This window comes from Bufo gargarizans, chromosome 7, assembly GCF_014858855.1.
Source record: "Bufo gargarizans isolate SCDJY-AF-19 chromosome 7, ASM1485885v1, whole genome shotgun sequence".
Lineage (NCBI taxonomy): Eukaryota > Metazoa > Chordata > Amphibia > Anura > Bufonidae > Bufo > Bufo gargarizans.
In genome coordinates this window covers 48,624,670-48,766,157 of record NC_058086.1, presented here as the reverse complement: position 1 = coordinate 48,766,157, position 141,488 = coordinate 48,624,670, and the positions used below count along the sequence as shown (strand labels likewise).

At 43.6% G+C, this 141,488-nt stretch overlaps 5 protein-coding genes across 5 annotated transcripts in view; 2 read left to right on the top strand and 3 right to left on the bottom strand.

Annotated features, from left to right (window-relative positions):
* Window positions 1-18,556: 18,556 nt before the first annotated feature.
* PRKAA2 (protein kinase AMP-activated catalytic subunit alpha 2) lies at window positions 18,557-40,391 on the top strand. The gene is made up of 9 exons (XM_044300772.1): window positions 18,557-18,823; window positions 23,949-24,090; window positions 26,236-26,329; window positions 28,818-28,962; window positions 30,888-30,975; window positions 31,056-31,280; window positions 35,748-36,246; window positions 37,061-37,187; window positions 38,478-40,391. Exons 1-9 carry the CDS (start codon window positions 18,730-18,732, stop codon window positions 38,711-38,713), a joined length of 1,650 nt encoding a protein of 549 aa, XP_044156707.1. The 5' UTR covers window positions 18,557-18,729; the 3' UTR covers window positions 38,714-40,391.
* A 9,231-nt stretch (window positions 40,392-49,622) lies between these two features.
* FYB2 (FYN binding protein 2) lies at window positions 49,623-84,545 on the bottom strand. The gene is made up of 25 exons (XM_044302380.1): window positions 84,456-84,545; window positions 83,746-84,316; window positions 82,073-82,252; window positions 78,532-78,562; window positions 76,983-77,083; window positions 75,853-75,892; window positions 73,893-73,991; window positions 72,624-72,724; window positions 72,499-72,538; window positions 67,584-67,669; window positions 65,576-65,613; window positions 64,650-64,675; window positions 62,132-62,164; window positions 61,128-61,215; window positions 60,851-61,010; window positions 60,378-60,504; window positions 59,049-59,086; window positions 58,586-58,646; window positions 58,177-58,245; window positions 56,808-56,833; window positions 55,881-55,950; window positions 53,769-53,840; window positions 53,611-53,683; window positions 50,349-50,511; window positions 49,623-49,752 (listed from the first exon to the last, which is right to left on the bottom strand). Exons 1-25 carry the CDS (start codon window positions 84,543-84,545, stop codon window positions 49,715-49,717), a joined length of 2,421 nt encoding a protein of 806 aa, XP_044158315.1. The 3' UTR covers window positions 49,623-49,714.
* A 13,038-nt stretch (window positions 84,546-97,583) lies between these two features.
* C8A (complement C8 alpha chain) lies at window positions 97,584-111,053 on the top strand. Its single transcript, XM_044302284.1, has 11 exons — window positions 97,584-97,754; window positions 99,903-99,999; window positions 103,059-103,203; window positions 103,287-103,431; window positions 103,815-104,004; window positions 104,510-104,710; window positions 104,895-105,135; window positions 105,236-105,370; window positions 107,033-107,190; window positions 108,556-108,778; window positions 110,770-111,053. Exons 1-11 carry the CDS (start codon window positions 97,621-97,623, stop codon window positions 110,919-110,921), a joined length of 1,821 nt encoding a protein of 606 aa, XP_044158219.1. The 5' UTR covers window positions 97,584-97,620; the 3' UTR covers window positions 110,922-111,053.
* A 3,033-nt stretch (window positions 111,054-114,086) lies between these two features.
* C8B (complement C8 beta chain) lies at window positions 114,087-128,897 on the bottom strand. Its single transcript, XM_044301336.1, has 12 exons — window positions 128,752-128,897; window positions 126,655-126,799; window positions 126,060-126,201; window positions 125,552-125,693; window positions 124,907-125,039; window positions 121,875-122,072; window positions 121,035-121,275; window positions 119,894-120,022; window positions 119,483-119,646; window positions 118,890-119,043; window positions 115,689-115,757; window positions 114,087-114,646 (listed from the first exon to the last, which is right to left on the bottom strand). The coding sequence occupies exons 1-12, from the start codon at window positions 128,859-128,861 to the stop codon at window positions 114,495-114,497; spliced, it is 1,779 nt and encodes a 592-aa protein (XP_044157271.1). The 5' UTR covers window positions 128,862-128,897; the 3' UTR covers window positions 114,087-114,494.
* A 7,434-nt stretch (window positions 128,898-136,331) lies between these two features.
* DAB1 (DAB adaptor protein 1) overlaps window positions 136,332-141,488 on the bottom strand; it is a 220,144-nt gene continuing 214,987 nt past the window's right edge. Inside the window, exons 12-14 of the mRNA XM_044302379.1 lie at window positions 141,171-141,295; window positions 139,613-139,708; window positions 136,332-137,494 (exon numbers count right to left, since the gene is read on the bottom strand). Of these exons, the coding sequence (XP_044158314.1) occupies window positions 139,628-139,708; window positions 141,171-141,295 (206 nt within the window). The 3' untranslated portion in view covers window positions 136,332-137,494; window positions 139,613-139,627. The remainder of the gene's footprint in view (window positions 137,495-139,612; window positions 139,709-141,170; window positions 141,296-141,488) is intronic.

Sequence of the window (141,488 nt, the reverse complement as noted above, 5' to 3'; positions counted from 1 at the left end):
AGCCCACAAGCACAGCTCGCTATCATGCAAAGTTAACCCATTCATGGCTGCAACACAGAAGATATGATAGATGTCACTGATCTGAGGGCAAAAGGACAATGACTGTAGATACCAGGAGAGATAACGTGCAGATCAGCCACAAGTCAGTTGCCTTAGAGAGAGATGGGAGATAGCCCTTAGGGTGGCCATAGACGCAGCAATAATTTGGCTGGTCCAAGCAAAAACAAGTAGACAGACCAATAAATGGCGTCTCCATGGGGATAAAACAATCACTTCTCACAGAGGAAATCTGTTCTAGAGTAACAGTCACAGATATACATAAAAATCCTGTCTGGTTGCACCTGCCACAAGGGGGAGCTCAGGAGCTTACTGTGTACAGATTTATAAATGAGCTTAATGGGGGCGATAGCTGGGAGCACATATTTAAATACTGTAAAAAAAAGATATAACATTAATCAGCAAAGAATTTTCCTTCAGTTTAGTTATATGTGCATTTCATTAGAAAGTACATTACAGTAGAATTTCAATTAAAAAGCATTGGAAAATTCAGATGTCAGTGCAACTAAATTTGAACAAAATAAAAAATAACATGAAATTCTGCACCGGAGATTAAGTGAATGTATTAAGATATGAATAAGAGATAAATAATAGGTAAAAATGATGATTTCAGCAGCGGACCGCCGCCTTCCTCATAAAACTAAATTCAGCATTCATTATACCCCTTGCTCTCCATGTTTAATTTATAAGGTGCTGTTTATTGGGGTCCCCACATTGCAGACCATCCTGTGTTCCCTGCATGTCACAGGCAGCAAAGGGCCAACTCTACACTATATGGACCCTGCAAAGAGCTCCTCATATCTCAGCTTCCTGAACTCCTGTAGCGGGTTTTACATAGGGATTTTTTTTTTTACAAATGTGCACAAAGGGGCGTATTACCATATAATAAAAGAGGGGCTCAGGACATATTTAACACATAAGAACCAGGATGGATGATGAGGAAGATCTAAAACAAATACAAAACAAAATCCAAAAATGCTATAAGGATTTTGTGTAAAAATATAAATCATTAAATATGAATAAATACTTTACTGGAGCCTAGAAATCCTAGAGTCCTGATTGACAAGTCTAAAAAGCGATATGGATTTGTATTGTCCAATACCCAGCTTTCCTAAAAAACAGGAAAGAAAACTCTGAATAGAAAGCTTGGTACTGAAGGCACTGGATTTAGATACATTTTTATGATTTTATGGGGGGTGGTCATATTACTTCGCTGCTATTTTTACCTGTTGCTTGGGTATTAATAATAACAGGAACCAAAGATGGGAGGCCAAGCATCAGCAGACACTTCCCCAAACTGAGCGAGACGTCCCCCGCACACAACCTTCTGTATATAACAAACCTGAAGCTTTAATCAATGACACAACAACCGCAGCAAGAAAACATCAGAGCAAAGGGCCAGAAACATCACTCAACATATTTACTCAGTACTTACATAGATTTTGATGGCTTGCTTTTCTGAGCAATTAAATTCTGTCACATCCAAGAGCAATTATCTACATGGGCAGAACTGCAAGGGCTTCAAATGATATCATCAATCAGCTGACAGTCACCTGCATCCATCACCCTGGATATGACATCACACATCAACATCAATCAGCCACTTACCTGACCAATTTACTACATCATCATAGATAAATGTATAAGATTAATATACTGCCATCCATCTACAAGGACATAACTGGTATAATTCTGCTCACTATGTACAATAATATAAATACTATAATACTTCCCCTATGTACAAGAATATAACTACTATAATACTGCTCCTATGTACAAGAATATAACTACTATCATACTGCCTCCTATGTACAAGAATATAACTACTATAATACTGCTCCTATCTACAAGAATATAACTACTATAATACTGCTCCTATGTACAAGAATATAACTACTATAATACTGCTCCTATGTACAAGAATATAACTACTATAATACTGCTCCTATGTACAAGAATATAACTACTATAATACTGCTCCTATGTACAAGAATATAACTACTATAATACTGCTCCTATGTACAAGAATATAACTACTATAATACTGCTCCTATGTACAAGAATATAACTACTATAATACTTCCCCTATGTACAAGAATTACAACTACTACAATACTGCCTCCTATGTACAAGAATATAACTATTATAACTACTATAATACTGCTTCTATGTACAAGAAAATAACTACTATAATACTGCTCCTATGTACAAGAATATAACTACTATAATACTGATCCTATGTACAAGAATATAACTACTATAATACTGTTCCTATGTACAAGAATATAACTACTATAATACTGCCTCCTATGTACAAGAATATAACTACTATAATACTGCTCCTATGTACAAGAATATAACTACTATAATACTGCTCCTATGTACAAGAATATAACTACTATAATACTGCCTCCTATGTACAAGAATATAACTACTATAATACTGCTCTTATGTACAAGACTATAACTACTATAATACTGCCTCCTATGTACAAGAATATAACTACTATAATACTGCTCCTTTTTTATTTTTTATAAAATGTGGATAAGATCAAACATTCCTTATTACAATTTCATTACACGTGTTACAGTGTGACTCTATGGTGATGGCTATCACTGTATTGCATTCCTCAGAGGTATCTGTTTTACATATATTTTTTGTATACAGTAAACAGACAAAACCGTGGTGTGAAACAAGCCTTACATTGATCTCTCCTGAATAATGGTGTTAATAGAAGCAGAATCCACTAAATATTTCCATGAGAAACACAAGAGCAGCAAACGATAGTTTAGGAAGGAAACATCTTACACTTAATGTAACTGCTTTATTCTGTTCTTGTAGATGTTTCATGATTTGTACTTCTGCTTTCAGCCACTGATCGTCTGTTCTTCCTCTTACTGTAACTCATCTTACCTGGAGGCCTAAATATATATTTCAAAACAAAAAGAAGGAAATGCTGTTTCATAAATTGTGTAATCCTGCCATCTAGTGGTGATCAAGGATTGGACACCGATTGAGATGATAGATAATATATAAATATGAGATAAATTGATATAGCTAGATATAATTTGGAGATAGATAGATTTGAGATAGACTGTTTCAGAGAGATAGTTATAGATAGATAGATGATAGATAGTTATAGATAGATTGATTGATTTAGACAGATAGATAATTTTAGGGTAGATAATAGGTAGTGATAGATAGACAATTATAAATGTGTCATTTTTGTGCACATTTTTTAATTTCCACATAATCTGTAACACCTGATTGTGCCCCTGTAGTTTGTCCAGCATTGATGTGATGATGACACGAGGCCCGGTGTAAATCACCATAACAATAGGCGGGGGGTCAGCGCCCTCACAATGCCGGTTTCGGGGTAACACAATGGATCATTATGTCCTGCAGGTGGAGGAGACCGGTTGCTCAATAGGCTTCAGTTTCAGGAGGAATCAATAGTGATGAGTGTCCTGTGTTCAGCTCTGGAGGTACAAGCCTGACATTTAAAGGGAACCTGTCACCAGGATTTTGGGCATAGAGCTGAGGACATGGGTTGCTAGATGGCCGCTAGCACATCCGCAATACCCAGTCCCCATAGCTCTGTGTGCTTTTATTGTGTCAAAAAAACGATTTGATACATATGCAAATTAACACAAAAGAGTCATATCTTGCTTGTGTGACCAGAGAAGAGTCATATTTTCAAGCTCTGACTCATCTCAGGTTAATTTGCATATGTATCAAATCGTTTTTTATACACAATAAAAGCACACAGAGCTATGGGGACTGGGTATTGCGGATGTGCTAGCGGATATCTACAAACCCATGTCCTCAGCTCTATACCCAAAATCCAGGTGACAGGTTCCCTTTAAAGGGACATGCAGTGAAAACCACATTCCCAATGCCAGTAATAACCCGAGGTCCTTTCATCTTCATAATCAACATTTTCAGATCACGCTTGAATGAGTTTCTGCATCTGCATAGTCACCACTTTAGGAGACCAAGATAGAGACCAGGACCCCGATGTACAGCAGACTGTAGGGCGAAGAACATGATGGCATTCTGACTGACAGCAGCCACCACTAGGGGGAGCTCACTGTAAGATGTAGCATTTGGTTAGACTGGAGATGTATAAGCTCCTCCGAGTGGAGGCGTTCACTTCATCATTTATGTCTATACAGGGGATCTGGAGGTCACATGTCACTATATTTTATAATAAAATGCCAGTGAACTAATGACTGCGAGAAAACTGTTATGGTCTGCGATAAGTGAAACTTAAAAATACTCTGTGCTGCTGGAGACCCTACACCTTCCACTACGTAACTCTCAGTCTGTGACCTCACATTTGTCTCCATGACTCTCTGCACATCATGGTATTGCCCCTGTGACATGCAGACCTGCCCTCGGTAACAACATCACATCAGTGCATAAGATCAGAACACTCATGTCCTGAAATACTCTGTGCTGCCGCAGATTCTACTCCTTCCACTAAGTACCTCTCAGCCTAGCATCGCCCACTTGCCTCCATCCCCCTCCTCACATTATGACACTGCCCCTTTAACACACAATCCACTTCTCAGTCCTCATTAACATCCTCACAAGTGAACAGGTCAATGCCTTCCACAAGATCACCTTAAACACTCTGTGCTGCTGAGGGACAACACACCCTCTAATATGGGCATAACTGTAGCAGACACAGCAGCTGCTATGGCGTCCAGCAACTAAGTGGACCATCGCCACCTAGGGATGAGGTGCATTTAATGTCACTGCTGGAAGGGGCAGTGGAGTGCCATGAACTCACTTGAAGGTGGTCGTGGTGGAGCGGGGCCCATCCCAGGTTTTGATTGGGGGCTCCATGGATAGTTGTTTCATCTCTACCTCCCACTATTTGACCTCCACAGGGTTACCATCATGACACTGCCACTGTCACTCACGGCCCTGTCCTCACATCCCCATATGGCGGCCACTACCTCCCCCGATCCTCATGGACTGCGCTAATGATCCCCATGAGCTGCTGAGGATATAAAAAGCCTATATTGCACGTTAAAGGGATTGTCACGGACATACCGAGACATACGGACATCCTGGCGACAGTAAGTGGCAGGAGATCTGTGAGACTGGCAACACGTGGTTTGATCTGACAGGTTTTCCTTGTGGATCACTAGGCGTCTGTGCTGTTTCAGGTAATGACCACACTCCTCGCCTCCAGGTCTTGTTTATGTGGTCATTTAACCTTCCTTATTTATAGTTGCTTCTCCCACAATGCTGTGCGGTTTATAGCTTCTGTGCCTGTGGATTGTTTGTGGTTGGATGAGTTCCTGGTGCTTCCATTGCTCCTTTGAAGTTAAGTCTTTCCTTTCCCTTTTGTATTTTGTTTGGGTTCTGTGTGTCGCATTTCCCTATTGTTTGTATTCGGCCTGAAGGAGACTCCTGTTCGTCCTTCCATTTGGTGGAACAGGTGGTCTTGTCCCTGCCATTAGTACCAGGGTCTTATAGGGCTAGATAGGACTCTAGGTATCCCTGTGTATAAATCACCTACCCCCTAAATGGTGTTAAATTCTCAATTTAACCTTTCCCCCAGCCCTACTGTTATACATACAGTACATACCTCTTACATCCAGTAACATCTCCTCTGATGTTCTTTTTCCTCTTCTCCCTTCAGACCAGACCACCTTGACGCCGTCTTTCACCCAAATATCGTCTCTGCACAGTTTACCGCACATATAGCTTAGGTTCCTCACTTTTCCATCATCCCCCTCTTCCTGGTGCCCCAAAGCTGTTATCCTGCTGCTACCCCAATACTGTGCCCGCTGTTCTACCCAATGCCCCCAAATACTGCAAAAATAATAGTGCCATACTGATAGTATGCCCATAGTAAGTGCTTGCCAAAGTCCCAGCAATGGTAATAATTGTTTCCCCCAAAGTACCCTCATTAGTAATAGTGCCCCCGACAGTCCCCAATAAAAAGAATGCCCTCAATATTGTGCCCTATAATAATAATACCTCCCTCAGTAACCCCCATAGTAATAATGCCCCCATAGTGTCTCAGAAGAAATAAGATCCACCTATAGTTCCTCCAGCAGTAACAAGCCCCTCTATAAGGTACCCCTTTACAGCCCACAGTAGTAATAAAGATGATTTATAAGGCACTTCTTGCTATAAAGCTCCCAGTAGTAATAAGGCCGCCTTTAGTAGCCCCAATATTTATAAAGCTCTGGTGCAGTTCCCTCTGTATTATAATGTCCCCTGTGGTGCGTCCCCCTTGTATAATAATGCCCCCTGTCTCTGTGTAGTGCTAGTATGTATAATGCTCTCAAGCACCCCTGTACAATAATGTCCCCATAGTGCCAGTATGTATAATGTTCTCACCCTTCGCTCTGCAGTTCCCCCTGTTGTATAATGCCCCCTTCAATATAATGAACCACTGTAGTATAATGTTCCCCTGTAGTATAAAGTGCACCTGTAGTATAATACCCCCTTGCAATTTAATGCACCCCTGTAGTATAATATGCCCCTGTATTTCCCCTGTGGTATACTGCACCTCCTGTAATAAACTGCACCCTGTAGATCCGTTCAGGGCTCAGCGGTCCAAATTGGATCAGTTTTGCCCTAATGCATTCTAAATTGAAAAGGATCCGCTCAGAATCCATCAGTTTTCCTCCGTTCAGTCACCATTCCGCTCTGGAGGCGGACACCAAAAAGCTGCCTGCTGTCTGTGCCCCCTCAACACTAGTTATGCCCTCTCTGTGCCCCTTCACAGTAGTTATGCCCTCTATGTGCCCCTTCACAGTAGAAATACCCTTTCTGTGACCCCTTCACAGTTGTAATGCCCTCTGTGGCCCCGTCACAGTAGTAATGCCCTCCCTGTTGCCCCTTTTACAGTAGTAATACCATCTCTGTTCCCCCTCACAGTATTAATGCCCTTATTGTGCCCCCTTTACAGCAGTAATGGCCTCTCTGTGCCCCCTTCACAGTAGTAATGCCCTCTCTGTGCCCTCTTTACAGTAGTAATGTCCTCTCTGTTCCCGCCTCACAGTAGTAATGCCCTCTCTGTGCCCTCTTTACAATAGTAATGCCCTCTCTGTTCCCGCCTCACAGTAGTCATGCCCTCCCTGTGCCCCTTTTACACTAGTAATGCCCTCCCTGTGTCCCCTTCACAGTTGTAATGTCTTCTTTGTGCCCCTCAGTGTTAATAAAATAATAAAATCAGTAACTACTCCCATTGTCCCATTCCTGATGATCCCCTCCAGCACTCCCCTGTGGGCACAGATCGCATGAAGCAGCCAGTCTGGAAGAGGGAAGGAGCTGAGGGGTTTGTATGTGAAAGGCCCGCCAGCTCCCGGGTGCTCCAGCACTGTATTGATGAAAGCGCTCATTGCATCCAGCACCCTCCTGACAGCTGGCACCTGGGGCAAACACCCCTCCCACAACCCCCCCCCCCCTCCCCCTGGCACGCCAATGGTTTGAGCCTAAATTGCCAACCCCTGCTGTCCTAGCACAGCGCCGCCTGAGGCCACTGCCTCACATTATCTAATTAGTGATGTGCCCCTGCTTACATTATAGGGATATCCTCTAATCTGAACACAATGCTACTTAAAATTAATGGATATCCTCTAATCTAATTGACCCTGATGAATGTCAGGTTATGGTTAACCGATATTTTCAAAAAGCCATTTGGCCACTAACACCCTTTTTACATTGATCACTCAGTGCACCCTTCCCTACTGATCTTTATCCCCAAATTGCTCAAATAAACTGTAATCTGAACACAGTGTCACCAGCTGCAGGAACACAAGTACAAGCGCACCGCAGGATAGACAGGCCGTCTGCTCCAACCACATCCCAAGCTGATAGATGTGCTACCAAAACAAAGCAGCAGCAGTGACCGGGCCTGCTAATTATTAGTGTTTATTTGAGTAACGTGGGATAAAGATAAATAGGGAATATGTAAAAATCCCCTAATCGGAAAACAATTATATTTACATTACAGGGATATCCTCTAATCTGAACACATTTCTATTTACATTACAGGGATATCCTCTAATCTGAACACATTTCTATTTACATTACAGGGATATCCTCTAATCTGAACACATTTCTATTTACATTACAGGGATATCCTCTATTCTGAACACATTTCTACTTATTTTACATGGATATCCTCTAATCTGAACACATTTCTACTTACATTACAGGGTTATCATATAATCTGAACACATTTCTATTTACATTACAGGGATATCCTCTAATCTGAACACATTTCTACTTATATTACATGGATATCCTCTAATCTGAACACATTTCTATTTACATTACAGGGATATCCTCTAATCTGAACACATTTCTACTTACATTACAGGGGTATCCTCTAATCTGAACACACTTCTATTTACATTACAGGGATATCCTCTAATCTGAACACATTTCTACTTACATTACAGGGATATCCTCTAATCTGAACACATTTCTACTTATATTACATGGATATCCTCTAATGTGAACACATTTCTATTTACATTACAGGGATATCCTCTAATCTGAACACATTTTCTATTTACATTACAGGGATATCCTCTAATCTGAGTTCACTTCTACTCTGTATCTTTTTACAGTGCTACATGATTAATAGATGCTGCCATCTAGTGGTCACAAGCAGTCCTGCAGTTTTTTCACAAATGATATAATAACTTGTAGTTACTATTTATTTTCTTCTTCAAATCTCTAAATCATGATTTTGGTTCAGCTTTGGTCCTGTTCTAATTCACAGACCCTTCCCAGGTTCCAAGTGGGGTAAGGGGACACCCCTTTAAACCCCAACCCCCAACCCCCTAAGCCAGTAACTCAGTTTCTGCTTTCAGATCATTCCTGATAAATTTGGATTTGAGGTTGTCCCATCAGATGACATAAGAGAGTAAACACATTAGCCCTGAGCTGTGCTCCTTGAGCCTGTCTGTCAGCCCAGGACTGCAGCCCCAGGATCTCAGTTACACCAGAGATCCGTGCAGGAGCCATGCTGTCTGAGGCACCAGGTAACCCGAGTGTGGAGCAGGCTCTTGATGACCTCACTGTCACCAGTAGATGCCAAGATGACATCCCAGGCCTGCTCCCTCAGATCCAGGAGTCTTCGCTCAGCTTTATCCACCTCTTAACAGGAGGTCCATAGAGAATACATAAAAGGTTTGGGATCTGAGGTCTTAGGAGCAAGGCTCCTCCTGAGATTTACCAGAGCTTATCTCAAGAAAGATGAAGTAGATGGCGGTATAAATCCAGTCCATTATTCTCACGACTTTAAGGGGCAAATCAAATACTTCTGGGAAATCTATAGTTTTGACGAATGTAAGATGTTCAGTGCAGCCTTGTGTTGGCATGGGGGATATAAAATGCTGCAGGAACCCGTCATCCAGGCGGTATCGGAGCCATAGAGATAAAGTGCAGAGTGATGCCACAAGCTGAGGAGAGCAGTGACCAGATCAGGTTGTGCATGGCCCATGGTGCTGCAGCCACCACTAGGGGGAGCATAGGAGCTGACTGTATACAGACCCAATATTGAGTCCAATTGGAAATGTATTGCATGCAGTGGGCGCCCCCTAGTGGATGAGCATCACATCCTTTATTATTTAACTCCATGGGGCAGATATACTAAGACTCGGTGTTATATATGGACAAGTAGCTGCCGTACAGGAGAAGACCACCGGCTGTCTGTCCCCTTGTGAACCTACCCATGGAGCTACTCACAGGATAGCGGTCACATTATCTGACAACTGTGCTCCCATAGTTAATAAGCGGCTTGCAGACATCTAGTGCACCACTTATCTCAGGAAACACAGGACCATCTGGTGCCTGGGGAATCGAGAACAATAAGGCTATTTGTAAAGGTTTATGTGTACAGTATGGCAGCATTATCGACGTACACTGCATACTGGCATTATGTATGTGTACAGTATGGCAGCATCATGTAAATTAATGTAAATACACTTCATGGCAGCATTATCTATGTGTACATTATGGCAGCATTATCTATATACACTGCATGGCAGCATTATCTGTGTGTATAGTATGGCAGCACTACCTATATATCCTGCATGGCAGCAGCATCTATATGTACATTATAGCAAGTTTATCTGTGATTACAGTATGGCAACATTATCCAATACAGTGCATGGCAGCATCACCTATGTGTACAGAATGGTAGCATTATCTATAAACAAACATGGCAGTATTATTTATTGTGTACATTATAGCAGCACTATCTATATACACTGCATGGCACCATTATCTATGTGTACAGTATGGCAGCACTATCGATATACACTACATGGCAGCAGCATCTATGTGTACATTATAGCAGCATTATCTGAGTGTACATTATGGCAGCATTATCTGTGTGTATATTATGGCAGCATTATCTTTATACACTACATGGCAACATTATCTATGTGTACAGTATGGCAGCTTTATCTGTGTGTATAGTATGGCAGCTTTACCTATGTGTACAGTACGGCAGCATTATCTCTATACAATGCATGGAAGCATTATCTATGTGTACAGTATGGCAGCTTTATCTATGTGTAAAGTATAGCAGCTTTATCTATGTGTACAGTATGGCAGCTTCATCTGTGTGTACAGTATAGCAGCTTTATCTATGTGTACAGTATGGCAGCTGTATCTGTGTGTACAGTATAGCAGCTTTATCTATGTGTACAGTATAGCAGCTTTATCTATGTGTACAGTATGGCAGCTGTATCTGTGTGTACAGTATAGCAGCTTTATCTATGTGTACAGTATGGCAGCTTTATCTATGTGTATAGTATGGCAGGTTTATCTATGTGTACAGTATGGCAGCTTTATCTATTTGTACTGTATAGCAGCTTTATCTATGTGTACAGTATGGCAGGTTTATCTATGTGTATAGTATGGCAGATTTATCTATGTGTACAGTATATCAGCTTTATCTATGTGTACAGTATGGCAGCTTTATCTATCTGTTGTCGGGTATATAAAGCATAGTATAGCAGCTTTATCTATGTGTACAGTATGGCAGCTTTATCTGTGTGTACAGTATGGCAGCTTTATCTGTGTGTACAGTATGGCAGCTTTATCTATTTGTATAGTATAGCAGCTTTATCTATGTGTACAGTATGGCAGGTTTATCTATGTGTATAGTATGGCAGCTTTATCTATGTGTACAGTATAGCAGCTTTATCTATGTGTACAGTATGGCAGATTTATCTATCTGTATAGTATAGCAGCTTTATCTATGTGTACAGTATGGCAGCTTTATCTGTGTGTACAGTATGGCAGCTTTATCTGTGTGTACAGTATGGCAACTTTATCTATTTGTATAGTATAGCAGCTTTATCTATGTGTACAGTATGGCAGCTTTATCTATGTGTACAGTATAGCAGCTTTATCTATGTGTACAGTATAGCAGCTTTATCTATGTGTACAGTATGGCAGGTTTATCTATGTGTATAGTATGGCAGCTTTATCTATGTGTACAGTATAGCAGCTTTATCTATGTGTACAGTATGGCAGATTTATCTATCTGTATAGTATAGCAGCTTTATCTATGTGTACAGTATGGCAGCTTTATCTGTGTGTACAGTATGGCAGCTTTATCTGTGTGTACAGTATGGCAGCATTATCTCTATACAATGCATGGCCATTTGATTTATTTCCTTTATAACGAGGGGACTGAATGCGTCTATGAAGTGTGTGTACGCTGTATACGTATGCCACACCTGACAACCCACCCCCTGTGTTGCCCCTGCAGAGCGTTGTCACACTGTAGCTGATGGAGAGAATTTTTGGGATCCTTTCATACTGAGCTGCAGCCACTTATTCGTCCTGAAGCTGCTGAATGTTTGTGTGCGGTCGCAGCTTCCGCTCTGCGGCAGGCCGAAACATTTTCGGTGGCATATGAAGGGTTTACGAGGTGACGCTGACATTTACTAGAAAGGTTTCTATTCCACTGTCCAAAAACTGTGACAGATTTACTGCGCCTTCACCATGGACAGGGCCGCAAATGGCAGAGGGCAATAATGGCCCCTCACACGCCGCAGCGACGCGCCACCTAAATCATTCACCGCCTGCGAACTGCAAGAAAAACGTTTCACCGGAGAAACCGAGTCATGGAAAGGCTCATTACCCAGGTCACTCCTATCTGTGTTTTCGCACCTGCGCTTTTTCCTCCGTCCGCCGCTCGCCTTCACCTGAGATGACGTTTTTTTCTAATCCGCTCTGAAAACATTTAGTAACGTAAATTGTGAAGGATTTATGGGAATATTTACACAAGGATTTCATCCTTCTGACTCATTACCGCAGGATCTCAGGAGTCCATCAGCCGTTTCTGGGAAAGTTGGGTGACAACCAAAATGGACCGCACTGGAGCTCCCTGCAGGGTCGCCACCCAACTTGCTTTAAGCTGCCAAACAGGAATGAGAGATGAGTTGTGGCCTAACTACAAAGGTCTTCCCTTCAGGGCTGTTGGAAAGCTGGGTGCGGAGTCTGGCAGGGCTGTGGCCGTGGAAATGTTGCATTTGGGGGAAAAACATTTGCAACGACTTAAAAGATGCAGATTAAATGGGAAACTGAACCGGGTCCCTGAAGAGACATCATTACAAGAAAATCTATTAATCCATCTACACGCTGATCGCCAGTCTCCTCCCCAGTGTTGAGACGCTGATCGCCAGTCTCCTCCCCAGTGTTGAGACGCTGATCGCCAGGCTCCTCCCCAGTATTGAGACGCTGATCGCCAGGCTCCTCCCCAGTATTGAGGTGCTGATCGCCAGGCTCCTCCCCAGTATAGAGACGCTGATCGCCAGGCTCCTCCCCAGTATTGAGACGCTGATCGCCAGGCTCCTCCCCAGTATAGAGACGCTGATCGCAAGGTACCTCCCCAGTATTGAGGTGCTGATTCCAGGCTCCTCCCCAGTATTAAGACGCTGATCGCCAGGCTCCTCCCCAGTATTGAGACGCTGATCGCCAGGCTCCTCCCCAGTATTGAGACACTGATCACCAGGCTCTTCCCCAGTATTTAGGTGCTGATCGCCAGGCTTCTCCCCAGTATTGAGACGCTGATCGCCAGGCTCCTCCCCAGTATTGAGACACTAATCACCAGGCTCCTCCCCAGTATTGAGACACTAATCACCAGGCTCCTCCCCAGTATTGAGATGCTGATTGCCAGGCTCCTCCCCAGTATTGAGACGCCGGTTGCCAGGCTCCTCCCTAGTATTGAGACGCTGATCGCCAGGCTCCTCCCCAGTATTAAGACGCTGATCGCCAGGCTCCTCCCCAGTATTGAGACGCTGATCGCCAGGCTCCTCCCCAGTATTGAGACGCTGATCGCCAGGTTCCTCCCCAGTATTGAGACGCTGATCGCCAGAATCCTCCCCAGTATTGAGATGCTGATCGCCAGAATCCTCCCCAGTATTGAGACGCTGATCGCCAGGCTCCTCCCCAGTATTTAGGCGCTAATCGCCAGGCTCCTCCCCAGTATTTAGGCGCTAATCGCCAGGCTCCTCCCCAGTATTGAGACACTGATCGCCAGGCTCCTCCCCAGTATTGAGACACTAATCACCAGGCTCCTCTCTAGTATTGAGACGCTGATCACCAGGCTCCTCCCAAGTATTGAGACGCTGATCACCAGGCTCCTCCCTAGTATTAAGACGCTGATCGCCAGGCTCCTCCCCAGTATTGAGATGCTGATCGCCAGGCTCCTCCCCAGTATTGAGATGCTGATCGCCAGAATCCTCCCCAGTATTGAGACGCTGATCGCCAGGCTCCTCCTCAGTATTGAGACGCTGATCGCCAGGCTCCTCCCCAGTATTGAGACGCTGATCGCCAGACTCCTCCCCAGTATTGAGACGCTGATCGCCAGAATCCTCCCCAGTGAGACGCTGATTCCCCATCATGCCACGTTCCCCATCATGCCACCCGCTACTCACAAAGAAATGGGCTTCCTGATAAAATAATTTGTCACAAAGCGAGTTTCTTTGTGAAATTTGGCGAAGCAGCCAAATCAAAGTTTTCTAAACTTCTCTCATTTCTAAATGCAATACCAAATATATAAATACAACGGTCAGAACAAAAAGAATAAAAAAGACTCACAACGAAGATTCTGTGGACTGAGCCCCACGTGCATCACTAAAAAAGACAGATCATAAAATTGCGGAGAAACCGCAAAATATAATACTACAAATGGAGCAGTATTATAGTAGTTATATTCTTGTACATAGGAGGCAGTATTATAGTAGTTATATTCTTGTACATAGGAGCAGTATTATAGTAGTTATATTCTTGTACATAGGAGGCAGTATTATACTAGTTATATTCTTGTACATAGGAGCAGTATTATAGTAGTTATATTCTTGTACATAGAAGCAGTATTATAGTAGTTATATTCTTGTACATAGGAGGCAGTATTATAGTAGTTATATTCTTATATATAGGAGCAGTATTATAGTAGATATATTCTTGTACATAGAAGGGAGTATTAAAGTAGTTATATTCTTCTATATAGGAGCAGTATTATAGTCGGTATATTCTTGTACATAGAAGCAGTATTATAGTAGTTATATTCTTGTACATAGGAGGCAGTATTATAGTAGTTATATTCTTGTACATAGGAGCAGTATTATAGTAGTTATATTCTTGTATATAGGAGCAGTATTATAGTAGATATATTCTTGTACATTATAGTCGGTATATTCTTGTACATAGAAGCAGTATTATAGTAGTTATATTCTTGTACATAGGAGACAGTATTATAGTAGTTATATTCTTGTACATAGGAGCAGTATTATAGTAGTTATATTCTTGTACATAGGAGCAGTATTATAGTAGGTATATTCTTGTACATAGAAGGGAGTATTATAGTAGATATATTCTTGTACATTGGAGGCAGTATTATAGTCTGCATATTCTTGTACATAGAAGCAGTATTATAGTAGTTATATTCTTGTACATAGGAGCAGTATTATAGTAGTTATATTCTTGTACATAGGATCAGTATTATAGTAGATATATTCTTGTACATAGGAGCAGTATTATAGTAGATATATTCTTGTACATAGGAGTAGTATTATAGTAGTTATATTCTTGTACATAGGAGCAGTATTATAGTAGTTATATTCTTGTACATAGGAGCAGTATTATAGTAGTTATATTCTTGTACATAGGAGGCAGTATTATAGTAGTTATATTCTTGTACATTGGAAGCAGTATTATAGTAGTTGTATTCTTCTACATAGGAGGCAGTATTATAGTAGTTATATTCTTGTACATAGGAGGCAGTATTATAGTAGTTATATTCTTGTACATAGGAGCAGTATGATAGTATTTATATTCTTGTACATAGGAGGCAGTATTATAATAGTTATATTCTTGTCCATAGGAGCAGTATTATAATAGTTATATTCTTGTCCATAGGAGCAGTATTATAGTAGTTATATTCTTGTACATAGGGAGCAGTATTATAGTAGTTATATTCTTGTACATAGGAGCAGTATTATAGTAGTTATATTCTTGTACATTGGAAGCAGTATTATAGTAGTTGTATTCTTCTACATAGGAGGCAGTATTATAGTAGTTATATTCCTGTACATAGGAGTAGTATTATAGTAGTTATATTCTTATACATAGCAGCAGTATTATAGTAGTTATATTCTTGTACAATACTGTTTTTGTACATGGGGTAGTTTTACAGTAAGGGTACTTTCACACTAGCGGCAGGACTGATCCGACAGGGTGTTCACAGCAGGACGGCAGTGCGCGGTGAGAGGCCGTCAGACTAAAAAGTCGGACATGCACTACTTTTAGTTCGGCAGCCTCTCGTCAATGGGTCACGGAGTCAATGGGGACGGAGTGGCGGTCCAGCGGTACGGTGAGTTAGCGGCATGACGGATCCGACAGGGTGAACAGTTCTGTCGCTAGTGTGAAAGTACCCTAATACTACAAAATAGGTGTCTCAGCATGGATGGTAATAAGCACGTTCTGTTCCAGCTCCTATAGTAGCAGTAATAATATTTCTAGCAGAGGACATAACTACAGTATATATAATTTTGGATATGGATTGAACACCTCCACTGTCAGTTTGTAAAATTTGCTGCTTATTCTCTGTACTAAAGCCTCAACACTCGTCTTTAAGGCCTCTTGCACGTGAACGTGTGCGCCCCGTGGCCGTGCTGCAGATCGCAATGCACGAACACCCACTGCGGGGCAGCCACGGCGGATTGCGCACCAATACACTTAAATGGCTCCGCGATGCAGCCGTTCCGCAAAAAGATAGGACATGTAGTGTGCTTCCGTAGGGTTCCGTTCCGTGCTTCCGTTCCGCATCTCCGGATTTGCGGACCCATTGAAGTGAATGGGTCCGCATCCGTGATGCGGAATGCACACGGAACGGTGACCTTGTATTGCGGATCCTCAAATGTAGTCCGCAATACGGCCACGGAGCGCACGCGTTCGTGTGCAATAAGCCTAAATCAGAGGCATCGCCGCATCCGTCTTTCTGAAAATACTTTATCTTGGGTTTTCCAAGCTGCAGTTTCATTTTTGCCTTTCTACATTCGCATTAAACTAATTCCTTTAAAAGACTGAGATTTAAAGTGACGGAAATATTTATGACATGATGTAGACCGGTTTTATTTTCATTTTCACCTCGGATTTAAACGAGCGCAACAAGTGAAAGGTCTTATTCATGACTCTTTGGGCTGAAATCCATAAAAATATGGAGTCCAGCGAACAGAAAAGGAGAATTTGCTTTTTCCACACTGGAATTTATTTGAACTTCTCTGTTTTTCTATGAATAAACTTAACCCAAGAAAAGTGTCAGAAGGATCATAAAATATCGGAGTATGTAAACACTGATATTTTGTAACCCGAGGACCTGATTTCTTTTTTTTTCCAGAGGGCGTCAGGATATTTAACTTTGGTAAATTGCCTTTAAAATAAATTCTTCCGTGTTTTTAGGGAACGCTGCTCCATCCTATGTTCGGGGTTCCACTGAGCAGTAATCACTCATGTTCTGATGTTCTGTCCAGGAGTCAGCAACCTCCAGCACTCCAGCTGTCGTGAAACTACAACTCCCAGCGTGCTCCTTTCACTTCTGTGGGGGTTCATAGAACAGCCAAGCAAGTGTGCATGATGGGAGATGTAGTTTCACAGCACGTGGCGTGCTGATCCCTGTGCTGGTCACTGACGGACATTTGTGAATCGTCACGGGCCCCTTACCAATCATTAGAGCCTTGATACACTTGGGTTAGATTAACCAATTGTATTCCAGGAAAGTTTATCACCTGCATTTTTTTTAGATGTCCTGCTGTAGCTAAGTGGGGATTGACTATGTATGCAGCACCAATGCCGCTTTCCGGGGCTCCTGAATGAAGAGTCTTCAAAATCGTATAATGATACAACCCTACATATCGCCTTCAGGATTCCGGGAGCGCTGACGTGGAAAACCTTACAGATTTATTATTATTATTAATAATAATAATAATAATCCGGGTTCTCTGGTTTCCTCCCACTTCCAAATACATACTGATAGGGACCTTAGATTATGAGCCCCATTGGGGACAACCCGATGCTGATGTCTGTAAAGTGCCTCGGAATATAATACCGCTATATAAGTGCACAAAATTAATAAATAACTGGGGTGGAATGGCCATAGATCTTACAGGGAATTTTCCCGGTGGGCCGATGCCCAGGGGGCCACCTGAGCCCTCCCCACGGTCGGCCAGTGGCAGTTTTGGGGGATGTGTTTTGTGCTGCTGACATGGACTGTGGTATTTGGCTCTGCTGGAGCGGTATAATGCGCTCAATTTGGACCTGACTACTTTTACTATTTTTTCCAGGGCCACTTTAAAGGGAACCTGTCACCGGGATTTTGGGTATAGAGCTGAGGACATGGGTTGCTAGATCGCCGCTAGAACATCCGCAATACCCAGTCCCTATAGCTCTGTGTGCTTTTATTGTGTAAAAAAATTTTTTTTTATACATATGCAAATTAATCTGAGATGTGTCCTGTCCCTGACTCATCTCACATACAGGACTCATCTCAGGGTAATTTGCATATGTATCAATAAAAGCACACAGAGCTATGGGGACTGGGTATTGCGGATGTGCTAGCGGTCATCTAGCAACCCATGTCCTCAGCTCTCTACCCAAAATCCCGGTAACAGGTTCCCTTTAAGTTCCCAGTCCGCCCCTGATAAATAATACTTCTATAGCGCCACCATAGTCCGTAGTGCAGCATGTGCAAAACAAACAACATCACAATGTAACTAAGGGCCCTGCTCCCAAGAGCTTGCAATCTATGAGGAACGATTTCACAAATAAAGGGGGACCAACTAAGAAGTAGCCAGTCTGTGGGGTAGATGGGGAATGATTGTGCTCCTGGCGAATAACCTGCCCCTTTCCCACAGGAGAGCTGGCATCTCCCTCTGACATCCCTGCCTCCTCCTCCTCCTCCTCCCTCTGGGTCCAGTTCAGCAGCCCGGCTTTCCTGTGCATCAGCACTACCACCTTTAACCCTTCCCTCCCCTCCACCCAGCAGCTGCTCAGCCTGTCAGGTCAGACCCACTGGCTGCTGACAAATGCCAGCCGGGAGCTGCCAGGCAGGAGGCAGGAGCCGGGCATTCCCTCTCCCCGCTGCATTGTGGGTACAAGCAGGATGCAAAGATGGCTGAGAAGCAGAAGCACGACGGACGGGTTAAGATAGGACACTACGTCCTGGGGGACACGCTGGGGGTCGGCACCTTCGGCAAAGTCAAGAGCTGAGTGCATTTGGCTTCTTTTGGGGTCTGTTGGTCGTGTCCTCTCTGTGCGGGGGGCGCCGGGCGGAGAGGGGCGGGGGTGCTGCGCAGGGAGCTGTGGGGATAGCAACTGATACATTGTAACGAGAAGGCTCGGCCGCTGCTCCCTGACTGATACATTGTAACGAGAAGGCTCGGCCGCTGCTCCCTGACTGATACATTGTAACGAGAAGGCTCGGCCGCTGCTCTCTGACTGATACATTGTAACGAGAAGGCTCGGCCGCTGCTCCCTGACTGATACATTGTAACGAGAAGCCTCGGCCGCTGCTCCCTGACTGATACATTGTAACGAGAAGGCTCGGCCGCTGCTCCCCGACTGATACATTGTAACGAGAAGCCTCGGCCGCTGCTCCCTGACTGATACATTGTAACGAGAAGGCTCGGCCGCTGCTCCCCGACTGATACATTGTAACGAGAAGCCTCGGCCGCTGCTCCCTGACTGATACATTGTAACGAGAAGGCTCGGCCGCTGCTCCCCGACTGATACATTGTATCCGGGCGGCTCCGCGGCTGCTCCCCGCTTATTTCTCACACCTGGCTGTAATGGGGGCCCTGGTCCTGGTGGGGACTACTTAGTGGGTCTCACAGTGTAAGGTGGGGGCAGGGCTGCTTGTTTGGAGGGAGAGAGACGATCCCCATCTTATCGATGACTGGAGGCTCTTGTGTACAAATGTCTGCATCTGACTGATGTTCCCATCCTCTATATGGAGAGGGATTATTTTCGGGGATTAGCGAACTTGTGTTTTGAGGTTCCGCGTATAAGATTCGGGATATCGTAGAATTCCATTATGGTTCATGGTAGCGGAATCCATAACGGAATTCTTCGATATCCCGAACCTCCTACGCCAAACTTCGCTCAACACGAATTATTTTTGGCTAGCGTCTTGCAGCCAGAAATTTCTAGACAGTGTAAAAACAGGCGATAGATGTGTGATTTTTTTTGGGCTGGTGGCATTTATCATCATTCACGGTACATGCTGGTGATGAGGCCTTCCCAGTACATCGAGCTGTAGACCGGTATTACTTCTAATCATTATCATCCATTATGATTTTCAAATTTGTCCGTAAAAAATGTTGGCTGTCCGTGATTTTGGGATAAGTTGTTCAGAAAAAAGTAAAATTCTGCATGGAGCTAGGGATGAACGAATTTTCTATTTTCAAGTTCGGCGTACAAGGTTTGGGTTATCTAAGAATTCCGTTATGGTCCGTGGTAGCAGAATCCATAATGGAATTCTTAGATAACCCGAACCTTGAAAACAGAAGTTTGCTCAACCTACCCCTGACTGGCAGCAGAACCTGCAACCTCCTTAGGTCACGGGTTAGAGGCACCTGTTGCAATAAGTTCCTTGTCAGTTCTTTATGGGGTTAATTAGAAGTAAATGGGTCACGCCAAGTAAACTGGGGAGGGGAGGGGGGTCTGTATACATGTGGAGAGGTTACATAAATATCCAGGGGCTCTTCCTATAGGAACCGATGACTGACAGGCGATACCTACATCTGTGCTGTGACCTGTCGGGGGTGGAGGGCTTCGCCGGGGTTCATCCTGCTGGGAGGCACCAACCTGTGGAGTCCTTCTAGGGGGGGTTATATGAATATCCGGGACTGCACTATAGAAATAGCTGCATATGACTGACATCTGTACAGGGCCCTATGGGGACAGCATTAAAATGTCACATTGTTACTATGTAGAATTGATCCTTACTGACCCAGATACCAGGCAGAATATTAAAGGGATTCTCCAGAACGCTACAAAATAAATACTATAACGTTGTAACTTTTACTTCCAGTTCTTAAAGGCTATCCACCCCTTATTGGATAGTTTCTACTAAAAACTTGTTTCATTAAAAATATTTTTATAATAAGGCTGGTTTCACACGGGCGTTGCAGATTGGGGCCGGATGCGTTCAGGGTGCGTTCAGTGAAACTCGCACTATTTTGCAAGCAAGTTCAGTCAGTTTTGTCTGCGATTGCGTTTAGTTGTTCAGTTTTTTCCGCGCGGGTGCAATGTAATGCGTTTTGATGCGTTTTTCACGCGTGTGATAAAAAACTGAATGTTTGCAAACAACATCTCTTAGCAACCATCAGTGAAAAACGCATCGCGCCCGCACTTCCTTGCGGATGCAATGCATTTTTCAGGCAGCCCCATTCACTTCTATGGGGCCAGGGCTGCGTGAAAAACGCTGAATGTAGAACATGCTGCGATTTTCACGCAACGCAGAACTGATGCGTGAAAAACAACGCTCATGTACACAGATCCATTGAAATGAATGGGTCAGTATTCAGTGCGGGTGCTATGCGTTCACCTCACTCATTGCACCCGCGCGGAAAACTCGGGGACCTAAGGGTTTTATTTAAAAAATGTTCAACTGTTTGTCTTCTGCAGCCTGCATGTATTCTCATACATTGCAGGCCGCTCAGTCCCATTCAGCGTGAACACAAACCTATGCTGACAGCTTTGTAAACAAAATAAATCAAAGGGGCTGTCCGCTTTCTGGGGAGTAGAGGTGAGAGCGGTCGGAGAGCCCTTCAGACCAGTGTCACACAGAACAGGACTGAGAAGCCTGCAATGTAAGATAATATATGCAAGCTGCATATATGATAATAACGTATAGGTAAATGTAGCGGCAGAGGACCGGCGGCTGAATATGTTTAGTAAAATCCAATTGCAAAAATCATTTTCAACCAAAAATACCCGTTTTGTCTGGTTGGACAAACCTTCTTCACTTGCTGGGTCTTGGACAACTACTTGATTGTGGGGTGTCCCTTCACTGAAGACCTTGGGGCTCATGCACACAAACGTATTTTTATTGCGTGGAGAATGTAAGTCGCATGAGACTTCAGTTAATTAATTTCATTTGTACATCTTTAAAAACATTTGAAATTTGGAATCTGAAGTCGGTTGGTGCCTCGGTAATTATCTGCGGAGCGGTCACTGGTATCTGGCAGGTTGTGGTTGAGCCCCAGGCTTTGCCCTTGCTGTGTGGTATCCACTGGCATCAGACGTTATCAGACAGATGGTGATGCCAGCTGCTCTGCTTTTATGGCAGGTGACCGGTATTTTGCTGCTCAATGACTTTTTTTTTGCTTTTGGCTTTTTTTTTTTTAAAGGAAATTCTCCCCAGTTTTCACTTATCAAACATTTTCTACCATTAGGGACATTTACCGAACTCCACCTGCCTTTTTACAGCCTCAAGGGCTCTGCTAATGATGTCTAAAACTATATAGAATTTGGCAGCCGCCAAGAGTCACCTCCGCGGTCGCATTATTTAATGTTTACAAAACACAAGCGCCATTAAATGAAGATAGAAACACGGAGACGTCCGTGTGAAAGGGTTAGATGGGGGGACGTGAAGGGACCACTTACTTACTTTGCAGACAACTTAGGGCTCTTTCACACCTGCGTTATTGTCTTCCGGCATAGAGTTCCGTCGTCGGGGCTCTATGCCGGAAGAATACTGATCAGGATTTTCCTAATGCATTCTGAATGGACAGTCCGTCCTTCAGGATGCATCAGGATGTCTTCAGTTCCGGAACGGAAAGTTTTTTGGCCGCAGCAAATAGCGCAGCATGCTGCGCTTTTTGCTCCGGCCAAAAATCCGGAACACTTGCCGCAAGGCCGGATCCGGAATGAATGCCCATTGAAAGGCATTGATCCGGATCCGGCCTTAAGCTAAACGTCGTTTCGGCGCATTGCCGGATGCGACGTTTAGCTTTTTCTCAATGGTTACCATGGCTGCCGGGACGCTAAAGTCCTGGCAGCCATGGTAAACTGTAGTGGGGAGCGGGGAGCAGCATACTTACCATCCGTGCGGCTCCCGGGGCGCTCCAGAGTGACGTCAGGGCGCCCCAGGCGCATGGATGACGTGATCGCATGGATCACATGATCCATGCGCATGGGGCGCTCTGACGTCATTCTGGAGCGCCCCGGGAGCCGCACGGATGGTAAGTATGCTGCTCCCCCGCTCCCCACTACTACTATGGCACCCAGGACTTTAATAGCGTCCTGGGTGCCATAGTAACACTGAAAGCATTTTGAAGACGGATCCGTCTTCAAATGCTTTCAGTACACTTGCGTTTTTCCGGATCCGGCGTGTAATTCCGGCAAGTGGAGTACACGCCGGATCCGGACAACACAAGTGTGAAAGAGGCCTTAAAGAATATATGATAAGAAATACATAAGTAGCCATTCCCTTAAATAGTCTTTCATCAGAATCCATTTCTGCAATCTTCCTCCAGGAACTGCTCTGTTTGTGGCAGCCTGTATTGTGCCCATGCGATATTGACCCACATTGACCTGTAAATACAGCACATTTAGTGGCGGTGGTTCGGATTCTCTGCAGTCCTACATGTACTATTCTCACTTGTAATCCCTGCTTACTATTAACTGCTTTCATGTTGATCTGGTACAGCCTAAATAATACCACCATACAGTGCCAAGCAACAATGCTATGCAGTGACTCCATAGTGCAAATAAAATGCCACCATGCAGTGTCAAAAACAATGCCATCCAATGCCTATATTATACTGCAATATAGTGCAAATATAATGCCACCATGCAGTGTCAAATAACAATGCCATCTAATGCCTATATTATACTGCCATATAGTGCAAATATAATGCCACCATGCAGTATCAAATAACAATGCCATCCAATGCCCATATTATACTGCCATATAGTGCAAATAAAATGCCACCATGCAGTGTCAAATAACAATGCCATCTAATGCCTATATTATACTGCTATATAGTGCAAATATAATGCCACCACACAGTGTCAAATAACAATGCCTTTTAATGCCCATATTATACTGCCATATAGTGCAAATATAATGCTACCACACAGTGCCAAATAACAATGCTATGCAATGCCCATATTTATACTGCCATATAGTGCAAATATAATGCCACCATGCAGTGTCAAATAACAGCTCTATGCAATCCCTATATCATGCTGCCATGTAGTGCACATATAATGGAACCATACAGTGGAGCCATGACGACCTTGGATACAGTATAACTCATGATATAAAGCAATGTATACAGAGCAGGAGATGCTAACATGAGTGTCGTCTTGTGCTGTTTCAGTGGGGGAGCACCAGCTGACAGGACATAAAGTGGCAGTGAAGATCTTAAACAGGCAGAAGATTCGGAATCTGGACGTGGTCGGTAAAATTAAGCGGGAGATCCAGAATCTAAAGCTTTTCCGTCATCCTCATATTATTAAACTGTAAGTACGACTTTCCAGCATCTCATCAAAGGGTTAAGGCCTCATGCACACGACCGTTATTGTGTCCCGTGTCCGTTGTTCCGTTTTCCGTGATTTTCTGCCGACCCATTGACTTTCAATGGGTCCGTGGAAAACTCAGCTAATGCACCGTTTGTCATCCGCGTCCGTGATCCGTGTTTCCAGTCTGAAGAAAATAGGACCTGTCCTATTTTTTTCACGGACAACGGTTCGCAGACCCATTCAAGTCAATGGGTCCGTGAAAAAACACTGAGGCACACAAGATTGTTATCCGCGTCCGTTTTTTTCCTATCATTTGCATGGCAAACTTGATGTAGATTTTTTTTTACTTTCCTTCATGTCTGGTGATCTTCCAAAAATAAAGGAAGACACACGGAAACAAAAACGGACACGGATCACAGAACAACGGAACCCCGTTTTGCGGACCGCAAAAAAATACTGTCGTGTGCATGAGGCCTAAGGCTGTATTAGAACGGCAGATTTGCTGCCAGATCATTGCTAACGAGCGTCGGTGTGATCTGGCAGTGTAATACTGCCGCCGATTACCTGATGAACTAGCAAATGCTCATTTATAGAGTAATCCCAATCTTTCAACAGGCGGCAGGTAGCGCTGTGTAATCCCGCTCCGCTGCCGGCAAACAATGATTCAGTATAGGGAAGAGCAATGGTATAGCGATCGCTTCTCCCTATACTGTGGAGGAGATCACTGCATGTAATAGGAGCCGTCTCCTCCGCTGACCAGTAGGCGGCAATCGCCTGCACATCTGCCAGTATAATACACCCTTCGCCCAGGTTCGTTCACCTGCCCAGCGCTGATATTGAGTGACAGTTCTCATAAGCGCCGTCCCCTTTAATAACCATGACATAATAATAAACATGTTATCATTGATAATAATCCTGCCCTCTGGTAATCCCGTGTTTGCACATCACTCGCTGCCGCAGCACATGGGGTATAAGCATTGGCCGCCTTGTTTGTGACCTTCATGCTATCTCTGATCTCCTCCTCCGGAGCTTAACCACTTGTGTTCCCTGCGGAGGTGGCGGGGACGTCCCGCTGGGTCTGGAAGGTTCTGAATATAAAGAATATCTAAAAATACTAGAAGTCTGAAGTATTTCCTTGTATTATGCTGGGAGGAAACAGACTTCATATTAGGATATCCTATGGTCCCTCAGATACCTCCTCTCTGTCTAAACCACCACGGTTTATTATGTGTCTTTGTGCAAACCAAAGACTCTGAAGCTTCCTATATACATGAGTATCCTCATCATCAGTAGTAGCACTGTGCCAGGCATTGCACCCGCATTGTACAGTAGAGCAGCGGGTATTGACTGGAGTCTATGGTAAACTGCTGACAGCACTCGGTAGGATCCAGGAAAATCCTACCTTTTATTATCAGGAGTAGTGTGAATATGAACTTGTATTCTGCCAGATTCTGCTCCTGCAAGTCACTGCGATGTGCTCTCTGCATTCAGCTGCTTCAGAGCCCCTCCACTTCGATCTGAGTGACTACTGCAGTCGTCTCCTGGTTGGATGCTACAGCTGTCACTCAGAGTAGAGGGGAGGGGCTGTGAAGCAGATCAATTCAGTGAGAATGTCACAGTGAAGACCCACCTTGCAGGAGCAGAATAAAACTTCATATTTACACTACCTCTGATGATAAAATCTTAGCAAAATGTATGTTTTTCTTGCATTCCTCAACTCCTACCTAGTTTTGTCAACAGTTTGTCATGGTTAAAACTGTGTCAGCGCATGCCATCGTGGATGGTCCCTCCTCTCCTTTCCTGGATACCTTTTAGGTACAGTTCTTTGTTTATTGAGGTTGCCAAGGTGGACGTGTAGATCTATAGATTGGTTCTCCGTGAAGGGTTAGGACATTGGGATCCTCATTCAGTAAAGTTTTACATTTTCCTTAGGATTGATCTAATCCTTCTATAATGACCATAACTTAATTGGCTTTCCCCGACACACAGCGCCCCTCACCCCTAGGCGGCCACGTGGGAGGAGTCTAATCATCATATCGGTGGTCACCTATAGTGGTTGTCACCTTCCCCCGGGGGGTCATTGGGATACTACTTGAGGTGCTGATCAGTACACATGTCATTTGATGTACTTTTCTTGTTTTGAAGGTACCAGGTGATCAGCACCCCGACAGACTTCTTCATGGTGATGGAGTATGTGCCTGGCGGAGAGCTCTTTGACTATATATGCAAACACGGCCGGGTAAGTCCAACCCGATAAGAGTGCGCCCTGCCAGACCGCCCCGACCCTGTCCAAACCTAAGCAGTCCAAGAGATTGGTGTCCTAGGAAAGCGCCGGATTGTGTGTCCCCGTGCCATCCTCATCCTGCACTAGTAATCAGATGTAGAGCTATAGAAGCATCATGTCGGACAGGTCAGATACTCAGCCTTAGGGCTCATGGAAGTGACCGCGCCGTGTTTAGTGGTCCGCAAATTGCAGATCCGCAAAACACGGATGTTGGCGGTGTGTGTTCCAAAATTTGCTGAATGGAATATGCGGCCCATGATAGAAATGCCTATTCTTGTCTGCAAAACGGACAAGAATAGGACATGATCTATTTTTGTTTGCAGGGCCACGGAACGGAACAACGGCCCCATTGAAGTGAATGGGTCTGCATCCGAGCCGCAAAAAATGCGGACCCAAACCACGGTCGTGTGCACGAGGTCTTATATAGTATGAGGAGCAGGGTGTACAGCAGTACAGAGTATTTAAGGAGAAGAGCGTGCTGATCATGTGGGAGATCACAAAGTCACATGGCAAGGATGGGGCAGTGTCGTGATGTGAGGAGGGAAAAGACTGGGAGAAACGGGGTCTCAAGCAGCGCAGAGTATTTCAGGACAGGAATGTGCTAACTCTGAGCAACCTTCTGCACTCCAGCTGCTGTGAAACTACAACTCCCAGTATGCAAACAGGCACGGCTGTCACTCCCACAGAAGTGAATCAAACATTTTGGGAGTTGTAGTTTCAGAACACCTGGAGAGCCGGAGGTTGCTGATCCCTGTGATAGCTTTTGGGGGGCAGTAACTTGTCCTCCCATGTGATGATGTTAGTGAGGACAGGGCTGCATTTCAGGAGAATAGAGAAAAGTGGACGATTAGTAGTTGGAGAGGATGGCCACAGCAGCACAGAGTATTTTAGGAGAGGAGTGGAGCCAGTGACCTGTCCTCTTATGTGATGATGTTAGTGAGGACAGGGCTGCATTTCAGGAGAATAGAGAAAAGTGGACGATTAGTAGTTGGAGAGGAGAGTATGGCCACAGCAGCACAGAGTATTTTAGGAGAGGAGTGGAGTCAGTGACCTGTTCTCTTATGTGATGATGTTAGTAAGGACAGGGCTGCATTTCAGGAGAATAGAGAAAAGTGGACGATTAGTAGTTGGAGAGGATGGCCACAGCAGCACAGAGTATTTTAGGAGAGGAGTGGAGCCAGTGACCTGTCCTCTTATGTGATGATGTTAGTGAGGACAGGGCTGCATTTCATGAGAATAGAGAAAAGTGGACGATTAGTAGTTGGAGAGGATACTGTCAGCAGCACAGAGTATTTTAGGAGAGGAGTGGCGTCAGTGACCTGTCCTCTTATGTGATGATGTTAGTGAGGACAAGGTTGCAGATGATGGGGCAGCATCATGATGTGAGGAGGGGAAAGGAGATAATTTGGAGCTCATAGACTGGGAGGAACAGGGTCTCCAGCAGCACAGAGTATTTCAGGACAGGAATGTGCTAGCTTGTGGGGGTTAGTAACTTGTCCTCTCATGTGATGATGTTAGTGAGGACAGGGCTGCATTTCAGGAGAATAGAGAAAAATGGACGATTAGTAGTTGGAGAGGAGACCCCCAGCAGCACAGAGTGTTTTAGCAGATGAGTGTCTAATGCATTCTGGATATAAAGTAAAGCAAATAGTTTTGTGTTTCCTATACACTAATAGTGTTGAGCGCGAATATTCGAATATCGAATTTTTTTCGCGAATATCGGCACTTCGCTAATTCGCGAATATTTCGAATATAGTGATATAAATTCGATATTTCGAATATTCGTTTTTTTTTTTTTTTTTTTTATTGTTATATTTTTTTCTTTCCCACTTCCCTAAAGTTGTTCTTACCTGTCCTTTGGATTCCTGGCTTCCTGGCTGCTCCAGTCAGTGCCCGTTGCCGCTTCTGCCGACTTCCATGCTCATGGAGCGTCCACATCACCATGGGAACATCTCCATATACTAGAATGTACTGTCGGATTTGAGAATTACGTTGAAATCGCAATTCGATTTTTTCAAGTTATAATAATCGAATTTCGATTTTAACTTAGCACTGCTATATGCCATATTAGTTAGCCTAATATGGCATATAGCTAATATGGCATATAGCAGTGCTAAGTTAAAATCGAAATTCGATTATTATAACTTGAAAAAATCGAATTGCGATTTCAATAGGAGAGTAGCCTTTAAGTTAAAATCGAAATTCGATTATTTAAATCGCATATTAATCGCGATAACAAGAATAATGACGAATATTCGATTTCGACGAATATAAAACGAATATTCTATCGAATATTCGCGAATTTCGTCGAAATCGAATATGGCACCTGCCGCTCATCACTATACACTAAACGTATTTGTGTTGGACTGTACCCGCTGTGGGGCGAGGGGGGTCGCGCCTGTCTTGGGGTCACTGACGCACAACCCTCTGCTCCACCTTTCAGGTAGAAGAGCCCGAGGCCCGGCGCCTGTTCCAGCAGATCCTGTCGGCTGTAGATTACTGCCACAGACATATGGTTGTTCACCGGGATCTGAAACCAGAGAACGTGTTACTAGACGCACAGATGAATGCCAAGATTGCTGACTTCGGTATGTGACTCCGCAAGCGTTCCAGGAATGCAGCCAGCAAGCAGGTCACTTGTGAAGGTTGTCAGCATGGAGCTCCGGGCCCTCTGTGTCTCACTTCAAATATAACGTAATCATCGCATTGCGAAGCATTCTGCAACCTTCTACTAGACCCTGCGTTCAGTACTTTACCGTTTTCTAGATCTATTCTTGCTGTCAGTGAACTGGAACTGTCATTCTTCTTTACATCCAGAGGCTGAAAACCCGTACTGATCAAATACTTTTCACAGCTGAGGGTTTGTTGCAATGGGGTCCAGTCTGTGAGCTAAACACATCAGCAGCAGAAATCTCTGGTCCTGGTAGTTTGTTACAAAGTTTCAGTGCAGGTAAATGTATCAGCCTGTACCTCCAACTGCTGACCTCACAGAGCATTGTCTAAACAGGATACAACTGTAACAAACTCTCAGCTGTGAGAAGTTTTGGGCCCAGTCAGAACCTAAATGTTACCAATCACAGTCTGGAAGGAAAGGTTTTGAAATTGAAGGGGAATTGCAAAGTTGCAGAAGGTTTCATTGTGCAGAGATTAAAGGGGTCCTCTCACTTCAGCAAATGGCATTTATCATGTAGAGAAAGTTAACACTAGGCACTTACTAATGTATTGTGATTCTCCATGTTGCCTCCTTTGCCTGTCTGGATTCATTTTTCCATCACATTATACACTGATCATTCCCATGGTTACGACCACCCATCTGCGGTGGTCGTGCTTGCACACTATTGGAAAAAGCACCAGCCTATGTGTGCTCCCATGATCCCGGCCACCAGAGAAGCCGACGCTTTTTCCTATAGTGTGGAAGCAGGACCACCGCTGATGGATTGCAGGGCGGTCGTAACCATGGAAATGATCAGTGTATAACGTGATGGAAAAATGAATCCAGACAGCAAAGGAGGCAACATAGACAATCACAATACATTAGTAAGTGCCTTGTGTTAACTTTGTCTACATGATAAATGTCACTTGCTGAAGTGAGAGGACCCCTTTAATCCTTATTTATATAAAATCATAAAATGCCACCCAGTGGAAAAACTTCAGATTCTGCACTAAACATCTGCAGCAACATGCATACAATACATGTGAACAGGGGTTTAAAAACTCCACACAAAGGTAAAAAAAATAAAAATAAAAAATCCCTACATGATAGAGGGCGCGCTGTGGGTTTGCAATCTGTTTCTGGTTTCTTGCAGATTTTCACTGTTGATTTGATCATGTGCAGCACAACTGGCAAAATCCACAATCACTTGCAGAGTTGCTATGAAATCTGCAATGGAAACAGTCAGCAGGGAGCAGTACTGAAGATACACATTATAAGAATAGCAGATCTGTCAACAGCAGTTTTTGATGGTTTCCCTGTAAGGCCTCATGCATACGAACGCATTTTTTTTTTGTGTCCATTCCGGGTTTTTTTGTGGCCCGGATGTGAATCCATTCACATCAGTGGGTCCACAAAAAAACGGAAATGACCCTGTGTGCATTCCGTCTCCGGCATTGTTACAATGGATCTGCAAAAAAACTCATGGAATATAGAGGTCACACGGTCATCATCCGTATTTTTTGTGGATCCGTGTTTTGTGGACAGCAAAATACATACGGTCGTACGCATGAGCCCTAAGGGTGAGACCGAACTGTCAGATAAGTAAATCAGCAAATTAGATAACGACGACACAGGACAAAGCTGCTGGTTGCAGCATAGTGAAGTAAGTATCGTATCATAGCGTTCAGTCTGCACACGGCCCTGTAATAATAAGTTCTATTCAGAACAGTCGGAGGACCCCCACGGACATAGGGGCCCAGGTACAGCTTCTGTACCCCTGTCACTACACCAGCCGTCATAAGAGGCACATTGCAAACAAACTCAGCTCTGCTACATCCTCACATCCCTCATTCTGCACAGGTCTGTCTAACATGATGTCGGATGGGGAGTTCCTACGTACGAGCTGTGGCTCCCCGAACTACGCCGCCCCTGAAGTCATATCAGGAAGGTAAGATACAGGAGCACATCCCCCATCATCTCCTCCCTCTATTTTCTGGGATTAATAACCTCCCATATCTGCTTCCGTAGACTGTACGCTGGACCGGAAGTGGACATATGGAGCTGCGGGGTCATCCTGTACGCCCTTCTATGTGGGACTTTGCCATTTGATGATGAGCACGTTCCAACCCTCTTCAAGAAGATCCGTGGGGGAGTATTTTATATCCCCGAGTACCTGAACCGCTCGGTGGCGACATTGTTGATGCACATGCTGCAGGTCGACCCCCTTAAACGCGCCACAATCAAAGACATGAGGTAAAATTCACCTTTGATACATTGTAACGAGACACTGCCCTGTGTTACTAGATGTATCAGATGGGTACAACAGCAATATCTCCATTCATTCAAAGCAAGCATATCCCCATATAATTAAAGTCTGATTGATGGTGATCCTACCACTGGTACCCCGACTTATCAGTCCAGCATCCCCTTGACCAGTGTTGAGAGCAGTTATAAAGAGCAGCTCTTGCCCTGGAGGACATAATACTGACAACCCATTGATGTGAATGGACATTGTGTAATACTTTATTTCTCCTGTGGTGGCGCTGCAGGGAGATTGAACACTCACTGCCAGGTGTCCTCCTAGATCACAGCTGGTCACTGAAGGTCCAAGCAGGAGTTTATTAGGAGTTTATTGTCTTGAGACCCCCCTGAGACAAAAATATTTTCCAAACTGGTGAAGTCGTCCAAACGAGCGAGTTTTCCGCGTGGGTGCAATGCGTGAGGTGAACGCATTGCACCCGCACTGAATCCGGACCCATTCATTTCTATGGGGCTGTGCACATGAGCGGTGATTTTCACGCATCACTTGTGCGTTGCGTGAAAATCGCAGCATGTTCTATATTGTGCGTTTTTCACGCAACGCAGGCCCCATAGAAGTGAATGGGGCTGCGTGAAAATCGCAAGCAAGTGCGGATGCGGTGCGATTTTCACGCATGGTTGCTAGGAGACGATCGGGCTGGGGACCCGATCTTTATTATTTTCCCTTATAACATGGTTATAAGGGAAAATAATAGCATTCTGAATACAGAATGCATACTACAATAGTGATGAAGGGGTTAAAAAAAAATTAAATAATTAAACTCACCTCATCCACTTGTTCGCACAACTCGGCTCCTCTTCTTTCTTCTTCTTTGAGGACCTGGGGAAAAGGACCTGTGGTGACGTCACTCCGCTCATCACATGGTCCATCACATGTGATGAGCGCAGTGACGTCACCAAAGGTCCTTTTCCCCAGGTCCTCAAAGAAGAAGAAAGAAGAGGAGCCGAGCTGCGCGAACAAGTGGATGAGGTGAGTTTTTAACCCCTCCAGCGCTATTGTACTATGCATTCTGTATTAGGAATGCTATTATTTCCCCTTATAACCATGTTATAAGGGAAAATAATAAAATCTACACAACACCGATCCCAAACCCGAACTGTGAAGAAGTCTGGGATCGGGTCTGGGTACCAAACATGCAGATTTTTCTCACGCGCGTGCAAAATGCATTAAAACGCTTTGCACTCGCACGGAAAAATCACGCATTTTTCCGTGACGCACCCGCATCCTATCCGGCCCTAACACGTGACGCCCGTGTAAAAGAGGCCTTAAAGTGGGGGAAAGTGTCTGTTGCCACCACCTGAGTTAGGCTTCTTTCAGACTTGAGTTGCTAATCCCGGTATTGAGATCCGGCAGAGGATCTCAATATCGGAATTAAACAGATCCGTTTGGATTTTGCACATCCGGATGCATCTGTTCCATTAGGATGCGGTTGTGTGAAATCAAAACAGAAAAAAACAATCCGTCACTAAATACATTGAAAGTCAATGGGTGACAGATCCTGTTTTTTAGGCTACTAAAAAAACGGATCCTTCACCATTGACCTGCGTTGTTTTCAGTCCCATTTTTATGACCAGACACAAAACACAGCAGTCACAAAATGGAATGCATATGATGGATGCATTTCTGCATGTGTTCCGTTTTATTTGCGGACCCGTTGACTTGAATGGAGCCACGGAACGTGATTTGCAGGCAGTAATAGGACATGTTCTATCTTTAAACGGAACAAAAAAACTGAAATATGGAAACTGAATGCATACGGAGTAAATTCCGTTTTTTTGCGGAACTATTGAAATGAATGATTCCGTATACGGAACGCAAAAAACGGCCCGTAAACGAAAAAAAAAAAACGGTCTTGTGAAAGAGGCCTTAGGGTGCATTCACACGACCGTATAAATGGATTCGCATCCGTTCCACAAATTTGCGGAACAGGTGTGGACGCATTCATTTCAATGGGGCCGCAAAAGATACGGACAGCACACCGTGTGCTGTTCGCATCCGTTGCTCCGTTCCGTGGCCCCGCAAAAAAGATAGAGCATGTCCTATTCTTGTCCGTAACCGCGGGCAAGCTTAGGCATTCTCTATATAGCGCTGGCCATGGGCGGAATGCACACAGCCAGTATCCGTGTTTTGCAGATTTGCAATTTGCAGACCGCAAAACACTTACGGTCATGTGAATACACCCTTATAGGACATGAACTACTTTTTTGCGGAACAGAAATACGGAAACGGGGTACCTTCCGCTGTTTTTGCAGACCCATTGAAGTGAATGGTTCCGCATACGGTTGCGCAAAAAAAAAACGTAACGGAAGCGGAAAGAAATACGTTTGTGTGCATGAGCCCTTAAGAAAAATCCACCCAGCAGTTCCCGAAACTGAATGACATTTCATAGCCAATTGTTAACGCCACTTGGAGTGACCCGCGGCCGACCCTGAGCGCACGGCGGCTGCAGCGACTCTTTTGACTGATGGATGTGAAGGGGCTTAATGCTAAGTTGTGTTATGACAAGTTCATTGTAACCATAGCAAAATGTATTATAGCGTGGAGGAGGGGATTATGGGTAATCTCCCACATCCTGAACCAAATGCCAGAAACGCGTCTAGGGCTTTTCATTGCTGCCATCCAGCTGCACGCATTTCAGTGACCTTCATGGGGGCCCCCAGGAAGAGATTTCTGGCTGCCTTTGGGAACCGGTTTTCTGAAGGCAGGTTGTTTTTCTTGCCCTTTTCTCCTTCGTGTCCTCGTGCCCTTAATGTGTTTAGTTTACATGAATGTGTAATTGCGTGACGGATTACGGAGGGAAGTTTAGCAAATTCAATTAGTTCGGTCTTGCAAAGTGTTCTGTCGACCTGTCAGACGTTGAGGTTAATGACTTCTCTCAATGGGATGGGTGACGCCATTGTTGAACGCCTGTAGAGCGGCCGAAGAAAATGCGTTGGGTGTTTACACAGTCAAACTAAGCGCATCGGAGCCAGTCATCACCCCACCCCCCACTTCTTGTTATATGGACACTGTGCATAACGGTTCATGACCCCTTGACCTAGAGAGAAAGCTCCTAAAGGACAGTCTACCTAGCAGATAAGGTGCCACCACAGGGGCAAGACATTGTCAGTGGGTGTTCCTCATCTTCTCCACATTGGAGAATACATAATGTTAAATGAATCCCCCTGGTGCCAATTCGAATAGTTCAGGATGTGAGAGTCTAGTGGTGGTTGGGATGTAGGAGGAGATGCCTTGGTTTCCAGTAGAGGTGAAGTTACTTCAGGTCCTATGAGAAGTGGAAGACACAGATAATAGTCACTATTGACTGGTAGACTGCAAGGATCTAATGATGCAATCACAGTGACATCATCATGAGTTGTTCAGCATCCCTGAACCCATTAAAGCCAGGGTTAACCTGTCATGATGGAGGTGGTACTTGGGGGTAATTGGGTCTTCTCTGATACTACTCGAAAGGTCCACAAGGCAAAGGTGTCAAACCATGGGCCAAACTTTATGTGCGCATCATGTGTGGGTATTCCCCATCATTTCCGTATTGGTCCTACAAAAGACTAAAACATAACGATGAAATTACACAACCTAGTACCAACAGGAAAGGTACAGGCTTGATCTAGTGGTGGTTGGGCTTTTTAAGTGGATTCCTTGGTTTCCATTAGAGATTAAATTATTTTGTGCTCTAAGGGAAGTGTGGGCAATATTCTCTATTGTATGGTGATCTGGACCTAATGATGTCATCACACCAGCACTATGACATCATCATGAGTTGACTAAACATCCACAAGCCTTGTAAAATCCGGGGTAACATGTCATAGTGGGGTGGTGGTTCAGATTTGTTGGTCCTGTCGGCTAATTACCCGAAAGGACATCTGTAAAATTCTGTAATTCAATTGGAATCTACTCCTTCGCCAAGAGTGCCATTCTTTATATGGGAAGCCTGCTGAATCTCTTTATTTACTCTTAAAGCACCTACATTTTGTATTCTTCACTTGTGATCCCAAGTTGGGCTTATAAATCTCCTGTCTAGTGGTGTGATGGATGTTCCCTAAAGGTGGCCATATATAGATAGCTTTTGGTTAGTTCTTGTGTGGCCAACAACTACAGTATACCTCCTGACCCCCATACACTTTAGAAGATCGACCAATCCAGCTGAAATTGACAGGTTCAGCCCATGTTCATCTTAATGCATTGGTGTATTTGAGGTTGGTGTAGTCTCCATGAAGGAACAGACATTGGGAACCTTACTTGGGTGCTTTAGATAATGGTCGATGGTTCTCTTCCAGATGTCTCCACCATTGTCCCTTCTAACATGGTTCTATGACTTATTGACATCACTTTTGGGTGGATGCCCTTGATTTTGGTCCATGAGTTATTCTCCAACTGACCTCATTTTGTTTGCTCCCCAGAGAACATGAGTGGTTTAAGCAGGATCTCCCCAGCTACTTGTTCCCAGAAGACCCATCGTACGACGCCAACGTGATTGATGACGAAGCCGTGAAGGAAGTTTGTGAAAAATTTGAGTGCACAGAGTCGGAGTTCATGAACAGCCTGTACAGTGGCGACCCACAAGATCAGCTGTCGGTGGCTTACCACCTCATCATAGACAACCGAAGGATCATGAACCAGGCTAGTGAATTCTACCTCGCTTCCAGTCCACCCACTGGATCATTCATGGATGAAATGCACATCCCACCAGGAGTCAAGCCTCACCCAGAACGAATGCCGCCTTTAATCGCTGATAGCCCTAAAGCCAGGAATCCACTGGATGCCCTGAACACCACCAAACCTAAGCCCTTGACAGTGAAGAAAGCCAAATGGCACCTGGGGATCCGCAGTCAAAGCAAGCCTCATGATATTATGGCCGAGGTGTACCGAGCAATGAAGCAGCTGGATTTTGAGTGGAAGGTGAGAAACACACACGGTCCTGTATAAATGTATTTTCCTTCTATAGATTGGGCTGGAAAAGTGAAAAAAGTCCTGAGCAAGAAATATGCACAATCGGGTTGTCAGCCCCCTCCCCCACAGACACATAGAAGATCAGGGGCTATAGTTCTATAGCTATGAAAACCTCCGGTGTCGGGGGGAGCAGCCAATGGCAGGTGGGAATGTGGACAAGTGTCCCTAGGATCACCCGCGATGCTAGGGAGGATCTTCACCGTCTCCGCCTTCCATTGCCTGCTCCCCCCGACATCGGATGTTTTCATCCGCGCACGGGGAGAAGCAGCTGCGGCGGTGCAGGGACTAGGAGCTGCGCAAGGAGGTGCACATAAGATGACTGAGGCCGGTGTTATAAATGGCACATGATAGGTGGGGTTCTGTTACGGATTATGCATTGAGGCCCAGGAGCAGGGAACGCCTGTGATTGCCTGCAATGTGACAAGCAGACATTCTCCAGTGCTATAGCAGGAATACATCATACTGGGAAGGTGCTGCTGAAATGACTCATGGAGAGACGTAACCATGAGGCCCACTTGCAAAATACGGAATGAGGTCACAAGCACAGGTACATACACCCTGACCTAACCACGCACATGGAAACCTGGCTGAACGTGTACATATAGCGCAGTGTCTGCTTATTACATGCTTTCCCGGCTCTGCACGCATACAGCTGTCATAGGACCCCCATCCGTCTTGGGCGCACAGCCCCCAGCCTCTCTGTGTGGGCTCCACAGCTGTGCTTGGCGTCAGAAGCAGGTCCTAACAATACATCTGTTCCCAGGTGGTAAACCCTTATCATCTGCGAGTGCGGCGGAAGAATCCTGTAACTGGTAATTACGTGAAGATGAGCCTCCAGCTCTACCAAGTGGATAATCGCAGTTATCTGCTGGACTTCAAAAGCATTGACGGTACGTTCTGAGTGCATACTGCGGATAGTGTAGATGTGAGAGCCTTGTAGCAATTAAAAGTAGTCTTCTTCATGGTCAAAACTGCTGACAGCACTACGTAGTGGCTGGGGAGAGCAGGACAAACATATTTTTTTTTTAAACTTTTTTTTCATGACTAGTGGGAATATGAGGTTTTATTCTGCCAGGTTCTGATCCTGCAAGTGCCCAGGAGGTGCAGTTGTAGTCATATCCTGGTTGGATGTTACAGCTGTCACTCAGAGAAGAGAGGAGGAGCCGTGAAACAGCTCAATATAGAGGGAACTTGAAGCTCCGCCTCCTGAGAACTTGGAGGAGCAGAACCTGGCAGAATAAAACTTCATATTCACACTACTCCTCATAATAAAGCTCCACAAAAGATATCTTTGTCCTATTCTCCCCAGACTCTTAACTAGTGCTGTCTGCAGTTTTATATGGGGTCAGAACGGCTGATAGACTCCATTAAGTCATGTATTTTTTTAATTGATCCTTAAAGCAAATCTCCTAACTCCCACCCCATAGCTGATTCTGCTCCCTCAGTCTGTGCCAGTATTATTTTCCCTTATTAGTGGTTTAGCTTTTGTCCTTGGAAATTTGCTCTCCATGTATTAACTTCCTCCTGAGATTCTGCTCATACACAGCAGCCAATCTGAATAAGCAGAGCTGCAGTGTAAAGCATTGGAGAATAAACTAATCATAAACCTTGAACCTGTAATGAGACAGAAGGCGAAAAAAGGTCACATGACTCCAATGATCCAATCTCATGTCTTATCCAGTAGCTGCAATAGGGTGTGGGTCATTTTCTATGGTTATGAAATGTCATGATTATTAAGTATTGTAGTAATGATTGGCAACAAAAGACCAAAGGATAGCATTATTATATGATATTATCCTCCTGCATGAAACAGAATACAACTGGGGGTAACAAAACAGGAGAAGGACTTGGTTATACTGGTTACTAGTAAACTAAGCAGTAGCACTCAATGCCAAGAAGCAGCTGCAAAAGCTAATAAAATAGAAACCTGTGCCTCTATTGAAAAAATGATAGATTCTGTAAATCACAAATAAAAAAGGATTTTGGAAGGCTTTTTTACAGGTAAAGCAGTGGGTGATATTGAGGGTTCTGATAAATTACTTTATTCAGGGACATTTTAAGGAGGTGGAGTGGGGGGGCTCTGGATCAGACACCTTGGCCGTAGAGAGGTTGAATTTCGCGAGCATGTCTTTCTCCATCCTTAGTCACTGTGTAACTTGCTAATTGCTTTTGTCCTGCAGATGAAGTCATGGAACACAAGTCCGGCTCCTCTACGCCCCAGCGCTCGTGTTCTGCAGCCGGTCTGCACCGACCACGACTGAGCATTGATTCTGTGAGCGTTGAATGCCCTTCCCAGAGTGGATCCATGTACGGATCCTTTTCTGGCTCCTTCTCTCTGACAAACCCACGCTTAGGTAGCCACACTATGGATTTCTTTGAAATGTGCGCCAGCCTGATCACCACATTAGCTCGCTGACGAGCACCGCCTCATATACACGGCTCTGGTCTGTCCTATGGCAGTTATGACGGTCACTCTGGAAATAGGTTGAGTTCTGATTGTGTTTTACTTAAAGGGATTCTCCATCTAGAATTTATGTTTGAAAAACATCCGATTACTAACGGAGGCAACGTTGGACAAGCATATGGGATAGTCATTGGCAAGTTCCTCCTGGCAGCAAGGTGTCAATATAGCTTTGAGGTGGGCCATCTGAGACAGACTGGCTGCCACAGACATGACGCCTAAGAGCCAAGGCTATACGTACCAATGAGGCAGATGATGCCTCTACTGTGGGGTCTTTGGAGAGGAATGGGCCAACCATGGTTGGTGCCAACCCTTAGGTTGCTTGGTGGCAGGAACTTGTGGAGAGTCTCCTCCCCAGAGGAACTGTATTGTTACCAGTCATGGGGGCTGAGAGTCAACACAAGAGTCATGAAAAGGGAAGGATGGGACCCCTTCCTTTCATTAGGTCATTAGCTACTAGTCTGTCTCAGGTCTCAAACCTAAGTTTCTTCTCACTAGTACAGCCATATGTAAATGGTTTCTAGGGGAGATTTTTTAAGATTTAGAAAGGCTCCCCTCTCCAATTCCGTGCCTCTGTTTTTCTGATGCGGCTTCTGTCTCTGCTGTTCCTCACTTCCTGGTCCTGGTTTGACACACAGGAAATAGCATAGAATCCCCGCTCAGCCAATCAGTGGCCATAACAGTGACCCGCCTCAGCCAGTAATTGGCTGTCCAGGTAGTCAAAGCCGTTTCCTGTGTGTCAAACCAGGACAAGGAGGTTCAAAGCAGCGGGGACTGGAGCGGCATCAGAACATCATTGGTGGGGGATCTGTTAAAAAAAAAGAAAATATCACTTAAAAGCTCTTTTAATGAGTGTTTGCAAAGTAAAACTTTGATGGAAAATCCTTATAAATAAAAACATAAAAAAATCTGGTAGTGTCCATGATCTGACACAGAGCCGCTTGTACATTCACTATAAAATATATATATATGAAACTATTTCTTTTGTAAAAAAAAGTTGTATAATTTAACTCAGGCATTGTGTAGAGTGCAAAATTCAGCACCGAAACACCACAAACCCCAAACAGCTGCTGCTTGTCATAGAGCTAGAAAATCTGTACAAAGATCCCTCCCCGTCTTTTTGTGTCTTTTTATTATCATTTATTTTCTTTTTAGGCTTTGAGCCTACTAGAGGTGAGATGCGCTGATTCTATTAAATCGCTAATTTATTACTAGAACTGGAAATTACATTTTTATTTATTTTTGGTATATTATAGTCGTATTACAAACAGCCGCCTCTTATTTTTCTACGTGATCGATCACAAGAGGTGGAAGTGAAATGTTGAAGAATTTTATGAGAAAAAAGCAAGATTATTTTTATTAGAATAGATGACATATTGACATAAAATAATGTAAAAATAAGTTAAAAAGTTGAATTTTTTGCTCCTATTAGAATTGCTCTTGTGCTGTCTGTATAATCCAGATGTCTGCTGTCTTCCGTTTTTGCTGCCTTTAACGGGTTGTCCCATCTGGGACCTTTATGGGATATTAATAGGATGTGCCATAAATGTTCGATAGGTACGAGTCCGACCACTAGAACCCGCTCATATCTCAAGTCGCTGCTGTGCAATAGCTGAGGGAGCATGTCCAAGTCCCATAACAGTGAATAGAGAGCAAGTATCTGTTTTCACATTGAGGCCCCTTTCTTGAGACATGAAGAGTCCCAGAAGTGAGACCTATCGAGATGCCATAAAGAGGGCACAACCCCTTTAAAATGTCTACTTTGTGTGCTTTTAAAGCTATATTAACTCTGACCCCTTTAAAACAGCCTCCAAGTGCCAATCAGTATTCAAATGAAGTATAAACAATAAACACCCCCGAGGTACCACATTTAGTGGATTTACCTCACCTCTAGGACTTGTTAGGAGCAAGAGCCTATAGATGTGTTGTCTAAGGCTCATAGTTCGAGGAGTGAGTGACCTGGTGTAATATGAACGCCCATAACCCCTTCTTTCAACGGCTCATCGGGGGAGGGCATTTAGTGGGTGCCATTGCCTTCCTGGTGTCTCTGAAATAACCCCCCTACAATAAAATCCATCACTTGACAGATTTTTGTACCACCCGATTAGAAGCACCCCCTTTAAAAAACTGTTTTATTACAAAACAGAGGATTAGGTCAAATAAAGATCACCCAAAATGAAAATCAGAGTGCCCATTCCCTACTTGGTGGCTCTTCGCTGGCCACACAAACAACCATCTCCATTGGCCCATAGATAGCACCAAAGCTCACGCCATTTCCTTTTGCAAAAAGTCTGGGGAGGCGTTGTAACTTTTTCTCCTTGGCTGGCTTTATACATACACATACCGGTACATTTTTTTATGCATTTTGCAGTTTTGGTACTTTTTTTATTATTATTATTATAAAGCACCTGTTCCAGATGATACATGAAAGTTTGTGGAAAGTATTAAACACAGCCCAAACAGGCAATTTTTTTCGTGGCAGCATTTTTTAAAACACTTAAGGCCGAATGCACACGGCCGTGAGCGGTCCGTGGTATGCTGGCCTGGATTCCTGCTGACAGTATGATCTATACGAGTTTATTACTGTAGTGCAGCGGCGGCATGAAGCGCGCTGCGTCATAGCAACCAGTGACGCCGTGCGCTCCTGCTGTCAGCAAGGATCCAGCCCGGCATACCACGGACCGCTCACAGCCGCACTTTTTGGGTCAGTGGAATTTTTCTTTTTAAAACGCAGCACATGTTTTCCCTGGTATTTTTTTTGTGCGAGTTAAAAATTAATTGTTTTTTCCCTACTAAGAAAGACGTAAGCGCAAGCGTGCACATTTTTTAATGCCGTTTTTGTGACATTACAGGGGGATACATACTTTCCTATGCAAAAATGTAAGGCATTAAAAAATAAAATTGCCAGGTGCTCAAAAGTAGTGATGAGCGGGAGGTGTCATATTCGATTTTGTGAATATTCGTATTATATTCGTTGAAATCGAATATTCGTAATTATTTCATTTTTAGCAAATAATATGAGATTAAATTAATTGTGCGATTTTTTTTTTTTTCCTGTATAAGGCAACGTTCCTATGACTATGGCTAGGCAAATATGTGTATTTTACGAATATTCTTAATATTGCTCTAACTTCGTCTTTTAGAATATTCGTAAAATACACATATAGACTGTAATTTAGCTAATATAGTGATATAATTATTTTTTTTTGTCCGATTTTTTTTCCTCTTAACTTCAGTTTTGGAAAATATATACACTATTAAAAAAATTACTATAGCACTATATTAGCTAAATTGCAGTCTATATGTGTATTTTATGAATTTTCGGAATATTGCTCTAACTTCGTCTTTTAGAATATTACGAATATTCTAAAAGACGAAGTTAGAGCAATATTACGAATATTTGTAAAATACACATATAGACTGTAATTTATGTGTACTGTTATTCCACTTTGGCATACTGCTCCCCGACAAGCGTCCCCGTAACCATGGGAACGCCTGTGCGTTAGAATATACCATCGGATCTGAGCTTTCACGATCTCAGGGAAAACTCAGATCCTATGGTACTTTCTAACCCACAAGCGTTCCCATGGTGACGGGGACGCTTGTCGGGGAGGAGTATGCGAACAACTGTACAGGTAGGAAAAAAATAATGCCAAAATTCTAAATAACGAATATATTCACTATATTGCTATGTATTCATTTTTTAGAATATTGATCATTTTATTTTCCATATGAAACCATGATTCCCCCCTGCTTAAGTTGCTTGTGGGTCAATGGCTTATTGACCCATAAGCACGAAGCAGGGAGAAATCATTTTCAGATGAAAAAAAAAAAAAAACGACTATTCGATTTTGCAAGTATATAGAACTATATTCGAAATATTCACGAAATCTCGAAGTTACGATATTAGAGAAAAAAATTTGCAATTCGAATATTCGTGCTCAACACTACTCAAAAGCACAATTTGGCCAAAATGCTACAAAAACATTGCACAAGGCAAAATAAATACACCATGACAGAGACTCCACAGGGCGGTGTGCTTATTTTGGTCTTTTTTTGCATTAGAGTTGGATGGTAACTGCTCTGGGATGTTTATGTTACGCCAGGTACCAAACCAGGGGAACCAATCAGTATCTAATGTTGACAAAATCAGCGCTTCTGATTGGCTGCCCGGTTTTGCAGCACAGCGCCTATAGGTAATCTACTTGTATCCAGTGTTTCGTTGGCTCGTTTGTTGTGTATTACATTTACTTTGTCGTCTACTGTGAACACATAATTGTAACGAGGTCTAATTACTACATAGTCTATAGGTGGATCAGTCACTGTGAGAGATGGTCGGAGATTGGGCTTTGGACCTCCACATGTTACGTTCTTTGGCTGTTGTCTACATGTGCAACCTCAAAACCAAAGGAATTCTTTCTTTGTTGTATGATTTCTTGGTGCATGTAGGCTCAAGAATCGGTGAACATGTGTGGGGGGGGGGGGGCATATAAGGGTTCAGCTGGAGTTGGATAGAAGGGGAATGATGCAGAAAGTATTGACCAGTACAATGAAGAAACAGCACGTTGTATGAGCAGGTGGTGGTATATATGTTTATGGGATTATGTTGACCACCATAATAAATATAATAATGGAAAGAATGTTTTAAAGGGAAGAGTTCCCCTTTAAACATGTTATATGGAGATCTAGTTACCATGAATTTGAAAGGTTGAAGGGTGGGATTGGGGATTTGCACGTGAAGTTTGTTTGTAAATAATCAATTACAATTAGTGTTGAACGAACTTGTGTTTCTGGATATCTAAGAATCCCGTCATGGATTCAGCTACCATAAATTATGGTTTGTGGTAGCGGAATCCATACCGGAATTTTTTGATAACCCAAACCCCAACCTTGTGCACCAAACTTGAAACACAAGGTCGCTCATCCCCAATTACAATCATACAGGTTTTCATACCTGTATGCGAGTCTCCATGGTTACAGACTACAACCCCTGTGTAGTCTGATGCTGTAGTCTTGTGTTTCTAGTAGGGTATCAGAAAGCGATGACAGAGAGAAGAAGATCGCGGACTGCACAATCAGACTGCGCATCATGTGTGGTCTGTAACCATGGAGACTCATAGGTCCGCTCAGGAGCTGATACATGAAAGAGATTTGTTATTATTTGCAAAGTTGATACTTTTGAAAAAAATGATGGGAATCTTTCACCTGTGACCTCCCTGCAGGACACATGGTGGAGGTTTACCTAAAACGCAGCTCTTCTTTGGTTGATTACACATTTCCCAAATTATGATATTTTAACTTAAAGGGGTTGTCTGGGTTCAGAGCTGAACCCAGACATAACCGGTTCTTCACCCCTCCAGCCCCTCTGAGTGGAGTATTTCATGCTCCGATGCTCTGTATCACGCCGGGCAAGGTCTGTTTTCTTTACATTTTTACACTGCTAGGCAGAGGCTTCCTCCCAGCAATAGTCCCAGTGGAACAGGCTAGGGCAGCACTAAAGACTAACTATTAGTGCCGGTGATGTCACCGGGCTCACTGCTAGGCAGGAACCTCCGCCTAGCATACTGTGAGGAAGCTGGATATGAAAAAGAAGCCCATGAAATGCTCCACTCAGAGGGGCTGGAGGGGTGAAGAAGGAGTTATGTCCAGTTTAGCTCTGAACCCGGACAACCCCTTTAGGCTTTCTGTGCAGTGAAGGCATCACCATTGCTCTGCTCCTTTCTGTGGTTGGCCCCTCTCTTTGTCAATCAAAGCAGTGAGGAAGGGGCTGTTCACAGAAAGGAGGGGAGCTTAGGTGCAACAGGAGCAATGGTGATGCCCTCATTGCACTAAAGACCTCATTTTTATTTTAAGATAAAGTATCATAACTTAGACTGGAGCCTCAAATCAACAGAAGAAAAAAAATGTGTTTTAGTCAGGTGAACTACAGCTAACTGGATAGGGTGGTCGCTGGTGACAGATTATCATACAGTGAAGAGGAGGGTCTTTTGTGGATTTAAATATTTCCGCTTGTAGATATGTCAGATTAAAATTGTTCTGGTTTAGTGTCCCATGACCCTTTAAGAAAGTAGGATGTGCTGGGATATGATTAAGCAGGGGCGGGGCTATGTCCACTCTGCGCCACCCCAGAGGAAGCTTGAGCTGGTGTGGATGTAACTGCTGACTGAGGCTGCAATCAGCAAAGTCTCCTATGTACCCCACCTGACAACAGCTCAGGTGGCCATGTTGTCTCGTCTCGCTGTCATGTTGTCAGTCTCATATTCTCCCGATTTGTACAGGTGTCTGTTACCATTTGTGTTAAACACTTTATGACAATCTTGTAACCCGCGTGTGGCGTCATATTGACTATATAGAGCGTTCAGATACAATGATATGTGCAATACAGCTTAGAAGATTTATTATAGATTAGTAGATTTTTTTTATTCATATATTTCCAGTGATCATATATTGTATTTATCAAAATTATCTGCACATCATTTCAATAAACCAGTGTGACGAGACCGTGCCTTCTGCGTGTTATTCTTCAGCACACATTTGTCAGTTCTAGTCTCCATTTACGATTTTGTAAAATTATTTTATTTTCTAAATATTTATTCTTCTGAGTTTTCATTTGGTGCAAAAATGTCCCCCTCCATATTTAGATGTATTCAAGCCACATCAAATTTAACCAAATATGCGAAAAATAGTGCAAAAAATATAAAACATTGAGAAGATTTTTTCTTTCTTAAATGCATCTATCAATGATGGTTTTACATCTTAAAAATGTAACATTTTAATGTAAACATTCTGTAGTTTACAGCAGTGTTTCCCAACCAGTGTGCCTCCAGCTGTTGCAAAACTACAACTCCCAGCATGCCCGGACAGCATTTGGCTGTGCTGGAATGCTGGGAGTTGTAGTTTTGTAACAGCTGGAGGCACACTGGTTGGGAAACACTGGTTTACAGTATGTACGATCTATTAGAAATATTGGAAGTATTGTCTAGAACAGTGATGCTCAACCTGCCGCCCTCCAGCTGTTGCAAAACTAGAAGTCCCAGCATGCTCAGACTGCCCACAGCTATCAGCCTACATGACATGGTGGGAGTTGTAGTTTTACAACAGCTGGAGGGCCGCAGGTTGAGCGTCACTGCTCTAGAAGTCTGTGCCTGTAAACACTTAGGTCAGTGCCACCTTCCCAACTGAAAAGATCTCATGTTAAATAAAAATTCAATTCAATTTTTCCCCCCCTCAATTTAGTTCAGTTGTTTTAGCTTGTAAACCAATGTAAGGCTCAGTTCACATCTGCATCACTATTTCTGTCCTAAGCAGAGACCATGATGCAGTGCTGAATCTGTTGCATTACTGACAATGGTGGTGACCGCTGGACTCCATTGACTTATAATAGAGTCCGTTGGTTTCTGTGCAGTGTCCATTGTTTTAAGTGGGAAAAATCTGCAACATGTATGTGAACAGAGGCTGCTACAGACGGGGATAAAAATTCCTAGAAATGCCCACAGTTTCTCAAATCTTAAAGCATTTTCTGATGTTTTAGTGACTTTTTTTAAAATTAAGAAATTATTTTTTTTGTACAGGCATTCTGCTTTTAGGGGGGAAAAACTCAGCTGACCACACAAATGCCATGAAATAGCCACAAATCAAACAGCTCATTTTTCATAATTCTGTATAGACACCTGGCTGTACTGTTGTAGCCTCAACAAAAAGTGTGGAAAATTAGCCTAAGAGCCAAGAAAGCAAAAAAAAAAAAAAAAAATGTTTAAAAAAAAACCAAAAAAAACCCCCACCACATTTCAAAATGTAGCATGCAAGTGTTGATTTGTTTCATTTTTTATTTTTTATTTGTCCCAATAGCAGGAGAAGAACTTTTAGTAAATTTTTATATGAAATGCAAGTGAGAAAAAAAAAAATAGAGAAATACATTTTGAAGCATTTTTTCTCATCAGTTCCAGGGGCGACAGCTTAACAGAATATGAAAATACACGCTGCCGTTCAACAGTTTTTACACTCCTCTGAAGTCAATGGAGAAACATTCCCCTTTAGAGTTGAGCGAACACCTAGATGTTCGGGTTTAGGGAGTTCGGCCGAACTTTAAAAAAAAAGTTCGGGTTTGGGACCCGAACCCGAACCCCATTGAAGTCAGTGAGGACCCGAACTTCACTTTATTATTTTCCGTTATAACATGGTTATAATGGAAAATAATAGTATTAGCTTTTTCAAATCTGGGTTTTCACGATCATGAAAACTCAGATCCGACAGTATATTCTAACACCGAGGCGTTCCCATGGTGATGGGGATGCTTCAAGTTAGAATATACTACGAACTGTGTACATAACTGCCCCCTGCTGCCTGGCAGCACCCGCTCTCTTACAGGGGGCTGTGATCAGCACAATTAACCCCTCAGGTGCCGCAGTATTAAAATCTCCCCAGTATTAAAATCATTGGTGGCCAGTGCGTCCCCCCCACCCCTCCTATTAAAATCATTGGTGTCCAGTGCGGCCTCCCCTCCCCCTCACCTCTAATTAAAATCATTGGTGGCAGTGGCCACAGGTTAACAACCCCCCTCCCCCCCCCCCCATCATTGGTGGCAGCCCCGATTGGAGTCCCAGTTTAAATCGCTGGGGCTCTGATTGGTTACCATGGCAGCCAGGACGCTACTGCAGTCCTGGCTGCCATGGTTACTTAGCACTTTTAGAAGCATTATACTTAGATGCGCTGTCTGTGGCCGGCCGAGCTCTCCTCCTACTGGTAAGTGACAGGTCTGTGCTATAAGCAATGCGCTGCACAGACCTTTCACTTACCAGTAGGAAGAGCGCCGGCCGGCCACAGACAGCGCAGGTAAGTATAATGCTGCTAAAAGTGCTAAGTAACCATGGCAGCCAGGACTGCAATAGCGTCCTGGCTGCCATGGTAACCGATCGGAGCCCCAGCGATTAAACTGGGACTCCGATCGGAACTCTCTGCTGCCACCAATGATAGGGGGGGGGGGGGGATTGTTAACCAAGAATATTAATTAGGTCGGGGCGGAGGAGAGAGAAGGCCACAATGCATACCAATGATTTTAATAGGGGGTGGGCGGCACTAGCCACCAATGATTTTAACTGGGGAGGGAGAGGGGTCTGGCCCCTGCTGCCTGGAAGCACCCGATCTCTTACAGGGGGCTGAGATTCGCACAATTAACCCCTCAGATGCGGCACCTGAGGGGCCGTTATATACACAGTTCTTAGTATATTCTAACTTGAAGCGTCCCTATCACTATGGGAACACCTCTGTGTTAGATTATACTGTCGGATCTGAGTTTATTACGATCTAACTCAAATCCGATGGTATATTCTAACATAGAGGCGTTCCCATGGTGATGGGGACGCTTCAAGTTAAAATATACCATCGGATTGGAGAAAATGCCGATCCGATGGTATATTAATATTACCCGAACACCAAACCCTAACTTTTACTTAAATGTTTCGGATTCGGGTGCCGAACACTGTAAAGGTACGAACCCTATTCCCCTTAAAACACCACATCTAGAACAAAATGCATTTTGGACCATACTGCCAAAATAACAAAAGATGCTTCAAATTAAGACCCCACTGCAAACAAAAACACATTTCTGTAGCAAACTTCATACTCTCATATTAATTGATTGCCTGAATGGTGTTTAGTTGGCAAGAAATATAGCAAATACCTGCACTAAATGCAGCGTTTGAAAATAGTTTGACTACTGCAGTTATTGCTTCCAAACTCAAAAGGATACAAATTGTAGCAAAAACACCAACAAACATTGATTTCACAGCATGAAATCTAATTTTTTATTCACTACAAAATATTTAGCAAATTGATATTCGTCTGATAAATATAAACAGTGCTTTATATTAAAGTCTACACCTTCCACCAAAGATTTCCCAAATCTTGCAAATAATGCACGTGGACATCCGTTCTCATCTCTGCAAACTTTTCATGTGCACGATTACAGAAAAGCAAGAACTGCATCAAAACTGCACAGTGTCGCCTTCTCCAGTGGGAGCGTCGCGCATACCGTTCCTTCAAAAAGACTCTACATGGCAAAACAAAAAGCCCAAAAGTTAACCTAGAGCAGGGATGCCGAACCTGCGGCCCTCCAGCTGTTGCAAAAATACAACTCCCAACATGCCAGCACAGCCCACAGCTATTGGAGCATGCTGGGAGTTGTAGTTTTGCAACAGCTGGAGGGCCGCAGGTTGGGCATCCCTGACCTAGAGAGTTATTTGGTCTTTTCAAAAAAAAATCCTCTAAAACGGACAAGTTGTACCCGCATAGGGGCAGAGGACAAAGAGCTTGTGTAGAGATTTCTGAAATTCGTAAGTGATGATGATGAAACAAGAGCCGTCATCTTTTTTAACATCAAGGGTTGATCTTCATACTTTTGGACTCAATTTTCTAAACTGCAAAAAAAATAAAAATTTAAAAAAATTATATATATATATTATTTTTGTTGATCTACAAATTAAAGGGGTTCTCCAGGGTTAGAAAAGCTTGGCTACTTTCTTCCAAAAAAGCAGCCCCACCCCTGTCCATGGGAGAGCTGCATTACATCTGGTGGCATTAGAGGCAAAGCTTGCTAGGAGCTCAATTGCATCCCTTCCTTCCCAAAATTCTAGAGGAGCATGTATGGTCTACAAGTCTCCTCATGCCGATTAAGGCGTTCTCTGCAGGGAGCGATAGTTCCCCCCCGAAATCCTGGGTTGTAACTTGGATAGATGTGAATGAGGCTAAGGTGCAATACCACACACAACCTGCAGATGGCTTTGATGCCGTTTTTGGAAGATTGCAGCAGCAGAATGTTATCTATTGGGTTACAGAAACCTTTTAAAAGTGAAATTACAAAAAAAAAAAAAGAGAAATGTAATTAATTTTACTCAAAAATGACCTAATTATACATTTCAAAAACTCACAATTATCACAATTTCTGGCTCAGGATTTTACTTACCTGAAGTTTAAATACTCGATCGGGACGTAGCCATCTGGAAGGTGAGAACAGCCATTACTGCACCATTATATCGTCCAGTTATAAATACTCATTTTATGTTACATTACTTTATGATGTGTCATTCCCAGAAAAGGGTCCTCACCCTATTTAAAACCAAAATAGGCCCTACTTATGCCATACATACATAGAAGGAATTTACCAGAGTTATAGGCTTGTCTATGAAATTCCCTGCGCAGCTGCAGGACACGCCTAATTTATGATGCGGTGCAGGCCATGCACCGGAATGAAACGTATGGCTGTTTAGCACTGCTGTAGATCTGTCTTCATTTGTGTCTGAACACAAGCTCCAATGAAGATGAATGTGTCAGACCAGCTGGCCTCTCCCACTCCCCGCGCCGCCCCTTTTCAGAAAGTGCCGAGGACTGGCACTCACAACAAAATGTCACAAGTGGCTTATAAAAAAAAAATTAAAAAAAAATTGCCACTTTTTTACGCCATAAAAGTGGTACATTTAAATCCCCCCCCCCTTGTGGATGAAGAAGCTCCAGTGGGTGTTTAGCCACAACGTCCTGCCCGTCCTCATCGTTATAATGATATCAAAAAGAGACAATCAGAACTACCAATACTCACATTTTCCAGCAAAATTTCGGCAAATAATTTGGTTTTCACTGGTGATATCTATGATTTCAACTGTTTCTCCTGGTTTCACAGCGATTTCCAGTTTATTTTTTGGTGAGTGTGGAGCCAGGTCATTGATGATGGCAATATTAATAACTTTTATTTCACCCGTGTACTGGAATAGATGTAGACAACACAAGAAGATTCAGATATGGAAAGAAGACTAAAGGCCTTCAGGATGTGGAAAAGTTACAATATCAACATACATAACAATCCCTGAATCTCTCAGTGTCTTCGTTTAACACTGCAAATAAAAGTAGAAAAGTCCTGGAAATAATCATTATCATTTTTCTAATTTATTTAGCAACTTTCATGTACAAGAATATAACCACTATAATACTGCCCCTATGTACAAGAATATAACTGCTATCATACTGCTCCTATGTACAAGAATATAACTACTATAATACTGCTCCTATATACTATAACTACTATAATACTGCTCCTATGTACAAGAATATAACTACTATAATACTGCTCCTATGTACAAGAATATATCTACTATAATACTGCTCCTATGTACAAGAATATAACTACTATAATACTGCTCCTATGTACAAGAAACAATAATATATCTACTATAATACTGCTCCTATGTACAAGAATATAACTACTATAATACTGCTCCTATGTACAAGAATATAACTACTATAATTCTGCTCCTATGTACAAGAATATAACTACTATAATACTGTCTCCTATGTACAAGAATATAACTACTATAATACCGCTCCTATGTACAAGAATATAACTACTATAATACTGCCTCCTATGTACAAGAATATAACTACTATAATACTGCCTCCTATGTACAAGAATATAACTACTATAATACTGCTCCTATGTACAAGAAACAATAATATATCTACTATAATACTGCTCCTATGTACAAGAATATAACTACTATAATACTGCTCCTATGTACAAGAATATAACTACTATAATACTGCTCCTATGTACAAGAAACAATAATATATCTACTATAATACTGCTCCTATGTACAAGAATATAACTACTATAATACTGCTCCTATGTACAAGAATATAACTACTATAATACTGCTCCTATGTACAAGAAACAATAATATATCTACTATAATACTGCTCCTATGTACAAGAATATAACTACTATAATACTGCTCCTATGTACAAGAATATAACTACTATAATACTGCTCCTATGTACAAGAATATATCTACTATAATACTGCTCCTATGTACAAGAATATAACTACTATAATACTGCCCCTATGTACAAGAATATAACTACTATAATACTGCCCCTATGTACAAGAATATAACTACTATAATACTGCTCCTATGAACAAGAATATAACTACTATAATACTGCCTCCCATGTACAAGAATATAACTACTATAATACTGCCTCCTATGTACAAGAATGTAACTACTATAATACTGCCCCTATATATAAGAATATAAGTACTATAATACTGCTCCTATGTGCAAGAATATAACTACTATAATACTGCTCCTATGTAAAAGAATATAACTACTATAATACTGCCTCCTATGTACAAGAATATAACTACTATAATACTGCCTCCTATGTACAATAATATAACGACTATAATACTGATCCTATGTACAAGAATATAACTACTATAATACTGCCTCCTATGTACAAGAATATAACTACTACAATACTGCCTCCTATGTACAAGTATATAACTACTATAATACTGCCCCTATGTACAAGAATATAACTACTATAATACTGCTCCTATGTACAAGAATATAACTACTATAATACTGCCTCCTATGTACAAGAATATAACTACTATAATACTGCCTCCTATGTACAGGAATATAACTACTATAATACTGCTCCTATGTACAAGAATATAACTACTATAATACTGCCCCTATGTACAAGAATATAACTGCTATAATACTGCTCCTATGTACAAGAATATAACTACTATAATACTGCTCCTATGTACAGGAATATAACTACTATAATACTGCTCCTATGTACAAGAATATAACTACTATAATACTGCCCCTATGTACAAGAATATAACTACTATAATACTGCTCCTATGTACAAGAATATAACTACTATAATACTGCCCCTATGTACAAGAATATAACTACTATAATACTGCCCCTATGTACAAGAATATAACTACTATAATACTGCTCCTATGAACAAGAATATAACTACTATAATACTGCCTCCTATGTACAAGAATGTAACTACTATAATACTGCCCCTATATATAAGAATATAAGTACTATAATACTGCTCCTATGTGCAAGAATATAACTACTATAATACTGCTCCTATGTACAAGAATATAACTACTATAATACTGCTCCTATGTACAAGAATATAACTACTATAATACTGCCTCCTATGTACAAGAATATAACTACTATAATACTGCCTCCTATGTACAATAATATAACGACTATAATACTGATCCTATGTACAAGAATATAACGACTATAATACTGCCTCCTATGTACAAGAATATAACTACTACAATACTGCCTCCTATGTACAAGTATATAACTACTATAATACTGCCCCTATGTACAAGAATATAACTACTATAATACTGCTCCTATGTACAAGAATATAACTACTATAATACTGCCTCCTATGTACAGGAATATAACTACTATAATACTGCTCCTATGTACAAGAATATAACTACTATAATACTGCCCCTATGTACAAGAATATAACTGCTATAATACTGCTCCTATGTACAAGAATATAACTACTATAATACTGCTCCTATGTACAGGAATATAACTACTATAATACTGCTCCTATGTACAAGAATATAACTACTATAATACTGCTCCTATGTACAAGAATATAACTACTATAATACTGCCTCCTATGTACAAGAATATAACTACTATAATACTGCTCCTATGTACAAGAATGTAACTACTTTAATACTGCTCCTATGTACAAGAATATAACTACTATAATACTGCCCCTATGTACTCTCTACCTCTATAGAAAAGCTCAGTCTGAGTTTTGTCCATGAACAGTTGAGGGCAAGGGATATTTTTATATCGACAATTTCAATATCAGAATTCAGACAATTGTAGCAGATATACCGGTCCTGAGTTATCGCACTCCAGATAAAATAAGATTGTGTCACATACATGTACATAACTATTTCTACTTGTAATCGCTGATCTGCACTGAAATGAATGATATGAGAAGATAACCTTGAATTTCTCACGGAATAGCTTCTCTTCTTTGGCTATTCTCTTTAGTCCTGGTATTGCAGAGGTAGATGGTCTGGAAACAAAAATTAGTATTTAGAAAAGATAGGATGAGATTAGATAGGAGATAGACGCATAGATGGATAATCTCATGTACATACTTTTCACTTCCTTTTTGTTCTTTACTTTTGTGAAATACTGCTTTCCATCCATGAGCCTTTTCTTCCTTCGCTCTTAAATAGAAAAAAAATAAAAAAAATAAAAACCCATCGTGTACTGACATTACAGACGGTTTAGTGACATGTTACAAATGATAGAAATGCTGTATGTACAGTATTTGAAATTGCAACACGAAGACGGAAAAGTCGTGGAATTATGGAAATCACAGGGTTGATAGATATGTTAAAGAGCTTCTGCCATCAGGAACATGGTTATTACACGGGCTGATTTACACATGTGCTGATATCCGCTGAAGCTTACAGTCTTTGTCCCTTTTTTTATGCGCCTCTGTTTTTGTGACATATGAACTTTTATTTTACGTAAATGAGCCTCTAGGAGCAATGGGGGTGTTGCCCTTACTCCTAGAGGCTCGGTTCTCCCTGCTCTGGACACGCCCTCATCATGTTGATTGACAGGGCCAGATAGTGTTCACATCATCCTGCCTAAATGATGAGGGAGCGGCCAGAGGGAGAACAGAGCCTCTAGAAGTAGTGGCAACATCCCCATTGCTCCTAGGGGCTCATTTGCTTAAAAAATAAAAGATAATTTTCAACAAAAACGGAGGCACGTGTGTAAAGTCAGCCAGTTTAATAACAATGTTCCTTTATTGATTTGCAAATGATAAAAAAAATGGAAACAAAATATTCAAAACCTCTCGATTCATTCAGTATGGAGTATGAGCCCCCTGTGCAGAATCCACACACTTACACACCGTGCCAGCTATAAGTGAGGTTAGTAATGGTTGTCTGAGAAATGTTCTGCCACGCTGAATGCACTTGGGCATGCAAATCATCAAGATCTGCGGCTGGAAGCAACCTTTGCAGTAGCCAACTAATGACGTTCTATATCGGTTCGAAGGGAAACAAGTCCAGAGTCGCTGCAGGTCATCGTAGCACGTTTCGGCCAAGTAACAGGCCACTTGGTGTTGTTCTGTAGAACAGCAACTCTGGGCACTTTGAGAAACGGCAGGACCACTTTTTCCATGACAAAATCCATGCAACACCAAGCTGTTAGTAACTGCAGTGAAGGCTAGAGGGGTCCCGCTACCGTACATTATACCACAATCCCAGAAGTAGGACTGGTGTGATGCTCCCTTGTGAAGACCTCTTCATGGTCTCCAGACCAATCTCCAGCTAGCATTGTGTCCAAGACAAAACTGCGACTCATCAATGAAGAGGACAGACCTCCATTCCAGCCTCCACTGCAGTCTTGCTGTGCACCAATGTACTGTAGCCTTTGAGAGCAGTGGAGTGAGGTCAGTGTTCACCTGAAGCTTGACGACCGGCTTGTAGCTTAATGTCATTCAGACACCTTCTGATGGTTTTTGTAGCTCTTGTTTGCCGCCCTAGGCTTGGGATGTGACAATTCCACTTGCAGTACAGAATGGATCACTAAGGGCCATCTAATCAGATGATCAATCCGGGCAGATGTTCTCCTCTCGCTGTCATTCAAGTTAATCATCGTTCTCCCAACCACCGGGACACAGAACGTTGACCAGTGCTGACATCTCAGCCTAGGCGCGGTGATAAACTGAGAGGGACAGAATCCTTGAGCTGAGAGGCCTCAGTTTATGACAAGTGATAACTGACACATCGATGAACAGGAGGTATCGCACAATCACCCCACACGATATGATCCGATTTTTGAGGCTTCATGTGGCTAAAACAGTGTTTCCCAACCAGTGTGCCTCCAGCTGTTGCAAAACTACAACTCCCAGCATGCCTGGACAGCATTTGGCTGTGCGGGCATGCTGGGAAACACTGGGCTAAAAAACTTTGTTTTCAGGTTAGCTTTCATGCTGTTCTCCCCCCCATGTCACAGATTGGAGCTAGGTGCTTAAAAATCTAATCTGCAGTTCTTAGTGACACCTGCTACTTCCTCGATTGTTTTAATCTTATAGCTGGTCCTTCTTGATGTTGTAATCTCAATGTTGAGGAATGTGTGTGTGTGTGTGTGTGTGCGCATATACATATATATATATATATATATATATATATATATATATATATATATATATATATATATATATATATCAGTTCCCTGTAGACCATTACCTTTCATACTGGTCACTTATGACATAGGTGCGACTGTGATTGACTTCCCCCTCCTGTGATGTGGTTCTGTCTGTGGGAGATGAATACAATAAGTGGTTACAATGTAATTTTCACGGTAGCAGATGTATCCTGCATGGCTCTGGACAGCAGGTGGCGCCAGATTACACTGAGACATAGAAGACAATGCCAGGAAAGAGAAGAGAAAAAAGCTTAAACAGGAAAAAGGAAAACTGGAATATTCACCTAAGCAATCCCTACCATTCCCGCTCTCAGACTACCCGTCACCGGCCATTCTCTTCTTCCTGCTGATTGTGCTGCCATCAAAATATGAAGCTGGTTTTGTTAATGAGGCACAAAGCCGAGTTCCGCTTCATATTTTGATGCAGTTTTTATGCGAATAAATGAAGTGACACGTGATAGAGGCAAGACGAAATAAATCTTGCGAGATTTGCTGAAAATTCGGAAAGACCTCTGCAGAGGCCATACATTTTACAGTAGGATGGAGCCGATATTCTTAATGAACTTTTCAAGCAAATCAGGTTCGGATACAGCAATAGGGCCTCCTTTCTTTCATGTAGGTAACACATCGCCCCCTACTGGTAGACATTTCCACTACCATTTTTTTGTTTAGCTTCAGGCATGCTCAACCTGCGGCCCTCCAGCTGTTGCAAAAGGGCATTGGGGGAGTTGTAGTTTTTAAACAGCTGGAGGGCCGCAGATTGAGCATGCCTGGTATATAGGAAACTGGCGCCACCTGCTGGTCAGATCTGTGAAACATTCTGCTTTCAAAATGGAAGAACTGACATGATTATGGTTTATTCCCGATGTAGTAAACATTTCCTAATAAATGGATTGAGATTAGCACAGGGTCTCCTATCCAGATAAGGAGTGCGAGACGCGGACAGAAGATGGAGATACGATACTTACTCATATTAGGAAGTCCAGAAGCAGGTCTGAAAAAAATAAAGCTATTAGTGATGACAGAAGCATATAATGTGACTGATGTAATGTGTATACGCATACATATACATCCACACACATATACACACACATTGTATACATACACACACATATACACATATACATACACACACACACATATACATTGTATACATACACAAGTGGATGAAATTGTTGGTACCTTCCATTAAAGAAAACAAATACCCACAAAGGGTGCTGGCACACAGCGCTGTTCTGACATGCAGTTAGGATGCAGTTTTTTTATTGAAATTAATGAAATCATTCCCACCTTGCAGAACACTGGGGTTTTAGGAGGCGGCTAAACTGGCTAAGTTGAAAACCGCATCCTGAATGCATGTCAGAACTGCACCGTGTGCCAGCACCCTAAAGAAAGCCAAGGAGAGAGTTGTCTCAAGAGAGTAGAAAGAAAATTATAGGCAAACATTTTGGCGGTAAAGGCTATAAAATCTCCAAACAGCTTGAGGTTCCTGTTACTACAGCTGCGCATATTACGGGACTGTAGCCAACCACCCTGGATGTGGCTGCAAGAGGAAAACTGATGACAAATTGAAGAGATGGTTAATACCAATGGTAATAAAGAGCCCAGAATAACTTCCAAGGAGATTAGAGGCGAACTCCAAGGTCAGAAGTCTCACAGCGAGTCCCAGAAAATCACTTCATTGCAGGGATTGCCTCAAAAGGTTGTGCCACAAAATATTAAAATATAAGAACCATCTTTTCTGTCCAGGCCGGGTCCATTAGTTTGTCTTATAAATTATTGTGTTGAACCACAATTCTGACATGTCGTGGTTTTATTCCGGCCGCCTCTCTGCATGTTTGCCGTGCTGCCGCCAGAACTCCGCACCGCCCCTATTTTAGTCAATGGAGCCTAAGCGGTAGTCCGGGGGCACGCATACACTAGCGGCAGCACGGATCCGACAGGCTGTTCACTCGCCGTAGTTAGTGTGAAAGTACCCTTATTACCACATAGTATTCTTATAAGTCATTTTGCTTGGGTACTTTTAGGTTGCCACTGCAATTTTATGTTGTATGGCATTATGCTCAGGCACTGGTATTTGTTAAGTGTCTGGCAGTAATATTTAGGCACAGTAAGGAAATATTTTTTAGTTCATTATGCTTTGGATGTTGTCCAATAAGGAGGAAACCACCAAAGTCACAATGAGACCCGTCCCTGCCCGTCTATGGCACCTCAATGTAATGGCATCTTATGCTGCAAGCTTACCCCGTGTCTCATGTACATATCGGACACTTACCCCGCGTCTCATGTACATATCGGACACTTACCCCGCGTCTCATGTACATATCGGACACTTACCCCGCGTCTTGCTTTTTGTATTTGTCTTTCCTGAAAAATTGCCCGAACACTTTTCCTTTTCCACCAGAACTAAACAGAGAGAACACAGAATCAATGGCGGAGTCCTGACTACAGAACCGCAGTCCATACGGCGCGGCACCATCCACCCCGTGTGTCTGGGGCAGAGTCGCCCTTTGTTTCATGTTCACACGAGGCCGGACAACTTTTATTGCAGCTAAAGGAAAGTTTCTACAATTTTTTAAAATAATTTGTGCTTTAATCCTGGAGCGGTTTCAGGAGCTCCGCTTGCTTGCAGTGAGTGGAGCAGCACAACAGATGTCTATAAATATGCTGGATCAGGTTTATTTCACTGGCATTGTAAGGACAGACTGAAGAAATCCCCGGGGGCGGCTTTGAAGAAGCTACTCACCTGTTTGAGGTTTGGCTCATGTTGCCGATGTCGTCATATTGGTCGTCTGATTGTGAGGAATCTGAAGCAAGAATCGGGAGGTTAGACTTTTCAGCACAAGTCCCTCAGTAGGATGGAACACCCTCAGAGGAGAGATTTATAACTGGAGACGCCCGATGGAGTGCAGAAACCTGAGCTAAAAGGGGTAGGCACAGAGCCATCTCTTTAAAGGGGATGTCCGCCGTGGGCAAGGGTCTCCAAAACTGAGCAGATCACAGGTTGTCCTGCTGCTGGGACCCTCAGCAATCAACTATTATCTGTGGGACAACCTGGGAGCAAGCGTTTATTTCTCAGCAGCGCCACCACAGGAGATCTCAAGCATTACACCCTGGCCATTGAACTGAATGGGCTGTCCAGGGTCCTTCGGAGAAAGACGCTCGTTACGGCTCTCCGCGCTAAACGTTAGAAGCACTTTAACACTTACAACTGTCCGGGGTCTTCAGCGAGTCTGCTCGGGCCCCACTAGAAGAGAAAAATATAAGAATACACAGAATGCTTAAGTCATTATAGTGGCAAAATCTATACAAAAATCAACGATTGACTCCATGATGCTTTTCTTGCAGTGAGAACACTACTGCCCCCATGTGGACACATGAGCGTGAAAGACGATGCAACTACATGACATGCTGAATAAAGTAGAGCATTGCTTAAGTAGCCATTCCCTAATGTAATGTCTAGAGCAGGCATGCTCAACCTGTGGCCCTCCAGCTGTTGCAAAAATACAACTCCCATCATTCCCTGACAGCCTACAGCTTTCAGCCTACAGAAGGGCATGGTGGGAGTTGTAGTTTTACAACAGCTGGAGGGCCGCAGGTTGAGCGTCCCTGGTCTAGAGGCAGAGAACCTCCGGAGACAGTCTTAGGCAGACAGATAAGCAGCTTGCCCTAATGTGCTGGACTTTTAGGCTAAATGCACAGGATCAGGATTGCGTGCAGATTTTACATGTGGATTTGCGTGTGGAAAATCCGCACCGTAGGTCATGTACATTGTATTCTATGAGAATTTGAAATTCTCAATGCACACAATGCAGATTTTTTTCCGTGCGGATTTTGACCTGATTTTCTTCATTCACTTAGGGCTTGTTCACATGAATGGTTTTTTTGCGTTCCAAATATGGGCCGTTTTTTGAGTTCCGTATACAGAACCATTCATTTCAATGGTTCTGCAAAAAAAAAAAAAAAAAAAAAAAAAAAAAAAAAAAACACGGAATGTACTCCGTATGCATTCCATTTCCTTATTTCCGTTTTTCCATTCAAAGATAGAATGTGCCCTATTATTGGCCGCAAGTCACATTCCGTGGCTCCATCCAAGTCAATGGCTCCGCAAAAAAAAAAAAAAGGAACACATACGGAATTGTACTCCGTATGTCTTCCGTATCCGTTCCATTTTTGCGGAATCATCTATTGAAAATTTTATGCCCGGCCCAATTTTTTTTATGTAATTACTGTATATGCCATACAGAAAAATGGAATGGAACCGGAAACACCACTGAAACAAAAAAACGGAAAAATTGATCCATTAAAAACGACCCTCAGAACACTGAAAAAGCCATACGGTCGTGTGAACAAGCCCTTAGTAAAATCCGTATGTGGAAAATCCGCACCAATTGATGCGGATTGACCGCACGGAATTGCTGCGAACACCTGCGGATTCTCTGCACATGAATCCTGAACGTGTGCATGTACCCTTATAGCTACTTCAGCGTTACCGGCCCTTTAAATATGTAATTACAACAGAAGAATTTTTTATCCACCTGTCCTTTGGCCCGACTTCTACGTCAGTGTAGACATCGGGGTCAGCAGGAGGAATGGCGACAGGTTGCTTGCTAAAGGTCTTAATTTCATGGAAGACTTGCAGACTGGCCACAGGAACAAATCCATCTGTCAAAAATACACATAATGCAGATGGTTTAAGGAGAAACTCCGGCACACACCGGGGATCACACCCGCCACCCCATAGCCTTACTCTCGTTCTAGAAGTGTCCCTCTATTCCCCTTCTATCACCCCTGAGCAGTTTGGCTTCCGTCCTCCACACTGACTATAGAAATCTGCGGGCAGAGGCTCCCCACTAATTACAAATCCCATAATAAAGATCCTTTGAGGTTGTGGGCAGGACGCTGGAGGGACACATTCCAGGTGTGAGGCCCAGGAGAGGCCGCAGACACCAGCCTGGCACTGGCAGAATCAAGGGAGCGTGACCCGGGCTCGGTCTATTCCATTGCTTACAGTTTCCTTGGACATCCCTGGCCAGCCATTTTCCCGCAGGACAGTCCATGATCCGAATAACTTCCACTGTGTCCCCCTTCTTCACTGGGAGCAGGTGTTTTTCAGGCTTAATATCTTCTAGAATTACGGAAGTGTATAACATGTTCTCCTGACCCGAAATCTAATGCATTAATAAACCATTACAGGAGTCTTCAGCAGAAAGTACAGCATTTCTAGGCAATCAGCATCCAGCCATCAATTTGTGATTATTTTACATTGTGATCGGTTTTCAAATTACCTTGAATTTTGTTCTAAAGGTTTGCTCTTTTTTTCTTATTTTAATCTCCTTTTTCTGGAACGAATCGTTGGAGATGTCCATGTCGGCACTGGAGGATTACAAGTTGAAAGGTCACTTGTAACAATGTAACTGATCAATAGATGACCTCTAACCCCAAAGGAAAGCAACCAGGACAGACATACAGCCTGCTCAGCCGCCATCTCCACAGGTGGCTTTGCAAAGAGGTATCTCCCAAGGAAGGAGAACCATATCGCTAGCACCACCTTCTGGAAGTGGCTCCCTGTGAGTCAAAATCTGAGGTTTTAACAAGTTTTGGGACAATAGCCAAGACAAATATCCATCCATAAACAGTCCACGGATGGAGAGCTACGTCCAATGCATCGCACTCAGCCGGCCAAAATCCTACTCCAAACTGATGAAAGGAAAGAATCCCGAAACAGCTGTCTATGGATGGATATTTGTCTTGTCTCATAGGGAGCCACCTAACATTGCCAGTAAGTCTCCATACAGGGCTGGTCTCTTTAAGGAGAGCCAACACCTTACCTAAGCCAAAAGTGGCTTTAAAACAAGGATGCCGCTTGCCTCCATCACTACCACAAGACTCCTGGACCACCAGGGAAGGTACCATTAACCCCTTCCTGCATGCAGAGTTTGGTGTACGACATTATACAGTAAGCACCTTGTAGTTACACCATTGAGTCTAATGACAATGAAATGACTCTGTCCCAGGCTACACAGCAAAGCTGACTATTATATAATCTATTGTGACAGGGTTAATGGCCAGTGTTGGATTGCAATATTACTTTTATTTATTTATTTTTTTTCTATGTTGCCAGTTGGACAAAAATACACCAAAATGTGTAAATAAATAAATTTAAAACAAAGCAATGTAAATAATGTCACATTCTGATTCCTATTCAATAATAACCTCATGAAAAAATGTTTATTAGAGGATATGGCTCATAAATATAAAGGGCAACTCTGCCCTGTACAACGTGTATTACCTGTAATATCCTTCAGAGACAGACGATTTATTGCTGGGGAAACAGAATACAGGTGGAGTCAGTACAAGGAAGACAAGCCATAGGAACATAATACAGAGCAGTAGTCTCCAACCTGCGGCTCTCCAGCTGTTGGGAAACTACAACTCCCAGCATGCAGGCAGCATTAGTAGTACAGTAACCTGTGCAGTTGTATGAAAAATAAAAATAAAAAAATCCTAAGGAAAGTGTATTCTGCACTGAAATCCAATACAATTCCTTTAATTCCCCACCATGAAGAGCAGCTAGGTGCCAGACTATGAAATATTCTGGAATATTGGATGACCAAAGCAAACTGTAGGGAAAAAGAAAAACGCGGTCACCGCAGGTCCAGCTCTCAAGGTTCCCTGCAAATGCCGATTTTGCCAGGAAATCTGCAGGCAGCCGGATGCTTCCCTTGTAGTGGCCACCGCGATATTACATGTTGGCCATTCAGATGAAAGCATGCAATATATGGACGACACGAGTCTGCCACCCCCCTTCCAGGATGTCCATATACAGGTCCTTCTCAAAAAATTAGCATATTGTGATAAAGTTCATTATTTTCTGTAATGTACTGATAAACATTAGACTTTCATATATTTTAGATTCATTACACACAACTGAAGTAGTTCAAGCCTTTTATTGTTTTAATATTGATGATTTTGGCATACAGCTCATGAAAACCCAAATTTCCTATCTCAAAAAATTAGCATATCATGAAAAGGTTCTCTAAACGAGCTATTAACCTAATCATCTGAATCAACTAATTAACTCTAAACACCTGCAAAAGATTCCTGAGGCTTTTAAAAACTCCCAGCCTGGTTCATTACTTAAAACCGCAATCATGGGTAAGACTGCCGACCTGACTGCTGTCCAGAAGGCCATCATTGACACCCTCAAGCAAGAGGGTAAGACCCAGAAAGAGATTTCTGAAGGAATAGGCTGTTCCAAGAGTGCTGTATCAAGGCACCTCAGTGGGAAGTCTGTGGGAAGGAAAAAGTGTGGCAGAAAACGCTGCACAACGAGAAGAGGTGACCGACCCTGAGGAAGATTGTGGAGAAGGACCGATTCCAGACCTTGGGGGACCTGCGGAAGCAGTGGACTGAGTCTGGAGTAGAAACACCCAGAGCCACCGTGTACAGGCGTGTGCAGGAAATGGGCTACAGGTGCCGCATTCCCCAGAAACAGCGGCAGAAGCGCCTGACCTGGGCTACAGAGAAGCAGCACTGGACTGTTGCATGTCATTCGGAAATCAAGGTGCCAGAGTCTGGAGGAAGACTGGGGAGAGGGAAATGCCAAAATGCCATGAAGTCCAGTGTCAAGTACCCACAGTCAGTGATGGTCTGGGGTGCCATGTCAGCTGCTGGTGTGGGTCCACTGTGTTTTATCAAGGGCAGGGTCAATGCAGCCGCTATCAGGAGATTTTGGAGCACTTCATGCTTCCATCTGCTGAAAAGCTTTATGGAGATGAAGATTTCATTTTTCAGCACGACCTGGCACCTGCTCACAGCGCCAAAACCACTGGTAAATGGTTTACTGACCATGGTATTACTGGGCTCAATTGGCCTGCCAACTCTCCTGACCTGAACCCCATAGAGAATCTGTGGGATATTGGGAAGAGAAAGTTGAGAGACGCAAGACCCAACACTCTGGATGAGCTTAAGGCCGCTATCGAAGCATCCTGGGCCTCCATAACACCTCAGCAGTGCCACAGGCTGATTGCCTCCATGCCACGCCGCATTGAAGCCTCCTGGGCCTCCATAACACCTCAGCAGTGCCACAGGCTGATTGCCTCCATGCCACGCCGCATTGTAGCCTCCTGGGCCTCCATAACACCTCAGCAGTGCCACAGGCTGATTGCCTCCATGCCACGCCGCATTGTAGCCTCCTGGGCCTCCATAACACCTCAGCAGTGCCACAGGCTGACGGCCTCCATGCCACGCCGCATTGAAGCAGTCATTTCTGCAAAAGGATTCCCGACCAAGTATTGAGTGCATAACTGAACATAATTATTTGAAGGTTGACTTTTTTTGTATTAAAAACACTTTTCTTTTATTGGTTGGGTGAAATATGCTAATTTTTTGAGATAGGAAATTAGGGTTTTCATGAGCTGTATGCCAAAATCATCAATATTAAAACAATAAAAGGCTTGAACTACTTCAGTTGGTGTGTAATGAATCTAAAATATATGAAAGTCTAATGTTTATCAGTACATTACAGAAAATAATGAACTTTATCACAATATGCTAATTTTTTGAGAAGGACCTGTACACAACCTGTCTCTGGTATTACAGCTCACCTCTGTTGATGAGGCAGAGCTGCAATACCACATATAGCCTGAGGAGAGGGGTGGTGCTGTTTCTGGAGGTGACCATGTTTTTTCTTATTCTTAACAACCCCTTAGAATGCTTTTAAACCAAAAATAAATAAAATTCTGCAAAATAACATTTGGAGACATTATGAAAAACACAAAACCTGATGTGAATTCTGTGACGCTTACCTGCGCTCATTATTACTGACAGAGACCTTTACAAGGAAAAGTAGAAAATATTAGTTCTGCAGACACAAGGAAATGAACTGCTGGAGAATTTCCAGAATGTGGACGGACGCGTTCTTATCATGCCGAGCTTTTGGACATAAAAAGCACGATTACATAAGAACGTGTCACAAAAGGAGGACAAAGGCCATGTTCTCACACAGTGCATATGATACAAGTTTATTTGGTGGGCAGAAAATCCACAACTTATTAAAGTTGCAAAAAAGTGGATTCTTGGATCAATGCAGAAGGATGAAATCCTCAGCAAAGTCCGCCGTCCATACAGCCGGTGAAAGGTAAGGTATACCGCTGTATATCTGTTGAAAAGGACACTCGTGCCTCTGCCCAGTGAATGGGGGCCTATTGAGAATGATGGTTCCATGAACTTGTATGAATGGCGCAGCCGCTCGAGAGGGTGTGCTGCTGCCCCATTCACTCTTTATGGAAAAGCAAGTACCAGGTGGAGGTCCCAGCGACTGGACCCCCACGGATCACATCCTTATCCCTCTTGGGGATAACTTGATTCATGGCACAACCCCTTCAATGACACGTGCTGCAGTTTGGCGCCTTGGCAATGCCACATATTCTCCCCTCAATACATGAAAATGGGGGACCCATTGCAAAGTTCAAAGTAGACAATTATTATGGAGCCGGGTTTTTCCATGACCCTTGGACCAGTTCTCTACCTCATGGTAATGGAGAGTGAAATCCAGTGCAGGGTCAGGGAGAAGCCACACGGGGTGCAGCCTCCATCTCCCCCAACATCTAGTGCCCCCTCCAGAACATGGAATCAGATAGTACACGCCACCAACATGAGCTCACTGATTATAGTCGATTTAATAACTTGTTGCCCCCTACAATAGTCCTCACCCCCCAGCGGGTCTCCTCACCTCAGAGGCATAGGCAGTCTCCAGGCTGCTCACCGGGTCTATGATAAAATATAATAGAATTCATTATAAGCAGGAAGTTCATATTCAGATTATATTGTATTATATCATAGGGTAGAGGTCAATTGTGGGAACCTGGTGAATTATATTATTATAGGGCAGATAGAGGTCAATGGTGGGAGCGCCTGGTGAATTATATTATTATAGGGTAGATAGTGGTCTATGGTGGGAGCCTGGTGTATTATATTATTATAGGGCAGATAGTTGTCTATGGTGGGAACCTGGTGTATTATATTATTATAGGGCAGATAGTGGTCAATGGTGGGAGCGCCTGGTGAATTATATTATTATAGGGTAGATAGTTGTCTATGGTGGGAACCTGGTGTATTATATTATTATAGGGCAGATAGTGGTCAGTGGTGGGAGCGCCTGGTGAATTATATTATAGGGCAGATAGAGGTCAGTGGGGGGAGCGCCTGGTGAATTATATTATAGGGCAGATAGAGGTCAATGGTGGGAGCGCCTGGTGAATTATATTATTATAGGGTAGATAGTGGTCTATGGTGGGAGCCTGGTGTATTATATTATTATAGGGCAGATAGTGGTCAATGGTGGGAGCGCCTGGTGAATTATATTATTATAGGGTAGATAGTTGTCTATGGTGGGAACCTGATGTATTATATTATAGGGCAGATAGAGGTCAGTGGGGGGAGCGCCTGGTGAATTATATTATAGGGCAGATAGAGGTCAATGGTGGGAGCGCCTGGTGAATTATATTATTATAGGGTAGATAGTGGTCTATGGTGGGAACCTGGTGTATTATATTATTATAGGGCAGATAGTGGTCAGTGGTGGGAGCGCCTGGTGAATTATATTATTATAGGGTAGATAGTTGTCTATGGTGGGAACCTGGTGTATTATATTATTATAGGGCAGATAGTGGTCAGTGGTGGGAGCGCCTGGTGAATTATATTATAGGGCAGATAGAGGTCAATGGTGGGAGCGCCTGGTGAATTATATTATTATAGGGTAGATAGTGGTCTATGGTGGGAACCTGGTGTATTATATTATTATAGGGTAGATAGTGGTCAATGGTGGGAGAGCCTGATGTATTATATTATAGGTTAGATAGAGGTCAGTGGGGGGAGCGACTGGTGTATTATATTATTATAGGGTAGATAGTTGTCTATGGTGGGAACCTGGTGTATTATATTATTATAGGGTAGATAGAGGTCAATGGTGGGAGCGCCTGATGTATTATAATATTATTATAGGGCAGATAGAGGTCAATGGTGGGAGCGCCTGGTGAATTATATTATTATAGGGTAGATAGTGGTCTATGGTGGGAACCTGGTGTATTATATTATTATAGGGCAGATAGTGGTCAGTGGTGGGAGCGCCTGGTGAATTATATTATTATAGGGTAGATAGAGGTCAATGGTGGGGCACCTGGTGAATTCTATTATTATAGGGCAGCTATAAGTCATTATAATTAATATAGATGCCTTCACATCTACTAATATTTCCCCTACATTTACTAAAAACATCCAATGACATCAGGTAAAATCAGAAGTTTGTGTTAATACCATCATATATAATAATGTCCTAATATTATAGGGTCAGAGCTCCATATCTTCTGCTTCCCTTCACACAGTCATGGTAGAATACTCTCTGCCTGCAGCCACCACTAGGGGGAGCTCCCTCACTATGGATTTAATCAGGGATCTTTGCACTCATGAGGTCTGCATGCAGTGAGCGCCCCTGAGTGGTGGCCACAGCTAAACAAAGTTGCCCTGAGAAGTGAATCATTAGGTTTTGCAGTGTTGGGCCCTTTCTCACCATGGGCCCCGTGTGGTGCTGGTCTTTCTCTGCCATCTGTTTTCTGTTACATCACAAGCCCTGATCTTCATTAACTGATGATACGTTGGCTGTAATCCTAGGGATCGCACGACCCTGATACATTCAGTAATCACAGATGACAGGCTGTTCCACACGCTACAATGTATCTTACCGGTGTCATAGAAATCCCTGTCGGATAAGGACTCCCTGAGCTTCAGAATGTCCTCGTAGCATAAACTCTCATCCGACTCCATCAGGCTGGAATGGAATTATAAACTATTAAATGCCTTAAAGATTTTTTCCACATTTTTTTCAATGCATTTTCAAAATCTCTGCTTGCGGTTAGTGAATGGAACTAATGGCATTTTGGGTGGTCGTCCTGTGCCTGAGGCTCCTGGCTCTTCAAAACGCCCATAATTGCTCCTGGGCCCTGCATTTGCCGATTATTAAAATTATATATTTTTTTTTAATTGTTACTACTAGTGGCACAATAACTACTGGGGCACTACATGAATACTGGGGGAACAACAAAGGGACCTTTATAGATGCTGGGGACACTATAAGGGGGAATTAGAACTACTGGTGGCACATAACTACTGGTGCATATCATAACTACTAGGGGCATTATATGGGCCTTATAAATACTGGTAGCAGTAAAGGGGGCATTATAACTGCTGAGGGATTATAGAGGAACCTTATTACCACTGGGGTCTCTATAGGGATACCTTATAGAAAGAGTTTATTATTACTGGGGGCACCGTGGGGGGCCTCATCATTACTGGGAAACATATATAGGTGGTTCACTTCACCAAAATTATGGAAACTTTTTTTTGTATGTATAGGTGCCGAGTTGAGATAAGCGAATCAATGCTGACGAAGTGGAATATGTTTCGAATTTCAGGTAAAATTCGAATCGCACCGAAGTCGAATCTCCTTGCGCTTCATGGTAACGAATTGAATTTTTTCCTAAAATGGCTGCTGCACGTGTGAGGACATGGACAAAGGAACGCTGGGAAAGCAGGATCACCCATAATGCCATGCATGCAGCCAATCGGAAGTCAGCCAGCCCTGTGATGTCACAGCCCTATAAAATCTTAGATTCTGCCATCTACCAGTGTACGTAGTGCAGGGAGAGACACCTGCAGGCGCTAGGGACAGTGCTAGGAAAGACTTGATTGTGGTGAAAAAACTATTTACAAGTGCAGGGAGAGGATAGCAAGGAATCGTTCCACAGCATTTATGTAGCACAGGGTTCAGTAGGGGAGTGTACAGCATGGGTAATAGGAACAATCCTATTACACCTGGCGGCACTGACTGCGGATCCAAATTGTCATTATACAGCTTTGTAATAATAGCAAACCGTTCTTATTAGGGTGCAAGTGCTGTTTGATACAGCCATTAATAGGGGTTATTACAAGGAAATATTTCTAGAATACATCTTACTTTCCCTTGTGCTGTGCAGTTATACATCAAGCCCTTTTTGCTTGTGTATTAGTGGCAAAATAAAAATATTTGTCCTTGTGCGGTGCAGTGATATATTCTAAAGGCCTGTTTGCCGTTGTGAGGAATATGGATTATTATTTCATGTCAGCCATGTTCCCACACCAGCCATCAGCTGTCAGATAGCAGAGGTAGTGAACTCCACAGGAGGGCCCTGCTTCAAAGCCCCAGCCATATGGAAGAGAACTTCTTGCAGGCCACCTTTGTTTACAATTTCACACCCCATTCAGACAGCACGGATCTTGCAGGAGGTCTAAGCCATTCCCCAGTTTAATCAAATCTAGCAGACAGCATGGACCGGCGATTTATAAGGAATCATGAATCGCCCGGCCATCACAGGAGCAAACTGGATACATATTTGTGTCCCAGTGGCCACAATGAACATGCCCATGGTCTTAGTGTGGCGGTGAGAGGCCAGAGAGGGGAGATATACATATCTCCCCACAGAAACCCAATAACAGTACCATGCTTGGACTCTAATTGTAGCCAGAACCCAGGTGGGTCCATTGGTTCCTGAACCATCTCCCTGTGACCTTCTGGTCTGGAGCCATGAACCCTAAAAGGGTTTTGTGGGTCATTTAATGCCCGCCCAGAAGAGGGGGAGTGGACCCTTCCCAGAGGAGGGGCCGGCTACAGTTTAAAAAGCTTGTGCTTTGAAGGAGGGTCACAATGTGCCATGTGTTTAGAGGGACCTGCAACTAGCTGACATCACTGCCCTCCATGTGAAAACAGCAAAGGACTAATCATAACCCAAAGATACATTCATCTACCCGGTAACTGATTTGCACTCTGTGTAATCCTGTTTGCACCAAATTACCTATATTTGTAACCTCAGACCACTGTATATTTTCTTAGTGTATATTGTGTTATCTAGTGTGCCCTTAAGGCGATTGAATATATAATTTAATCTTGTGCTATATTGTATCTCGATCAGGAATCCCTTTGTCAGTGTTTCGGCCTATTTATCAGCTACCGCCGTTTTGGTTTCTCACCCTATATAATCCAGTTAGCGGACCGGGCTTATATTAAACGAGAAGTTGGTGGCAGGCTGAGACAGCGCTGTTTCACTGTGGCAGTAAGAAGGCTCTCTCAGCTTGTTGCCTCTCTGTGCCCGCTGTAGACAGGAGGTGTCTGTGTAAACTGTACCAAACTGACCTTACATGCCCCTCCAGGAGGGCGTAACATCAGTTCTTGGTAACCAGTGACCATACCGCGTCTTGTGAGCTCGGCGTAGTTGACGTCAAGCGGGAACGAGGGGCGGTATCCATCACAGCCATATATTAGTGGCAAAATAAAAATATATTCACCGTTCAGCGTTGCACTTATCTGTTGAAAAGCCTTTTGTGTTGTGTAAAAGTAGAAAAAATAAGGGCCTATTTGCTGTTCAGCGGTGCAGTTATATTTGGTGAAGCCCTTTTTGCAGTATGGGCCGAATTACGTAGTGGTGACATTTTTTATGTGAAACAGGCTTTTTTGGGGAAAATTGATGGGTGATTGCAGACCTTCTTTTGCTGTATGGACCGAATTAAGTCGTCGTGGGTACTGTAGTAAACATAATGAAGACGCTGATGACAACACACCAGCAGACTTTGCCTTTACCATCTATTCACAATTAAATGGAACAGCTTCAGCAAGTTGAAAACATTCATGTGTTTTTATCTGCTCCGTCTGCATTCAATCTCCACAGCACACAAGACATGACAGGAGAGCCTCTGCTTTGGAGTCCAAGTCCAGTTTCCTAAGATCAAGAGTTCCATCAGAATGGAGCGTAACATTCTTGCTCCCTGTGCAAAGCCATAGCAAAATGACTCCATAAGCAAAAGAAAAATATATTCGCCGTCCAGCGTTGCACTTATATGTTGAAAAGCCTTGTGTAGTGTAAAAGTTTAAAAAATTAAGGGCCTACTTGCCATTCAGCGGTGCAGTTATATGTGGTAAAGCCCTTTGTGCGGTGAAATTTTTTATGTCACACCTGCTTTTTTTGGGAAAATGTACGGGCGATTGTACACTAGAGATGTCCCGAACTAGTCGCCGGCGAACAGTTCCCGGCGAATGTCGCATGTTCGCTTTCGCCGCGGCGGGCGAACATATACGGTGTTCAGTCCGCCTCCTATTCGTCATCATTGAGCAAACTTTGACCCTGTACCTCACAGTCAGCAGACACATTCCAGCCAATCAGCAGCAGACCCTCCCTCCATCTTAGATTAATTCTGAAGCTGCAGTGTCACAAAGTTGCGATTACAACTTCGAGCTGGGTTCCTAATAGTTGCATTGCTAGAATTGAGGAATATAACGGATATAGCACTATATTCTCAATCTTCGTTATATTCTAGCAACACAACCATTAGGAACCCAGCAGCTCCAAGTTGAATTCGCAATGCGATTAATATAACCTGAATTAATCGCATTGCGATTTCAACTTAGAACTTCTGCCGACTTCCGTGCTCATGGAGCGTCCCCATCACCATGGTAACGACTCCATGCTAGAATGTACTGTCGGATTTGAGAAAGTTGAAATCGTAATGCGATTAATTGAAGTTCTATAAATCGCATTGTGATTTCAACTTACCACACTCTGCGTCAACTACGTAATTTTCCATGGGAGTTTTGCCATGGGTCCCCCCCCCCCCGGCATGCCACAGTCCAGGTGTTAGTCCCCTTGAAACAACTTTTCCATCACTATTGTGGCCACAAAGAGTCCCTGTGGGTTTTCAAATTCGCCTTCCTATTGAAGTCTATTGCGGTTCGCACGTTCGCAAACATTTGCGGAAATTCGCGTTCGCGAACGGAAAATTTTATGTTTGCGACGTCTCTATTGTACACCTCCTTTGGTGGTATGGACCGACTTACTTAGTGGTGAAATTCTTTATGTGACACTGGCTTTTTTTCTGAAAATGTATGGGTGATTGTACACCCCCTTTTGCTGTATGGGCCGAATTACATAGTGGTGCCATTTTTCATTTCAAAGCAAACTCCGCTGCTCTGTGTCTCTTGTGAAGTCAATGTCAATGCGCGTTTTACACCAAATACATTATTTTCATGTAGAGATCCAAGAATTATGCTGGAGGCATGTAGTGTATGCAAGCCCGTCCAAGTAAATGTGGAGCCTAAAGTCCAAAAGAATGGGTTTCGGTGGTTATCTCAGGAAATTCCATAACCGATACACTGTAACAGTCGCTCAGCTGTGAATCCAGACCAGGTCACGAGTTGTTCAATCTCTGGAGTCCAGGACAGGACAGGAGAAAGTCGCTGCTGCTGTGTTAAAGGGGTTGTGCAGTGCAAGGATATCAATGACCTATCCTCAGGTCATCAATATCAGATGGGTGGGGGTGCAGGCGCTCGGGGCACCACTGTCAATCATCTATTTGAAGGGCTTTCGGCGTCCCGCTTGTAGAGGCCGCGCGGTGTAATTACAACTGCTCGTTCCTTTCAAGTATATAATTACACTGTGCTGGACTTTTGCACTGCTCGCGGAAGATTGCTTACACTGCTACACTGTAACAAACCCATGGCCTGCATGAGCAGGGCTAGGCCAGGACCTATTGTGGAAACCCCCTTTACATTCCATTATGGGTCACCTACTGTACCTTGAGGAGTCTGCTGCCAGATTCACAGATTCAGGGTTGTCTGGAGAACAAAAATGACATCAAATTAATTACAGCAAGGTCACAACGGGATCAAGATCTTCCAAAATGACTGCAACATTACATACCGCAGTCATTGGCGTCTACTTCATAGACATTGGAGTCGCTTTCTGTTGAGCCTTTAGGACTGAAAGCCACGTCATAAAAATCCCCGTCCCCCGAGGCCGAGCTGGAATAGAAGTGGATGAGGGGATAATACAGCGTATGGCAGCATTATTAGGACACATACCACTATCTGGACACTGTATGGCAGCATTAGGTACATACCACTATCTGGACACTGTATGGCAGCATTATTAGGACACATACCACTATCTGGACACTGTATGGCAGCATTAGGTACATACCACTATCTGGACACTGTATGGTAGCATTATGAGGACACATACCACTATCTGGACACTGTATGGTAGCATTAGGTACATACCACTATCTGGACACTGTATGGTAGCATTAGGTACATACCACTATCTGGACACTGTATGGTAGCATTATGAGGACACATACCACTATCTGGACACTGTATGGTAGCATTAGGTACATACCATATGCACTATTATTTTTGCACTATATGGCAATAGTTTGTTTAAATTCTGTTATTGCAATATTACCTTATGCTGCCTTCTAAAACAGGGAGGGCTTCCCCCAATAATGACCCCCAGAGAGTCAGAATGTCCCCCCCCCCCCCCGCGTACATTCTCATCTGTGTGTAGTCAGGAGCCTCGGAGGTCGCAGAACAGCAGAGGGACGAGGTCACCCATCAAGCGTCATGTCATTTATATTATGGACTATGCCTTAAAGGGTTTTTCTGCTTTGTTCAATACTTTTTTTTTTAAGATGCCTACGCGATTTTGCATTTTGGGTGGCCGCCCAGGGCCTGAAGCTCCTATACCCATCATTTGAATACTGCAGCGTAGAGCGAGGTGAGTATTTTTATCTTTTTTTCTTTATCGTTACTACTGGAGGCACTATTGGGGCATCATAAATACATGAGGGCACTAGAAAGGGGGCATCAAATACTGATTGCATACTATAACTTCTAGGGGCATTATAGTGGAACATTATTACCACGGGGGGGACTGAGGTTAGATATCAGAGGCTCGTACCGCACATCAGGCTATATCTGATGAGATCGTTTTTTACACCGTCCACAAATGTTACAATTCCCGTACTGGATGAGGTTACAATAAAGGTTAGTATATTGCAGTGTGAACCACATTCTACATACACAGCTACGTCCACACTAAAAGTCCACTTATATTTTTTGGATGTGGATTTGAGTTGCCAGTAGTTCCTTTAGGATACGGTATTATTATATGGCAGCGGTGGCTACTTACTGCCCCTGGGGCTCCAGCACTTGACTTTGGCGTTTAGCAATTAATTCTGCACACAGGCGCTTCCTGATGTCCCAAAGCTGCTCAGAACTCTCCGGACTTCTGTAAGGACAACACAAACATAAAATCCTATAATGCAGCATTTATCTAGCAGGCGACTAGCGGTATTTCCTCATGTAGGGTTTGCTGGGACTTATGGTTCTTCTATATGCCCGAGTGGTGAGTTTTAGGTTTGGAATGCTGCATTGGTCTGTATAGAAGTCTATTAGATGTCTCTATGAACACAGCAGGGCTGGCAGTCCGGGTATATGGCTAGATGAGAAGGTGCCGCCACGCTGCGTGGCTGCTGGATAGCGACACAGTAAGTAGCAGATTGGATGAAGACTGGCACTGTGGAGGAGATCTCTGAGAACTAGTGTAGAGCGAACTTGCGATTTGCAAGTTCGGCATTCGGGTTATCGAAGAATCCCATTATGGATTCCGTTACCACGGACCATAACGGAATTCTATGATGGCATGCACCACGGAAGACTATAGGCGGTATTCCATATTACATTCCGTCATAATAGAAGATCTAATAACCATCGGCGCCTCCTGCTGATCAGCTGTGTGAAGGGGTAGCCGCTCTGCTCCCGCACATCATCTGGCTTGTAGAGACCGAGCAGTATAAGGCCTAATTCACACTTCAGTTATTTGGTCAGGTATTTCCATCAGTTACTGGGAGTCAAAAACAGAACAGGAGCAGATCTCTCCATTATACCGGATCTCTTTGGAGGCTTCACTAATGGTTTTGGCTCACAATAACCGATGGAAATAACTGATCAAATATCTGAAGTGTGAACCCAGCCTAACGACAACGGAATGGGGACGAGCCGTGGTAATCGCACTGTGCTAGACTTTACACTACTCACAATAAATTGCCTACACTGTTACACTGTAACAAATTCATCACCTGCATGAGCAGGGCTAGGCCAGAACCTGCCTGTGAATGGAGACAAAGAAGATTTCAGGTTTTTTTGTTTGTTTTTTGTTTCAGCAAGCAGAGGTTTTAGAAATTGTGAAGACTAAAAACACAATGTTGGAGAAGTTTTTACTGCACAGTGAGTAATAGTCATAGTTAATACGGTTGAAAAAGACATAAGTCCATCAAGTTCAACCAAGGGATCGGTGGGGACGCGAATCCCAGAAGGAAGCTTTCTACACATTTTCATAAGCATTTATGTTTTTTACTTCTAAGAATTCATCTAAACCCTTTCTAAACCCGTCCCCTGTTCCTGCTGTGACCACGTCCTGAGGTCTCTATTCCACAGATTCACAGCTCTTACAGTAAAGAAGCTTTGATGCTTCTCAAGACTGAACTTTTTCTTCTCCAGTCGGAGGCAGCGCCCTCTTGTCTTTTGAGCACATTTTACATGGAACAGTTTTTCACTGTATTTTTTGTATGGCCCATTTATATACTTGTATAGGTCAATCATGTCCCCCCCTTAGACGTCTCTTCTGAAGACTAAATACATTCTATTCTTTAATCTTTCTTCATAACTCATCAGTTTGGTCGCTCTCCTCTGTACTCTCTCCAGCTCCAGGGCTTCCTTTCTATGGACTGGTGCCCAGAACTGGACTGCGTATTCCAGATGAGGCCGCACCAGCGCTTTGTAAAGTGGTAATATTACATCCCTGCCCCTCGAGTCCACACCTCGACAATATCCTGGTGGCCTTAGAAGCAGCTGATTGACATTGTGCTGTTATTTAATCTACCATCCCCAAGGACACCCAAATCCTTCTCTATAAGTGACTCTCCCAGTGTTACATCCCCGAGGACATATGGAGCACGGAGATTATTACTACCAAGACGCAGATCTTTACATTTATCCACATTGGGCATCAGCTTGGCAAATGAGTTTCAATCACTCAGAGTGTATAGTGGGAGCCCCCTTTAAATTCCATGACTTGTCACCTACTGTACCTCGAGTCCTCTGGTGCCGGATTCACAGATTCAGGGTTGTCTGGAGAAGAAAAAGGACATCAATTCATTACGGATGTTCTGGTTGTCAGATTTACGGGTCCCTGAAAGCTTCAGCAAATTGGGATGAGATTCAACAATTCTGTATTAAAGGCTTGTTACAGCGAAGATAATATATATATATATATATATATATATTTCTGTAGTCGTCTCCTACGGCACACAGACCCAGGCAAGATCAGCTAGTAGTCAGCATGGTCACATGACCTCCTGCTGCTAGCAAAAATAATGGGCGGGACTGTGACAACCTGAAATACTTTTTTTTTTATGGAAGCCTGAGTGGAAAGCTCCTGGGACCGAATGCAAAATAGGCCCTCACCTACCATCTAAGACACTGGCATCTTCTTATGTGGCCGTCTTTGGCACAAGAATCCTTGGAACTTTGGACCCCTATAGACGGCATCTGGTGCCATGTGAGCCTCAACTTAAAGAGTAAATAAAACTTCTAGAACTTTTTGTTAATCAACAGATTTTGTGTTTGAATCCCCCCTCCCCATTTTCAAGATCTCTGCTTGCTGTTAGTAAATAGAAATTTATATCTGAGAAGCAAAAAACAAAAACAAAATCATAATAAACACTAAAAGACATTACACTGGAACGAGCCGTTCACCTGCGTCAGTAGGAAGGGGCTCCATCCACTAAATTAAACAGGGATTGTTTCCATTCGCTGACAGCAAGCATTATGAACATTGTGTGGCACTGATACCAGTATATTAGAAAGATTTTATGCTATAATGATTAAGATTCCTGGACACAAGAGCGGTTCACACCTGACTTGGGGGTATTGGAGGACGGTTCCCATTTTCATGCTTTACAACACTAGTCTTTGAATTGCAGCTGGTACAAGACTACAACTCCCAGCATTTCCTGACCGCTGCAGGAAGTCAGCACACACAGTCACATGTACAGACATACACCGGACCTCACCTCAGTCAGCAGGAGATCATTACTTCTGGGACTCAGAAGGTCTCGCCCACATCTGGGATATATTCAGGACAAGCGCCCTACACCCAGAAGTGGGCGCAAAAATTAGCAAGTTCACAGATTTCCAAAATGGCGGCAACATTACATACCGCAGTCATTGGCGTCTACTTCATAGACATTGGAGTCGCTTTCTGTTGAGCCTTTAGGGCTGTAAGCCAGGTCATAAATAGGACCGTCCTCCGAGGCCGAGCTGGAATAGAAGCGGGTGTCAGACAGCGGCGGTTCTGGCGATGAATATAATGGGGGGAGGGGGGGGGGGATACACAGCGTATGGCAGCATTATTAGGACACATATCACTATCTGGACAGTGTGGCGCTACTTGGACACTGTATGGCAGCATTAGTTACATTCCGTATGACGCCATTATTTGTGCACTATATGGCGGTAGTGTTTTAGAACTGGTTATTACAATTTTAATACAATGAAGCTGTATTTTCATCCGTACTCTGGTTTTCCTGAGCTCGTCTCCTTATGCAGCTTTCAAAAGCAGGGAGGGGCCCCCAATAATATTTTCTCCGGGGACCTCTATAAAATGAGCTATCCATTCTGTCCTAGGGGCCTTTAGGGTACGGCTACACTGGTGGCGGCCAGGATCACAGAGTAGCGGTAATACCATAGAAATCAATGGGACCACCGCACCAGTTGCAAGAGATCTAGCAGTGATCCCATTTGTTTCTATGGGTTCACCTCTACTCCTCCACTGTGTGGCCGTACCCTTAAGGCTTTGAATCTATGAAAGTAGTTTTTATGTGAAGATTTTAAGAGGTACCTGTCATCAGGATCAACACTACTGAAGTATGCATACTGCTGGGAAGGGTTGATCCTGCTGATTAACAATACCTGTCCTTATGAAAATCGGCTTTAGTGTTCCCGCAGCCTATTCTTTAGGCCAGAGATGCCCAACCTGCGGCCCTCCAGCTGTTGCAAAACTACAACTTGTTGTTGTAGTCTAATAGCTGTAGGCTGTCCGGGCATGTTGGGAGTTGTAGTTTTGCAACAGCTGGAGGGCCACAGGTTGGGCATCCCTGCTTCAGGCAAATGAAGATTTAGCGCACAAAGGGTGGGGGCCTACATCTTCCAAATTCCAGTGAGGTCACGGCCCACACAACGCATGAGGACTGGTCTGTGTCTCTAACATGACAGAAGCAGACACCAAAGTAGGAAACCTGCCGGCAATTACTTTACCAAGTCATGGGATCCTTTGGTAAAAGGGGCGTGGCCAAAGTCCATTCATTGGAAAAGTTGCCACATAAGTAGCAATTTATTGTTTATTCATTTATTGTTTAGGGCTCCGGGTCTGATCATTGGGGTCCGGCCTCTGGGAAACCCTCTAAGCAACAGGATGAAGGGTTTGACTCTGTGCCACTGCGGCGTGGGCCGGGGCCACTGCGGCGTGGGCCGGGGCCACTGCGGCGTGGGCCGGGGCCACTGATGCACTTTTGTGTCCGAGTGAACAGGGCTGAGCTGCAGCACCCGTCGTCGTGCCTGTCCCCAGGATCAGACCCCCACTGATCACACATTGACGCGCGATGTAAAGAGAAAGTGACGGATTAGTCACAGACCAGGGATCATGGGGACTGGAGTATTGATCGATCTGGTTCAGTAAGAATAGGATAAATGTAGGAGACATTTCCTACCTTGGCTGCTCGTATTCTACTTCAGACGACTCTAAAAGTTTCAAAATGCAAGAAAAAGTTGTGAAAAACAGAAGAAAAATTATTAACTGACAGATATTCTACAAATAAAATAGAAATAACTTAGCAATTAGCAAAATGCAGGGTTTATAATTCTCGATGTGTTGATAATTCGTGTATAATACAGCGCCCCCTGCAGGTCACTATAAACCCGGTGTTTGCTAATCTGACAAAATATCTGGGACTTTATTATCAGTTACAAATCCACGTCCAGGACAGTGCGCGGCAGATCCTCTCAGGCCGGGTTTCATTTTCCGTTATTCCGATTCGTCAGAACAGAAAACAACAACAAAAAAAAAGGATCCTTTATTTTAAGCATCCGTTTCGCTCAGCTGTGCTCATTTTGCATTCATTTTAGCCATTTCCGTCTGATGAGGGTCTTAAATGAGAACCCCTTACACTCTATGTAGTTTAATAGGGCTTTTCTGCTCCCCACATGAGCTCATCTGACTCCTAACAATAGAATTGGAGAACCTCTCACTCCGGAGGACCTGTCCTGTATTACACAGACACCCCATTCATATAAATGGACCTTGTGTAATGCTTTGTTTCTCCTCTGGGGGCGCTGCAGGGAAATTAATTACTTACTGCCAGGTCTCCTCACAGATCACAGCTGATCGCTGGAGGACACTTTGTGATCTACATATTGTGAAGTAGGGATGATCTAAAGCTAACAGCCCCTTTCAGGACAGCAGTGACGTGAGTTATGGGGGTATTACACTGTACTTTCCCTTTAATATGGGCAGTATGGCTGGAGCTATCTGCTGTTCTTCCTCTGACTGCAGAATCTGTTTGCAATCATTCTGGCCAATACGCGCATGAAAGACATTTTTGTAAGTCTGTCTTTATGGATCCTCATATGCGCTTTGTTATAATGTCGCCATCATCTGCTGCCTAATAATATGGTCTGATACTGGCGATACCAATGAAGCGCGCTGCGCGGCCTCAGCTTCTCTCTCGGGTAAACTGCAGCTTTGTGTTGGGCTAATACTCTAAAGTTTGTCCTGCACACAGTGGAGGACGCAGCACACAAAGCCGCGTGTGTCTATATGTGCATCACCTGCCCTCATCCCTGAAATACTCAATGGGGGTCATTTACAAAGTCCGTTTTTTATGCCAACCTGCTCTGTGGAGGATTTGCCCAATTTATGAAAAGGCTTACAAAAAAACTGGCATAAAAATCTTTGTAAGTAACCCTCAACGTGCACTGGTTGAACAATTGGAAAAAAAAAACCTGGAGATATCATGTATTTTACTCCATTCACATCCAGAGCTGCCCTCAAGCTTGCTGGTTCTCTTAATCAGTTTGTGGTCTGAGGTACAGAGGATTATTGAGAATATTTCGGTCCTTTTTCAGGACTACCTGCCCATTGCCAACAGCTTACAGTAAATCCAGCTAACCAGGCACCATGTTTCCATATACAGTGCCTTGCAAAAGTATTCACCCCCTTGACTTTTTTTTTCGTATTTTGTTACATTACAGCCTTAAGTTCAATGTTTTGTTAATCAGAATTTTATGTGATGGATCAGAACACAATAGTCTACGTTTGTGAAGTGAAATGAGAAAAATACATAAATAAAACTATTGTTTAGAAATAGAAAACAGAAAAAATTGTCCTGTGCGTATGTATTCACCCCCTTTGTTAGGAAGCCCATAAAAAGCTCTGGTGCAACCAATTACCATCAGAAGTCACATAATTAGTGAAATGATGTCACCTGTGTGCAATCTAAGTGTCACATGATCTGTCAATACATATATACACCTTTTCTGAAAGGCCCCAGAGGCTGCAACACCTAAGCAAGAGGCATCACTAACCAAACACTGCCATGAAGACTAAGGAACTCTCCAAACAAGTAAGGGACAATGTTGTGGAGAAGTACAAGTCAGGGTCAGGTTATAAATAAATATCCAAATCTTTGATGATCCCCAGGAGCACCATCAAATCTATCATAACCAAATGGAAAGAACATGGCACAACAGCAAACCTGCCAAGAGACACCAGCCCACCAAAACTCACGGACCGGGCAAGGAGGGCATTAATCAGAGAGGCAGCACAGAGAACTCTGGAGGAGCTGCAGAGTTCCACAGCAGAGATTGGAGGATCTGTACATAGGACGACAATAAGCCGTACACTCCATAGAGTTGGGCTTTATGGCAGAGCGGCCAGAAGAAGCCATTACTGTCAGCTAAAAACAATAAGGCTCGTTGTGAGTTAACGAAAAGGCAAGTGGGAGACTCACGAAATGTATGGAGGAAGGGGCTCTGGTCTGAGGAGACTAAAACTTAACTTTTCGGCCATCAAAGAAAACGCTATGTCTGGCGCAAACCCAACACATCACATCACCCAAAGAACACCATCCCCACAGTGAGACCTGGTGGTGGCAGCATCATACTGGGGGGACTGGGAAACTGGTCAGAGCTGAGGGAAAGATGGATGGTGCTAAATACAGGGATATTCTTGAGCAGAACCTGTCCCACTCTGTGCGTGATCTGAGGCTAGGACGGAGGCTCACCTTCCAGCAGGACAATGACCCCAAACACACGGCTACAGCAACACTTGACTGGTTTAAGGGGAAACATATAAATGTGATATAATGGCCGAGTCACATCCCAGTTCTCAATCCAATAGAAAATCTGTGGTCAGACGTAAAGATTGCTGTTCACAAGCGCAAACATCCGGCAGAAATCCCAGTGGTAAGATGTGGCGACTGCTCATAGAGACTTATCCAAAGCGACCTGGAGCTGTGATTGCCGCAAAGGGGCTCTACAAAATATTGACTTCAGGGGGGTGAATAGTTCTGCACATTGACTTCTTCTGTTATTTTGTCCTATTTGTTGTTTGCTTAAAAAAAAAAAAAATCCCGCTATATGATACAATTGATGTAGTCGAGTTATGTAGAGCAATAGTAAGTCCAGCAGAAAGAATAACTCCTAAAATTACATAATTTATTATTTCCTATTAAAAAGGGATAAAGACCCAATAATACAAATACGAAATTGGCCAGTAGTATATATCTAAGGACCAGACAAACAAACAAATATATCTAAGGACCAGACCTCAATAGCCCTTTGCTACCCCCATCTATCCCTTAGCCCAGGGAAGACCCTGGATGGTAGGGCCCCCCTGTCCTCGTACCTAAAGCTATGTATACCCTGGTTGTCCCTATTTGTTGTTTGCTTCACAATAAAAATAAAAAAAATACAAACCTCTTCATAGTTGTCGGCCTGTTCTGTAAATTACATGATGCAAATCCTTAAACAATCCATGTTAATTCCAGGTTGTGAGGCACCAAGACACGGAAAAAGTAAAGGGGGTGAATACTTTTGCAAGGCACTGTAAAACACATTTTGGGAGGGTAGAAGACCATTTGTCATCCCTGCGCCCCTGATCATAAACTTCTTTTGTACATTTTGGGGTTTGTAATCTATATGATGGTGTACCCGAGAACATACCATGCGCCCCCATATCTGCCCTGCACTTACCTTCAGGTTCATTGCTCTCCCCATTCTGCTGTGAACTGCCAGTGAAGTAAGCGCTGAGATCCACTTTCGGGGGTCGGGGAGGTTTGGAGGGGGGTGGTCCCAGGGATGTGATTGATGGAAGTATTTTTAACGATGGGACTTTATGCACTTCTTTCTCCTTTTTGTCCTCTGCAGAATTATCTGTCAATTCAATCCAAAGTAACGAGGAGACAATGTATCTATGTAAACATTACAGAGTAACCATTTGTAACAAAGCTCAGACCCAGTCAAGACAGGTATTTACAGGGGCGTCTGGTCAGGACAAGTCTTTTCTAGGCCTGTTAGGCCAAGATAGGGGGTCCCCGGCACAATTCTCTTAGCTGGAGTGAAGGAAATCATGTATGGAAGGCAACTCAGACCCATTCACCTAAATGGGATTGAGCTGCAGTACCACATCCTGCCTGTGGACAAGGATGGCGCTGTATCTGGAAATAATAATGTCAATCATCCCCCATCTAAATAATAAAGAAAGAAAAACAATGGGCACAATGGGAAAGAGCTGTAGGTCCCCGTTAGATAGTAGTGACTGAAAACGGCATGGTGGACAGATTGGGAAACATTAATGTAATGGTCTGTGCAGATTTGAAGGCAAGTCTTCTTTCCCACATCAGCGAATCATGGACAGCACACGTACCCATTGACTTTAATGTGCTTGTTTACACATAAGTAATTTTCCATTGACCGTGGTTCAGTGGAAAAACAATGGAGAGTTGCACCAATTTGGTCAGTGATGTGGACCAAACATGGCCACTGAATTATATGGGTCTGTAACCAGGGGTGCACCATTAATGAGGCGATCGCCTTAGGCCGCACCTGATAGGGGCAATAGGGGGGCAGCAGAAGGGGGATTATCTTTTTCTGCAGTATAGTATTGGGAAGCACAGTGGGCACAGCATGTGGCTCTGTATGGAAGGTTTCCCCAAGTATGTCTTTAACAGTAGGGCTGGTGGGAAGAGGTTGGGTTAAGAAATTGGCATTGGGGGGCCCGTTTCAGTTTTCACCTCAGGCAGCAGAAAGGCTAGGTGCACCCCTGCTCCCAATTCATTAAAGGAGTATTTCCAGCTCGGCCCAGCTCCAGACATAAATAACTGACAAGTGTGGGTCCCAGAAGTAGGACCCCCAAATATCCCTAGAAAGTGGTCAGAGGCAGTCAGCTCTATGGAAGCATTTTAGCACAGCCTGCTGGTTGGAGGGGCTCGGGAGGCTCATTTTGACAGATAGATGCAGGAGCCACATCTGGGATTCACAGTCCGAGATGGGCATAATCTTTTATTATCTTCCCAGTATCAATTACTACTAATGGAGCCAATGGTCATCAGGCACCACGACTTAAGAAGTAACCATGAAGCCCCATAGCAAATCTTGGAAAGGGACTTTACGACACATTGGTCTCGATTAGAAGGTTGTATAAGAAATGGGCCACAGAACGACCTACATCTTACTAACCACGACTTGACTTCTCCTCCTTTGGTCCCTTACATCTGAGGCTCCCTTTGGCATGGTGGAAAGACTACACGGGTTCTAGTGAAAGCTGCTCCTTTACCTGCCACCTTTCTAGCTACAGTACAGTCAATCTCAGGACGTCTAAGGAGGTTTTCAATCACCAACATGTGTTTAGATAAATCGAACCATACCATCTGGAACAGGAGTACTGGTCATCTTTACTGAATTTAGACCCTCAGTAGCCGGCAGAGGCTTGCTTCCCGCGATCTTGAGGTCATTGATGGGTGTAGGAGGACGCCCAGCAGAGATCACATCTTCATAGACTTCTGGTTGGTTGGGCTCTCTTGGAGGGTCTCGGAAGGCTGGCATTGATTGCCTATAAACCTGCGGATGATTCATACACATCCCAGCATCATTTGTCCTTGTGGAGTCCGTAACGGAGAGCGTTTTCCTAAAAACTTTGCTTAGCTTCATGTCGTTGGTCTTCACAAGAAATGTGTCCTTGGAAAGACCATTTGGTTTGGGCGGCAGCTCAGGTTTGGGCAGCAGCTCAGGTTTGGTTGCAATAAGTGGGGCGGCTACAGGGACCTGGTTCTCCAAGTAGCTGATGACGCCTTGAAGTGCTGGATTGAATCGAATGCGAGAAATCTTTGGAGGTAGAATTGGCTTTTCTTCTGTTTGGTCGATGCACACTGGCGGGGAATTGGTCCGACAGGCACTCTGAAACTTTTCACACAGGGACTTGAAATCTGACAGCTCCTCCTAAAGTATGATAGAAAGCAAACCTTTAAATGCAACATGTAAATAGCCCTTAAAGGGGTTGTCCATATTTATGTTTTTTTTTTTTTTTTTTTTACAGACCCCACTAAGTGTCCGGACCTGCGGTGGTGATCATACTTACCTGATCCCTGTCACTGGGTTCCTGCTCCATCTCTGCCACCGGCAAGTCCCAAATGTCCTCCTTTTCAGCATCTGGTTTAACGTGTGGCATGTGACCGCTGCAGTCAATCACTGGCCCCAGAGGTGATATGCCATACTGGTGACACCTGACAGTCCCTGGTTGCAGACGTCACGAGCCTCACATCAAACAGGATGTTGAAGCAGACAGACGTGGGACCTGCAAAGTCGGTGGGAGCAGCCGGGGGTAGGGATCAGGTCACCGCTGGTCTGGCTGTGTGGTCTGGAAAAAATATCATAAGGGCTGCTGCACACAGGTGCATGTTTTAGTTGCGGTTTTTGGTTTTCGCAGGTCTCACTCTTCCATTGAAAAGGGTGAAATCTGCAAAAAAAGAACCGCACAAACAATTCACACAAAAGGAAGCTCCTGAGATTTGTCTGTTCTCATGCACTTTGCTGGTACGGTACTATGCTGCGGTGTTCCTCAGTGTCTCATGCATTGGAGGACCTGGCACATTCATGCATTACATGGACAGTCCATTGATTTCATTGGGTACAGTGGGATATGCCATCTCACCTCTGGTGATGCTCCAATCAAATTGAGCGTGCCACCATTAAAGGGGAGGTCTCATCTGAGACTGCTGGGAGCCGCACCTATATCAAGAACAGAGCCCTAAAAGTGGTGGCTAGAAGACTCCGGTCCGGCCACCACCGAGCGCTCTTCCCATAGTAGTGAATGGGAGCGTACCGCGCATGACCGGCCAACGCTCCCATTTACTTCTATGGGCCTGACGGAAATGGGCGAGCCGGTGCTCGGCTATTTTAGGCAGCCACATAGAAATGGAGCAGTTTTGGGGCTCTGTGCGCCCTCTACCAGTTTTGGGGCTCTGTTTAGGAGATATGTGCGGGTCCGAGCAGTAGGACCTGCACCGATCAGACAATGGGAGCAAATTAGGAATGAGAGAATTTCATATTTTGAAGCTCGTGTGCGGGTTCGTGTAGTGGTATTTACTGAATTGCGTTATGGATTCCGTTACCACGGACCATAACGCAATTCCATGACGGAATGCCTTTAGAGGACTCCAGCATAATGGAAACCGGACGGATCCGTTATGCAGGCCTATAGACGTCTATTATGATGGAATGAATAACGGAATGCCTCTAAAGACATTCCGTTATGGTCCGTGGTAACGGAATCCATAACGCAATTCAGTAAATACCACAAAACGAAGCTAAAACGAATTTCAAAATATGAAATTCTCTCATCCCTAGAGCATATCCCATTGTCTCAGATGAAAGAACCCCTTTAAATCCAGATTTTTTTTGAGGGCTGAGGGTTCAGAGACAGCAGAACTTGTGATCAGCCAGTTGTCAGGGAGCCTAGCATCTGGAAGCGCGAGGCTGGAATTGAACTCTTTTTTGGGTTGTTTCCTGCTGATTTTGAGACCAACAGCTCGCAACTGCAAATGTTATAGGGCGTCTAAAACTCTTGCATCTAGAAGCATTAGGTTACATGATCTGTGTCCGGCTGAGCTCCTGAGACTTGTAGTCCCCCCCACCCTCCCCGTCTCACCCCAGTTTGCATGCAACCCTACCCATTTATGAGAAAAATGGAAAATAGAAAAATTTAAAACTAGACAAGTGTTGAATTCAGACAAATGACTGTCCTGCTGCAAAAGGTGCAAATCACACAGACAAACGTTTCCTAATGCTAACAGATAACACTGGGAAAATAATACCGCCAGACCTCGCATAAATACATGCCCAAATAATACCGCCAGACCGTGCATAAATACATGCCCAAATGATACCGCCAGACCGTGCATAAATACATGCCCAAATGATACCGCCAGACCGTGCATAAATACATGCCCAAATGATACCGCCAGACCGTGCATAAATACATGCCCATATAATACCGCCAGACCGTGCATAAATACATGCCCAAATAATACCGCCAGACCGAGCATAAATACATGCCCAAATAATACTGCCAGACCGTGCATAAATACATGCCCAAATAATACTGCCAGACCGTGCATAAATACATGCCCAAATAATACCGCCAGACCGTGCATAAATACATGCCCAAATAATACCGCCAGACCGTGCATAAATACATGCCCAAATAACACCAAACACTACACAAAGACATCCATACAGTGCATATTAGCAAGAGCCTACAACTCCAATATAATATCACCAAACAGTGCACAAATCCCTGCATACACTGTATAATACGGTAACTGTCATACCGTCCATGTGTTACTTGCAGTTTTTGGTGCGGATTTCATGCGGTTCTGACGCAGATCTCTTTCTTGCATTGAAAAGGGTAAAATCTGCACCAAAAATCGCAAATATAATAGACGTACAGAGGATTTCTAAATCTACACGGAAGATCAATGTCTGCACAGAATGAAAAAGCAAAGTGTCAGTGAGATTTGTGCAATGGTTCTGGTTCTGTAGAAGAATCTGCGCAGAGAAACCGCGTGTGATCCTCGTCGTGTGCAGGTCGCCTTATTAGAAGCTTATACATAAATCTATAGGATACAGCATTTACTTCTCATGTGCATTTACCCCCCTCCCCCAAACCCCTTTCCAACCTGTGACCGTCGGTGGAGAGGACCTGAGCGGCGGTGGTGACAGTGAGCCCCATCTGCCGCCTATAAACGCCGGGGCTGTTGACTAAACATCGGCTTCACTTGTATTGTTAATAAACACAAGAATAAAGGAATAAAGCCTTCATTGTCCAGAGCGGCTCCATGGAGGGAAACGAGAAGGTCAACCGCCTCCTCCAAAGTCTACACCGCCATCTTGGTCCAGTAATGCCGCGATCACCTGGAGATGGCCGACTACATTGAATACATTTTTTTGGCTAAATTGCTTAAGAAATACATCTAAAATAGGATGCGCCAAATTTTGGTTTAATTTCCGCCAGTAATCAGGTGCAGCCTCAATAGTAAATGTTAGCGAGCGTGGCTGAGTTCTTTAAGCGTGGGCGGGGCATGGTCAGCAGGGGCAGGGACTATGCAGCCTGACAAGATTTACTAACACCATAAAAAATGGTAAGGGTTTTCCGGGAGTAGAATATGAATGGCTGCCGGTGAGTGACGTCACATTCATCGGTCACATGACCTAGGTGCAGAGGAGTCCCATTGAAGTGAAGGAGGCTGAGCTGCAATACCAAGTACAACAACAATACAATGTAAGGCGCTGTGAGGAGGCCGTGGTACTCCCTGGGGTGCTGCAGCCTCCGATTGTGGTGGGGCCTCCCCAGTGTCCTCTTCATGTCTGCACCTTGCTCCTGCCCCAGTGTCCTCTGCTCTCCTCTACAGTGTCCTCCTCACTCCATCCCCAGAGTCCTCCTCACTCCAGCCCCAGTGTCCTCCACAGTGTCCTCCTCACTACATCCCCAGTGTCCTCCTCACTACATCCCCACTGTCCTCCGCTAGCCTCCACACTGTCCTCCGCTAGCCTCCACACTGTCCTCCGCTAGCCTCCACACTGTCCTCCGCTAGCCTCCACACTGTCCTCCGCTAGCCTCCACACTGTCCTCCGCTAGCCTCCACACTGTCCTCCGCTAGCCTCCACACTGTCCTCCGCTAGCCTCCACACTGTCCTCCGCTAGCCTCCACACTGTCCTCCGCTAGCCTCCACACTGTCCTCCGCTAGCCTCCACACTGTCCTCCGCTAGCCTCCACACTGTCCTCCGCTAGCCTCCACACTGTCCTCCGCTAGCCTCCACACTGTCCTCCGCTCTCAGGATAGCCACGACCACAACTGTGAAGTTTCTCTATGGAAACAAAGTTGCCTTGTCATCAGGGCAAAAAAATCTGATGACAATGCGGCCGCGGTGATCTTTACCTTGACTGGCAGCGAAACTGTAACCAATATGGCACAGATTTGCACGACCCGGTTCTGTATAGACCCAAGATCATCATCACTGCAGCACTGACAATCCCTCGTCAGAGATTCCTTGGTCACATTCCATCTGTTGACCTCCACGGTGGATCTTTCATCTGATGGTTGCAATCTCAATTTTATATTATGAGCGCCTAATGCAGCAGATGTCATAAAAGTGCAGCCACCGGGATGTTAACTGGGTTGAAACCCCTCATTCTTTACACTGCAGGTTGCTTTCCGAAACCTGTAACCCAGCTTATGTTTACAGCTTGGTTTATGATGCATGACATTTTGCATCTTCCGGGAGCACTTGGTGTATTTTTAGGTTGTAGTTTTCAGGTTTGTAAATTCCTGGTTACATTCCTGCTTTGCACGGCAAAGAGTAAACACGGGGCCCATGTCTGAAGCCAGAGCTGATGGAGCGTGCTGCACCCAATCACACTCCACCTGACTACACTCTGGGACCAGGGCCGTCTTTAATATTGATTGGACCCTGGGCAAAAATGTACTTGGGCCCCCTGGATCCCGCCTTCCCACACCTTAGCAGGCAATCACGCCCTCCACCACAACACACACACAAAAACTCCACACACCTGGTAGAGTCCAGTGAATGGCTGTAAATACTTCCAGTTCTGAAGACTCCAGCGGCTCAGGATCAGTGCTCTGGGCAGCTGGGCTCAGGCTGGAAGTGGGCACCGCCCTGCAGGACGGAGACCAGGGCTCGGCTCACCCTAGTGTTACAGTGCACCCCAGCACCCCACAGTATGCAGTATAGCACCCTATAGTATACAGCACCACACAGTATGCAGTATAGCACCTTATAGTATACAGCACCCCACACTATACAGCACCCCACAGTATATAGTATAGCACCCTATACTGTAGTATACAGCAACCCACAGTATGCAGTATAGCACCCTATACTCTAGTATACAGCACCACACAGTATGCAGTATAGCACCCCACACTATACAGTATAGCAGCCCACAGTATACAGCACCCCACAGAATACAACACCTCACAGTATACAGTAGAGCAGTATAGCACCTCACCGTATACAGCACCCCACACTATACAGCACCCACAGTATACACTATACAGGCCCCCCAGTATACAGCCCCCCACACAGTATACAGCACCCCACTATACAGTAATTTACAGTATATTAGCATAACAGCCCCTGCCACTTTTTTCTGATGTAATCTTCACAAAAAAAGCTCCACAGTTAAAACTTCTCCTGCAGCAACACTCCTGGTAGGACCTGTGATGACTTCATAGCCATGTGACCAGTAATATTGCTAGGTTACTGGTCACATGGTGATGATGTCATCTAAGGTCCTAGAGCACAGCTCTAACACAGTACGATGCCTGGACTCAGTGCCGGCAGGCATGGCATGGCAGCACCCCCTGTGTAGCTGACAGCCTGACACCCGGGGCAGTGGCTAGCAGGGCTCAAGAGGCAGCTGCCTTGGGCCCCCCAGGAGCAACTGGGCCCGGGGCAGCTGCCCCTTTTGCCCCTTGGTAAAGACGGCCCTGTCTGGGACTTTTTGTTCCATCCCCCCTGCACATTAGTGATGGACGAACATCTGCCGGGATGGTTCGCGAACAAATGTTCGCGAACCGCAATTTTGCTGCGGGTTCCATTCATTTTAATGGCAGGCGAACCTGAAAAACCTTCAGCTCATATTTGCAGCCAAGAAATAATTACTAGAATTGCACAAATAGTCCCACAACATGGACAGTGACATACCAGATGTATTATTTGAATTTGCAATCTCCATAAAACAAAAATTTTAATGCAAGATAGCGGCAATATAATTTTTGTGTACGCGCAAATGCACTATACAGTACCCAAATGCACTATAAAGAAAGTATATTGGTATATAACACCCCGCTTTAATCTGTTTTTTTGGGGGGCGACTGATAAATCACACCAGTAGAAATTATTTGTTCCAATAACGCTTGTCCCTCTATATACCTGCGGTATCGCAGCAGAACCGCACACAACTGCCGCACAATACAAATGCACTATAATATACTGTCTAACATAGAAAGTATATTATAACATGGAAGGCAATCCATTAGAGTATACATAAAGATAAAACGCAACCTTTAATAAGGTTACTATGAGGGTCCATACACACGTCCGTAAGTGTTTTGCGGATCCGCAAAACACGGACACCGGCAATGTGCATTCAGCAATTTGTGGACCGCACATCGCCGGCACTATAATAGAAAATGCCTAATCTTGTCTACTCTACAATTGCGGACAAGAATAGGACATGTTCTATTTTTTTGCGGAACGGAAGCACAGATGCGGAAGTGCGGATCCGCAAATGCGGATGTGGATCCGAAATGTGGATGCGGACAGCACATTCCGGCCCCATTGAAAATTAATGGGTCTGCACCCGTTCCGCAAAATTGCAGAACGGATGCGGACCCATTTAGCGGACGTGTAAATGTCAAAGATATCCTTCAAAATGAAAATAAATTAAATTATTAAAGTTAAGCAAAAAAGCATAGATGTGGTCGGCAATAACAAGAGCTCGGCGGCACCAAATCAGAAACCATATGTCCTACCACAATCCGGGGGGCTCCAGTGCACATCCATGAATCCCGGAGGGAAAGCAAAAACCATCCATCCCTGGGCTAGATGATGATGATGTGGTATTGAAGGAACGGGTGGGCAAAGAACTGTCCCTGATATTGCTCTACAGGGGGGGCTATTCTGGCCCCGATAGCCTAACCACAGAACTGCAGCCCTGATAAGAGCGACTCCGTCCGGAACCTTACCCTATATAAAAATGGCCCTAGTAAGCCCCTAGCCCCTAGACCCCTGACTTCCAGGTGATCACTATATACATCTAGGTGTTTTTGACTCATTATAAAAGTATATTATAAGTATATCACACCCCTCTGTGTATCACACCTATACTATTTCTCCATATGTTCGCATATTTCGGCGAATCGCAAACAGGCAAAGTTCGCCGTGAAGTGACCGCCGGGCGAACCGCAAGGCCATCTCTACTGCACTTACCTTGCAATATCTGAGTACCAGTCACCCTAAAGTAGAGTAGTGCCCCACAGTATCCTCTATAGGGTGCTTCCTGCATGAATGTAACCAGCGGCAGCACCCCCATAGCATTTGCAGACATCCACCCCTGGGTGCCCCCACATCACTGTCAGCCAGTTATGGCTCCCATCATAGTACCCCCATAACATTTCCAGGCACTTTGCTACCATGAGATGAGCGTCCACAGAGCCCCTATAACATATGCAGCCATGTGTACAGCAAGTTCATGTGCAACGTGAAAAGCATAAGGGCACCTGCATATGGCTGAAGACTCAGAGGCACCATATGGCGGCACACAGAAAACGTGGCAAAAAAATAACCTTAAAGGGGGTATTCCGGTGATATTGTTATCCACTATCCACATACTAGAGGATAACTATTAGATCGGTGGGGATCCTACCACTGGGACCCCCCTCATCAGGAGAACGGGGGTCACACCACAACTCACACGTTTGCCACAACCGTGACCCCAGAATCCAGCAGGGTTGGATTTGTTTCCTCATTTTGGGGCTATGGCAAATGTGTGAGCCGCGTTGGGACCCCAATCATTTCTATGCCGCACGACCACGTAAAGTCGAACCCTAAGGTCCCTTTCACACGTGCGAGTTTTCTGTGCGGGTGCAATGGGTGACGTGAACGCATAGCACCCGCACAGAATCCGGACCCATTCATTTCTATGGCTCTGTGTACATGAGCGGTGATTTTCACGCATCACTTGTGCGTTGCATGAAAATCCTAAAACTCCAGTCCAGGCAATAAAGGGTTTCTGTGGTTTCTAAGTACTGAACGAGCTTCACCTTCAGGAGGTGATAACATTTAGCCCCCAGGGGCCACAACCGCCAGCAAAGAAGGTATGTAGTTCTAAACAGCAAAATGCGCACTATGTAGCCACACACACTGGGGGTCATTCACAAAGTCTTTCATGCCCCCTGCGCTGCCAGAAGATACGCATCATTTATGAATTATTATAATAGGTGCATTTTCTGCACCCATCGTGAAAAATTACTCAACTCCATGACTGGGGAAGTTTTTTTGCCATGTTAGTGTTAGTACGTTTTTGGGTCGAGTAGTCATGTCCGTCACTCCCAAGTGGCAAGGACGGTGTCAAAACTCCCATCCTGCAAAATATCATTGCAAGGAGGTTTTAAAATCACAAAAACGGGTCTTGCAACTTTTTTATGTTACAAACTAGCATAATAAGGTTAGTAAATGACCCTCACTGTCTGCCAGAAGCTGTGGCCCCTGAGAGCAGCCTTTGAGGGCCAAACTCTAGAATGCACAATGTTACAGATCTGCAGAATCCCTTCCGTGGCTGGAACAGATCCAATCTGCTGGAAGCTGCAGAACCTCCTGGGATAAAGGATCAGTCCACGGCCCGCACCCTTGTCCCCCAGCACCTCGGTGCCGCTGCTCACCGCATCCATGGCCGCTGATCTCCGGCTGCCCTCACAGTCGCTCTGACTCTTTATTGTCGCTCGTCAGGATTCTCATTTTTCTTTACTTCCTTGTGTGTAAATATGCGGCATCTCCCCGGGCTATGCTCACACTCGGTGATCTTGCAGATCCTGACCCTCCCACAGGTGGAGAAAGGCGAGGACCGGCACCTGTTATTAGGGGCAGGGGGCTGCTGGGTTCTCATGAGCATTTTTAAGGGAACATTCACACATATAGACAGCGGTGCCTCAGAAAGGGGTTGAGCAGGGGCCGACTGGGATCATAAAGTGGCCCCATTTTGTAGTCAGATCCAAATTGACAGTAGGCAGGGCCAGCAACCATATTGCAGCACATTATACCGCCCCCGCTGATCCCCGTACCACAGTGCATCTCAATATACTGCCCCAGCAGCAAACATACATCCTGAAAGACCGACACTAGGTTGGCCAAAAAGAGGGCTCAGGCGTCCCCATGGGCATCGGCCCACCAGGAGGTTTATGGCAAATCCGCCCCGGAGGGTGAATGTGCCTCTAAAAAGCACATAGAGTGCAAAAGGGATCTATGGAGTCGCAGGTTCCGAAGAACTGTGGGGGGTCCAACTGTTACATCTGGCCGTGGAGAAAACTGTGCCGCCATATAGCTGTCATCCACTGCTTATTGTTAATGGCAGCAGTGTCTGGACTCAGAGCTGCCAACCCTTGGGGTCATAACCTGCGCCCCTTTACATAACCAGGACCAGGAAGGGGCTTGGTCCCGTGACTGCTGCAGCCAATCAGAGGCACAGGTTATCAGCTCCATGGGTGCAATACTCCAATGTGAATGAAGCCCTGAGCATCAGTGAGGAGGGGGCAGGAGGATCTGCATGGGGCCACTTTCACACTGTCAGTATTTTGGGGGTCATTTTATGTTGGTCTTTGTTTCTCCTTTATGACGAAGCTCAGGCCCCTGACTACAGTAGTTTTTACTCCTCTTTTACGGCTGCAAAAATAGCGTAAAAGATTAGTAAATGTGCCAGGCCAAAGTCCCAGCCTGACCCGGCCCCCGCCAAACCCTCGCAAGGATGGCACAAAAACGCCTGTGCAACAAAATATTGTCTCATGGATGTTCAAAACAGGATCCTGCGACTATCTTTGCGTCAAAAGCTGGAAAAACACTTATAAATGACCCCTTTGTGTCAGTATTTGTGCGCCAAAACCAGAAGCGAAGCCTGCATAGAGAAAAAGTATAATGGAAAGATTTTCACCTCTTCCAGGTTCTGGCCCCGCTGCTGACCGAGGCCGGACGCCCTTCACACTCACAGACGGCCATTTACATGTTTTATGCAGATACTTTCTTGCATACAATGTGACTTTTGGTGTGTAGTTTTTACTTTGAGATAGAAAGCTCGTCCTAAATCACACAATCAGAAGCACATTGGAATGAAGTCCTGTTTGTGCTCTTACCTTCAACTGACCAGTAGATGTCGCTGTCTGAACAGGATTTAACTTCTCACTCAGAAGAAACAATGTAACAATCTCTGCAGCAAAGTTACAATTTAAGCCTCATACGTCAGTGATTTTTACACGTGTGCTGTACGTGTTCTCCGTGGACAACACACGGACCCATAAATCCTAATTACTGTATTCACACGTCCGTGTTTTAGCGCGGTCTGTGGGTCGGTGGTATTGGCACAGATGCATGCTCTGTTTTGTCCGTGTTCACAGATCCATCACGCCCATTATAGTCTATGATCCGGGAAATACACGGACGCAACACGGATGCCATCTGTGTTTCACAGACCATTAGGAGGAGATGCAATGACATTTTTTTGAGAGGCACATGGATAACACATGGAGAGCAAAAAACGGATTACATCACGGACGAGTGAATGAGCCCCTAGCTTGTAGGGGTTGAACCTCCTCCCCTTAGATCCTGCCACAAAGATTCATGGTTTGGAATTAAGTGAATTTTGGAAATATGAACATTTGAAAGATATCCCTGTCAGCTGACTCTCTACAGATGCAGCAGAGCTGAATGTGCGGGGATGAGATCATCTTATAGGCATTTTCTGCACATTGGGGCAGATTTATCAAAGGAAATTCTCCAGATTTTCAGTAATAATGCAATGAGTTTTTAATATTTTGTGTAAAATCACATCAGAAGCTCCAGCCCAAAACCCTGTGCACAGATGACCCTATGGCTGTATACTCCATGTGCTGCCATATGGTGCTATATGGAGTCACACAGGGTCCCTATGGCTGTACACTCCATGTGCTGCCATATGGTGCTATATGGAGTCACACAGGGTCCCTATGGCTGTATACTTCATGTGCTGCCATATGGTGCTATATGGAGTCACACAGGGTCCCTATGGCTGTATACTCCATGTGCTGCCATATGGTGCTATATGGAGTCACACAGGGTCCCTATGGCTGTATACTCCATGTGCTGCCATATGGTGCTATATGGAGTCACACAGGGTCCCTATGGCTGTACACTCCATGTGCTGCCATATGGTGCTATATGGAGTCACACAGGGTCCCTATGGCTGTATACTCCATGTGCTGCCATATGGTGCTATATGGAGTCACACAGGGTCCCTATGGCTGTATACTCCATGTGCTGCCATATGGCGCTATATGGAGTCACACAGGGTCCCTATGGCTGTATACTCCATGTGCTGCCATATGGTGCTATATGGAGTCACACAGGGTCCCTATGGCTGTATACTCCATGTGCTGCCATATGGTTCTATATGGAGTCACACAGGGTCCCTATGGCTGTATACTCCATGTGCTGCCATATGGTGCTATATGGAGTCACACAGGGTCCCTATGGCTGTATACTCCATGTGCTGCCATATGGCGCTATATGGAGTCACACAGGGTCCCTATGGCTGTATACTCCATGTGCTGCCATATGGCGCTATATGGAGTCACACAGGGTCCCTATGGCTGTATACTCCATGTGCTGCTATATGGTGCTATATGCTATATGGAGTCACACAGGGTCCCTATGGCTGTATACTCCATGTGCTGCCATATGGTGCTATATGGAGTCACACAGGGTCCCTATGGCTGTATACTCCATGTGCTGCTATATGGTGCTATATGCTATATGGAGTCACACAGGGTCCCTATGGCTGTATACTCCATGTGCTGCCATGTGGTGCTATATGGAGTCACACAGGGTCCCTATGGTTCTTACCCCATGTGCCGCCATATGGTGCTATATGGAGACAGGGTCCTTATGACTATACTTCATGTGCCGCCATATGGTGCTATACAGCACTGTATTATGCCTCGTTCACACAGTCAGTGTTTGGTCAGTGATTTCCATCAGTGATTTTGAGCCAAAACCAGGTGCGGCTCTAAACACAGAACAGGAGCCGATCTCTCCCTTTAAGGCTACTTTCACACTAGCGTTCGGGCGGATCCGTTCTGAACGGATCCGCTCATAATAATGCAGACGGAGGCTCCGTTCAGAACGGATCCGTCTGCATTATATTAGCAAAAAAAAAGCTAAGTGTGAAAATAGCCTCGTACGGATCCGTCCAGACTTTCAATGTAAAGTCAATGGGGGACGGATCCGCTTGAAGATTGAGCCACATTGTGGCATCTTCAAACGGATCCGTCCCCATTGACTTACATTGAAAGTCTGGACGGATCCGCACGGATCCGCACGCCTCCGAACGGCCAGGCGGACACCCGAACGCTGCAAGCAGCGTTCAGCTGTCCGCCTGTCCGTGCGGAGGCGAGCGGAGCGGAGGCTGAACGCCGCCAGACTGATGCAGTCTGAGCGGATCCGCCTCCATTCAGACTGCATCAGGGCTGGACGGCTGCGTTCGGGTCCGCTCGTGAGCTCCTTCAAACGGAGCTCACGAACGGAAACCCGAACGCTAGTGTGAAAGTAGCCTTACCTGATGTCTGTTTCGAATTCGCAATACTTCGCGAATATTTGGGCAAATATTTGTCATATATTAGCAAATTCAAGAATTCATGATCTCCAGTCATTATTTTCTTGATTGCGAAAATCGTCAATTTTATGAGAAAAATTCACTATACGAAAATTTGCTATCAACACTACTCCTAAAGTCAAAGACATTGGAGCCTTCTCATTGGCCCACAAGCAAGAAGCAGTGAGGTATCATGGGTACTGATGAGAAAAAATCTACAATATTCTAGATTACGAAGATAGAGAACTTAATTCTAGATATTCGCTAATTCTTGAAGTGCCAATATTCGCGATAAAAATTTGCGATTAGAATATTAGCGATCAACACTACGTCACAATCACTGATGGAAATCACTGACCGAACACTGACGTGTGAATGAGACTGTATGGAGACATGCCTGATACGTATATAGACCTGAGGTATGTGGCGGCACAGTATGACCCCCAGTGGATATAGAAGTATCGCCCCCTCCCCAGTGTATCTTCTCATTGTGCTCATGAAGCTATTGTTCCAGGGTCAGCGGGGGGGCCCTGAGCTAATCTCCCCCCTCCTCCGTGTATCTTCTCATTGTGCTCATGAAGCTATTGTTCCAGGGTCAGCGGGGGGGCCCTGAGCTAATCTCCCCCCTCCCCCGTGTATCTTCTCATTGTGCTGATGAAGCTATTGTTCCAGGGTCGGTGGGTGGGGGGCCCTGAGCTAATCTCCCCCCTCCCCCGTCTACTCTGGGATTTCCAAACTCCGGCTTTATTTGACATTTGGTAACTTTGTTGCTTTGGGATTATCAGGAATGTTTAGAAAGTTGTCAATGATTCACCGCCGCGGACGATGCCGGAAAAGCTCCAGTTTTTGCTCCGGCTCTTCCCAGTGAGGACGATGAGACGCGATCTCTGCTCCGAACTCCTGTGCTTAATCTCATTATGTGTCGCGGTGACGGTGCAAAGCGTCGGATCAGCCGGCAGGTAGGTTGCCATATTGGGGGGGACCCGTCACTTTAATTACCAGCTTTCAGCATTACCTCCGGCATTGAGATGTTTTACGGTTTTAAGACTTAGTCAATGGGGATAGTAAAACAAAAAATGGCTGATAATTGCGACAAAACCGGGCAAAATTCTTTTGTTTGTCATCGTTGCTGCCTGTGCAGCCCCTGAAGGGTTTGGATCTGCCTCCGGGCTCATGTACACGAACCGATTATTATTTTTTCTACCTGTATGCGGAACCGTTCACTTCAATGATCCGCAAAAAAACTAAACGGAAATGACTCTGTGTGCATTCCATTTCCGTATGTGCGCATGGCCGTTCCACAAAAAAGATGGAACATGTCCTATTCTTGTCTGTTTTGCGGGCATGGATTCGCAATATAAAAAAAACGGATGTCACATGGACGGCATCTGTGTTTTTTTGGGACCGCAAGATACATACGGTTGTGTACATGAGCCCTCAGTCTTTCAGGCCTAGAGCCAGGCCCCATGTAAGGAAGTCCAATAGGAATACAGAACTCTCTGCATGTGAGTGGAACACCTTTATTTTGCTTCTACTCCAGTCACATCCGGAGCTGCATTCAGACTTTCCATGAGCTGCACAGTGCTAACAATGAGATTGCATTGCGGAAGTAGATAATGTATAATGCTACATCTCCCACATGATACCAGAGCAGAGCACGTTCTGTGCAGACCTTCAGGGAGCAGGAATGCAGAATATTTTATGCAGCTTTGGATGTGATTGGAGTATAAGGTATGATGCCTTGCAGGATCAGTATAAGGTAAGTAATGCCAGGGGTTCGCAGAGGTTGAGAGTACTGTAAAGGAAATCTCAGCACAGATGCTTGGCGTGTCATACGTCTTCAGAATGGCTTCCTACTGAATAAATGGCGCCAGAAAGAAGCGATTTGTCTTGGAGTATCTTTCGCGGTCCACGTTATGGCTTCTTTTAAGATTTAGCGGGTTTCTAAAAATGACAGTCTATGTGATGTACAGTCACAAGTTCTCACTCAGTCATGGTCAGAATCAATGGCTGTCAGTGCTCGCTGCTCTGGAGGCTGAAATACTGGATGTGATGGAGGCTGGGGGAATAGAATACAATACTAGAGTCAGTGGCAGTGCTAGACTGACACACTGCATCAGCTACAATGCACCACATGCAGAGAGATACAGCCTGAGGCCTCTTTCACACAAACTTTTTTTTTTTCCGTTTGCGGGCCGTTTTTTGCGTTCCGTATACGGTCCGTATTTCAATGGCTCCACAAAAAATACGGAATGTACTCCGTATGCATTCCATTTCCATTTTTCCGTTCCGTTGAAAGATAGAACATGTCCTATTATTGCCCGCAAATCACATTCCGTGGCTCCATTCAAATCAATGGGTCTGCAAAAGAAATGGAACACATATGTACTTCGTATGTCTTCCGTATCGGTTCCGTTTTTGCGGAACCATCCATTGAAAATGTTATGCCCAGCCCAATTTTTTCTATGTAATTACTGTATATGCCATATGGAAAAACGCACATTATTGCAGGTATTATGTTGGCATGTGGCGGTCCCTAAGTCTCTGTGCTGCCACCTGGTGCTTCATGCTCTCATGTTGTGCATTGCAGGAAATTGTGGGAGATTTACAAAGCCGAATGTGTCCGAATTTTGTGTCAAACATTTGCATACTTGTTTTGCACCACGTTTATTATGTGTTTTAAACACTTTTTGCACCTGGCTCAGCAAGGGGGTGTGACATATCGGGGAAATGGGCGTCGCCTAACATGCACCAACCTGCATCAAAAGTTTTCTACAAAGTAACCAATCAGTTACTAAAAGTGTCTAAATGTATCATCCAGCATCGGCCACGGTGATAAAACTGGCGCATCATCTGATTGTTCATTCTAAACCCATTTAAAGGGTTTGTCCGGGGGGGGGGGGGTCAATAATTAGTGGTAGACTGTTTGAAAAAAATAAAAATAAAATAAGCCTTATTCGCCAATCCTAAGCCGTGCTCGCCAATCCCCGGCTGCGTTGCTCTTTACTTCCTCATCTCAGATCGACACACAGAAAAGGCCTGGAAATGTCGGCTCAGCCAATCACTGCCTGAATGTGATTTTAAATTTTTTAAATTTATTTTTCCAGGTTTGCCCGGAGTTCAGGCTCCGCTCCGGCCCCTGTGGACTGTCAGCTCGGCCAGTGGTCTCAATGGTCTCCATGTTTTCCATGCCAAGGTAGCAAAGTAAGAGCATCCTCCATTAGCCATCATTCTGATCTCTATGCTTTCTCCCCATGTAAGTTGGTCCCAGACGAGCAGATTGATTGATTTCTCAGGTAGGAGGAGAAGTTAGCTACTTCCTACCGCAATGGCGTCACCTTATGTCACCACATTTCCCATCATCCTTTGTTTCTAATGTCTTATATGTTTAATATGAAACAATCCAGGACGACCCTATAGGAAGGGGAAGGACTCTCTTAGTGAGAACTTATATGGCGGTTGGTAAGACACCTACGTCCTGCACTGTACTGCTGTGAGGACCTCATCAAGCAGCTCCTTATAGCTCGGGAGAATGGCTGGTGTGGGGCAAGATGCAGATTACATAATCCCCCTCCTCCCAACGATCGCGCTTGACCGTTCAGCAGAGATTAAATGGTCACGTGACACTTCCATGCAGCCCTGACTCTTGCGTCTGATCCTAAAGAGTCCGGAGGGCGGAGCTCCGGGACACTGGAGACTGTTCCAGCTTTGCTATGACATCCACACACTGAGGGGATTTTGTCCGGGTGACAGGGTCCCTTTAAGTAACGCCGTCTCCGTTTTTCTTGCCTGACATTTTTAATTATCATCTTCTTCTTCTCGCTCTTGATTTAGGTAAACAGATTCATTTTCTAAAATAAAAAGAAGGCAAGAATTGCGGCAGGTGATTAAGTCGCTGCGAACGGATTGCTGCAAACAGCGAATCTCGTGCATCTGTTATTGTAATTATCACGGTTTTTAGAACCGGTTACAGATCCAATTAATGTCAGATGGAAATAATTGAGATTGAAGAAGAAAAAAAATGACTGCACGATCTCGCTGATTTATATCCGGAGAATTCTGCGGCAGAACGAGCGTGAAAAAAAAAAAAAATCACATCAAATCTGCAAGAACAGAATTCACTTCTTCTCCTTCCTGGTTCTGCCAAACGTCCCAGTAGAACTGCAGAATTATTCTTACCCTTCCTGACCCAGCTGCCATAAAATGTATGGGGAGCGACCATCTAAGGGCTCATGCTCACGGTCATAGCTGTTTTTACTGTCCTCAAATTGCGGAGCCCCCTCCAATGCCAAATTCTCAACCTAAACCCTTCCCTCCAGCCCTACTGTTAGAAACATAGCGCCACACCGCCACATACCTCTTCCATCCAGTGACCTCTGATGTAGACGTTCTCTTTCTTCCGACCAGACCGCCATGATGACTCCTTTCACCCATCTCTTCTCTCTGTAGAGATTGACAAACAGACATCTTAGTTTCCTACTTTTCCATCATCCTCCCACCTTCTGAACACCCCATCCTGCCCCCCACAATACTATACTGCAGAAATACCTGGAGTCCACTTAAAAATACTGGTACCACACAGATAGTGCCCTCTTCAATAATTATTGGCACACAGTGCCCTAAAACATTACTTTGCCCAGGCGATGGTGTCCCTGACACTTATTGTCATAAATATAGTGTTCTCCAAAAATACCTGTGCTATGCTGATACCGTGCCAGGGTGCCCCCCAATGTGACAGTACTCCCAAAAGTCCTACCAATAGTAATAGTTCTCTTCCAGAGTGCACAGTACACCGAATAGTAATAATGTTCCTCATTTTGTCCCCAGAAGTAATAATGCCCCCATAGTGTCCATTCTAGTAATCATTGTAGTCCTCCAGTAGTAATACAGCCGACCATAATGCCTTCAATAGTAATAATTCCTCTTATAATATGTGCCCGTACAAAAAATATCCTATTATAATGTGTGCCAGTAAAATAATTCCCCTTTACAATGTGTGCCAGTACAAAAATACCCCTTATGTGTTCCAATACAAAAAAATGTATACCCCCTTTTAGTGCCCCCAGTAGAAAAAATATCCCCATAGTGGCCCCCTTAGAATGTGTGCTAGTGCAAAAAATACCTCCTTATAATCTGCATCAGTACAAAAAATACCTCCTTATAATCTGCATCAGTACAAAAAATACCTCCTTATAATCTGTGCCAGTACGAAAATGCTCCCTTATAATGTGCGTCAGAACAAAAATGCCCCCTTATTTGCCAGTAGAAAAAAATGCTCCCTTATAACGTGTGTCAGTACAGAAAATGACCCCCTTTTAGTGCCCCCAGTAGAATGAATGTCTCCATAGTGGCCCCTTATAATGTGTGCCAATACAAAAATGCTCCTTTTTAGAGCCCTCAATGTCCCCATAGTGCTTCCTCCATTGCGGCCCAACACCATGCTCAAAGACGCAGACCTTTTCCAGTCTGTGCACTGAGCTGCATGCAGCCCGGCCCAGGCAGTGCCATAATGATGACACCGGCCTCTAGTAAAGCCGACTAGAAGGAATGGTGGTGCAGGGAGGCATCGCTCCGGTGCCCGGCAGCAGCATTTCACTGTATCGCTGTCCTGAGTGTTCCCACAATGGAAGAGCTCATGGCTCTTCCACTGCCCCCCCCATGTGCCCCAACCTGGCGCCGCAGTTGCCTCACCTCATTGGCAGTGCACCCCTGGTTCTAGGTAGACATCTCCTTTAAAACTTACCAACATGATGCCCCTACCCACTGTTTGGTTGGTGCCAGGAGTGGTGGGAAACAGTGGGTTAAAGGGGTTTCTAACAAAGCTAGGACCTCACATGGATCCAAAGATCTTCCCGTTCATTGCTCTGCTTTATTATATTTTAAGCTGTCAGTTTAGGGGACGCGTCCTTTTTTCAGGGTCGTGTCTTTCTCTACTGCGGCTGCTGGTAGTTGAAGGATGAAACTGAGCGCGTGCGACCACCTCAGTGAGCCGGACAGAGAAATTAGAAGAACAGCAAACAGCAGGTGGCGCTATACAGATAGATTTCATTTAATAACTCAGTGGTTGTACTTAATTTTTAATCACATGCAATTGCAAAAGTATTCAGATCCTGGTGCTGGTTTGAAAAGTAGAATATTTTTCGTGGGACAACCGCCGTAATGTTTGCTACTCTGCACGGGCCGACCCTCTGTCTGATGTCAGAGTCTATAGCCGGTCCGGGGCTGTACGGACGCCTCTGATGAATGCCCCCTCTGTCACACAGCACAGGTACCGGGCCCTGGCACAGCCGGCCAAATACGACGGAAGGATCTGCATTGGGAATCTGTGGGAGTCAATGATCTGCAAATCCTCCGAGAAATGTGTCCCAGACAATAAGTGCGGAAGCGATTTTCAGTGTGAAGAAACTGGTAAGAGACTGGGGTGAGACCAGTGTGATGATGGGAGTATTACCCGCAGCGATGTGTCTATAGGAAATCTACTGTGTTCATAGGTCGCTGTATAAAGAGACAGCTGGTTTGCAATGGAGAGACAGACTGCAGGGATGAGTCTGACGAGAGGGACTGCGAGCCCCAGGAAGATGAGAGGTTCTGCAGGCAGCTGTTTCCAATACCCGGAGCAGAGAGAGCTGTCAGAGGGTGAGGGGCTTTTATCTATTTGCATAAACCTGTACATATTAATAACTCATTAGAAGTAATTTGCATCTTCCTCACCGTCCGGCAGTCGGCACTCAGCTTTTCTCTGACTGCAGGATCTCTGCCCAGAAGCCGCCTCAGCCACCAAAGAAATCCATCTGGTGTAACACAGTAAATCCTAGTAAGAAAGTAGGGAGAGGAGGGGGATGCAGCTGCAGTATCTCTGTGTCTGGAATGGCATGCTGTGAGAGGGGGGAAGGAGCTGCAGAACTCAATACAAGGATTTATTTTCTGCAAAACATCAGAGTTTTGGAGACATTTAGAACACCCCAATTTTTGTGCATCACCCCAATCGCTGATCATTTTCCCGCTCCCCTTTTCTACAGGTTTAACATCCTGACGCAGGAAGAAGCGCAGAATGTCCTGGATCACAGATACTTCGGAGGTCAATGTGAATACATCTATAACGGTGAATGGAGGGAACTGAGATACGACCCGACCTGTGAGCAGATGTATTACGCCGCCGATGAGAAGTACTTCAGAAAACCCTACAACTTCCATGTCTATCAGTTCCTTGTAAGTGTTTGGACCCCGGTGCAGCATCTACGGTCCCTTGAGTTACAGCATGGCGGACGGGCCTTCACATACGTAACATTAGTCCTAGTTGCACGGGACTATTCTTTGAAATGGACCACTAACTGGTCTTAAAAGGGGCATTACCAGTAATTTTGGTGGTGCTCCATGATGGAACTGGGTGTGGCTTAAATATCTTGGAGAAAGTGGGTGGAGCAAAGTACAGGAGAGGCAGCGGACATGGTCTAGGAGGCAGGTGCGTCTGCTGCGAGTGAAAATAACGGAAATGGGATCTGGAATCTTGAATCAGCCTATCACCCCCTGATACAAAGCGGTCCTAAATAAATGGTGTATAGTGAGAAGTTCTGTAACTATAGACTGTGATGCAGGTGCTTTTCAAAATCTCTGCTTGCGGTCAGTAAATGGAAACATTTGTTGTTTGGTCAGATGGTGGGTCCAGTTCTGATGGTTATTCTTTTTTTTTGTTGTCTACACCTGTGTTCTCCAGGCCCGGGCAGACACTGGGATGTCTTATGAGGTGTACGACGACTCGAAGGATCTGCTCAATGCTATAAGGAAAGAAAGTTCCTCTGCCTCAGGGTTCAGCTTCAATATAAAAGCCGCAGAGAGTCCGGTGGGAGTAGAGTTCGGAATCAACTCCGAGAGTAAAAGCGATTTCCTGAAAAATATATCTTCATATACTCAAAAGGTAAACTATCCATCTATCTATCTATCTATCGCATATCTATCTATCTATCTATCCATCTATCTATCTATCTCATATATATCTATCTCATATCTATCTATCTCATATCTATCTCATATCTATCTATCTATCCATCCATCCATCTCTATCTATCTTTAATCTTTGCTTATATTTTGTTTTCTTGAAGAACCTGCAGTTTGTTCGATTTCTCACTGAAGTTCAGACGGCTCGTTTCCGGATAAGAAGGAATTCTCTGGTGTTAGACGAGGACCTGTTAATGTCACTGATGGAGCTTCCTGATACTTACAGCTACGGCCTCTATGCCAAGTTCATTACTGACTATGGCACTCACTTTGTCACCTCTGGCACCATGGGTGGCATCATGGACAACGTCCTTGTATTGGATAAAGAAGTCATGAAAAAACAAGGTAAAACCACCATCTGGAAACTCCTTTTTGACATGTTAGACGTGGAGCGCTGGTAGGACATCGGCTTATCTGCACAGGGTCATCTCTGCTTCTTTTCCAGATGTTACGTATTCCATGTTGTATGACTGTTTTGGCGGCTATATCAGTGGAACCGGTGTATCTGATGATGGACAAGTCGAGGGATCATTTAAGATACAAAAGAAAAACTGTGAAAGACTTGAAAGCAAATTTACTGGTAAAACCGATATTTGATGTATTAAAAAATGTGACATTTCCATCTCTGCGGTCAGTGGGGGCCATTTATCAATGTGTGATATTGAAGTGGTGCAAATCTTTAAAAAGAGGTGGCGTATGTGACAACCAGTCCCACCACATCTGTGAACCCCAGGCCCAGAGGGAAAGAGAGTGGAGCAACATTGAGAGGTTATTTAAATGGCGCCAGCAACATGCCCGCCATGTTTATCACTAGTGCTGAGCGAAGCATTCTAAGCGGAATTCGGTCCAAAGTTTAGAAAAACTTCAATTCCCAATGTATCTGAATTTTCTTGCTCTTCGTGGTAATAGTTTAGTTTTTTTTTAAATGGCGGCTGCATGTGTTACAAAGTGAAAGTAAGGAGCCCGGGAATGCGATAAGACCCATAATGCAGTGCAGCCAGCCAATCCGCAGATAGCCATCCCATGTCATAGCCCTATAAAACCCTCATCCCACGTAGTCTCCGCCATTGTCCCGTGAGCTGAACATAGGGAGAGACTTGGCAAGCGCCCATGTGCTAGGGACAGTGTTGTTGAAAATGATTGTGTAGGGCGAGTGTAGGGCGAGTGTATGGAGAGAGTATGGAGAGAGTATGGAGAGAGTATGGAGAGAGTATGGAGAGAGTATGGAGAGAGTATGGAGAGAGTAGGGAGAGAGTATGGAGAGAGTATGGAGAGAGTAGGGAGAGAGTATGGAGAGAGTAGGGAGAGAGTAGGGAGAGAGTAGGGAGAGTGTAGGGAGAGTGTAGGGAGAGTGTAGGGAGAGTGTAGGGAGAGTGCAGGGAGAGTGTAGGGAGATCATAGGGAGACTTATTCTGTGTCAGTTTTATTCACTTATTCCTACATCAGCTATAAACTAAAATATGTAATTCAATGACAATAAGATTTATTATTCAGGTGCGAGCATGTCAATCAGTACCATCTAGTCTGCACCCCTTAGGGGGGGCAGGTTTTAATGATGACCATCCCCATCTTTTTCTGGCTTTACTTCTTCCAAATCGTCCTCCTTGGTCACCATGCCATAGAAAAGTCAGCAAGATGCAGAGAGAGGAGGAGCTGGATGTTCCTAATGACACATTCTCATTAATATTAGATGATGTGGAAAAGGAGGAAAAGCAGATGGCAGAAGAAGGGCTCACACCTGTAAGGAGGGCGCTAGGGTTGGAGAAGTGGGTATGCCAGAGCTGATTAATATTCTGTGTTTACTGACAAATAACCTGCAGGAGATTGCAGGCAAGAACAGCAATAATCTGCATATTGCGCCCCCACCTAACCAGTCAAACCCTGTACCAGCAACAGCCCCTGTATAAAGGTGCATTAACCGTGCAGCGCGGCCGTTAACAATGAAGAACAGTGTCGTCTTCAATATTAATTGGCCACACGGTTCTTCACTGCAGCATTGCCGCTCTGTGTAGCCGTACCCTACCGCAGAGTGGCCTGGGTATCCTGATTTATAGCGATTCATGACAAATTAATTCGGAACAAATCAAATTTCTTGGCTAACGGTGAATTTGCCAAATTGAATTTTTTAAAACTTCGCTCATCTCGATTATGACTATTGATACATGACCCCAAAGTATCCTGTAAGCTTCATGTGTGTTATTCTGTAGTAAATTTGTCTTTCATCCTTTTTTAAAAAAAACAGAACGTCATGGAAGCGAGAGTGTAATAAAGGATATCATCACTCATATAAAAGGAGGAGACACAGGATCAGCCGGGGGGCTGCTTAATGTAATCAGGGGCGACACCTATCGCTATTGGGGAAGATCCCTGAAATATAATCCAGCTGTGATTAATTTTGAGGTAAAATTAAGGGAAATGGTAATTACAAGTGTAACAGATGCAGAATAGTGAGTGCAGCTCTGGAGTATAATACAGGATGTAACTCAGGATCAATACAGGATAAGTAATGTATGTACACAGTGACTCTACCAGCAGAACAGTGAGTGCAGCTCTGGAGTATAATGCAGGATGTAACTCAGGATCAGTACAGGATAAGTAATGTATGTACACAGTGACTGCACCAGCAGAATAGTGAGTGCAGCTCTGGAGTATAATACAAGATGTAACTCAGGATCAGTACAGGATAAGTAATGCAATGTATGTACACAGTGACTGCACCAGCAGAATAGTGAATGCAGCTCTGGAGTATAATGCAGGATGTAACTCGGGATAAGTAATGTATGTACACAGTGACTGCACCAGCAGAATAGTGAGTGCAGCTCTGGAGTATAATACAGGATGTAGCTCAGGATCAGTACAGGATAAGTAATGTATGTACACAGTGACTGCACCAGCAGAATAGTGAGCGCAGCTCTGGAGTATAATACAGGATGTAACTCAGGATCAGTACAGGATAAGTAATGTATGTACACAGTGACTGCACCAGCAGAATAGTGAGTGCAGCTCTGGAGTATAATACAAGATGTAACTCAGGATCAGTACAGGATAAGTAATGTATGTACACAGTGACTGCACCAGCAGAATAGTGAGTGCAGCTCTGGAGTATAATACAGGATGTAACTCAGGATCAGTTCAGGATAAGTAATGTAATGTATGTACACAGTGACTGCACCAGCAGAGTTATTACTGCAGGACAGGTAGACAGAGACTGGCAGGGAGCACTAGGGTCCCCTCTGGAGCAGCAGGGGTCTGCAGGTCAGTCATTATTATTATAATTTTTTTATGTATTATGTTTCCTGCTGTTAGACACATTTTTTTTTTAACTTCCAGACAAACCCTTTAACCCCTGTATATGTTCTAGACCATCAGGAATTTTAGCAATAAGACTGTTACTGCAAAGACCACCAAGGGAATGGACATTAACCCCTTCAATGTCCTAGACCACTAGGGATACTGGCTGTAAACCATTTGTGCCTTAGACAACCAGTTATATAGACCTCAACTAGTTCTTTGCCCTAGATCACAGGGATTTTACCGTAAACCCTTGAACCAGTCTTGATAATGATGGTTAGTTATTTGGCGATTTACAGGAATGTTCCTTTGACTCTGAACTGCCCCGCTCACAAGTCACAAAGGGTTAAAGGGGGGCGCTTTTTCCGTCCATCTTGCGTCACCTGATGCATTTTGCTGGTGGACATTTCCAGCTGCTCTGTCCCATTTTTGGATGACTTGTATATTTCACATGTATCACATCTGTCATTTTAGCTCCAGCCGATACACGAAGGTCTGCAGTTAACAGGTCTGTCTGGGATTGAGATGAGGAGGCAGAACCTGAAAAGAGCCTACGATGACTTCCTGATCGAGTTCAACTCGTGCCGCTGTGGCCCCTGTCACAATAACGGAGAGCCCATATTAGACAATAATGTGTGCAGCTGCCTGTGTCCCGCGGGGTACGAGGGCCCATCATGTGAGCAGACATCACGACCAGGTAGGAACCAGCCGCTCTGTCTCTATATAGATGTCCGTGGCCCTCACTGCGGCCCTCAGCTTCTGCAGACTATAATCCCCAGCACGACTCACGAAACATAGAATGTGAACAATTGTAGTCGCACGTCTTCAAGCTTCAGAGCTGAATCGCCCAACATTCACTGCTTGTTCAGTGTCTGCAGCGTGTTCTCAAGATTTACATTCTGTGAAGAGCAGACACTGAACAATCATCCGAAATCAGAAGAGCTACAGAAAGTGCATTATAGGAGCTCTGCTAGTGTCTGTCCACAAGCTTACTTCTTATAATAACCGAAAAGGGACTCCACCAGCAGAATAGTGAGTGCAGCTCTGGAGTATAATACAGGATGTAACTCAGGATCAGTGCAGGATAAGTAATGTATGTACACAGTGACTCCACCAGCAGAATAGTGAGTGCAGCTCTGGAGTATAATACAGGATGTAACTCAGGATCAGTACAGGATAAGTAATGTATGTACACAGTGACTGCACCAGCAGAATAGTGAGTGCAGCTCTGGAGTATAATGCAGGATGTAACTCAGGCTCAGTACAAGATAAGTAATGTATGTACACAGTGACTCCACCAGCAGAATAGTGAGTGCAGCTCTGGAGTATAATACAGGATGTAACTCAGGATTAGTGCAGGATAAGTAATGTATGTACACAGTGACTGCACCAGCAGAATAGTGAGTGCAGCTCTGGAGTATAATACAGGATGTAACTCAGGATCAGTGCAGGATAAGTAATGTAATGTATGTATACAGTGACTGCACCAGCAGAATAGTGAGTGCAGCTCTGGAGTATAATACAGGATGTAACTCAGGATCAGTACAGGATAAGTAATGTATGTACACAGTGACTGCACCAGCAGAATAGTGAGTGCAGCTCTGGAGTATAATACAGGATGTAACTCAGGATCAGTACAGGATAAGTAATGTATGTACACAGTGACTGCACCAGCAGAATAGTGAGTGCAGCTCTGGAGTATAATGCAGGATGTAACTCAGGATCAGTACAGGATAAGTAATGTATGTACACAGTGACTGCACCAGCAGAATAGTGAGTGCAGCTCTGGAGTATGATACAGGATGTAACTCAGGATCAGTACAGGATAAGTAATGTATGTGCACAGTGACTGCACCAGCAGAATAGTGAGTGCAGCTCTGGAGTATAATACAGGATGTAACTCAGGATCAGTACAGGATAAGTAATGTATGTACACAGTGACTGCACCAGCAGAATACTGAGTGCAGCTCTGAAGTATAATACAGGATGTAACTTGGACATCTTTTACATGAACGTGTGCACTCCATGGCCTTATTGTGGACCACATGTGCGGATCCGCAATACACAGGCGCCGTTCCGAGGGCATTCCACATCACGGATGTAGACCTATTCACTTGAATGGGTCCACAAATCCGGAGATGCGGAACGGAAGCACAGAACGGAACCCTACGACATTAAAGTGAATGGGTGCGCGATCCACTGTGGCTGCTTCGCGGTCAGTGTTCGTGCACGGGGCCTCGTGTGCAAGAGGCCTCAGGATCAGTACAGGATAAGTAATGTATGTACACAGTGACTGCACCAGCAGAATAGTGAGTGCAGCTCTGGAGTATGATACAGGATGTAACTCAGGATCAGTACAGGATAAGTAATGTATGTGCACAGTGACTGCACCAGCAGAATAGTGAGTGCAGCTCTGGAGTATAATACAGGATGTAACTCAGGATCAGTACAGGATAAGTAATGTATGTACACAGTGACTGCACCAGCAGAATAGTGAGTGCTGCACCAGCAGAATAGTGAGTGCAGCTCTGGAGTATAATATGGGATGTAATTCACAATGCCTTACATACAGCTGCCAGTATTGCACCTGCGTAGTAGTAGTTGTATTATAATTGTTGCCATCAGTCAATGCTGTGCTTCGGTTGTAATGTACATATATCCAATCCAATTTTGGGATCTGTATTACAGATATAAAAGCAAAAGGAGGCTGGAGCTGCTGGTCCTCATGGTCCACCTGTCAATCTGGAAAGCGTCAAAGGACAAGGTCTTGCAACAATCCACCTCCTAAAAATGGTGGCAGTCGATGCCTGGGGAAAAGCGTCCAGACTGAGTCCTGTTAAGAACCAGGGGTCTTATATTTTACACTTTTGCTGTGTTTCTGTCAATCATTCACTGACGGCCTGAGTCAATGTGTGACCTTATTGCTTATTTAACATTTGCACAAAATTAAAGTCTTTTACTTTGTATGTTAATCTTGTCTGTGTTTAATGTATTTATAAAGAGATAAGTCTATGTAAACGATGGCGGCTCTACGCTATATACACAGCAGGGCGTACAAGTCTATATCCCCTCACGTGTTACTGTAATATATGCCCTATGGCTAACAGTAGTATATACAGTTGTGTTCAAAATAATAGCAGTGTGTTTAAAATGTGAATAAAGCTCAAAATCCTTCTAATAGCTGCTATTTCCATCCAAACAAATTCATTGGGAACACGACACATTCTATTCCAAATCAAAAGATGAAGAAAAAAATATCACGTTTGTGTTCCTCTAAAAAATTGAAGAAAAGGGAATATTCAACTGTTCAAAAAAAATAGCAGTGTTTGTATTCTTCTTTATAAACTGAGAAATGTCTGAAGATTTTCTTTCCTCTGAATCCCGTCACTAATATTTAGTTGTATAACCGCTGTCTCTGAGACCTGCTGGACGTCTGTGCTGCTCGGAGTCACCACCTTCTGCCCCTGTGACCAGGTTCTCCAGCCCAGGATGATCGGACCACATTCCACAGTTCTTCTCTATTTCTTGGTTTTGCCTCAGAAACAGCATTTTTGATGTCACCCACAAGTTTTCTATTGGATTAAGATCCGGGGATCGGGCCGGCCGCTCCATAACGTCAATCTTGTTGGTCTGTAACCGAGATGTTGCCCGTTTACTGGTGTGTTTGGGGTCGTTGTCTTGTTGGAACACCCATTTCAAGGGCCTTTCCTCTTCATCATAAGGCAGCATGACCTCTTCCAGTATTCTGATGGATTCAGACTGATTCATGATCCCTGGTCTGCGATAAATAGGCCAACACCGTAGTCTGAGACACTTCCCCATATCATGATGCTTGTCCACCATGCTTCACTGTCTTCACAGTGTACTGGGGCTGAATTCAGTGTTTGGGGGTCGTCTGACAAACTGTCTCCGGCCACTAGACCCAAAAAGAACCATCTTACTTCCATCAGTCCACAGAATGTCTCTTTAGGCCGGTCAATGTGCTCTTTGGCAGATTGTAACCTCTTCAGCACACTGTCTTGTTTTCAGCAGTGGGACTTTGCGGGGGCTTCGTGCAGATCGCTCGGCTTCACATAGGAGTCTTCTGATTGTAACAGGACTCACAGGGAACTTTACACCTTCTTTCATCTTCCTGGAGCTGATTGTTGGCGGAGTCATTGACATTTTGGCTATTCTTCTATCCATTCGAATGGTAGTTTTTCGCTTTCTTCCACGTCTTTCAGGTTTTGGTTGCCATTTTAAAGCATTTACGATCATTTTAGTTGAGCAGCCTATCATTTTCTGCACTTCTTTATATGTTTTCCTCTCTCCAATCAACTTTTTAATTAAGGTACGCTGTTCTTCTGAACAATGTCTGGAACGACCCATTTTCCCCAGAATTTCAGAGAGAAATGCACTGTGACCAGCATGGACAACATTTGCTGCCTTCCTTCCTTAAATAAGGGCAATAATTGCCACCTGTTTTTCAAAGAATGAATGACCTCACTCATTGAACTCCACTCTGCTATTATTTTGAGCATGCCCCTACTAATAAGTGATAGAATTACACAGAATCAGCGGCATGACTGTTGGGTTTCTATTACTATACTACACCTGCTAGTAAATTATTTGCCATGAAGAAATATAATTTCTACCAAAAACAGTGATTGATCAGTTTAGTGATGTCTGACTGCTATTATTTTGAATACAACTGTATGCCCTACAACTGGTATTAGTCTGCAGTATATACACTGCAACTGGTAACATTATATATGTATTATAGCTTGTACTAATATACAGTATGTGGATTTCAGCTGGTACAGGTATATAGTATATACACTGTAGCTGTTACTATTATTTGTACTCCTCAGTTAGTACTATTATGTATGTCCTACAGCTGGTACTAATATATACACTGCAGGTCTCGGCTGGAATTATTATACATGCTCCACCATTAATACAATATGTATTAGAGCTGGTACTGGTATACAGGATATACACTATGGTTGGTGCTATTATATGTGCATTACAGCTAGTACTAGTATATACACACCACAGCTGGTAATATTATATATGTTCCACAGCTGGTAGTTTTGTATGTGTATTGCAGTTGTTACTGGTATATAGGCACCATGCACTATGGGATCTGCATTATAGGTATTTTATTATGTTAAACATACAGTAGACTTCTATCTGGGTCCATTAGAAGGTGTTGGTCACTGAAAGGAGCAGAAAGTTAAGCAGTCGTACAGGGAGGTTTGCAGAGCATTTGTCAGAGAAAAGCAATGCACTAACATTGAGGCTACAGACTTCTCTGCATACTGGTGGGAGAAAGAAGCTCCAGTTTTCCCATCATATAAAAGAACAGCCTGATTACCAGGGACTGTGCTATATTGAGGAAGACACCTATATAGGGAGCGTTGAGAAGATTGTGCAGACTATCAGAGAAAGACTCATCCCCCTATCTGCCATAAACAGCCATGGGAATTGCCTGTAAGGACTGCATTTAATCTGTACAGTGCCTGTTCAGTAAAGTAGAGTGAACGTGTTGTAGCAAACTTTCCCTGGGATTTTTGCCTTAAAAACCTACCACCACCAAGGGCACCCCTATCACCATCAGACAGAAGACTTCTGAAGGCCAGGAAGTGCCTCGAAGGAAAAAAAGGTGCTACCTTCTCATCACTGCACGGTCCAGGAGGGCATCACAGTGAGTAACTACTACCACCATCATCACTATTATCACTCCTATCTTCTCACCTCTCCTGGCTGGGCTCGCTGTATTTCCAGCAGCTAGATCAGAAACCAGCAGAAGATAAAGAATATGGATGAAAGTTAAATGAAGGTGCGGGAGCGAAATACTGAGAGTAAACTAAAAGTATTGCAAAGTGTCCGATGCCTTTAATGTATACGACAGAACATGTACCGGGGAGATTCACTATAATGGAATTCAGGGATCCTTGAAATCCGACAACACTGCATGGAGACAAAATACCACCAGAGAGTGAAATAATAACACATCCCTCACATTCACACTGTAATTTTTTATTTCACTTTTGCAAAAAAACTAAATAAACCACAAAATTCAAGATGTAACAAAATGAGATCTAGGTTGATGGACACCATACAGTGTAACGGTTAATTATAATGGTACCAAAAAAATCCAATGGCTGGGATCTTTCTGCTGTGATGTCAGAGCTGAGCTGTTTGCTCTGAGCCAATCAGATGTTTCCTCTTTGCAGCTCCTCCCCCCCTCTCACAGCATGCAGCCTCGCATGGGGAAACTGCAGCTGCATCCCCCTCCTATCCCTCCTCCCTGTCTTCTTTTAACTTTATTACTATAGACTGATTGATTTTTTTTGTGCAGGCAGAGAACGTGGGATACAGGCTGCTGCAAGGTGAGGAAGATGCCACACAGTTTCATAAACTGAAGCGGGTTAACAGCTGCGTGTGTCAGTGGCGGCTCCTTCACATGACTGTCCTCCGTTTTGTGGCGAGGGATTATTACACTGACGCTGCCTCGTCTGGACCCTCCCCGAGCACGATGTCCAGCTTGACCAACAACTCCAGCTTCCATCTATTTTTGGAGCTGAAAAATAAAACAACGCAAATCAAACAGAAGGATCATAGTGCATCGGAGCAGAGAATGAAGGGATAATGTGCATCCCATAAAGATTTCCCATCATGCACGGGATAGTGGGGGTAACATGTATGGGACCCTCATGTAATGTGTACGGAAGGATTACAGTGGAAGCCAGATGTCCTTGGGTGGCCTATTTGGGAGGGGGGATTAGATCCTCTATGTTTGGTGTTTAGTCAATCCGATTGTTTGACTATGGGGGGTCTGAGTTTAATCAATGGGGGGAGGTAAGGCTGTAACAATGCACGGAGCTGGGATGTGAGGAGTCAGAAGCGCAAGCTGATACAGGTCCCCAGATCTGCCATGGGCCATTCATAATACTGGTGTCTTCTAAGGTAGCGTCTTGGAGACCAGAAGACATTGGTGCCTATGAATCCTATAGCTGTGCTCCAGGAATGGGAGATGACATAAGGTCTCTGATCATAGAAATAGTCATTAATGGTTGGTTAATAGTGAGGGCTAAACGAATGCTCAGACACGGCAGATTTGTTGCAGAAATTTGGAGCTTGCAGAAATCAACAAAGCAGCCCCAGTCTGATGTATGAAACTAAGGGGGTCATATACTAATCTGAAATATGCCTAAATTAGGCGTATTTCAGGCGCAGATGGCAGCGCAGCGGTTAGTTGCGCCGTTATCTGCTACTTTGCCGTGCTCACACCAGTTCTAACTGGTGGCGGGGAAGGTGAGGGGCCGTCAGACCCGTCTCAGTCACCATTTTCTACACCTGTTTTAAGCATAGAAAATAACTCCGCTGGATCCACCGCCAGCTTAGGGCTTTATTAAAAGCAGGATCTAAAACACTGGTCTTAATAAATGTGTCCCTAAATGTTCAAATTTCTGCAACAAATCTACTGCATGTGAATATGAGGTGACAGGGGGCGCTCTCGAGTCATGGATTTGAGTACTGAATGTAACTCTGTGACCTTTCCCGTTAGCAATGAAAATAAAAGCCAAACAGAGAGCACAGAATGGACTAATCCTGTTATTTACCCGGCCTCTTGGTGATTTCACAAGCGGAGCCTTTGAACCCCAATGGACAAACACATTCACAGCGATTTTCTGTAAAGACCAAGAGGAAAAGACAAATAATCATCCACAGAAAGAAAGATCCAACCCTGCTTTATGTCTTTATTCTTTTGCTTTTTTGTTTTTGTTAGAACATTTAAATGAAAGTTAAAGGGCTACTTTCAATGCAACTTAAAGGGATGTTCCAGAGGACCGTAATATCTATGATCTATCCTCAGGATAGGTCATGAACATAACTAAAAGATTGGTGGTGTGGAGGTGGTACAACCCCTGCCACCTCTGGCGAGCAACACTGGTCACTGGACGAGCAGCTGCACTTTGGAACAGGCACAGCACAGCTCTGTACGCTCGGTGGTGACTGGTACTGTAGCGCTGCTCTTATTTAATTTACTGGATATTACAGCCCTGGAGAACCCCCTTATATTAAATATATCTATTACAGTTTTCTGTGTACAGCAACTGAGGAGACCTTTATGTAGCAAGTTGATGTTGCTTCCTGACGGCAAGCAAACCCTGTACTGCAGTCACAGGTTACTACTCTGCTCCTCCTAAACACCAACTTGGGCACAGGCTGAATATCCTTGAGAATTTTCTAGCAGAAGTCACTGTTTTCACAATGATAAGTTTGAGAGAGAAATAGGGGAGAATGCAAAGGCAAACAGGGTAGAGCATTGTGGGATAAAGAGACAGCAGCTTCACAGGAGCATCCATTGAACTCTGAACCTGCAGCTCCTCAGATAACACCCACTCCATTCCAAACCTATAGCTCCACTGAAAACACTCACAAAACTCTACAGCTCCACAGAAACACCCACTGACCCCCATCTTGCAGCTCCACAGGAAACACTGACTGAGCTCTGAACCTGCAGCTCCACAGGAAACACCTATTGAGCTATCAACCTGCAGCTCTACGGGAAACAACCAGTGAGCTCTAAACTTGCAGCTCCACAGAAAACAACCACTGAGTTCTCAACCTGCAGACTCCACAGAAAACACCCACTAAACTCTGAATCTGCAGCTCCACAGGGTATGCTCACTCAACCTGCAGCTCCACAGGAAACACCCACTGAGCTCTGAACCTGCAGCTACACAGAAAACCACCACTGAGCTCTAAACCTGCAGCTCCACAGGAAACACCCACTAAGCTCTGAACCTGCAGCTCCACAGGAAAAAAACACTGAGCTCTGAACATGCAGCCTCCATAGGAAACACCCACTGAGCTCTGAATCTGCAGCTCCACAGGGTATGCTCACTGAGCTCTGAACCTGCAGCTCCACAGGAAACAACCAGTGAGCTCTCAACCTGCAGCTCCACAGGAAACACCCACTGAGCTCTGAACCTGCAGCTCCACAGGAAACAACCAGTGAGCTCTCAACCTGTAGCCTCCACAGGAAACACCCACTGAACTCTGAATCTGCAGATCCACAGGGTATACACACTGAGCTCTGAGCCTGCAGCTCCACAGGGAACACCCACTGAGCTCTGAACCTGCAGATCCACAGGAAACACACACTGAGCTCTGAACCTGCAGCTCTACAGGGAACACCCACTGAGCTCTGAACCTGCTGCTCCACAGAAAACAACCACTGAGGTCTGAACCTGCAGCTCCCCAGGAAACACCCACTAAGCTCTGAACCTGCTGCTCCACAGAAAACACCCACTGTGCTCTAAATCTGCAGCTCCACAGAAAACAACCAGTGAGCTCTGAACCTGCAGCTCCCCAGGAAACACCCACTGAGCTCTGAACCTGCTGCTCCACAGAAAACACCCACTGAGCTCTAAACCTGCAGCTCCATAGAAAACAACCAGTGAGCTCTGAACCTGCAGCTCCACAGGAAACACCCAAAAATCTCTGAACCTGCAGCTCCACAGGAAACCCCCCTCTGAACTCTGAACCTGCATCTCAACAGATAACACCTACTGCATTCCAAACCTTTAGCACCACAGAGAACACTCACTAAATTCTACAGTTCCACAGAAACACCCACTGATTTCCATCCTGCAACTCCACAGGAAACACTGACTGAACTCTGAACCTGCAGCTCCACAGAAAACATCCATTGAAATCTGAACCTGTAGCTCCACAGGAAACATCCTCTAAACTCTGAACCTTCAGCTTTAAAGGTAACACCCACTGAACTCTGAACCTACAGCTCCACAGAAAACACCTACTGAGGTCTGAACCTGCAGCTCCACAAAGAACACTCACTAAACTCTACAGCTCTACAGGAACATCCACTGATCTTCACATCTTGCAACTTCACAGGAAACACCCACCAAGCTCTGAACCTGCAGCTTTACAGGAAACACCCTCTGAATTTAAATTTTGCAGCTCCAGAAAGAACACCCACTGAGCACTGAACCAGTAATTCTACACTCTCTGAGCTCTGAACTTGCAGTTCCATAGGGAATACCCACTGAGCTCTGATTCACACAAGCAGATATGTCAGAGAAAACTGGGGATCATTTATTAAGACCGGTGATTTAGACACCCTTGCGGTGGTGGTGGATCCGCTGAAGTTATGTAGAGGCACCGGCCTCTACATGACTTTGGCGTATCGACCGCCGGTCTAAATCTACGCCAGCTTCCTTGCTGGCTTACATGTAAACCATTTTCTATGCCTAAAACCGGCCAAGGACACAATTTTAGACCTGGTGCGAGTGGGCAAAAGTCGCAGATTGCGGCCCAAATAACCTTTGCGTTGCAATCTGCGCCAGAAATATGCCTAATATAGGCGTATTTCTGATTGTAAATGACCCCCTTTATGCTTATTTATACATGTAAACATATATTATTCCATAACAAATGTGCACACTCCCAATGACAGGATATTTATCAAAGTTCAGAACACATTGAACTAGCAAACTGGAGGTTGGGGGTACTTTACTCCATTTTCACCATTCTACAATCCTTTAAATTGTAGTCAGCTTTTGGCTACAACCGACCCGAAATGTAATTTTCCCTACTGATGACTATCCTTCAGAACAGGAACATTTCTTATAGAGAAGCATTCTGTTCTCGTTCATAGAGGGGGTGGGGTACAGAGAAAGGGAACCCCCTCTCTATGACATTCATATTCTCTAATAGGACATCAGTATTCATTCTAATTAACTTTTGCATTAAATATAATTTTCCAATAAAAGATTATTGTCCTGTATTCTTACCGGTGAACACAGCAACGCCATTGTTTTGACAGGGGGTGCAGCGGCAGGAACTGGTCTCCCTCTGGTATTCTTCCAAGGCGCGCTTCATGTTCTCTTGTAAGGTGGTTGCACCAATGAAATCTGTTGCTGTCACAAGCTCATACAAAGGGCTGACCTACAAGATTCAAGGAAAGACATGGGAGAGATCTCAGAGCCCACGAAGCTTTTAACTAGCTACATCACTATCAAAGGGTCTGTCAAATGTATTCAAGTATTTCACATTAATTTATAATAATTCAAGTGTTTAATTAATATTCACTTTTATCTTTTTCAACATTTTCTGTTTAGATTTGCAGTTGGTAACCAGACAAACTCTTATTTACAATCAAAGGCTGAATGTCTTGTTACAATGTATCAGAGCCATCAGCCTGGATAGACCTCATCTGATACATTGTAACAAAGCAATCTGCTATACAATGCTATGTAAAGTTTTACTCACAGCAAGCAGCAATCTTGAAAATGAGAAGGAAATACAAAAATATATTAACAATGAATATAAACATTGTAATTTCATGTGTCAATTATAAAATTACGTTTCATTTCACTGATTATACCTTTATCTTTATGATCTCTGGGTTGTATTGCACGGCGTCCCCCCATTCTTGCATTAGCTCTGGTGTCGGGAGGTTTTTGTATGCAAGGGCGGTCACATGCTCACTAGCCCCTCCCCTTACGAGAGCGACAAAGTCTTCCACTATTTTGCGAGTTGATCTGTTATCTGTAACATCAGATGACGGACATCAGATCATACATCCTACCTCGTATCTGTCATCTCCAAACTATGGTTCTCTGGCTTGCACCTGTGAGGCATGTTGGGAGTTGTAGTTTCACAACAGCTGGAGAGCCAGAGCTTGGAGACCACTGCCTTATAACATAACAGTATTAGACCCCTACTAGGGGCTTTGCAAATAAGTCAATTGTTCAATTATTTATTAGCTAATTATATCATGATTGCAGCTCTTTACCTCCGATTTCCTTGAGGATTTTGTTGCACTCGGAATCAGTCATGCCGACCCCTACCCAGACTCCGCAGATATTCCCTCCAAGTGAAAAGCCGGCATTCACACAAGACTTTACATCACTTAACGAATAACCTATTTGGAAAAGTCAATTTAAAGCGATTTCAATAAACTGTTTGCAATAAACCGGTACAGAGTATTGCAAGATTCCTATTGAAACCCATGAATGTTCATTGATGAATATTTAGAACCTTAGGAGCTCGTCCACCCTGCAGGGCATGCCGGGTATTCAAAAACTGCCAAGGAAACATTTCTTATGCAATTCTCCACCCCTTCAGACCCTGTACTTATCATAACATAGTATATCAGCTTTTCTAGAGTATCCCTCTCAGAACTTTCTCTAGTGGATCAGAAACCTCTGTCCATTCAAAGATCTCCTCCCCAACTCATCTCATATGAATCTAAGTTTTTTCTTCTCCACATGGCCAATCGTTTACAGAATAGTCAAGTCTTTCTGTGCCCCTATAATACCACGAGGGCTTTAGAAAAATAAATCAACCCCCTGCTGGATCATATTTTCTTGTGTGACAGCCTCACCCTCTTCATGCATGATAGAAGTGAAGAGGAACATGACTTTTGGACCTATTTTGACTGCAGTTCCTTGCTATGGAACCCCATAGCTCCTAGGGCTCCATACTCATAGAAGGTTCAGGATCCAGGAGCCTGTAAATTCTTCCACAATTGAAATGTCAAGATGTAATTCTTGTCCCCAGTTCCTTAAGCAGCTCTTGGTTACAATGCACGTGTTTACAATTATTTGGCACAGACTTTGGTATATCTTATGGCTATAAAGAGACCTGTGGACCAAGATGACCTATTTAAAAATGTCTCCACATGAGATCTAAAATTAATTCAGCCCAGGGCTCCCTTTCTCCACACATTTCCTTTGCAAGTAAGTGAGATGAAACTAATCCAAGGGCCACACTGTCCTTCTCTTCTTGCAGGTACTGAAGGTAAGGCTTGGAGGTCTAGGTCTGCAGGGGCAGGGCTCTTTTGATACTTCTGATGGGACGTCTCAGTCTCTATGCACACCCCTGCATATGTTCAAAGTTGACTATTAACCAGACCCTGATAATACATACGTTACCTTCATTTTTTACAGCTTCCTCCTTCAGAATCAGCGTATATTCATAGACTCCACCCAGAGTGGCTTCCGTAATGAAATGTGTCCCATAATCCCGGTAAAGGTCTCTGTATTCACCGTACACATATTCCATCGGTAATTGCTTTACTCTCTGGAAAAACTCTGAATGAAGCATCAGGTTCCGGGCTTTGAGTTTGTATCTCGCCACTTCTAGATCAGATCGTGCATGGATAAATAAACTTTTCTGAAATATCCAGAACAAAAGATTATTGGCAAAATTGAGATAGGAGAATGAACTAGAGGTGGATCTAACCCATCTTTGGAGAAGCACATGTCATTATATATGACTATCCTCTCTTGAGCTGATCTACAGCCAAGAGTCCTAAAGCTTCTCGACTTGGTTTCAACTAGAAGATGCTCACATGTGGTCACTGACCAAACTGCTGCATTTTAATCAGGGGAGTAAATAATGGAGAATGTCAGGTGAATACCCTAACAATAGAGTTCTCCATATGGATGGCAAGACCCACATTACCCTAAGACCCAATGGTCCATGGAGAAAGTTGGTGAATCTACTCAGAACTTGGGACTTACTCTTCATCTACCCCATAAGAGAATGCCTCTATGGTGCACACACTGAAGATGTGGGAGACAGTCCCAACACCGCCTATATGTAGAATTATGTAAGGGCAATCATATGGGGGCTCTAGAACCTGATTTGTCTAGAGACCTCTGCATTTTGGCCATTGCATGTGTTATGATCACTGGTACTTGAGTGTCCCTCACATATCCAACACGTCCATTTTCTGAGATGTCCCACGACTTACACTCTTGCATACTCACCGTGTGGGAATATCTCGTTGTCCTTTCTCTATAGGTTTTGAATTTCATATCGCTGTAGCTGAAGCCAAATTCAAAGACAGACGGTATCTTGAAGCCGATGCTGAAGCTGCTCTGTTTTGCATGAGCTGAGGAAAAATTTCTCGAAAAATCTGAGTACGACTCATATTCGGAAAGGGAAAACTCGTATTTGCCTTTACCCTAGAGGGGAGAACATATATCATATAGGCACAGCTCAAGTTACTCATCACAAACTTTCATAAGCCAAAATTTCACCAAACACATTCCTTCAGTTGAAAAATTATAAAGATCCTTTGGATGCAAACCTGTATCAGGTACCTGCAACTCTGCACCCTTATCCCAATAACCCCTCTCCCTCCCTGCTAGAGCAGAGGACATCCCTCGCTCTGCACACCTGCGTACTCTCCAACAGCAGAAGCTCGGCAGTTCATGTTGCTCTATGCCTCAGGGTGCAATATTAAAACCTCTACATTTTTAATCCGTTTTTTAAATGACTGCTTCTTCCATTGAAATGAATGGAGACACCAGAAGGAGGGGGTTCCACTCGTCCCCAGGATGCACGAAGGCCGTTTTAGTATTTCTACCTCAGTGGAGAGATCCAAGCATGCATAGAAGGTGCACTGAAGTAGAATGATGTGAACATAGTGCCAGCGAGCAGACATGGAAGAGAGCAGGTGTACAGTAAGGGAAAAGAGAGCAGAAATGAGACACGGAGAAAAGAAACAGAAAAGAGCAAACAGAGTAAAGACATGGAAGAGAAATACAGCAGACATGGAAATGATATTGAAGAGGGAAGAGAACTGACATAGAGAGCAGACAAAAAGAGAAGAAACATAGAGAGCAGTCAGAGAGAGGAGAACAGACAAAGAGAGCAGACAGAGAGAGAACAGACATAGAGAGCAGACAGAGAGAGAGAACAGACATAGAGAGAGAACAGACAAAGAGAGAACAGACATAGAGAGAACAGACAAAGAGAGCAGACAGAGAGAGGAGAACAAACATAGAGAACAGACAGAGAGAGAACAGACACAGAGAGAACAGACATAGAGAGCAGACAGAGAGAGAACAGACAGAGAGAGAACAGACATAGAGAGCAGACAGAGAGAGAACAGACATAGAGAGCAGACAGAGAGAGAACAGACAGAGAGAGCAGACAGAGAGAGGAGAAGAAACATAGAGAGCAGACAGAGAGAGAACAGACATAGAGAGCAGACAGAGAGAGAACAGACAGAGAGAGCAGACAGAGAGAGGAGAAGAAACATAGAGAGCAGACAGAGAGAGAACAGACATAGAGAGCAGACAGAGAGAGAACAGACAGAGAGAGCAGACAGAGAGAGGAGAAGAAACATAGAGAGCAGACAGAGAGAGAACAGACATAGAGAGCAGACAGAGAGAGAACAGACAGAGAGAGCAGACAGAGAGAGGAGAAGAAACATAGAGAGCAGACAGAGAGAGAACTGACATAGAGAGCAGACAGAGAGAGAACAGACAGAGAGAGCAGACAGAGAGAGGAGAATAAACATAGAGAGCAGACAGAGAGAGAACTGACAGAGAGAGGACAGACATAGAGAGCAGACAGAGAGAGGAGAACAAACATATAGAGCATACAGAGAGAGAACAGACAGAGAGAGAACAGACATAGAGAGCAGACAGAGAGAGAGAACAGAGAGAGAACAGACAAAGAGAGAACAGACATAGAGAGAACAGACATAGAGAGCAGTCAGAGAGGAGAACAGACAAAGAGAGCAGACAGAGAGAGGAGAACAAACATAGAGAGCAGACAGAGAGAGAACAGACAGAGAGAGAACAGACATAGAGAGCAGACAGAGAGAAAACAGACAGATGATATTGAAGAGGGAAGAGAACTGACATAGAGAGCAGACAAAAAGAGAAGAAACATAGAGAGCAGTCAGAGAGAGGAGAACAAACAAAGAGAACAGACAGAGAGAGAACAGACATAGAGAGCAGACATAGAGAGAGAACAGACAAAGAGAGAACAGACATAGAGAGAACAGACATAGAGAGCAGCCAGAGAGAGAACAGACAGAGAGAGAACAGACATAGAGAGCAGACAGAGAACAGACATAGAGAGCAGACAGAGAGAGAACAGACATAGAGAGCAGACAGAGAGAGGATAAGAAACATAGAGAGCAGACAGAGAGAGAACAGACATAGAGAGCAGACAGAGAGAGAACAGACATAGAGAGCAGACAGAGAGAGAACAGACAGAGAGAGCAGACAGAGAGAGGAGAAGAAACATAGAGAGCAGACAGAGAGAGAACTGACAGAGAGAGGACAGACATAGAGAGCAGACAGAGAGAGGAGAACAAACATAGAGAGCAGACAGAGAGAGAACAGGCAGAGAGAGAGAACAGACATAGAGAACAGACAGAGAGAGAACAGACATAGAGAGCAGACAGAGAGAGGAGAACAAACATAGAGAGCAGACAGAGAGAGAACAGGCAGAGAGAGAGAACAGACATAGAGAGCAGACAGAGAGAGAACAGACATAGAGAGCAGACAGAGAGAGGAGAACAAACATAGAGGACACTGAAGAGAGAAGAGAGCAGACATGGAGAAATGATATTGAAGAAAGGAGAAAGCAGACAGAAAGAGCAGACATGGAATGAGGGTCACGACAGCAGAACATGAGAAATATCATATAAGAGAACAGACATGGAAAATGATATTGAACAGACACAGAGAGCAGAGAAGACATTATAGAGAGCAGACATGGAGAAGTGATATTGAAGAAGCAGACATAGAGAGAAGACATGGGAGAGAGAAGACAGCAGCCATGAAGAGAGGATATGGCAGAGAGCAGATATGGAGAGGAGACATAAAGCACCAGTACTTGGGAAGGAGGTTGGGAGCCCTGAATGTCTTCTGGTTAGTGACTAGGTGACCAGACTGCTCTCTGTGGCCTCCACAATGGCTGACTTATCCTGACATACAGCGGTATACAGCATTTCATTTAGTTTACACTTTATATACTGACTTATAGTCTGACTTACCTCAGGTAGGAAGCTTTCCACGTTGTATGGCTTTCTAAATCTCGTCCCCAGGATGTAGTGAGGCGAGCAGGCTCCGGCGTAGTAACGGTGATCTAATACCAAGCCTTCCCGGTTATTGGTAAATAAATTCAATCTAAGAGGAAATATTAGCCTTCAGTTTTTCCTCTACCACCAGACTCCAGCTCAGAGAATACCCTGCCGCCGTGCATTCTGGGAGATGCAGCACAGATATTGTGCAACAGAAATAAAACCACATCTCGCAGGATGCATAACAAAGTGCATTATGGCATCTCGGCATTGTATATACATGGGTTATGCTGCAGATTTATCACACGTGGTATAAAAGTGCTCTCAGTCCATCTACAGCCACCACTAGGGGGAGCTTACTGCCTACTGTTTCAGTAATAACCTCCAATGTCAACACTGTATGATAGAGCTCCCCCTGGTGGTGGCTGCAGGCAGCATGGATTATTTATGTCTATGCAGAGAATGTGTATCAGAAAACTGGAGCTCTAAATGATATAAATGTAATGACCATTGGACTTATTAGTGCTGAGTAGACACTTACTTTAAGCTGTGGTTACTCAGGTTTAATGTGAGGTCTTTATTTCTATGGGCAGCTTTAGTCTCATGGAAGGTACTTACCCTGCTGCCAGGTTTTCAATTGCCCAGTATTGTTCCATCTCATCAGTACATGTACTCCGGACCACCTTACAGTTCTTCTCATCTGACAGGTCGCCACAGTCATCATCTCCATTACACAGTAGCCGACGGCTGATGCATTTTCCTGACAACAGTAGAGATACTTAAAGTAACTGATCTCAGCGTTCAGAGACTTCACCCATCACAAACTAAAAGACCAGAGTCCTTAACACAAAATCCTACATCTTAATCTTAGGATCCATCATGTCCACCAGTTTTTGTATTACTGGAGACAACTACAAACAATTGTGAAGTTTTCAAGGCCCTTCCCACTACCTTCAGCATCATTGAATGGCAGATGACCTTGTGTGATTGAATTCAATGCACATACAAATATCCAGGGATACATTGTATCGAGCTATGTATCAGATGACCTGTAGGCTGAAGACCCCAAACCTCTAACCTTGAATTTTTTTCTGAAAGAATTCAACACGTCACAGTGGATACTTACCGGACTCTGCACATTGGAAACCTTCACACCGCTTTGTGTTCCTACAAATGGTTCTGGTACTGCAGCTCTCCTCCTGTCGGTCCACTAGATAACAAGGGTCACCTTGGAACTGAGGGACTTGGGTCAGCTGTGAATATCGGTACTGTGTGAAGAGGAACACAATAGAATCAACATATTACAGATTCCTCAGGGGCGGGGTTATACTAAAAGCTGTGGACCAATGTTACATTGATTGTCAATGTTACATTGATTGTCAATTCACTTTGACATCTTAAAAGGTTGCAGCGGTGAAGTCCATGAGTTGAGGCCTCTCTGAAGACCTAGGTAAAGGAGTCTTAGCACTTTTTAGTTCTCTTTGATCTCTGATCAGCTTTTTTATATCAAACTACTAAAACAAATCATACAAAACTATTGATCTGGAGCTCAGACCTTCCCTAAAATCCTTTGCTGCACTCAGGAAACCTGAGATGTTTTCTCTCCTTAATAGGAAGACAAACCTCTCATTTACTACTCAGTGCCAAAAGGGAGGAGAATCGGGTATACAGCACATGGCTCCATTACAACCGATAGTTTTTAAAAAATTTATTGGACTTACTCGCTTTTTTTCACACGGGTTACATGGGCTCCAGGAAGACCAGCCGGAAAGCACGCAATCGACCGGCTCTGGACCATTCTCCACAGATCTCGCCACTCTTCGCTTTGGAGGACTCCAAGTGGCTGCATTTTTATGTGATTGACAACTGCAAATGGGTGAAAAGTTTTATATCAAAATAGGATTATCGCAATAAAATTGTATTATTTAATAATTACTGTCACGTCGAAAAAATACAGTTCAATTTCTAATTAAAACAAGTGGCTCATTATCTCACAGATCATTACCGCCTAATTGTCATTATGAATGAGCTGTCAATGGAAGCTTCAAGGGACAAGGAGCAGAAATCATCTAGCTTTAAAGTGACTCTCCATATTTTATCATCTTGTCGTTTCAAGGTCCAGTATTCTGCTGCGCTTAATTTATTAAGACATCTGTAAAACGATCGGAGCTCAAAATCACCTCCAGAATGCAGATTATCGTAAACTGTTCCTCCCTCTAGTGGTGGATTCAGTAATCAGCATAATAGCTTCTAAATCTGATGTAAGCACAAATGGTATTCAAAGGCTGATACTAGTTATAGCCCAAATGTATATGGTCTGGGGACCTCACTTTATCCCTACCTATGTCAACTCTTGTACACAGGAGCAGTATTATAGTAGCTATATTCTTGTACATAGGAGCAGTATTATAGTAGTTATATTCTTGTACATAGGAGCAGTATTATAGTAGTTGTATTCTTGTACATAGGAGGCAGTATTATAGTAGTTATATTCCTGTACATAGGAGCAGTATTATAGTAGTTATATTCTTGTACATAGGAGCAGTATTATAGTAGTTATATTCTTGTATATAGGAGGCAGTATTATAGTAGTTATATTCTTGTACATAGGAGCAGTATTATAGTAATTATATTCTTGTACAAATGAGCAGTATTATAATAGTTATATTATTGTACATAGGAGCAGTATTATAGTAGTTATATTCTTTTACATAGGAGCAGTATTATAGTAGTTATATTCTTGTACATAGGAGCAGTATTATAGTAGTTATATTATTTTACATAGGAGCAGTATTATAGTAGTTATATTCTTGCACATAGGAGCAGTATTATAGTAGTTATATTCTTGCACATAGGAGCAGTATTATAGTAGTTATATTCTTGCACATAGGAGCAGTATTATAGTAGTTATATCCCTGTACATAGGAGCAGTATTATAGTAGTTATATTCTTTTACATAGGAGCAGTATTATAGTAGTTATATTCTTGTACATAGGAGCAGTATTATAGTAGTTATATTATTGTCCATAGGAGCAGCATTATAGTAGTTATATTCTTATACAAAGGAGCAGTATTATAATAGTTATATTCTTTTACATAGGAGCAGTATTATAGTAGTTATATTCTTGTACATAGGAGGCAGTATTATAGTAGTTATATTCTTATACATAGGAGCAGTATTATAGTAGTTATATTCTTTTACATAGGAGCAGTATTATTGTAGTTATATTCATGTACATAGGAGCAGTATTATAGTAGTTATATTCTTGTACATAGGAGCAGTATTATAGTAGTTATATTCTTGCACATAGGAGCAGTATTATAGTAGTTATATTCTTGTACATAGGAGCAGTATTATAGTAGTTATATTCTTGTACATAGGAGCAGTATTATAGTAGTTATATTCTTGTACATAGGAGCAGCATTATAGTAGTTATATTCTTATACACAGGAGCAGTATTATAATAGTTATATTCCTGTACATTGGAGCAGTATTATAGTAGTTATATTCTTGTACATAGGAGGCAGTATTATAGTAGTTATATTCTTGTACATAGGAGCAGTATTATAGTAGTTATATTCTTTTACATAGGAGCAGTATTACAGTAGTTATATTCTTGTACATAGGAGCAGCATTATAGTAGTTATATTCTTATACATAGGAGCAGTATTACAGTAGTATACATTCCCAAATTCTTAGAAGCCCAAATGTATATGGTCTGGGGACCTCACTTTATCCCCAGCTATGTCCATTTTTCCCATAGTTTATATTGAGTAGACACTACACAATGCCCAGTTATACACATTGAGGTGCTTACCTGGCATGATACAGGCCTAGGCTGAACAGTATGACATGTAATAACATCATGCATTTGTAGGATTCCTTCTCTCTCTTGCAAATGATTCCTCTACACTGACCAGTTTGCATTAGGAAGTATTACACAAGTAACAGCCTAAAGACTATGGAAAAGAAAAAAAAGCGAAAAAAAAATTTGCAAACCAAAGTGCGCCACCTTGTGGCCATTACTGATATGCAACGTCGTATATAGTTACAATATTTTGTATGTGGAGAATATTTATATCTATTTTACTTTCTTTTCAAAAACAATATTACGATAATACTATTTGAACATATCCAGCAATTATAAGCTTTATATGTACAAAGCACTAAAATACAGCAAATGATTTTACAACTCAAACTGCAGCAGAAAGAAATTACGAAAATTAGACCCAGCAATAAGAAATGTCTTTGAACAACATTGCCCTCTAGTGTTAATTCTGTGAAATGTATTGTTTTTTTAAAACCACCGGACAGATGTGGCTGATATGTCAGAAGATTTTATAGATAGTTTTGAGAGTCTGAGATCCCACCGATTACTGGAAAAAAAAACAGAATGACTCAGATGATAGTTGTCGCCTTTGACTCTGATGTATTTTTACTATGCTGCCCTAAGATCAGGTTTGTACTTTTCCACAATTACTTTTCTTTTGGGGAAGACTTATACCTTCAGCATATGGCTAGCGCCATGGGCAGTAGAATGTCACCACAATATGCCAACCTGTTTATGGCCAAACTGGAGGAGGATTTTCTATTGACTTGCGCCACCAAACCTCTGGTGTACGATAGGTATATCGATGACCTCCTGCTGATCTGGTCTCGATCGGAAGAGGAACTACTGACATTTCATGAAAACTTCAACAAGTTTCCCCCGACCATCAGGCTCACTCTCGATTACTCCAAATTCCAGGTACATTTTCTGGACACTATCGTGTACATAAGGAACAAACATTAATCTGTCATAAACCCACAGGCCATCCAGCAGAGGCATAGCAAAAGGCTCATGGGTCCTGGTGCAAGAGTTCGGCTTGGGGGCCCCCCCTTCCATCAGTGCTTTGTGGCCAGGGGTAGGAAAATATTGAAACTGTCCCCCCATGCCAAATTCTTGACCTAACCCCTTTCCCTCCAGCCAGAGGTGTAACTTGACCAGCATGCACTTTCTATAATACTGGTGTCTTCTTATCCGACACCCCATGAGCGATGGCATAGCGGAGGACATTGCTGCATGTAATAATTTTGTATTTATTTTATGCACTAACAGCGCTGTACAGACATTATCATCACCTGCTGAGGCCCAGTGGAGCTCAAAATTTAGGGTTCCCTTATAAGTCTGTCTTTGGAGTGTGGGAGGAAACCCACGCAAACACGGGGTGAACATACAAACTCCATGCAGATGGTGCCCTTGGTCAGATTCAAATCCAGGACCCCAGCGCTGGAAGGCACCAGTGCTAACCACTGAACCACCACTGAGCCACCGCTAACCGCTGAGCTACCGCTAACCACTGAGCCACCGCTAACCGCTGAGCTACCGCTAACCGCTGAGCCACCGCTAACCACTGAGCCATCGCTAACCACTGAGCCACTGCTAACCGATGAGCTACCGCTAACCACTGAGCCACCGCTAACCGCTGAGCTACTGCTAACCACTGAGCCACCGCTAACCGCTGAGCTACCGCTAACCGCTGAGCTACCGCTAACCGCTGAGCCACCGCTAACCACTGAACCACCGCTAACTGCTTAGACACCGCTAACCACTGAGCCATCGCTAACCACTGAGCCATTGCTAACCACTGAGCCACCGCTAACCGATGAGCTACCGCTAACCACTGAGCCACCGCTAACCACTGAGCCACCGCTAACCGATGAGCTACCGCTAACCGCTGAGCCACCGCTAACCACTGAACCACCGCTAACTGCTGAGACACCGCTAACCACTGAGCCATCGCTAACCACTGAGCCATCGCTAACCACTGAGCCACCGCTAACCGATGAGCTACCGCTAACCACTGAGCCACCGCTAACCGCTGAGCTACTGCTAACCACTGAGCCACCGCTAACCGCTGAGCTACCGCTAACCGCTGAGCCACCGCTAACCACTGAACCACCGCTAACTGCTGAGACACCGCTAACCACTGAGCCATCGCTAACCACTGAGCCATCGCTAACCACTGAGCCACTGCTAACCGCTGAGCTACCGCTAACCGCTGAGCCACCGTGCTGTCCATGTAATAGCAGCGGTCTCCTCTGCTAGCTATCTGCCGATTGCCGGGGGGAACGCTTCCCTCCTGATAATCGCTAGCAGCATCGGGGTGTCTAAGCTGCAATATGTTTTCCAGCAAAGCTTTGACTACATTTACACAATATAGAATAGAGAGAGATTTTCTGTCTGTCCTTAGTACTTACTATGCAACAGATATATCTCAGCAGCGTCACCATAGTTGGTATTCTGCTGCAGAAGAGCGCACATTTCAAGTCACTCTTCACTTGCACAATGTGACACTGACCTGTGAGATCATTGTTAATAATTGACAACTTTTAGGGGAATTTGTTCCATGTTTTTTGTTAAAATTTACATAGAAAGAAAGAAAGGGAAGCCAAATACAAGTGACAACAATGAAGACTTAACTGTCTGCAAATAAACTTTTATCTTTAAGAACAAAAGCTCTTTAGGGCCACGGACTGGATGGCTGCCCTAACAATGTCTGACCCTTGCAACAAAGGCTTGGGGGGGAAGCAAAAAACAGAAACTGTTTGAGATGTGTATGCAGGAGATAGGCTTCTCATTGTGGAGAATGCAAAGTTGGGGCAGTTTTCAATGAATAATGGTTTGTATGGGATGCAGTTATATTCTTATACATAGGAGGCAGTATTATAGTAATTATCTTGTACATAGGAACAGTATTATAGCAGTTATATTCTTGTACATAGGGCAAGTATTATAGTAGTTATATTCTTGTACATAGGAGGCAGTATTATAGTAGTTATATTCTTGTACATAGGAGCAGTATTATAGTAGTTATATTCTTGTACATAGGAGCAGTATTATAGTAGTTATATTCTTGTACATAGGAGCAGTATTATAGTAGTTATATTCTTGTACATAGGAGCAGTATTATAGTAGTTATATTCTTGTACATAGGAGCAGTATTATAGTAGTTATATTCTTGTACATAGGAGCAGTATTATAGTAGTTATATTCTTGTACATAGGAGGCAGTATTATAGTAGTTATATTCTTGTACATAGGAGGCAGTATTATAGTAGTTATATTCTTGTACATAGGAGGCAGTATTATAGTAGTTATATTCTTGTACATAGGAGCAGTATTATAGTAGTTATATTCTTGTACATAGGAGCAGTATTATAGTAGTTATATTCTTGTACAGAGGAGCAGTATTATAGTAGTTATATTCTTATACATAGGAGCAGTATTATAGTAGTTATATTCTACTCAATAGGAGGCAGTATTATAGTAGTTATATTCTTGTCCATTGTCCATAGGAGCAGTATTATAGGTGACACAATCAAATCCATAATTTTATATATCAAACCTTATAAGTAACACAGGAGACGTTTTTACGGTGGTATAAAACTTGGTTGGAATTTGGCTTTTCCATTGCTGACATGATGCTACTTTTATTGAGTCAGTAAAATGCAATCTCTCTTTGATCGATCGCTATCTTGACTGAGAAAAGGTTACGAGAAGGTGCTAAAGTTTTTCTGTCTCATGGAGAATCATCATCTTGTTTTACACTTCTGATTCTCTCCTCTTACAAAAATAGAGACCGGGGAAGGTGCATTGATTACGTAGGCAGCCAGACCCAGAATTTGAAGAGGAGCCCTGCGGGCAGGAGGGCCACTGTGGCTAGCAGTTGGTGCTTGCTGGGATTTTGTTTCCATTTATAACTAGATTGTGAACCCAGTAAGCAGCTCTCCCCTTTATCTGTTGACAGAGATATGACTGAAAGCTCCTGTGCCCCTTTCTTCCCATGTACCATTCATTATACTGGTGTTTTCACTTGTATGAAATGGCCCCTTGAGGGCCCTCAGGCACCAGTGGCCAGGGTCTGACAGCTTTGTCTGCACCTTTTATAGCTATGCCTTTAAGGGCTCTTGCACGTGGCCATAGCCGTTATTACGGTCTGCAAAACATTGATACCCGCCGGAATGAAATGTCCAGCCTCTAATAGAACAGTCCCATCCTTGTCCGTTTTGTGACCGCCCAGATGCCATGGTCACATTTGACCTACGGGATCCGGGGGGTTAAATGTGTGCAATCAATGTTATTGTTGATTGCATACATTAGCCTTGGGTGTGCTGTGCGCATCTTTTGGGGCACCATTGAAACTAATGGACCTGCACAAAATGCTGATCAGAGACGGACGTCCGAATACGTTCATGTACATGAGCCCCTGCTGTTGGGGAGCCTGGAGCTTCAATTCTAGACGGGGTGGAATTATGAAAAGAAACACAATCCCGCCATAATTTTATGGGTTTTGTTTTTACAGCGTTTCCTATGTGTTAAAACTGACCTTTTACTTTCATTCTACAGGTCGGTGATTACAACGATTGGAAAATATAGTATAGAAGGCAGAATCGTAAGGCATACGGTGCACTGTACAAATAGACACACCCAGTCTGAAAATTTTGGAATACAATTACATTTTGACAGGCACTCACTCGGATTAATGTGGATACAAAAATGCATTCCTAAAATAAAATACAAACTGTAAGAATAAAAACGAATAAAATACAGTGACATAAATTTAAGGGAGTACTTCTCTATAAGTAAATCTATGAATATAAGCAAATTAGATGGTCCACCTATAATAAAATCATGATCAAACTTGTCACTATATAAGGAAATGTTCACAAATGTTCGCATTGCTGTTCCTCTCAAAATCAATCGAGGTGTGTAGCAAATCCACTGGAATATACGGTAAGGTTCCCTTTTGTAATAGGCAATCCCAATAGTTGTACAGTCTCTCCAACGAGGTACCTCAATACATAGGTAAGTATTGGAACATTGGACTTGAAACAATGTTCGCGTTCAGATGAAATATGGTTATAAAGGAAAGAATGCATGCATGATCCGCTTAGGTATATAGCTGGATATTTACATCACATAAAATACAGCTCTTTTGTTATGGCAATATCATCATTTCATCATCGATGGATAATTACAGGCTGTTACTTACAATTCTGAAGTTTCAATGTGAGGAGCGGAGAATTGTGCCTCGGCGTGGCGTCCCACGTGGACTCCGGCACTGATGTACCTTACCTCCGCTACTTCTCTTCTTTAGAAGCGCTGCGGCTCTAGGATTAAGCCCATCACCTCTGCACTACATTGCCTAACATTGTGGTATGATCCATGGGAAATTGAGAAAATTGGTCAAAACTCCCTAAGTGCCCAAAGTAGTGGATTTAGAAAGCGCCCACCCCTTCCACCCTTGGTCCTTGAGGTTCTTTAATTCTAGACATAAGATACAATATTTGATCAGAATATTGATGTATTATAAAGCTTTTCAAGGTGACTTTTGGGTCAACCTATTGGACTGAACCTAGAGTTCTCCTCCTAGATGGTTACCATAAAAAGCTGCTAGATGACTCATACATCAAGTCTCTACCTTGGAAATCTTCTTCTTTGAAGTTAGGGTTAGGGTAGTTTAAGTAGTGGTTACTCTCACACATCATCTTGGTGCTGTTCACTGAATTATAAACTATTCTAAAAGAATGGAAGAAGCACCACATGTGCTCATTACCTTGCATTTCTTGATATCAATCTCAAAGGTGTTACAAGATATTTTTACTGATGACCTATCATCAGTATCTGATCAGTGGGGGCCTGACACTTGGTACCTTCACAGATCAGCAGTTTGAGAAGGCACAAGAACCCGCCATACCACCACGGGCTTCTCACAGCTTACCAAGCACAGTGCCGTACATTGTATAGCGGCTGTGCTTGGTATCACGCTCAGCCCCATTTACTTCTATGGGCATGAACTGCGCCTAGGCCATTGTGACCGATGAATGTGTCACATGGCCTAGGGAAAGCTGCAGAAAGGTGCGGTGCTACTGCGAGCGCCGATGCCTTCTCGAACAGCTGATCTGTGGGGATCCTTGGTGTCAGACCCTCTCCCCACTCAGATAAAAATATCTTGGAAAACCCCTTTAAAGGGTTGTTAGTTGGGCAGAATTATGGTGACAGAGGTAAAGGAAATTCCAGTCATCAAACATTTTACAGTGATATCCCCTTTTGGATACCAGTGATAATTGGCTTCAAACTAAAGCTCTGAGACATCAAAACCCTATATTTTATTTTTACAGAGGTCCGCAAATGTAACGTTTCCAAATATATTTCAATCTAACCAAGGGTGGAGCTTAGTGTCACATGACTGTGTGGACCTACCACCTGACACCTCGATAAGTAAAGGTTGTCAGTGGAGATAAGAAAATTTATCGATCTGGCTGGTGGGTTTAGGGCAAAGGAAAATTGATAGTCATAATAAAAAATTGCAAAAGCTTAATTTTCCTTTTTGCTCCAATATTTTTGCCCATTTTTTCTTTTTCTTGTTTCAGCCCCTCCAGTCTTTTTGATAAGCGCTAATTTAAATTTCAGACCATTTATGAGATAGAAATATATATATATATATATATATATATAGAAATATCCCACAATGGTATTGCTAATTATTTAAAAATGGAAATAGAAATATGCTAAAATATAGATTTGAGAAAACAATTGTCTAAAACCTAAGTCTCTGTGTCTTAAAGGCTTTGTACACCTTTGTGACCATTTTTATTATTATTGCATTGTACTCATTTTGAGCTAACAATATTTTTTTCAATTGGTCTTTCTTAAAAATTTGGAGCCCTTTTCTCTGTACAGGGTTGAGTTTTTCTTGTAACCGGGAATCTGAAGTTTCTCTCTGTCCTGTCAGGCAGCTTAGCTGATGGGCTCCTTATGAACACTCATTATACAGTACATCAGTTCTTATCTTACTGATAAGAATGTGGCTTAAATAAGTGTCTATTAACTTTAGTAATTTAGACATAAGGTTTATTAGATGACCCGCTCAAAGTGAACGTAAAAAGTATGATTCACACAGCTAAACAGTAAACCAGTTGTAACAGAATGGCTCAATATTTTATAATAAACACCAATTGAAAAAATATTTTTAGCTTAAAATGAGTAAAATGCAATCATAAAAAATAATTTCCCCCGAAGGTGTACACAGCCTTTAAGTAGATTCTCTAGTGTTCCAACAATTTTTCATTTTTAGCTCTCCAGTGTGCAAACCAGACAGAACCTTAGTTCAATAATGAAGGATAGTAGGATTTTTTTTCTATCAAGGCCAGAATTATTTTAGTCTTCCAGGGCTTCGGAGAACACTTTCTCGAGTCTCACAAGTAATTCGTTTTCTCCTAATAAAACAGAAATGGTCATACAAGAATCCCCATTCAGTTTATTAGATTTTGACAGGATAATTACTCAGCACTTGGAAAAAGAAATTGTGGTATGACCCTGTTTATGACACTTTATATTTTTTTCTGCTACAATGTAGCAGTAAATAAAAAAAAATAAAAACAAACAAAATAGCTTATATTTACAAAACCTGCCCTTTTTATGTGAATTATTTAAAGCCTTTCCCCATTTTCAAGAATTTCATGTCACGATTATAAAATAAAAATTATTATTTTTTTCCTAATGTACAAAAGAGACAGAGATGAGTTGTTTAATCACATAATTTTTTTCTTTCTTTCTTTTTTTTTTTTTATATAACAAAATTCATGCCTCGAAAGTTCCAGAAGAAAGTCTGATTATATCCAAATCCAGATTTGGAATTATTCCAGAGTTGTTGGGCAAATTAATAGTTTTCTTTTTTCTTTTTCAAAAATGGCACGAGTAGAAGAATCTTGTCTGCATAGCCGAACAGCAGCAAGGTTAAGTGCGGAGGAAAAATACCTCCCAACTCCTTAATTAGAAAGTTCCTTTGTCCATAATACCAATCTGGTCATTATAACGTCCCTTCTTCCATACAGTGTTTAGAATCTGGTCTAAAATGGTGCAGGTCTCGAATGTCCTCCCATCAGTCTTAGAGACCATATTATAAAAACAATATTCATTTTCTTATAGTACCCAGTGTTTGAAAAGTGTGACCCCACCCAACCCTTCACCCCTCCAAAAAAAAAGAAAAATGAAAAAAGTGTCTTGTCTAGCAACTTCTTGTGAAATAAAGAAATCTGCCTTCCATCGTTGAGATTTTCAAAACATTTCTAATAAAACATTAATAAAGAAAACCCAGTGTAAACTTCAGTCTCATCAGCCGGAACTTTTTGCTACATTATGTTTGTTTGTTTATAAAAAAAAAGAAACAAAGAACAAAAAACTTGTGGAAACATTAGTAAAATACTAAACACGTCGTCCTTCAGGAAAAAAAAAAAATAGCTTCATGATCAAGTCTAGAATCAACGTTCCTTGCAGAAGCTTTCAAGTTAATGATGTTAGAGCCTATGTGTGGTTTTGCGGTTCACCCTTGTGCTCCGTTCACCAGGGTTTTTCTTCTTTCAGGAGGCCGGTTAAACCCATTGTTATGGTCAATTGCTGCCATCAACGTGCCATAGCCAGCCCTATGTTCAGTCAAGTCTTGGAGCATTGTGAGCTTGTTAACTCTATTTATTAGGTCTTCTGATCTGAGCATAGACAGGTTCTTCTGATCTGACCTGCGGGTGGGGAAAAAAATATTAGCTTGACTTCTAACATCACCTGTATGTACAAATGTTACCTGCATCTGGACCAGCAAGGAAATAATCAATAACCATCTAGATATCAGGGAGATATAATTACACTCTAGACACCAGGTTTCTAAATATTAACCCACTAGATGCCAGGGTCATATAATAACATACTAGACACCACGCTTAAAGGGTAACTGTCATTTTTTTTATAAAAAAATCTATTTTATCAAATGTTTTTGCTGCAGCAGCATTATGCATAGAGCAATCTTTAGTTTCTTCACATACCACTGTTTTCCTTGAGTTTTTCCCTTAGTTACGGCTGTTTAAACATTTACAATATGAGGACCTTCCCAAGATGGCTCCTCTGCCAGTTCTCTGAGGCCAAAACTGCTTTCCCTCACTTCCTATACACACTTGCTGTAGACAGCAGCTCCCTGCCAGCCAATCAGATTGGATTACTGAGAGACACGCCTCCTCACTCTGAAGCCTAATGCAGGCATGCAGTGTGAAGGACCGCCCCTCCGTCTTCTGTTTATACTAAAAGGAAGACAGACAAGTCCTAGTAACGGTCTTTAAAGGGAGCAGTGGAAAGAGACAGGGGACAGTAATGAAAGCTGTTATTATAAGGTAATTACAGATCTTTTGACAATCATTGACAGATTAACTCAGGTATACATGCCGAGCTCTAATAACTAGCAAATAAATAAAAAATATGACAGTTAAACTTTAAATGTATTAACCCATTAGATACCAGGGAGATATGATTACACACTAGACACCAGGATTATAATTATTAACCCACTAGGTATCAGGGATATAGGATTACATATTAGACTCCAGGGTTACAATTATCACCCCTTCAGATACCAGGGAAATATCATAAAATACTAGACACCAAAGTTATAATTATGAACCTACTAGATACCAGAGAGATATAATGACATACTAGACACCAAGGTTGCATGTTTTAATACTCTAGATCTGGGATGGACACCCTTCGGCTCTCCAGCTGTTGCAATACTACAACTCCCAGCATGCCAAGACTGCCTACAGCTATCAGCCTATAGGAGGACATGGTGGGAATTGTAGTTCTACAACAGCTGGAGAGCCGTAGGTTGGCAATCCCTGCACTAGATCATGAGGATATTCTTAATAATCTACTAGACCGCAGAGATATTGCCATTAAAGGGTTTTCCAGTGAGATAAACACATTTTATACAATGGTTTATCTTTTATCCTCTATTTGGTTAATAAATAATAATAATAATATAATAATAATTCTTATTATTATCATATGGAATAGATACTGGGATTACTATAATTAAACCAACTAGTTCTCCTAAATATTACAATTACAACCTCACTAGACTCTTAACTCAATAGACCCTGCTGATGCCATTATTAACCTCCTGGACACCAGGGATGTGCAATTAGAATAAGGGTTCATGCACACGATCCCCTCCATCTTGTGGTCTGCAAATCGCGGATCCGTAATACAAGGATCCCGGCTGAGTGCATGCCACCATTTAGTTTTTAAATGTCCTCTCCGTCTGCAAAACAGACATAAATAGGACATGTTCTATTTTTTTGCGGGGTCACAGAACGTCCAGCTGTCCACATCTTTTGTGGCCCGATTGAAATGAATGTGTCTGCATCCGGTCCACAAAAAGTGCAGATCTGATGTGTTCAGAAACTATAGCAGGATCCCACATAAGCTGATAAATCATGACACCAACTAGATGGCATGGATCTTATTTATTAACTGACTTACCACCAGCGATGCTGTAATTTGTCCACTAAGCAGCTGAAACGGTATTATCACTAAACATACCAGACTCCATCAATGTAATTCTGACATTTAATAGATACAAGAAGACATTAATGATAACAAAATTTTTGCGGTGGTTGTCAGGTGCTGAATTAATATTGTTTGGTTCCATTTGTGCCCCCCTCCCACATTACATTATACACTATAAAAACTCATGAAAATCAGTTTCCGGTGATGTCATGAACAAGTACGAAACAGACACAAAGCAATGAAATGGTGAGATGGATACAAAGTAGCAAAACACAACAATAATAGGAGGAAGGACAGGTACCTACCCCAGTCTGTGCTCTCTAGCTACCGACCTGTGGGCTTATAGAGTCACCACTGGGCTCACCTACATCAGCAGAGGATGACGCCTGAGGAGCATCAGGCTACAATGCAAGAAGAGAAGGACAAAAGGAGGCAAAGTTCAGTTTAGTACAGAAAGAAGATAAAGCGTTAGGAGCGTCAATGGGAGTGGATGTTATGTGGTTTCCACCACCCTTATTGCAGATGTCATATCCCTTGGGGTTAATGCCCACTGTGCCTGATCAGGAGCTCTCAACAGAACAGAGGTCTCCAACCTACGGTTCTCCAGTCATCGTTAAATGATAACACCCAGCATGTGCCGGCCCAGGAGCCGCCACAATAGACAGCATTAGTGGTCACATGTGGTTGATAGCACGTGTCCTTTCTTAAAAACACAAGGTCAGAAAAAAAAGAGAAGGGGGGAGAAGTCATATGACTTGAACCACATGCAGGAGCCATCTTTGGACATCAAGTACCTCCACCTAGATAAGACCTAGTAAACTGTGACCACCATCTCCATGTAGAACTAGTCTAGGGCGAGCCAAACAATTTGACAGGGTTGGTTGACCATCTAAAATGTATGGGGTGTCCAGGCTCTCAGAGGTTATGGGAGATATGGATAGGTCAGTAGGAATTCAACATGTCCAATCCTTTTCTTCACCAGAGGACACTTAAGGGGACAGCTTTCTCCTCTCTCCTCATTCAGACCATAGGCCGGCTCAGCTGAGCCAAGCATGCACGTGTATGGAGTTGAGAAAGATAGCTTTGGCCAGGCAAGCTTTTGACAGGTATCTCATGAGCATGGCCAGCTTTAGTCTGAAACTTTGTTTAACTGCTTGAACATTTTGACTCTGAGGCCTTCACTATGGATCGTTCAACGAGAGCAGATGTCGGGATAAGGATCAAGCAGCTGTATGTCAACATGTCCAATCCTTTTGTTTTCAGGGGAGATAATCTATACCAGAGTCTGGCAGCAGTTTATAGTCTCCCTGCTGAAAATAAGTGTGCATGTGTATAGGGGGTCGGGAGGAATGGGATCATAATGGCAATAATTAAGGCTGCCTGAACAGCGGCACAAAACAATCACTGGAAAAGAATGTGGCGATGGGTCGCCACTACATCACGGTGGACATCAGATGTGGTCATGTAGAGTAGCCTGAGTGTAAACATTCTTACTTTTTGTAAGTTACCCATGACATTACAATGATGGTCCATCACCTCCAGAGCTTACAGCAGCTTTTGGAATTTTAACCTTACGATCACATTTTTATTTGATACCTCTTACCCACAAAAGATTATGAAAATGCTCCTTATCTCCGGTGACATCAGGAGACCTTGTCTCATAAAACATCTTTAATCTTATTCAGACTGGTCCTTCCAGAACACGTGATCAAACCAATGACTAACGCATTTTTGGGGCATCAAAAAAGAAATCTTATAAAACGGACCCTGTCCCTTCATCTACCAAGGAAATAAATTTTGTCTGCAGTTTTCTATTGTCTGGGGGGCGAAGGATTGAAAATGGAATATGTAAGAACAACTTACAGCATCTTCTACAGTTTTACTGGGACTTTCAAAGCCTTCTTCAAAGATGTCATCAGCGTTGGGATCACTTGTGTGAGACGCCGAGGACTTTGATGGGGAGCTCTGCCTTGGGGCTGGAGTAGGGGCTGGAGAAGACATTGGAAACAATAAGAACACATGCAAAACTCTCATGTATACATCAAGATTTTAAAATTCCCCCCCCCCCCCCACCAAAAAAATGTACGAAGAGTATTAAAATGACATTGAGAAAGAGCGCAGCTCTGGAGGACATGCTTAGGTGGAGAGCAAAGCATCATTTGTTAGAGGATAGATAAAGAA

Bases quoted from the DNA above. Each gene is read 5' to 3' on its own strand.
- C8A (XM_044302284.1), top strand. From the start codon at position 97,621: ATGCCGGAAAAGCTCCAGTTTTTGCTCCGGCTCTTCCCAGTGAGGACG. The intron at 103,204-103,286 runs GTAAGAGACTGG...CTGTGTTCATAG, and splicing joins TTTTCAGTGTGAAGAAACTG to GTCGCTGTATAAAGAGACAG. The intron at 103,432-103,814 runs GTGAGGGGCTTT...CCTTTTCTACAG, and splicing joins GCAGAGAGAGCTGTCAGAGG to GTTTAACATCCTGACGCAGG.
- FYB2 (XM_044302380.1), bottom strand. From the start codon at position 84,545: ATGCCACACGTTAAACCAGATGCTGAAAAGGAGGACATTTGGGACTTG. The intron at 82,253-83,745 runs GTATGGTTCGAT...TTGAATTGACAG, and splicing joins CAGTACTCCTGTTCCAGATG to ATAATTCTGCAGAGGACAAA. The intron at 67,670-72,498 runs GTACAGTAGGTG...ATTCCATTCCAG, and splicing joins CTGGCAGCAGACTCCTCAAG to CCTGATGGAGTCGGATGAGA.
- C8B (XM_044301336.1), bottom strand. From the start codon at position 128,861: ATGCAAACTGGTCAGTGTAGAGGAATCATTTGCAAGAGAGAGAAGGAA. The intron at 120,023-121,034 runs GTAACGTATGTA...TTTTCCAAATAG, and splicing joins GGAAGCTGTAAAAAATGAAG to GTTATTCGTTAAGTGATGTA. The intron at 119,044-119,482 runs GTATAATCAGTG...TGAATCTTGTAG, and splicing joins CAGAGATCATAAAGATAAAG to GTCAGCCCTTTGTATGAGCT.
- PRKAA2 (XM_044300772.1), top strand. From the start codon at position 18,730: ATGGCTGAGAAGCAGAAGCACGACGGACGGGTTAAGATAGGACACTAC. The intron at 26,330-28,817 runs GTAAGTCCAACC...TCCACCTTTCAG, and splicing joins ATATATGCAAACACGGCCGG to GTAGAAGAGCCCGAGGCCCG. The intron at 37,188-38,477 runs GTACGTTCTGAG...TTTGTCCTGCAG, and splicing joins GGACTTCAAAAGCATTGACG to ATGAAGTCATGGAACACAAG.